Here is a 144,179-nt window from a genome sequence, read left to right on the forward strand (position 1 = left end):
ATGGTGCTCAAAATTTAATGCAAAACTTGTTAAATTTTGTTCTGCAAATAAGTTCATATACAAAATTTTTATTTCTAAGTAATATTTATTAATTGGGTTTAGAGAAAAAAGGTCTTCAAAGATAAGGAAAGTTAAATCGTTTTTCCACATGCAAATAAAACATAAAATGTTATAAACATTGAGCTCGTAAATATTAAAATAAATATTATTTTCATTTCCATAAATAATGGTTTGGAATGAGTAAAATGATCCGTAAAATTAATCAATCGGATTGCATGCTTCTGACGGCGATAAAGGCATTTTAGCTTACTTTTTTCGGTGCTTCCCCAAGCTATGTTGGCATAATTTATATCGCAGTTGTTAACAAGGCCAAAAGCAGCAAGGTCAAGGCCACATGTTACAAGGAAAAGGCTAAGACCATAATCCAGATCATATTTGTTTAAATATGATCTGGATTTATGTAAGACTCCGTTACTTTTAGATATTTTTGAGTAAATATAGTCAATATGTGGTTTCCATGTAATATAGTCAATATGTGGTTTCCATGTAATATAATCAATATGTGGTTTCCATGTAATGTTCTCGTCGAGAACCACTCATAAAATTTAGTAACAAAATCTCATTTTATTTCGACTTTATCAATAAATATTTTGGGCAAATTTTAGGATAAATTTTTTTTAGAAAACGAATGAAAAAGAATCCATTTGGTTTTATTGATGTTAATAGTTAACTTGTTACATTTAAACCAAGTAGATATGTTTTTAAGTTCATCATTCATTGAAGAATAGAGTTTGGATATGTCATTATTAGTCAAGAATAAATTGGTGTCGTCGACAAACATGATACTATTAAAATTGAGACTTTATTTAAGTCATTTATATAGATTAAGAACAAAAGTAGCCCAACATAGAACCTTTAGAAACATCTCAGGAAATATTTAGAAGATGGCTTTGGTTATAGTTATTAATAAAAACAAATTGTTTGCAGTTTTATAAGTAACTTCAAAGCCATTTTATAGTTATACAGTTAATTCTGCAGTATTTCAGTTTTTCGAGCAGAATTTCATGGTCATTTTCACTGGCAACCAATGGTTTTTTGATTGCCAGTAATTTCTTTTATTACTTGCCAAGTGCGTTTAGAGTTGTTTTTAAATTTTCTAGAGTAATAATTTTTTTTAAGCGTTTACGAATTTTTTAGAAATATTGGTCAGAAATGTCAGTTTTTAAAATTCCTTTTTGAATGTTATTGTTAAAGATATCAGTTGTTATGATATCATCAATTAGAGGCGTTGAGTTTTTTGTTATCCTTGTAGTTACCCTTTTGTTACCCTCGTAGAACGATTAATCAAAGGAACTGCTCCAGCTTCATAAATTGAGCCGTAGGAGTTTTTAACTTTATTGTCCTTATTATATGTAAAGCAATCCAAACTAAGATCTCCAAAATTAAAACATTTTTAGTTTTCTTCTAAGCCTTTTTTAAAGATATTTTGTTTTAACAAAATGCTAAAGCTCACGCCGTCGGGTGGTCAATAGCAGGCGCTTAATAATAAATTTTTAGATGTTTTGTTTATAATTTCAATAGTTAAAACTTTTTTATCGCCGTCAGAAACGCAAAAATCAGCATCATAAATCAGCGTTTATTAACTTGCCTTTAAAGCGAAATCAATTTAAAATGAGGAATATAAAAACGTGTAGTATTATTAAGTCATTTGAGTTTATCCATGTTTCAGTTTTGCAAATTATATTAAAATTTTTGTTTCATCTAATAAATTGAGTAATTTTTCAAAATTGCAACTGAGACTTCCGATATTTAAGTAAACAATTTTAACTTTATGCGCATTTCTGTCATTAAAATATTTAAAAAGAAATTCTTCTAATTCATTTGGAAAATGATAGGAGCAATCTGTCGATGTTTTCATTAGTCATAAAATTATTTATTTATGTAATATTAAAGCTAAAGGATTCGCTTCTGATTGGACTCAATTGAGTTTCATCTCCCATTCCTGACACCATTTAGCTATTTTATCTATATATTTTGTAATTCGTTTCTTTGTATTTTAATTTTGTCAAGCTCAGCAAGAGTTTTACAATCGTCGGCGTATATTTTTATTTCGTGGAAAAGTTGAAAAGGAAGGTCATTTATAAACATTGTGAATAAAAGCGGTCCAAGTACTGATCCTTGTATTACACCACTTCTGATTGGACTCCAGTCAGACTGGTTTTCACCAAGTACAACTCGTTGTTGTCTGTAACTTAAGAAAGATTTTATTCATGCAGCAAATTTATTATTAAAACCGTACGATTAAACTTTATAGATAATGTATTCGTGTGATACAGTGTGAAATGCTTTTGCGAAATCAGTAAATAGAACATTGGCTGGATGTTTGTTATGTAAAGCTGTACAAACAAAGTCTTGACATTCTAGCAAATTTGTGAAACAGCTCTTTTTTTGGCACAAAACCATGTTGTTGCGAAGTGATAAGATTACTTGCTATTAGATGTTGCATCATGGAGTCGCGAATTAAACTTTCCATTAATTTACTTGTGATTGGTGCGAGCTATCGTTCACATCAAACATATTGGCCTGTAACTACTTCCGATAACTCGACTTCTGCTTTTGTGTAGTGGCGTAGCATTTGCTTAACTCCATTGCCTAGGTAATTTTTTTTTGTGGAATGCAAAATGACGTTGCACAGTTTTTCAGAACGTATGGACTTACGCCATCAATCTCGATCGATTTGTAAATATTTAACTTTTCTAGTTTCTGTAACATTGTGGTTTCACAAAAAAGAAGATCTGCATTTCGTTTGTTTGAGTTAAGGATCGGTTCTCAAATTCAAGAAGCTCATTATTTATATTATTTGTGAAGACTGGTTGAAACTGTTTTTTAAATATATTAGCTATTTTCATTTTGTTAGTGATTGCAATGTTTATTTTTGCTATGTTTGTCTTGTATTGAATTGACACTCGAGTATAATTTTAGTTTCGATTTAACATAAAAAAATTTTTATTTATGACAATTCGAATTGCATTTTCTTATTCTCTATATAGTTAGATAATTTTTTTACATATTTTTTTTATATTCCTTTTTTTTTTCAATTACACTGTTTATTATTGTGTTTGACATCTTAGATACTATTTGAAATTTGTACCATGCACGATGTTTGTCCTGAACAAGGTTTTTTGTATATGAATCAAACCATTTTGGTCTGTTTATTTTTTGCTTGTTTAGTGTTTAATAGAAATATTTTATCGACATTTTTTTTTGCATAACGATAAGAATAACTTATTGTATATCGATAATGATATTTTGAAAATTTTCTTCCATCTGAAAATCTGTTTTTATAATTTGGCGAATTGACAATGAGATCAAAGCGTTGTATGGTGCAATATCCAAAATTTATGTGAATGAACATTGGTTACTTATTCAGCGACTCTAATAGCATCTAACAAACTTTTATAATGTGCTCAAAGTTTTTTACTCAGAATTAAAAAATTAGATTCAAATAAAGAGAGCACACAGTATGAGAAAAAAAAATAAACCTAGACAGTAAAATAGATGAACGGTTGTAGTAAAATATATAAACTTCGAAGACAAGGTAACTTGGCGACAATGTTACAGTTTTAAAAAAAATTCAAAAGACATATGTGAAGATTGCCGTTGAGTTGAGCAAGTTAACAGTGTAATGTTTTTTGCTCCGAAAAAATTACAAAAAGATTTATATTTTTTGAAGAATGTGTGAAGATTTAGTCTTTCCTCTCAATCGTTTTTTTTCCTCTCAAAGAATAACTCATTATTTCGAGTTTATTGATAAACAATTTAAAAAAATGCCAATACCATCAACTTCACAGTTTTTGTGGAGCCATCCCCGACAATCAAAGCACTGAAACCATTTCTCATGAAGCAATTCATCAATTTGTTTTCTTCATATAATACATGCAGCACTATCGCAATGACTGTTATTGATAATTCGTGTTCTGCATCTTTTTGTTACTTTATCTTTACTTTTAGTAATTTTCTTACTTAGAACTGATTTTTCTTTTATATTCTGCTGTTCAAGTAGTTTTTTTAAATGATAATTTTAAAATTAAACTTCTTCAATATTATCTATTTTTGTGAATATATTTTTCTAAATATTGTTCCAACAAACAAAAATATTCCAACAAACAAAAAAAATATCTAAATAACATAATATCTTTAAGGACTAAAGGAAACTAAGGAAAAAAGTAAAAATTTCGGTCATAAAAATTAAAAAATTTAATTATTTAAAAGCATTAATAAATGTTATCTTTATTATTTTAAATAATTTCTTATCTAATATCTTACTAGATAAATTAAAAGCTTATTTTTAAAATTTTTTTCGTTTTGGCGGAGAACAACTTTAACAAATTTGCACTTTCCGTAAAGATAAAATGTCCCTCACCTTAAGCTTTTCAAAACACCTTCACCCTTGACAATCAGAATTTAAATAGCATAACAACAGCTAATGTTTATAACAAAATTTTATAAATTCAAAAAACTCAGCAGTCTGCCCGTGAAAGAGGCAATACCGTCTTGGAACCTGCTAATGTTAGGCAATCATCCCCTAAGTTAGTATGCTAAAGCTGCGTGTAAGTACTTAAAGCTACATTTAAGTAACTTAAAGCTACATGTAAGTAACATAAAGCCGCGTGTAAGTAACATAAAGCTGCGTGTAAGTAACTTTTAGCTGCGTGTAAGTAACATAAAGCTGCGTGTAAGTAACATAAAGCTGCGTGTAAGTAACATAATGGTGCGTGTAAGTAACATAAAGCTGCGTGTAAGTAACTTTTAGCTGCGTGTAAGTAACATAAAGCTGCGTGTAAGTAACATAAAGCTGCGTGTAAGTAACATAATGCTGCGTGTAAGTAACATAAAGCTGCGTGTAAGTAACTTTAAGCTGCGTGTAAGTAACATAAAGCTAAGTGTAAGTAACTTTAAGCTGCGTGTAAGTTAAAGTAGTAATAATAAACCCATTTTAGGTAAACGAGTAAAGAAATCATTATGAAAATTTTTTTCTTGAATTTTAAAAAGTACAAAAATTGGATGACTTTGAATATTAAAAAGTAAAAAAACGGATGACCTTTTTTTAACTTTTACAATAAAAAATCATATGTCAATTTGATGTGACATATTGATATGGAATAATGTCATATTGACATATTATTTCAATCGAATTTTAACTTTTTCAACGATGTAAATACAAACCGTTCAAATCAAGATCTAAATAAATTAAATAATTCATTAAAAAAAAAAGAGGTAAATACAAATTTTTCAAATCAATATCTAAATAAATTAAATAATTCATTAAAAAAATTGAGTTTTTCAATGTTTAAACACAAATTTGTGATATTTTTCCCCATATTACATCGTATCTGCTTTTTTGATTCTGTAAATTGTTGGGAGGCTAAAATACATACCCTAAAACGTCAAGCTTTAGGAGGCTAAAATACATACCCTAAAACGTCATTTCATTATATTAGCTGGTTTATTATCAAGTAGTTAGAGTCCTTGCCTTGTTCTACAAGAAGATTTATTGTGAATTAAATGAAGCTTATAGTTTTTTATTAATATATTTGAAATTAATGGTAATCCATCCAATCGTAAAAGAAAGATAAAATATAAATTTAGAGAAAATCAACACACAGCTAAGAAAAGTTTGATTTCAGAAAAGGTTGTAAGTTTTCCTAATAAAAAAACAATAAGAGAAGTAAAAATTGCAACTCAAGTTTCACCTACTGATGAAAAAGATTATTCAATTTTGATTGACTTTCAATTGTTGAGAAGGTTCATAGAGCAGACAGCCATATGTTCTGAATGTGACTCTAGAGACGTGACACTTTGGAGCAAACTTAGTTCACGCATGGGACTAGCTTCCAAATTAATATTATTATGTAACAACTGTCCAGCTAATGTTAGTTTTTTCACTTCTAAAGAATATTCACCGAGTAAAGAAACTCAATGGAGAAACTCATTTAAAGCAAATGTAAGGGCTGTTATAGGATTTAGAGAAATAAGAAAAGAACACGAAGCAATTTCCAATTTTTACACCATGCATGAATATGTATGTATATTTATGGGTTATCTGAACCAACTTATAGTTATATCAATGAAGAGCTTCATGCAGCTTATTATGCAGCTACCATTAAGAGCATGGAAAAAACTGCACAGTTAGCATTTGATCAATGTGATGTAGATCAAAAGATTATGAATTATGGAACTTGTCGTGTTTTGATCGATGGCACATGGCAAAAACGTGGACACGTATCACTAAATGGTGTTGTAACAGCCTGCCATAATGGCAGGCTGTTACAACACCATTTAGATGTATTGATGTGCATATCATGTCAAAACACTGTCGTAAATGCAAAATAAAAAGTAAAAGTCTAAAAAACCATGAATATAATGAACGATTAATGAGCCATGATTGCAATATAAATCATAAAGGATCATCTAGTTCAATGGAAGGAGCTGGAGCAGTTGAAATATTGAGTAGATCAGTACAGACGCATAATTTGATTTATCATGAATACTTAGGGGATGGGGACACCTCTTCTTTTAAGGAAGTAATTGATTCAAATCCTTATTCACAATTTGATGTGACACCAGTAAAGTTAGAATGTGTCGGACACACTCAAAAAAGATAAGGGACCAGACTACGTGCCAAAATAAAAGAATATAAAGGCACTAAAACCCCGCTTTCAGGAAAGGGAAAGCTGACTGAATCTACCGTTAGCTCAATGCAAAATATTTTTTGGAAAGCTATAAGAGATAATATTAATCATTTGTATGGAATGAAGAAGTCGGTTCTTGCAGTTCTTTGGCATTGTACTCATTTAACCGATGAATCTTATCGACGTCAATTTTGTCCACCAAATATTAACATCTGGTGTATGTATAAAAAATACAAGTCAACAGGAAAAATTTTTGTTATACATACTAATATACCAAAATGGATTCATGATCCAATCTTTATTAGTCTATCGGAAGATGAGCTGTTATCTAAATGTCTTCACGGTCAAACGCAAAACTCAAATGAAAGCATAAATCAAATAATTTGGAGTAAATGCCCTAAAAAGTATTTTTGTTGAGCGCAAAATATTAGAAATTGGAGTTTATTCTGCAATTGTTTAGTTTAATGATGGCACTGGTGCTTTACACACAGTTTTAAATCACTTTTATATTAAAGGCAGTGTATGTTTTCAAAATGGTTCACTTAAAAGAGATAGAATAAGTATTCTAATGTCAAAAAAAAAAGCATCAGATGATGGTAAAAAGAGAAGAAAGACAATCAGGAAGATTAAAAAAGGACTTATAGACATTCAAAATGAAAAAGAAGTAACAGATCCTTATCTTCCTGGTGGATACTAAAGTTTAAATTATGTTCTTGATGAATACTTGTTTTTCTCTAAGATGTGTTTTTCTGACTTTTGCTTCAACTTCAAATAATATATTTCATAAAATAATTGTGCTATAGCTCTAAAATTTTCGCTAATTGTCTATTTAACATATACCTATGCCATTCACCAAAATCAAGGTTCTAACAATGTTTTTTTCAGAAGTTATGACATAAAAACTGTAACCAACCCCCTTATTTATGATTTTAAAACTATTTTTGTTACAATAAGAGCATTTATTCAATACTGGTAGAAGCTATTTTTATAATTTTGGTGAATGTTTTTAACCTATTAACAATGAATATTTAGGCGAAATTTGAAGTTTTTTTTGTTAAATTGTTCTTAAGTTATTTGGTTTATAAGATATACTAAAATTGCATCAAATTTAAGTAAATATTGTATTAAAAAAGGACATTCCTTTTTTTTTTCCCTTCAATAAAAGCTTCATTTTTAGCCCATTAAATATGAAGAACCAAAAAAATATATAATAACTTTATTGAACGTTAAATATATAAATCTTAATAAAGTACACAGTAACACAATAAAAATTTACAAATGTTGTTATACAAAAAATTTGATTGTAAAGTTTTATCATTATTTAAAGAACGCGGGAACATTCAGAGGATCAAAGTCTTGGCATCAAAAAACCGCTTAAAAATGGTTGAAGTTAGAGCATGCAATGGTGATTTCAGTACTACCGGTATTTTGTTTATGATTTTCGCTATCACCATTTTTTGTTTATTGAATACCGGTATATATACCGGAAATTTCAAATTACATCTTTTGTTATTTCTATTTTTTTACTAAATATTATTTCTCTACTAATCTTTGTGATAAATTAACCAAATATAGAATTTTTAATAATTTATTTAATTATTTAAATTTAATTAAGTATTGAGAGGATTATCAAACATACTTTTGATAAAAGTTTATTAGAATTCTACTTGCATCAATCATCAATCATACTCTATAATAGAAATAACAACCATTGTTATCAAGAAAAAATTATTTTTACAAATAAACTATCAACTAATTATAACATTGGTCGAAATACAAAGATAGTGAATTGAAAAATTGTTTTATAAAAAACATGGCTAATCAAAATTAAAGTCGTATGGTTGGAATCTTTTTCTTAAATTGTTTGCACACTTGGATTCTTCTTCGACAGAAAGTTTACATTGCTTCCAATCAATACGGTCCGGAAGATTTAATAATGAAGGACTAGTCAAAGCTTCCCTAAAAACATAAGGAATAAAAAATTTTTTAAACATTTTAAAACTAAAAAGTATTTTCGAAAAAATAAAAAAAAACTTTTTATTACCTGCCAAACTGAAGCGGCATTCTTCCTTTAACTTTATGCAACAAACGTTCACCTGTCGACAATTCGACTAAGAAATATGGCGTTGTGACTGCAACCATCTAAAAAAAAGTTCAAAAATAATTTCATATTAATAAGTCATAATTATTAATACAATTAACATTACATGTAAAACAAAAATTCAACCTCACTAAGATCTTTTTCTTTTGGAATCTCAATAAAATCCATGCCTGCTGATTGACCAAGATCTAAAAACGTGTCTTTTACTTCACTACAAAGATCTAACGGTATACCAATAACCTATAAACAATGACAAAGTTGTAATAAAAAAGTTATTGTAAGTAATATTACTTGTAAACAATAAAAGTTATTAAATATGTTAAATATTTAATAACAATTTGTATGACTATGCTAAAGCAACAATCAAACTTACTTGTATTTACTAAATATAAAAACTTTATTTTTGAAAAATAAACTTTAAATATAATAAATAAAATCATACAAAATTTAAATAGCATATGTATATACAGTGATTGTCTGTCTGTGTGTGTATATACATATAACGGGTTATATTAAAAACAGTAATTAAACTTAATTTCAAAAAAGAATAAAATAGTATTTTAGGTGGGCAATTTATTTGCATACTAATTTTTTTCAATCAAACCATTGCGTCTTACAAAGTCTAATCGGTACCGAAATGACTCAGAAAAGCGCAAGAAAGTGATCAACTGTAAACTTTTTCCCTTTAGAATGATTTTTCAAATAGAAGCTGTACAAAGGTTCTCGACGGCGTTCTTGTTTTTCTTTCATTTTTCTGTAACAATGAATTATTCTAATTTAAAATAAAACAAGTTTTGTAGAGAACTGAAAATACTACAAACTAGGTAAGATTGCAACCATAATTAATATAAAATATGTTACAAAACTTTGTCTTCAAAATAATTACCGTTTTTTAGTTATAACCCGTTATATATATATATATATATATATATATATATATATATATATATATATATATATATATATATATATATATATATATATATACATATATATATATATATGTATATATATATAATTTATATATATATATATATATAAATACGTATATATATATATATATATATATATATATATATATCTATATATATATATACATACATATATATATATATATATATATATATATATATATATATATATATATATATAAATATATATATATACATATATATATATATGTATATATATATATATAATTTATATATATATATATATAAATATGTATATAATATATATATATATATATATATATATATATATATATATATATACATACATATATATATATATAAATATATATATATATATATATATATATATATATATATATATATATATATATATATATATATATATATATATATATATAATATATATGTATATACACACATACACACGGCAAAATGGAAAAAATAAACTTGAAATATTCAATCAAAAATATACTGATTCCATAGCACGATGCAAGCCCTCAAGCAAGCATTAAAAGTTTATAATCTTTGTCTCCGAGACAAGTTTCATATATTATCATACTGAGAAGCAAATTTACTTAATAAAAGATATGAAATAATATCAAAGCGCCGGCATTCAAAGAATATATTACTTACCTTATTCGACACCGGGGACTAAAATCTTTGATATATATATATATATACATATATATATATATATACATATATATATATATATACATATATACATATATATATACATATATATATATATATATACATATATATATATATACATATATATATATACATACATATATATATATACATACATATATATATATATATATATATATATATATATATATATGTATATATATATATATATATATATATATATATATATATATATATATATATATATATATATATATATATATATATATATATATATATATATATATATATATATATATATATATAGTATTGGACAAAACATTTGCAACCAACATTGAACAATGCTAAAAAGTGTTCCTAATTTTACATGTCTTAAAAACAAAACGAACTATACTACCACAGCAAACAGTTCAGGAGTCTGGAGTCATAGCATGCCATGACATGAGCAATCAGCTGACAGGTGACAGCACACAGGCAGAATTTCGTTGACAAGTGCCATTTTGCAGCGGACAAAACAAGTGCAACTTTTTTGGTTTGTTTCATTTTCTTAAGTCTGGTCCGTGTCAACGTCACAGAAGTTTTTTAATAATTAAAGGAAGTATCCAGAAGTTTCCAGAAGAAGCATCTGGAAGCATCCAGTAGCATCCAGAAGTATCCAGAAACATTCAGAAGCATCCAGAAGCTTCCGGAAGCATTGAAAAGAAGCATCTAGAATCTTCCAGAACAGGTTCACACAGGTTCATTTTACTATATAAGAGACATCTAATTCGACATGTAATTCAGTAAGTATATGGAAGTCAATCAGTCAGTCTTATCAAGACAGTTTATCGAAGTTAGTTTTATCAAAGTGTTTTATCGAAGAACATCAATACAAGAAGTGAAATACAACAAGTGTTTCATTACATCAATACAGTCCACATCCAACCAAGACGTTGTGTTCCACAGAGCATTATTGTATCATCATAAGGTAAATGTAACACGGTAAGCCTTGAGAAGCGTGATTATTTATTTTTATTATTTTTACAACTTCAAGTGCAAAAATGGCTCCCGACAGTCTTGGATTGGAACTAAGAAAGAAAATTATTGACGATTACGTAAGTGGAATGTCACAAAAAAGTATTTGTGATAAATATCGCGTGAAAAAATGGACCGTATCAAGACTATGTTCCAAATATCGTTCTACGGGGAAGTTGGCAGCAGATAACAAAGGTGGAAGACTGTATTCCACCACTTCTAGAGAGGATTCTATGATCGTCAGATCCGTCAAGAAGGATCCCTGGATATCATCAGTCGAGATACAATAGCAATTAGAGCTGCCTGTATCAGACCGAACAATCAGACAACGTGCTGTTGAGGCCCGATTGTTTTCTCGACGCCCTGAAAAGAAACCGCCGATTTCACTAAAATACCAGAAGAAAAGACTCCTGTTTGCTACATCTCATATTGACTGGAATGTGCAGAAATGGCGAACTGTCCTGTTCAGTGATGAATCGAAGTTCAACATCATTGGGAGCAATGGCATTTGCCGTGTATGTCGACCGGCCGGAAAACGCCTCAATTTACGTTACTGCCATAAGACTGTGAAGCATGGTGGAGGCAATGAAATGGTCTGGGGGTGTTTTTCTGCTAACGGTCTAGGTCCAATACATCGAAAAGATGGAACAATGGACCTTTTCATGTATAAAAATATCCTGAAAGATGTTATGTTACCTCATGCTGAATGGAATATGCCAATAAAATGGGTTTTTCAGCAAGACAGTGATCCGAAACACACTGCAAAAGTAGTCAAGCAGTGGTTTCAAGACAACCACCTATCGGCGACAGATTGGCTGCCTCAATCTCCGGATCTCAACCCTATCGAGAACCTGTGGGAGATCGTCAACCGCAGAATTAATCGTGAAGGTGTTGGTAATAAGGATCAACTGTTTAAACAAATCCAAAAGGCCTGGTCAGCGATTCCACAAAGTTTCATTGATCACCTAATCGAATCTATGCCTCGAAGATGCAAGGCTGTGATCGACAACAAAGGATTCGCCATGAAATATTGATAGCGAAATACAGCTTGGTCAACATTTTGTCGAGTTGCACTTGTTTTGTCCAGAAGGAAATCAACTTTTTTTTAATACTTTTGATTAATTTATTAATTTTCGTGTACAAATAATGAACTTTGTGATGAATAAAACTTGAAGAACTTTGTCTCTAAACAGTTACATAGTTATTTCTCTAAATTGAAAAAATGCAGGACTTTTATATAAAGAAACTAAATTAGCATTATTTGGTTGCACTCGTTTTGTCCGATACTGTATATATATATATATATATATATATATATATATATATATATATATATATATATATATATATATATATATATATATGTATATATATATTTTTTGTATTTCACCTCCCCAAGGCCGAGAAGGCCACTACAGAAAAGGAGGCTATTTGTGGTTATAACCCTCCCTTAACTCTATAACTCCAAAACATGAACCTTGACGAACAAAGCCGTTGCGTGGAGAAACAAGTTGATCGCGGTACTACCAGGGACGTGGCAGGAATCGAACTCGGAACCTTTAATATATATATATATATATATATATATATATATATATATATATATATATATATATATATATATATATACATATATATATACATATATATATACATATATATATATATATATACATATATATATATATATATATTATATATATATATATATATATATATATATATATATATATATATATATATATATATATATATAATATATATATATATATATATAAAAAAAAAACACTGATTATTGTAATTGTAAACAAAAAATAGATTGCCCTTTAAATGGAAAATGCCTTTTGAAAAATGTAATTTACAAGTGCATTGTTTCCTCACAAAACAACCCTGATAAACAATATATTGGCTTAACCGAGGGGGAATGGAAAAAACATGCCAACCACAAACAATCATTTAAACACAAAAAATATTCAAAAGAGACTATGCTGTCAAAATATATTTGGGATTTAAAAGAAAAAAATAAAAATTTTAATTTACAATGGTCTATTCTAAAATCTGCCCCTGCCTATAATAACATTTCCAAAAAATGTATGCTATGTTTGCAAGAAAAATTTGAAATAGTTACTCATTTAAATCAAGAAAATTTATTAAATAAAAAATCTGAATTAATTTCTAAAATACGAAAATAAATACCTCTTAAAAAATTATAAAAACAAATGACCAAATTAAACTATCCCCATTCCAAAGAAAATTATTTCATAATTACTTTCTGTAACTTCCCGTTAACAAAAAAATATAGTAATTAAAAATATTTTATAATAATTTATAACTTCCTGTAAAATATTTTTTTCTATAAATTGAATTTTTTTTTAGATTTAGTAACTCTTCCTTATGATCCAGCAATGGTGAAACTTCAAGTCGAAGATAAAAGTTAGATAAGTGTTTTTTACTAATTTATTATTGCTCTGTTCTTTAAGAACATTGAGCACTCTATTTGTAAAATACACTAACATAATTTACATATATATATATATATATATATATATATATATATATATATATATATATATATATATATATATATATATATATACATATATATATACACATACAGTCCCTGATCAAATTATTAGCCCACGTTGCTATTTCTGTAATTTTTCTCATTCTAGTGGTAAAATTTGATTTTTTCTTCAAAGATACAAAAACAAATTTTTTATTTATACAAAATATAATTATTTTCTAACATAAAATACACAAAATTTTGATAAGAATATGTTTATTAAGAGAAATTCTCAAGATTTTGTTGATCCTCCCTTATTTTTAATCCTGCACGAAGGCGATTTGGCATACTAAAGAGAGACAATTTACAGCCATTTCTTTCAAATGTGCATTATGGTTGCAATGCCAAATAACTTTTTCAATCAATTGGGTCCTATTTGTTATTTTTTTGTAGGAAATTTCTCTATTTAATAACTCCCATACATTTTTTATTGGGTTTAAATCCGGGGAGTTCCCTGGCCAATCCAATAGTGGATTTTTTTGAGAAGCTAATAATTTTTTAATGAAATTTACTGTGTGGCATGGGATAACCGACCAAAACATGACTTTAGAATGATGTTTAATTGTTTGGATTATACAATCTTCATGGAATTTTTTGTTGACAGCCCATTTGAAATATTGAGCCTTTTGAGTCATAATTTCTACGGTAGACTCATTGCTGAAGCATACCTGAAGAAAATAGAATAAAAATTATCACAGAATATTAAGACTGAATATATAATATATGGAATTATAATGACATACCAATTTCCGGTCATCAAAAGTGAAACTATGATACTTCTTCGCCCAATCCAGGCGTTTTTCCTCTCTGTGCTTTGGTTAATTTTGACTTTTGTGCTGGCCTTCTACTTCTAATGCTCAATCAATACAAACTTCGTCGAACAGTGATTGTCGCTACATTTATTCCCACATTGAACTTGCTGGTTATTGCAGAACATGTTGCAAATCTATTTTCTTTTACTATTTTTACTAGCATTCTCTTATACCTGAGTGTTATTTTCTTTTTTCGACCGCATTTGCCTTGTCTCCGAACACATAATGGGAGGCCATTTTTCAATTTGTCTTGGATTCATTTTACAGTGCGTCTTGATATATCACATTTTCTTGATAATTCACTATGCGGTAGTGGTGTAGTAGTAAACCACTCGTTTCATAAGCAAGAGGTTCCGAGTTCGATCCTCACCACGTCCCTGGTAGTACTGCGCTCAACTTGTTTCTCCGCGCAGCGGCCTTGTTCGTCAAGGTTCGTGTTTCGGAGTTATAGAGTTGAGAGAGGGTTATAACCACTATTAAGTAGCCTCCTCATGTGTAGTGGCCTTATCGGCCTTGAGAAGGTTAATAACAAAAAAAAAAAAAAAAAAAAACTTATTGAGGAATGCTTGTTAGTCAAAAGATATTGAATAACTGCTTTTTTTTCAGAACTAATATCTTCTTTTTTTCCCATTTTGTAATTTCGAGCTTTAAAACAACTTATTTCTACTGAAACTATTTTAAGAAATAAAAATTGTTTTTTATAGAAAAATACATAATAAAATATTGAAATAATTGCTTATTGCTTAAAAATTGTTCCAAAGTACAAAATACAAATCTAAGTATGTTATAAACAAAAAAATATAAATTAACTAGTAACAATATTGCAATCAGATTTAAATGGCACCAAAAACATTAAAACGTCAAAAATTAACAAAATTGATAAGATGGGCTAATAATTTGATCAGGGACTGTTATATATATCGGTAGTTACATAGATTAGATTGTATGTAGCACTTTTTGCGTTTTTGAAGTTTGTTCCATAAAATGCTCAAAACAGTGTAATCTTTGATGTGGGAAAAGGATTTATCTCTAAATAGTCGGAATAAAAAATAAAGATGTAACTTATTGACATCAAGAAATATTGTTTTTATCAATATCACTAATTGCCTTAACTTTAAATACATCCAAATTATGTTTTAGTGATACAACCTATTGCCATATAACTACTGAAATATGAGTCTAAGGGAAAAACCAGTGATGTCACATATAACTACTGATATATGAAGAGTCTAAGGAGAAAACAAATGATGTTACATTTTAAAATTTTTTGAGTTATGAACAAGAAGATCTTGCTAAGAATAGTAAGTGAATAAAATTAAAATTGCGTTATTTATTCATAAAAAAGAATTTCATTTGCCGAAAGCAGAGATGTTTTATGCCAGAAAGGTAGAAGCACATTGTAATGCAAAAACTGGCCATGTAGCTGTGCATCTTCTTCTTAGTTGTCTCCTTACACCTTATTACATCTTTCTTACATCTTATCACATCTACTTAGCTTGCTAAAAATATGAGTTGTCCTAATATTTCTGTAAATAGTTGTAGTGGTAAAGCTTCATAAGCAGAAGTTTCAAGTTCCATCCCCACCATGTCCCTGGTAGTACCACGCTCAACTTGTTTCTCAATAAACAAGGTTTGTGTTTTGAAGTTTCAGAGTTGAGAGAGGGTTGTAACCACAATTAAGTAGCCTCCTTGCCTGTAGTGGCTTTCTCAGTCTGGTAAGGTAAATTAACATTATTAAAAAAATAAAAAATAAAAGAAAAAGACGTTTATTATTTTAGACTATGTACACATTTAGTATACAGTGCTTAGAATCAAATAACGCTCACTTACCTTTTTACAATGAAACTTATGGGGAGAAGAGAACAGATGATGTAGCATGCATGCCGGAGCACTATTTTGACTACATTTTACCGAAAGATATATCACACTTGCAGCTTTTTTTTGTGATATAATTTAATATAAAGAAACAAAAACAGTTTCAAGAAATCAAACTATCCTGATAAGGGGCTACCGCTGCATGAAATGTGACCATAATATAGCATTAACTACCCAGAAAAGTTGAGCAGAGCTACCAGTAAATTGGATGGAAGAGTTTCATTCCATTCATAAGAAACCTTTACCATTTAAAATTATCAAGATGAACCTGAACATGTTCCATAATTTTTCTGAACATATCAAACCAAACAAAAACATATCAAACAAAACATATCAAAAAAATATGTTACAATAAAGATTCAGTTTAAATGGATCTTTTGAAAGAGTTTTTATATTATAAGGTTTCGCAAAAAAGTAACAATTATTAAAAAAAAACCTCACATTCTTGTATAATAAAAGACTGTCAATCTGCTGCACCAAGTATGCTGTACCAAGTTCTAAAATATTTTTAGCATGCCTGAGGCCTAACAGTTGTTTTAATGACCTGTCCCAAAAAGGTCAGTTGAGCAATGATGAATTAGTGTAAAAGTTGAACTTGAGTGTATACTTATTACTTTAACAGATAATGATATTAAACAATATTAATTAAGAATTCAAAAAAAAATTTTTTGAATTCTTAATTAATATTGTTTTTACATATTTTTTACTGTATTATTTTAAAAAATACTTCTTTTTCTTTAATAGGACTAAAAAAGAGAAAATGATTTTTTCTTTAAATTTGACCCATTTAAGCTTAATTTTATAAAACTGTTTCTTGAAATTTTAAAATTTTTTACATTTTCTAACTTTATTGAAACAAATTTAAAAAAAAGTTTTACACAGTTTTTAAGTATTAAAAAAAGAATTGCTTGTAAAAGTAAACAACTCTTTTAATTAAATTTTTATATTAAAAAAAAAAATCAATTATTTTATCATTAAAAACTCTTTTAATTAAAATATCATTAAAACTCATTTAGTTTTTAAAATTTAATTATTGTTTCGTCGACTATTGTATTATTTAATTGCTATGTAACCATAGAATTGAAATGATAGCGAAACTTAAAATCTCAAGTTTGTTAGTTGACCTTTTTATGTAGTCAAAATATTTTCAAAATGATAAAAAATGAATAAAATTTTTTGTAGTTATCTAAACAGTTTTTTGATTAAATCTATTTTGATAAAAAAAAAATTATCCATTATTAATTATTAAAAAAAATTGTTATTTGAATACATAAAGATATAACTCTCCAAACAAAAGAAATTGCTGTTAGACAAATTAAAGTATAATTTAATGTAATTAAGTTATTAATCAATTATTAAAAAAAAGAAAAAAGTCTAATTAATACTTTTAAATGTTAAGTATAAATGCAAATAGAATTTTAAATGTTTTGTATGAACAAAATTACCAATTAAACCATTTTATATAACTTCTCTTGTTTTATTTAAAGTATTAGTGCGCTGTTTTTAAAAGTTCAACAACTTCTAGTTTTACAAGTTATCAGGCAAATTTTTTTTTTAATTAAATTTATGGTATTTATTATTTATAACTTCAATAAAGTATTTATAATTCCTGTATTATGTATTGTTCAGTTACTTAATATTATTAAAATATTTTTATAGCAATTACCATCGAGCCGTAAAAATTATCCATTAATTTTTCTATGTTCTCCTAAACATTCAATCTTCGTTTGAAATCTATCATTACATTTTTAAGCAACAATATTAATGCTGATAAAAACCAGACATGATTTATTCTATGTTAGAAGTTGTTATAAAACGTAGAATTTTTATATTTATGTTCCTTCAAATCAAGCATGATAAAATTCCACAGGTCTTTTTAGAAAAATCCAGCATAGGCTTTAAGGAGCCAGCACACCACTGTAGTAGAACAAGAATAGGGCACATAGATGTTCCAAATCTAAAATCCAAGAAATAATGAAACTGTTCAGCTAATGTCACTTAATTTTAGTGAAATATTGATTGTCCATTAATTTGTAAATTTGTACAGTTATTGGTCCCCATAAGATTTTTTGATGTTTTAGATATGACACTCTGAGGCAATTCATTGACATGTTTTAAATTTACTTAATAATCATTTAGCATTGAAAAATTATGATTATGTTAAATTTGCAACCCCCTCATCTTTAAAAAGATGAATATATTTACATGGTCATAACTTTCGAACACTAGAAGATTATTAGATGAAATTTAAAATCTGTTGATGAATTCATGTTAATATAAGATAGAAAAATTAAATACTATATTAGCTTATTATTCTCAAACTTAAGCAGGATCGGTGAACATTTTTTGGATATTTTTGTCTTCAGGTTCCAATAACTGTAAGTTTTGCTTAGCCTTCTTTCTTGACATAAGCATAAACATACTTAGTTTAGAGCATGCCCAATGGCCAAAAGTGTCATATGTGAAACATCAAAAATCCTGTGGGTGCCCACGGATAAATCCTATTGAAAAACTTATAATTCAAATATGTGTAACAATGGTCTGTGATTTTCAAAACGTTAATTACTTTATTTATAAGCAATGTTTTTAGACTTATTTAAGCATTCAATTATCAAATAATTTTCTATTTAAACAAATTATCAAATGTTTTTATGAAAGCTAGTAGGTAGATGAAATATATAAAGATTAGGAATTGAGCAGCCGTGGGGCAGTGGTAGTGCACTTGCATCAGAAACAAAGGATCCGTGAATCAAACCCCACCTCTGGGTAAACTTTGCAACCCCAGTTAGTTATTAAATACTCATTCGCGGTGCTCTGTGATGAGAATGTATAGACCTAATAATGTAAGCACCTAAAACCTAATAAAGTAAGCACTTAAATAAATAAATAATAAAAAAAAAGAATTTAACTAAAAAAATCTTGTTAAAGTTGTTACAAGTGTAATCTAAGTTAAACATGGAACAAGCCAATCAAAACATGGAACAAGCCAATCAAAACATGAAACAAGCCAATCAAAACATGGAACAAGCCAATCAAAACATGGAGGGTTTGAGCAGGGAGAATCTATGTGAGAAATAAATCTACTAGAAAAAATATTTTTTTTTATTTTTCTACTTTTCTAAAAAGAAAATGTCTGGAAACGCACAGAATATATATTTATTACTGTGAATTTAAATTTAATAACATGATACTAGTAATAGCGATAGAATTGTATTATACACCACATCAAATTCTATAAAAAACTATTTGTTTTTAAAAATCACTAGTATCTAACTCATTTAGTAGAAGCAATTATAAATTACTCCCAGTCCTTTAAGTGTAGTATATATTTATTAAGATACCAGATCCCAAATATTAAGAAAAATTTTTTTATAGATATTTATAAATATATATTTATGGGATATTAAATTTAAAGAACTACATTGTTTATGTTTCATATTTTAAATATTTAATGATTAATTAGGTGTTTACAAGGTAGATTTCACACTTTAGATTTATAATTGCTCCAACAAAAAGTAATTTAATGTTACCTGCAACTGTAGATGTTGTGTATAAAAGTTCCGCTCAAAGGATATCAGAGATTTTTGTTCAGCATTAAACATTTTACGTAATCCTTCTTTGTATCTTGTTTAAATTGTTAAAGTCTCCATTTTAAAATTTTGTGATTTGTAATTAGACTATGCATAAAAAACAAAAAATTGTAACAAAAAAAAAACACACACACAAAACACAGAAAGGATACTTTTCTAACTCCAATCGAACATCCTTAAAACACAAGTGAAACAAAAATCAAATGTAAAATCTCATAAAGAAAAGTTACAAACTTTAAGAAAGAAAAATAAATGTTGAAACATACGTCAGGAAGCACAACAGTTGAATTATGATGTGATATGGGTAATATTAGGAGATGGTCATCATTAATTGCGCCTTTGGCAACTGCCATGTAAGTCTTAAAAAATTTAAATATTTTATTTTAAGATATGAAAAAAAAAAAAAAAAAAAAAAAGTTTGAAAACTCACTGATTCTCCAACACTAACAACCAAATGCTTCTCAACATCTTTGCTGCCCAAACAAAACCAACAATCACTTGTTAATGTTGCTAAATAACATAAGAAATTTTTTATGGTACATATACATACATAAAATGATACATGTATATATATATATATATATATATATATATATATATATATATATATATATATATATATATATATATATATATATATATATATATATATATATATATATATATATATATATATACACGAATAATTTAAGTGTGTTCTACAAAATAGAGTGGTCAATGTTCTTAAAAGAACAGAGCAATAATATATTTTTTTTCATTCTACACTGTGTTTTATCAATTAAAACTCATCAGAAATCTGATTTCTCATACAACCTTGTTTTAAGTTTCTTTTTTTCTCTAAAATTATTACAAAAAAAAATTCATTTTTCATATTTCAAAAAAGTTTTCACACTTTCAAGCAGTCTATTGTAGCTTTTTTTAATTAAAAAAATGATACTTAAAAAAATATCATTTTTTAATAACTTCGATATTTGACCCCTTCACCACCATTCTTAAAGTATTTATTTCCTAAAATAATGCTAAATGACAAGTTTTTTTTTTTTTAACCAAAATTTTTGTAGAGTTTTATATGTAGTTACTTATAAAGTTTCCATCAGTTTTTCAATACTCGTATTGAGAACCAGTATTGAACTAAATTTTTCTGATATTGAAACTGAATCACAATAACACTTCTTTTTTTTTTTTTAACTTAATAAAGATAGAAATCTTTCTTCATTTTTCAAACTTAATAAATCTTTCTTCATTTAAAACAAAAAAGCCAGAGATTTTAATTATTTTAGTTTTCTGATTAATTTCAGTTTAAATAAATATTTCGTTTTAATCATAAAAAAAATGTAACTGTGTTCCTTTTTTTTTTGTGTTCAAACTTCATTATTAACATTAATAATTTCATCAATAGTATCATTCTTCATTTTGTGTTATATATGAGGTTTTGTCAAACTTCATATATACACTCTGACAGATTAGTTCTACTATACTAGCTTCGCTAATTTCAATTAGATCTTCCATTATCCCCTAAAAATATTGCATTTAGTTATATATTAGCTCTGCACATTAAATCTCAGTATAATATATAATTTTATATTATAAAGATCAACATGTTCTGCAAAAGAATGTCTTTACTTGAAATTCTAAAACCTTTTGTTCTCAGCTTAGTTTTTTTTCTTCTTCTAATCTTCTAAAATCTTCTAACTTTTTATTGTTGTACCATAAGCTGCCATTTTTGAGAAGTTTTACAAATCTTTTAAAAGTTTTCGGCTCAGAAATTAAATATTTTCAAAATCTGCAGAACTACAACAGATCTACTATTTTTCTGAGGAGACAATTTTTCTCTTTCTCACTGACATGTAAGATTATTGTTTCATTACAAATCAAAACATTTGACTCTTGTGCAAAGTTTGTATTTTAAATAGAACTGATAAGATATTAGTAAAACTCTTTAGGTAAGGTGGCAAACATAACATAGATGATTCAGATAGATACAATAGCCTTTTTTAAATGATGATAAAAAGAAAAGAAAGCAGCCTCTTTGACTCTAGTGGACCCTTTGGTCTTTGGTTTTGGTGAATAACAAAAAAAAAAAAAAAAAAAAAAAAAAAACAAGAAGTAAAACTATCCTTGGTAAAATGATGATGATTAGGATTATATGGAGTATGTAAATAATAATAACATATAAACAATAACATAGAAAATTTATACTGAGATAATTTGTAGTTATAAGAACCGATAGAAGAAAAACTAGAAGATAGAAAAAGGTGTGAAAAAATATTGCTATTGGTAGTTAATTTATGCATTTTATTATGCATATCTAGCAATTTTAGGCATACATTTTAGCAATTGTAAAAAAGACAGTAGGATGAGCTATAGGCATAGTAGGATGAGTCATAGTAGGATGAATTAGATAGATAGTAGGATGAATTATAGAGGTAGTAGGATAAATATTCTTATAATTATCATCATTAAAAAAAAATTTATACTTTTTTTTTTACAATAAAATCTTTGAAGTTTCTCAAAATACACTGGTCTTTCTTAAACTACAATGGTCTTTCTTAAATTTATAATTTATAAATCTGAAGAGTCTTTACAGACAATAAAAAAAACTGATGAGTTATTTTTAATAATTTATTTAAATTTAAAATTATATATATATATATATATATAAAATACAATTTTATATTGATTAATAATAACAACAACAATAACAATTTCAAATAGTAGTAAGAACTTACGTGGCCCCTTCGGTACTTTATGTTGTTCCTGACTCTTTTGATCTATTGTAATTTAAATTTGGTTGTAATTAAAATAATTGATATTATATAAAAAGAAAAAAAAAGACCATTAAAAAAAAAACTTTCTCACCTCCCTTTCTTTTGTTATCTTCTCTGAAAAAAAACTGTTCTTTTTTCTATAAAAATACCCAACCAAAATTGTTATATAAAAACACTATGATTTATGTTACTTTTCATTATTACTTGTAATATTAATATTTAAAAATTACTCAGTTTGGTTTCTTAAAAAATAAAAATTTTTCTTTTCTTACTTGATTTTCTATAGTGTTTAACTTGACATCATCATAAGGGAATTCTGTGGTATCAGAAGGTTGCTTTATTAGCTCATCACGCGATATGCAACTTAATGGCTCAATCGAAAAAGCGTATATTGACTAAATAGCATTAAACAATGTTTAAATAACTGTGAAAAATGACAATCATTTCAAATCAGATAAAGTATAGTATTAAAACCTTTTGATTGGTATCATTAAATGAAGGTGCAAGAGCTATAAATCTTGAAACATGTTGCAGACTACCTCTTAAAACTTTATGATTTCTAGATAATAAAAATGAACAAAAAACAGCAGGAAGAAAAAAAGAAGATTTTATTAAAAACAATTAAATGTTAGTTTTACCTGTATGGTTGCCTCTCAAAAAATTTTTCATTGTGAGAACTGAAGTGATACCTAGGCTTCAATGATGAAGCAAGAAATGAGATTGAAGGTGATTCATTTCCTGAAGATAACTGGATAAAAAAAAATACCAGAAAAAATAAGAACAAAAAATAGAAAACATGAATGTTTACAAATAAACTAAAAAACTCACACTTGATTTTGTATATTTATTTACACCTTGAGGCCATGATGATGTTAAGAGAATATCAACACCAATAAATTTGTCATCTCGAATAAGTTGATCATTCAAAGAAGAAACATCAGCTTGTAAGGAATTCTTCATTGTATAAAGAAAAATAAAATTTAAACATTTTATAATACATATTCACTGCTAATAAGTAACTATGGCAAATAACAAGTTTCTATGGCATCAATAAGCAACTAGCATGCAACTCTTTACTAAAAAATTTACTTTTGATTAAATAAATTTCGAATTCAAACTTAAGCTAAATTTATATCAAATGTTTAATTGTTAACTTCTAACATCCTAACTTGATATAAAAAAGAAATGAAAGAAAAAGAAAACAAATGAAAAAAACAAAAGAAAAAATGACCAAAAAAATAAAAGTATGCTATTAATTAAATAACAAACTAACCTTCTATTTATATAAATATTATTTTTTTTACAAACAACAAACGTACAACTTGCGTGTTAAGGTTTATATTTTTATAATTTTTTTTACAGTGCCAGTTTTCTTACCAACACTGTAAAACACTTTTTACAGAGTTGGCAAGAAAACTGGCCTGCAAGGCTAAAAATTTAAATGCAGATATTTCCCTCAATTTCAGGGAATGAGTGAAATACTTTCAACCCCCCCCCCCCCCTTCTTCCTTCCTAAAAAGTATATATGCTTTTGAAATTCCCCCTCCCCCTCTTATCTTTTATGAATTTAAAAAAGGTTATAACTTTAAATTAAAAAATTTGAAATGACTTTTTAAATCAGAGCATGCGTACTTTTATAATTGACCCCCCTCCCTTTATGAATTTTTCAAACACGTTTTACAGATCTTAACTCTCCCTAATCACCTTATGGACAATCCTAAAGGTCTTGGTTTTGGCACCAAATCCCAATTTTGACCCAATTTTCAGGGCCAGAGTTACAAGGGGTAGGATTTGTGTGCATAAGGGGACACTATATTCTCTCCCCTATGCATACACTTTTTTATGTTTGTAAACTAAGATATTTAGTCACAAAACAAACCTTTCTATTGCTCAGCTGGCAAATTATTGGCAATGGTGAGACGGTAACTGTAATAGTTTAGTTTTTTTTTAAAAGTTATTTATTCAAAATCATTTAGTTATTAACAAATACTTGTTAATTGTGATAAATTAGAAAAACAAACATTACCAAGGAATATTTTTGTTAATTAGAGTGTATGTAATTTTGCATTACTTTTTATATGTTATTTTCAGACTCCCGTACCCCTATGAGCATATGTACTTTATGAACAACCCCTAAAGAGAATTGAATACAAGAAGGTTTCTTTTAATTTTTGTATTATTAAATGTACTAAAAAAAAAGTAAAATAGTTTGACAATGTCTAAGTAGTGTTTAATGTGGGCTTTTATTTTATATATTTTATTAAGCTCTGTACATGGGGTTATTTCAATTAAAATGCTTTTGAATGCACTGGTTAAATAGAGGTATTTTAGAATGTTTTGGTAACTGGAGTTTTAGGACACCACTTATATTTCTCCTATTATAAGACAGGATAGTTAGTGACTGTGTTGTGCGATGAGCGCAAGTAGCAAAAGGAAAAAAGATAGATCTAAAGACCAAAAAGAAAGTCAAGAAAAGTCTTGACCTTTAGTTTTTTTCTCACTTTAGCTCGTAACTTTTTACCTCATCTGATGACTGCCATATGGATTGCTGTTTGAGATGGTGCAGAGAGATCAACAGCAGCCATCTGAAGTTGTTGACACAGCAGCTTTGCTTGACTAACCAATTTAACTAATGCTTTACTAATTTCTTCAATTGGTTCTCAGATGTCTTTAATTGCTTTAAATAAAGATACTTATCTTCAGAATGCAACCAAAGTCTTTTTTTTTATATCTAATAAAAACTATAAGTAACTGATTTTTTCATTTCTATTTTGTTCTCTTTTTAATCAATTTTTCTATTATCCATGGGACTGATCTTTCATCAATTGTTGGAAAATTCAAACAAGTTCATAGTTCTAAACATTTATCTGAAATTTTCTTTTTTTGTCCTCTCACATTTTTGCAGATACCAAGCTGGTGAATTGGTTTGTTATTTGCCAATTTATTGTCATTTTTTTGTTCCTAATGATTCTTGAGATTCATTCTTACATAATTTTTCAATTTTCTCAAAGTGAATTATATATTTCGATGCGTCTCTTGTTTTTTTGGTCGCAGTAGAAATTTTGTTTGACATTTTGAATGTTGTGTACTAACTGAACTTGTAATGCCTTATACAACTTATTATTTGGTATTTAGAACAAAAAACATTTTTTAGAAACATTTACAGTCAAAGTCATAGCAGCCACATTAATTAACATAAATATAAGTTTAAAACTACTTTATTGCTCATTTGAAAATCTTAAAATAATTTTTATTTTAAACCCCTAGTATATATTCCTATAGTAAAGGCTTTGAATTTAAAGTTTATGATAAAAAGTGGCTCTTCACAACTCTTTGTTTTTAAAAATGACAAAACCAAGTTTCACATAATGAGGAGTGCCGCTACAATATATATATATATATATATATATATATATATATATATATATATATATATATATATATATATATATATATATATATATATATAGATAGATATATATATATATATATATATATATATATATATATATATATATATATATATATATATATATATATATATATATATATATATATATATATATAGATATACACACATATACGTATACATTGTGAAGGAAAGTTTAGTTTTATTTTAAAAAATAGAAAATTTACATTGCTTTGTTCAATACCACATTGATAAGCTAACGTCAAGCCAGAAGCTGTTGTAAATACCCCTTTTTTACCTAGAAATAAAAATTAAAAAGAAACTCTAGTAAGCCAACACTAAAATTATAAAACTAAGCTTTAAATATTTACTTAAAATGTTAAGCCTAAAAATTAAAAACAAAAATATATAATTTTATTTTCAAGTTATTCACCTTCCGGAGATCGCTTATTAAAAACAATAAATTTATTAAGCTATAACAATAAATTTGGTAAACTACAGATGAGGAGGCTACTTGTGGTTATAACCCTCTCTCAACTCTATAACTCCGAAACACGAACCTTGATGAACAAGGCCGCTGTGCAGAGAAACAAGTTGAGCGCGGTACTACCAGGGGCGTGGTGGGAATCGAACTCGGAACCTCTCGCTTATGAAGCGAGCGCTCTTCCACTACACCACTACCACATTTTCTTATATTAGTTATAATAAAGACAATCCTAAAAATTAAATTAAAAATTATTTTTCTAATAAAACTTTATTAATAATAACTTTATTATTAAATTTTATTAATAAAATAATTTTTTAAATCATAAGGCACTTGTATGAGTTACAAAAATGCTGTTGTATGTGGTTCATTCTATAAGACATCATAATTTCACCAGACAAGAAAATTAGATGTGTGCCTCATGTGTCATTAAATGATAGGACTACTTGAATTATGGGATGGTATAGAAGTGGGCCAAGTGTGGCTGTAGTAATTATACCACTTAGGTAGTAGCCACATAGTAGTGGCTATAACACTTAAGTATTATAAATACTTAAGTATAATAAGTATTATAAGATCTCCATACATGGCATCTACACAATGCCATCATGTTAAAAAAAAATTCTTTATCATGTTAAAAAAAAATTAAAAAAAAAAATTAAAAAAAAAATGTACCAAGGTATAATATATTTTCAAAAAGCTCCTCTCCATCTTTTAACTTTTCTTTGGAATAAAAAACTTCATGTTGTTTTAAGGTTGGCCCAAGGATATATACAGGAATTTCAACTGCAAAAATAAATATACAAATTGATTTACTATATATATATATATATATATATATATATATATATATATATATATATATATATATATATATATATATATATATATATATATATATATATATAAAATATTGTTATAGTTCTTTACATGGTAAGCGAAAGAGATGATAATAATCAACTTTTAATGGTCACTTATATGTTAAAACACTTAAATAGTTGTGAAAGTACATTATTTGCTTTTTAAGAAAACGCAATATATATATATATATATATATATATATATATATATATATATATATATATATAAAATAGTTACTATTAATGCAAATGTATTATATTGAATTATGAAATAAATAGATTTAAGATCATATGCTAATTAATACAATTTGTTTTCCATTTTTTCTTGTATTTACATCAATAATATAACTACAAAAAAAAAAGGCAGGACATAATAGTAGTATTTATTGTTTTTATGATTTATTTAAATTAATTATATAAATAAATAATGATACTAAATTAGTTAAATATTCAAAATAATATTTAATTGCATGCCCTCTATTTAGAATCACAGCTTTGCACCAATTAGGAAGTTGATCAGGTTTTGAAAACGCTTTGAGGAAATGTTTTTCTATGCATCCTGAACAACGCTCCATAATTCGCGCTTATTTCTTGGTCTTTCTTTAGTAACTACCTCTTTAACATCAATTTAAAAGTTTTTGATGGGATTAAAATCTGGAGACCATAAAGGCCAATCCATAACTTCAGCCCCGTCTACTACAAATCAATTTTTCATCCTACCACTGGTTCCTACAATGTTTTGGATCATTATCCTGCACAAAGACCAATTTTATTTTATTATAAATTTTTATTTATTTTATTATTATTTAATATTCTTTTTCCAGATAAATATGTTGTCCTATATTTCCATAAATCTGACAGCAGTATCTGCCACTAACAGAGATAGTGATGATGCTACTGCACATACTGCATACTATACAAAGGAGTGGTTCAATGATAATAATATCAAGACAATACCGTGGCCTCCATACTCACCTAATTTGAACCCGATTGAAAACATTTGGGCTTGGATTGACCGTGAATTGGCAAAGGTTCAAATTTGGCCAGCTGAAGGACGTCCTTAAGGAGACACTTGGCCAGCTGAAGGACGTATTTAAGGAGACCTGGTATAGGTTCCCAGAAGCAATGTGCAAAAATCTTGTTGAGTCTATGCCTAGAAGAGTTCTTAGTTGTATTAAAGCAAAAGACGGATACACAAAATATTGAATGGTTCATAAATAACGCCTTCTAATGTATCGTGCGTCTAAATTTATGAATAATTTTTTTTGACTTATTTTTTTAATACCATGTAGTTGTACCTAATTATTACTTAGTATTTGGACTTTTTTTGTAAATTTTTTTTAAATTTTGTATTCTGTATGTATTTATCTAATAAATAGAAAAAAAACTAAATCAAAATCTTTTTTCATTATTGTTTTATCGTTAAAAAACTAAAAATTTCTATTCTCAAATATGAGTGCGTCTAAATTTATGAAAACTACTGTAATAAGAAAGTCATTTTGTTGCCAAACTTTTTTAAATGTTATCTATATACGATGTACAGTTTGAATACAATATGTAACTTTTTTTACTGAAACATTTCTTATACTTTTATTATTGAATAAAGAAAAATTGCCTTAACTCAAACTAATATCAGCAAAAGTTTGATTTGCTTTAGTCAAATCTCTTTTCCTTGGTCTTTTGGAGGTTCAAGTTATTGGGAATTAACTTTATATAATATACCTAACAGTTAAAATAAACCTAAAATGTTTTGAATTTAAAAAATTGTAATACTTATTATATTTGTGTTATCATTAACTAACTGATAATTTAGAAAAATATTTTTTTATTACCTTTTGTTTTGCTTAACAAGAACTGTTTCCAATTTTCTACACATTGCGGATTTGCTGAGAAGAAATTACCAACACATAAAACCATCTAAGATAATGTTAAAATGATTGCTGTTAATTAAACATAATTTTGTTTTCAGCAAACCTGCTGCATTAAGAAATCAAAACTATAATAAATCAAAACAAAGTTGAAGTCTAAACTGTTGTCAGAGAAAATACAGGGCAAAAATGATAAGATTAGGAATTTGCTGATTCTCCTTTAAAAGTTTGTAAGCTTTTCTGTAAAAATACTTAAAACATAAAAATTACATTAACTACTTCTTTCTACAACAAGTCAAAAAATCTGTTTCAAAATAGTGTGTAACAACTAGTGATCGACTGAAATTCTGTTTCGGTTTTGGACAAAATTTTAATTTGAACCAATACCAAAACTTTGGTTTCTGTACTTTCTATAAATTCAGTAAGAAATAAAATTTTGGTTCAAAAACATACCAAAAGGCAAAATTACAAATATATGATTTTTAATTTTTATTCAATTTAGAAAAATAGTTTTACTTTTAGCAATTTCTGCAAAATATTTCTAAATGAAACTTGAAGCCTATTGCTCACTAGTTATTTAATTACTATATTTTATAAGCTTTGTTAGTGACCCCAAGTGCAAAAATTGTAAGATTTACAACAGAAAAGTTTTGCAGATCTGATAATCCTAAGTATCAGAACATGGCATTTGCAAAACTAACCATCTTATTATAACCAAAACTTTTGCTTTTGCTGAAATTTTGGTATTACTTTCAGTAAAATGTTTGGCAAAATGTTAGATTTGGTTTCGACATTAAACAAGTATACTCAAAATTTCCATTTATTTTGGTTTTGGCATATTTCCTATTTTGGTCAACCACTAGTATTAACAACCTGTACAACAAGTCAGCATTTTAGTCAACCACTAGTCAAACAACCTGTACAACAGGTCATTATTTTTGCTATTTTGACTAAATAATTTTCAAAACATTCTTTGATCCTAGGCAATTTTAGTGCTACACATTTTAATTTCATTGAATGTAAATTCTTTGTTTAATTCAACTATTTTTTAAACTTTTGTCACTTACATATCTATTGTTTAAAAAGAAAAAATATATTTTTAAATTTTCAAATTTTCTAAAATTATAAAACTATTGATTACATAAGCTGGAAAAATATGTTTTGTCGTTGTTGCATTTTTGAATATTTTTAAGAGAAAAAAATTAGAAAAATTACTTATGAAAAACTGTTGAGAAAAAATAGGTGGATGTCAACAACATGCGCTGAACATTTATTATTTAAACAATGACATATAACAAATAATATTAAAACTTTGTAACTAAAACAATAATAATATATTTAATAATAACATATATTTATAATAATAATAGCATATATTTATATATAAATATATTATATTTAATTCACTGTCTTACAATAAAACTATAACATAATTTAGGAGTAAAGTACTCACATTGCAAATTCAAAGAATTAGGTTATTATTAAGTGAAAATATTTTGTAGAAAGTAAAAAAAACTTAAGTAAAAATGAATCGTAGTATTTAATTGCAAGTAAGAAACTCAAGTAAAAACAAATTGCAAATAAAGTTAAAGTAAAGAATAAAGAGGGCCTGATGGTAATCAAAAATCACGCTTTGAAATTTGTTAAATCTTTTCAACATTTTCAGTTAAAAGTAAAACATGGTTTCTACTAGAGAAAAAAAATTATATATATATATATATATATATATATATATATATAAATAAATTCTTTTTATATGATCAAAATAAAGATAATGAAAAAAAAAAGCGGTATAAATTGCAACTATTAAATTATATTGAACATATTAAATTAACTTATAATATATTATTTATATTATAATATATTAACTTATAATATAGAATATATTAAATGAAATTATATTGAAACTAATAAATTACATTAAACAATTATATTGTCAGTGATAAACCCAGAGTTTATTTAAGGATATCATTTTTTTTTCAGCAATGAAGAGGTGAGGGTTCTTTATAGCCCCTCCCTTCTTTCCCTAGTTAAAACTGGTGCCACGACAATCATTTTTAATTATTACTTTGTATTTACCTTGTTTAGTTTATCCAAAGATAAGGAGTTGATTTAAAACAGCATCTTGTAATAAATAGGATTTCTTTGAACACATCGTTTTTGAATTTTGTAACAGGTTTTTAAATTGAGTTTTGTAACAACTTTCAATTTTTTAAATCTAATGTTTGGTTTGTAACCGAATGAGTTTTAAACATTAAACTGGTTAAATGAGTTAAAGTAATTATTTAACTCATTTTATTGTCCTGAAGAAAAAATGAAGCAGCTAAAATAAATTAGTCATTACTAATGCATTTGAAACCAAATTTTTTCTTCTTTATTCTTAATAAAAAAAACAAAAAATTTTTCTGGGTGCCCATACCGCCTCCAGAGATACCAAAAGGTCTGGGTTTATCCCCGACTGTATTAATATATTTAAATATAAAAAAAAATATTTATTGTAAAATTACTATTAAAAAATTTAACCAACCTCAAACGGACCATTTTTTTTGTTTATGCTTGCTATGCGCTTGAAAAACTTAGAAAAGTGACCATCAACACTTCCACACACTAATCTGAAAAACTTAGAAAAGTGACCATCAACATTCTATACAGTAATCTGTTAGTCTGAGTTTTTTAAATTTTTTCTTCAAGAAAATCACAAAATGGACTTTTTTAATACACACTGAAAAAACAGAAAAGTAGCTTCTTCAGTTTATATTTAAAAGGGCAGAGGCAGAGCATGGGACAAAAACATAAAGAAAAATTAATTTAATTTAAAAACTAAATAAAATTGGAAAGAACTACTTACATTTTAATTGGAGCCATTTTGATTTTTATCAGAATTTTTTCAGTTTTTATTTTGACTTGTTGACCTTCAGTTAAAAATAATTAATCTTATCACTAAATTATAAAGTTATTTTATTAAAGTTTTCAAACAATCGATATATTAAAATCAAACAACACATATATAAAAATGATATAAATCAAAATATATGAAAATACAAAAATAATATAGGGTAAACTGTTTAGTGGTCGATGTTTTTTTTTATTTAGCCTTATATAAATAATAATTTATCACTTGTTATTTCATAAACTATCAATCTTAAGGTTTTATTGTATAAAGGGATAGTCTGTAGCCTTTATGATTGTGTTTTATAGAAGTGCATTATATTTAGCGACTGATACGCTTAGTGTATCAGTTACTATATATAATACACTTCAATAAATAAAATACATTTAGCGTATCAGTCAACAGCCTTTACAATGCAAAATATCAAAATGCTAAGCACTGGATAACATCTTAAAATCGATGTTTTTATTCTTCAGTTTTTGATACTTATAAATTTTTTTAAAATTAGGTACTTAACACAAGTACTTAAATGATACATTGCAAAACAAAAAAGAATGTTTTTTAAAATTTACAATGTAAACTTAAAAAAAAACATACTTTGAAGAGAACATTGAAGTCTGTTTTCTATATTTTTAAGCGTAAGATGAAAACTTACAATTTAAACTAAATTAGAATACATAATTTTTCTGCTTTATTTTTATGGGCATCACAGCTTCACTTTTTTTTAACACCAGTGGTAGGTGTGTTTTTCTTCTTTTCTGCAGTTGCCAATTGTATTTGCTTGCAAATTTCTTTGGCAGCAATTGTTTCTTTCTTTTTTTGTCCGATATCCCCTAACATGGAAACTACTTGAGGTGTTGTCAAGACAGATGTTGCATGGAGTTCCTAAACAACTGTCTTAAATTTAGAAACAGTCTTTTTTGGTGATGGAAACTATCTGCAAATGATGCAGTAAGGCTTTGCTTTTAGCTGGTTTTTTAGAAAGTGATGTTGATGGAGTTAAGGTAAGAGGAGGTAGGAAAGTTTCCTCAATCATGTCTAAAGAAAAAAGAAATTAAAAATGCACGAAAACAATTAAAATTGGAGTGCCAGGGCAAATATTTATAGAACACAACTTAATACAGGCTATGCTATTTCAATAGAACTTAAAGGAAATATAAATATTATTTTCTACCTAGCTGTTTTCATTAACCTGGCTTCCCTTTACACGACTCATTGATTGTCTGCATTTTTTCTTTACTCATTGATTAACTGCATTACTTATTTGTAAATAATTAAACCATTTTATCCTAGTGGAAAAATGCAATGATTCTAAATGAGAACATTCAATGTCCAAGTCATCGCATCCAAATGAACATCTGTAAAAGATATGTACAAATTTAAATGGATTGAATATTTGTATTGCAATTGATTTAAAAAAAAAAAAATTGAATAATATTTTGAAAATTTGACGAGTAAAATTAACTTAGAACTTTATAGCTGCACCTGCTCCCAGTGATTCTATAAGATTAGTGCAACATTTATCAGATAAGATTTGAGTCCTAGCATTGAGTTTCTACTAGCGTATACTTAAAACTGATTATAGAATTAATTTACTAATAGGATATTTAAAATCTCAAACTTACCTCCTAATGTCTTTAATTGCATTACCAATATCTTTTTCAATATATTGGAATTTTGATGCCGTTCTTGAGCAGCTGCTTGTTTTAGGCGACATCTTGACTTTATTTTACTTTTAATTTAATTTTTTTTAGATCTAGAAGAATATAAACACATTTTAGGAGACATCTTGACTTTATTTTACTTTTAATTTAATTTTTTTTAGATCTAGAAGAATATAAACACATTTAATAACAATATAAACAACTAGATATTCATTTGAGAACTCCAAGGTTCGGAATTAATCACCAAGAGAATTACAGTGTTGCAATCTTGAATGATTTTGCAAATAGAGCTTTACAAAACATTTTTAATTGTCAAAAGAGAAATAATTTTGTGTAGAAATCACAACAATCAAAAAAGTTTTTTTAAAGTAACTCTAAAAATCTTTGCAAATTGAAAAATTTTTTCAGTTGATAAATAGTATGTAATGTTGTCAAAGACTGGAATAAAATTCAATAACTTATAGAAGTGCTAGTTTCAAACATAAACCACTTGCACAAATCACATAAAATACTGGATTTTGGCTCAGAACCCTTTTATACAATAAAGTTAGGATGGTAAATTTAATAATTTTTTTTTTTGTCACACTCTGAAAAACATAAAAAAATTTTTTCAGTCTTTAACACCCCTTCTACCCCCACTTCCCCTCTAGTGTTTTTATTTTAAAGGTTCGTACATTCATCTCATCTACTTCCATGCCATCATGAAAAAATTTCAATTATATTACATTTGTTATGCGTTTCTTATGTTTATCTGAAAACAGTTATAAAAATTACAACTAACAGTTAAGGGTATTTATGGAACTTTTGGAGGGCAAACAACTGGAGGGGCTGTCAACCACTGGGTAGTTTACCCTAAATAGAAACATAAATCTTCATACAATAAACATAAAAAGTATAAATAATAAAAAATAGGAACAATAATTATGTAACTATTTTTTTCATATAAAAAAAAAAGGACAAACAAAGAAAATTAAATAAAAATAAAAACAATTTAAGACAGTTCTAATTGTAAATAAAATCAAAATTTGTATCTTTGTATATATTAAAGTATAAAGTATAAGTTATTCTATCATAAGTTGTACATTTGTGAAATATCAAAAATATATAAAAACATAAACTAAAAATTTGTATAATTTGATATCTGTGGAAACTTGATAATATAAGAAACTAATTAATTAATTTAAATTAAGGAAAAAACAACAAAAAACAAACAAATTCAATAAATTATGGAAACATGGGTTGATAATGACAAAAAGGTAGTTAATGTGAATAGATATCAAATAGAAAAAAAAAAAAATAATAAGAAAAAGAAAATTAAGATTTAAAAGAATTTCAACTTACCTGAGTTACAACCAATAACAACAAAATCCTCGATTTACCATTGTTTTAAGCGGATTTACCATTGTTTTAAGCAAATTTACCATTGTTTTAAACGAATTTACATATGACTTATTATTTAGTTCATTCCATCGCACATTTTTGATGTCAAATTTTTTAATTGATTTTTCATGAACCTACTTTTAACCATGATTTAACTTAATTGATTGTACTGTTATTGGAAATAAATTTGTTTTTGCAAAGATACCATTTTGTTCCAATCAAGGCAGCTGGTTCCCTAATTTAGAACACTTTGATTCCTTTATCAGAACAGGTTGTTTGAAAATTTAAACAGTTCATTCAAAACCTATAAAAGGATTAACATTACCTAGGCAAATTGAAATTCCACAAAAATTGTATAATTAACTGTTATGATGTTCTTTTAATTTATTGGTTAAAAATCACTAAACAAAATTTTTAAGGTTTATGGTTACTACTAAGTATTTTAAAATTGCGCCTGAACTATTTCTACAGCCCTTAGATTTTATTACTGATTAAGTAAGGAAAACTTTATCGTTCCATTCAAAGAAACTTTGGACTATTTTGTTATATCACTGCAATATCATGCTTGCAATATCATGCTTGCAGTAACTTATAAGATAAGTTTATATTTTTTTTTGGATTTTAAATCCCATCGCATTAAACACAAAAAAACATAATAAAGCGCTGTTGCAATTTAGGCAACTCTCCCCTATATCCCAATATACTACAGCATCTACAGATAACAAATATAATATGCTTAAAGTTAAATCAAACATTTCTTTAAAATAAAATTTTTGTGAACAAATATAAATATATACACACACACGCGCACACACTATATATATTTTTTATCTATATAAACTATAGCATATATAGATAAAAAATATAATATGCTTAAAGTTATATATATATATATATATATATATATATATATATATATATATATATATATATATATATATATATATACACATACATACATATATATATATATATATATATATATATATATATATATATATATATATATATATATATATATATATATATATATATATATATATAGTATAGCATAAATATATACTATAGATAACAAGTTGTTACTAGTTTTTTACACAATAATTTAATAAATCATTATTAAATTTCAAATATTAAAGTATAAATGGAATGAAATACTTATAAAATAAATTTTACAAGTATTTCATTCCATTTATACTAACTCGCTATATTTTTAACAAAATGTATCTTAAACAAATTAAGAGTAGGTGAATGGTTTCTAAGATATCACCATTATGAATAAATTAAAGACTTATTTATATAAACAAATTGAAGACTTATTTATATGACCAAATTGAAGAATTACTTATAAGAACAAATTAAAGACAAATTTTGACAACTTAATTGTAGACTAAAATCAGACTTCAAAAAAATAAATGTGCTTAACTCAAAACAGATTTTAATTCAATTAGTACAGTAAAACATATTTACATTTGTAAAGATTAAAAAACACAATATTTACAGTTTGAAATCTACATAAACAAAAATTAACTTTTAAAAAACCAGCTAACTTTCATGAAACATTATCAAACCTACACAGATACAAAAATTAACTTCATAGCTGCAATATTACCTTCCATGAAACTTTGAAAAAAATGATAAAAAGTAAACAAAAACATTATCACTTAGTAACTAAAATATTTTTTATTAAACTGTGACTTTAGAGAAATGTTAGTCTTGTCTGACCATTTGTTGCACCAGGAACTCTTTCGTATGATAGCTTGCGTTTCTTTGTTTTTAAATAAGAGATTTCTTCTAAAGAAAATGAATTAAAAATTTATTTCATTAAATTTTTAATAACTTACACTATGTTACAAAATTTAAATAACACTTTATGATAGAAATATTTAGTATTAACCATTTACTTGTATATTGTACAACTTGAATATTGTTAAAAACACCTTTTAAAACTTTGTGGCAAAATGACATGTTATCATATCAAGTTAAAAGTTTCAACCCATTTTCCATAAACCATAAGATGTAAATAAATAAAAAAAATAAAATATTTGCCCAAGTATTTTCTATAGGATTTAGGTCAGGAGAGTTTCCTGGGCAATCAAGTAATGGAATGTTTTGTTCTGATAGATATTTTTTAACTGATTTAGCCGTGTGACATGGTGCCCCACCCTGCATGAAGGCTTTTCTTCCACCTGGACTAAACCATTCTGCCAATTGTGGCAACAATTTTTGATCCAGGATTTTTTTATATTGTAACTGATTCATTATTCCCTTTAAAATATAGAGCCTTCCCATTCCCCTTCCACATATCACTGATCAGATCATCACAGAGGTGGGGTGTTTAACAGTTTGAATGATGCAGTCCAATAAGTATTTTTCTCTTTTTTTTCTTTTTACATTTGAGCCTTCTTTGTTAAAACTTGGAAAGTACTCTCGTTGCTAAAGCATACCTTAAAATATTATACAAGGGCTGCTAAGTGAATATTTAAAGTTTGGTGTAAGAAAGTGGATATTTTAAATACATCTAAATTAATTTTATCAATTTCCAATCATCTTCCGTTAAATTCCTATACTTTTTTGCCCACTCCAGCCTTTTTTGCATCATTTTTGGTGTCAGTTTAGGCTTCTTAGCTGGACGTCATGAAATGTAACCAAGATTGTAAGCGATGTTGAACCATTCTCTTTGACATTTTGACTCCCAATTGATCCAGCTTATTAGTTATTTCATTGTTGGTAACTTGTCTATTTTCTAGAACAATTTTGGTAAGTATTCTTTTCCTGTGTGATGTTAGGATTCTCTTCTTTCCACATTTACCTACCCTCTTTGGCATCAAGTTCTCCATATTAACCATTATTTTGTGTTCATTTTGTACAGAAACCCGCAAAATACCACATTTTCTGGCAATTTCTTGCTGAGAAAGATTAGTATTTATTAAAAATGCCCTGATTTCAGCAATTTTTTGTGGTAACAAGTCCTTTTTTTTCCCCATAACTAAAATAAGATATCACATCTCAGTATTACAGTTAAGAATTTGCTTTGGTACTCATAACTTTAAATCAAATCGAATACAACTATTTTTACTTTAGAATAAAAAGAAATATTTAAGAAACAATATTTTTACTGATTTAAATAATTATTTTGACGATAACCTAATAAACGAATTCAAAACTCTGGTAGTAAAACTTAACAAGTGTACAGCAAAAAGATTATAATTAAGATGACATCATACAAAATGGCTGTCAAAAGTGACAGTGTTGCCAGTAGCAAAAAAAAAGTACTGATTTTATGAGTTAAAACTTTATTTTAAACAAAAGATTAACTTTCAATAATGAATTTTTACTCTTCATATGAAAAAAATGAGATTAAACTTCAAAATCATCAATATTCATAGGTGGCCATAATAAATTGTCACACGACTTTTTAAAAAGAGTGTTGTTAGACTAACTCATGTGAATAAAACACTTATAAAAAAAATGGTTTTAAATGTTGCAAGTTATTTAGGTTTAGACAGTTAATAAAAAAATAAACTCAATGCAGAAAAAATAAATAAACCATAGGTAAGTTTTTCCAGTGGTTTATTTTTTTTTTATTATTTATTCCTACATTTTTTGTAGCATTTCTTTGCAATTCTACAAAAAAAAAATGGTGTTTTTAAAGCAGTTTATTTATGTTGATTTTTCAAACTTTTTTGAGCTAACTCTTATTTTCTTATAAACTATCTACTCCAGCTTGAAGCAACTTAATACCAAAAATTGCTGGTGTATAATATATATACACATATATATGTGTATATACATAAATGTATATATATATACATATATATATATATATATATATATATATATATATATATATATATATATATATATATATATATATATATATATATATATATATATATATATATATATGTATATATATATATATATATATATATATATATATATATATATATATATATATATATATATATATGATATATATATATATATATATATATATATATATATATATATATATATATATATATATATATATATATATATATATATTGTTTTGATTATGTGATAATAATCAACTCTTTTTCGATTTGAAAGTTATCAATATAAAGTGAAATAATCACAAAATAGATCAATAAATAAATAAATGGTTAGATAAAAAAAAAAACTTTTTTACGGTACTTAAAGTTTCATGCTGTTTGCGGCACTCGTCAGCCATATATTTAAATCAAGAAAAAACCATTCAAAAATATAATTAAAAAGCATTACAAAACTAAAAAAAAAAAAAAAAATGGAATGAGTTCTGACATCAAATAATAATAGTAGTAATAATAATAACAATAATAATAATAATAATAATATAAAAAAACATCTTTTTTAAAGTCATTCTTTATTAAAGTCTGGTTATAAATGTAGTCTAACATACAATCCTAAAGCAATATCAACTCCAAAACGAAACAGAGCCCGCAACATCATTTGGTTTAACCCTCCATTTAGCAAAAACGTTAGCACCAACATGAGAAAATGTTTTTTGATCGGCTATCAACCCCTCCTCTTATAATTTTGCCAACCCCGGCAAGCAACCACTATTAAGTTATGAGTTACTTTTAAATAGAAAATAAGTTTAAATAGTAGGAAACATATAAATGAAGACTTAAAAAGTTATGAAAATGGGTGAGAGTTATAAGGTTTTTTTAATATTCAAGGAAAAAAACTGGATTAATAAAAGTTTTTTAATGTGAAGGAAAGATACAGTAAAAGGATGCAACTTGTTGAATAAATAGCCAAGCAATAATGAGATTTGGTGTATCGTTATAGAGATGATAGCTCGTTTGAGGATTGACCATGATGTTATTTGTAGAAAAAAGAAAGAAATGCAACCTTACAACAATGGGAGAGTGGCTCAAGCTTGGCAGATAAAGCAAGGCTAACTACATTTAGAATGTGTTTTTAGACATTGTCTGAGTGTAAGAGGGTTGTTATTCATCAATATAGGAATGCCAATAAGATTGCAATATTTTTTTGCAGTAAATAAAACGAGTTTTGTTGTCTAACAAAAATTGTAGATTTTAAGTCCAGAATTAAAATCCATAAGCCACTGCAAGCCTTAGGCTGTTACAGAAAATAGATTTAAAATCGGCTACTTGTTCAAAGTAATTAAAAAGTGAAGATTTTTTGTCAGGGCAAGAGTATAAAGTTCAGCCAAGTAAAGCTGAAATATTTCTTTAGTCTGTTGTTGATTTATTATTCATTTTACTGTTAATTAATTTTCAAAACATTATTCTGAAATATGGATTTCAGAATTTTATTTAGATAAGAACTTCATATTCTGGATCCTAGATCTGAATTGATCTGGATATTAAAAGTTATTTTAAATATTTATAGAAGTATTAAATATTTATTTCAAATATTTATAGAAGTAATAAGAATTTTGTTTAAATAAGAATTTCATATTCTGGATCCTAGATCTGAATTGATCTGGATATTAAGTTATTTTAAATATTTATAGAAGTAATAAATATTTATAGAAGTAATACTTTTATTATTGCTTCTTGCAATAATAAAAGGACATTTTCAAATTCCTTTCCACATTCCAAACTTTTATTCCAGAAAGAATAAAAGCTCTCAGAATGCACTTTATGCATACATATTATGGATATAAACATATCTGTTTGCTATCTATTTAGATGTTGGCATACAATACCCTTTCATTGTTATATAAACTTTGATATTTATATGGTGTAGTATTTGCTGAATGAGAAGATGATCAGTAGGGTTAAGACTTTTTTTCAACCCCACGCTCCTGTACTGTAGTTTGATTAACTTTTACCTAAAAAAGGCGAAATGAACTATTATTTGCATATCTTTTGAAAAAAGTTCACCCCACCATTGAAAAATCGATTTTGACATAAAATCAAAAACTTAACTTTATTAAGTAAAGAAATATAAGTCTCTCCATTGTGGATAAAATATAAGTCTCTCCATCATGGATAAAAAATCCTTGATCCTAACAACTTTCTCATTGTATTTACATATTTTTAAAATTAAAAAACCTGTTTAAAAGATTTTAAAAATATTTCAGACCCTCCCATTTATTAAGACTCCCCATTAATTTATATTTTAATTTAAATATAATTAAACATTTAAAATAAAAAAGTTTGGGGTTGAAAAAAAGTCATAACCCTAACCGATACTTATGTCAAAATCAATTTTTCAATGGCGGGGTGAACATTTTTCAAAAGATATGCAAATAATAGTTCATTTTGTATTCTTTAGGTAAAAGTTCATCAAACTACAGTACATGAGCATGGGGTTGAAAAAAAGTCATAACCCTAATGATCAGATGGATGTGTGGTGTGACTCTAGCAAGACAAGAAAAAGAGGCATAATCTTAGACAGATTTGAAAAAAATATTGTAAGGAGTGTTTGATAGAAAAGATTAAAGTAATTTACAGTATTGAACAAAACATGGTGGACAAACTCAAATTTAAAACAAAAGTTGATCATAAATTGAAAAAAAGTAGTAAAACAATTGAACACAATAGTTTTTAAGTAGTTTATTATGTTGTTAACAAAATTTAAAACTTTTGAATCATACTAAAAATCACCAAAAAAGTTTTATAACACATTTTCCTTAACAAACTAAACTTTTCTTTGGACAAAACAAGGCGGACATTCAAAAAATTGACTAAAAATTCAAAAAATTTCAAAAATTAACTTATTATTTTTCAAAAAACTTAACTTAATATTTGGTAGGACCTCCTTTACTTTCGATTACTGCTTTCATTCTTCGAGGCATAGACTCAATTAACGAGTCAACAATTCTCATATCAATCTCTTGCCAGGCCTTCTTGATTTGTTCAAATAATTCCTTACTGGTCTTCGCATTTGCACACTCAATCTTATTGTCAATTATTTCCCAGAAATTTTCTATAAGATTCAAATCAGGGCTTTGTGCAGGTCACTCCATTATGGTAATATTCTTGTCCTTGAACCATTGTTTTACAATTTTTGATGTATGTTTAGGGTCATTGTCCTGTTGAAAAATCCATTTTAGGGGCATCTCCCATTTAGCATGTGGTAACATAACATTTTCCATTACATATTTGTACATAAAGCAGTCCATAATTCCATTAATTTTGTGAATAGGACCGGTTCCTAGTGCTGAGAAACATTCTCAAACCATAGCAGACATTCCATGCTTTACACTCTTCTTGGTATATTTAGTATTGTATCTGGTGTTCTTTAGACTCCAGACTCGCTTCTTGCCGTAGCTTCCAAAAAGATTATATTTTGATTCATCACTAAAAAGTATGTTTTTCCACTGGTCTACAGTCCAATTTTGGTGTGCTTTGGCAAACACAAGTCTTAGCTTTCTATTTTAAAAAGAAGTTAGTGATTTTTTGGCAGGCATTTGAGAAAACAATTTTGCTTTGTTAGCTCTTCGTTGCACAGTGCGATTGGAGATGTGTAGTTCAAGTTTTTCAGTTAATTTTGTGGATGACAAAAATGGATCTTTTTTAAGCTCTTTAACAATTCTTCGATCTAGTGTTAGTGATGTTTTTCTCGGACGCCTGCCCCGATGGTTTGTTTTATAGCAGTCACAAGATCCAAATGATTTGACAGTGTTGCTTACAGTCAATTTAGCTATATTATATTTTCTACAAATTTCAGCTTGATGTTTTCGGCTTTTATAATCTTTAATAAAATTTTCATGTAAAATGTGAAAATTTTATTAAAGATTTAATAAAATAATTGTCTTTAATAATTGTTCGAGTTCGATTCCCACCACATCCCTGGTAGTACCGCGCTCAACTTATTTCTCCACAAAGCGACCTTGTTCGTCAAGGTTCACGTTTCAGAGTTATAGAGTTGAGAGAGGGTTATAACCACAAGAAGCCTCCTCATCTGTAGTGGCCTTCTCAGCCTTGGGGAGGTGAATTGGAAAAAAATAAAAACAAAAAAAAACATTTGCTAATTTGTTGTAAGCCATTTTAAATCACAATTTTTTACGCAATATATCATGAGTTAAATCTATTTTTAGTTTAACTGAAAAAATCTATTTTATCATTTTAGAATACTGTTATAATAAAAGTGAAAACAAAAGAATACGGTAAATTAAATAAAGACAATGAAATCTTATAAAAAAGCATCATTTTGATTTCTCCACCTTGTTTTGTCCAAAGAAAAATGTAGTTTGTTGAGAAAAATGTGTTATAAATTTTTTTTTGTGATTGTTAGTATGATTCAAACGTTTTAAATTTTGTTAAGAACATAATAAACTATTTAAAAATTAATATGTACAATTGTTTTACTATTTTTTTTAAGTTTTTGATCAACTTTTGTTTTAAATTTGAGTTTGTCCACCATGTTTTGTCCGATACTGTAGGTATCAGCATGTAGACAAGTATTATTTTGAGGACAGGTTTTCTAATTATGTTCTTTCTTTTAAACAAAATTCAAAACACATTTTAAATGTTGTTGGAGCAGCTCTAGTAGCCTGGTTAGAAGCCTGTCAATCTTAAAGTCTTTTTCCAGTAACTTTGTTGTATTTTTTAAATTATTAAAAAAAAAATTTTTCTTTACATTTAAATTTTCTATGATATATATGCACATTTTAAACATTCACACTGATTGTCAACTACCACCTTTAGAATAATATTCTTTGCTAAATTTCAATAATTTATTTTATATTTGAGTAAATTAAATGTTATTTGGATAAATTATAATATATCAAATACTCAAGAGTCAACATTAAAGTATTACAAATTATTTGTTTTTGAAAAATTTAATAAAATTCAACAATATTCACTGTATCACTGCTTTATTTTTCCTTATTATTCACCTCAACCTTAAATATTAGATGATATTCAGAACGTTATAAATACAAAACCACTGATTTAACATTCCTGAAGATTTCAAAAATTTAAGCAAAGCGTTTTCAACTTTTTCAGAACAGTATTAAATTAAATCTTGTTATATATATATATATATATATATATATATATATATATATATATATATATATATATATATATATATATATATATATATATATACAAACTTTTATAAATTGTTTACATTGCAATAAAAAGCTGTGGAAAAGAAATTTTGTTTCTCAACAACTCGTATTTCTTTTGTTTTCAATTTTATTTTTTACCAAGTGTAACTTAAAGTAATTATTAACTAAAATTAAAAATGTAAACATCACAAACCATCAGAAGTATGAAAATTAGATGAATTCTCTTTGGGTATCTAAATAAAATTTAACACTTTATAAAAATGATGATGATAATGATGATGTAAAAAACTGTCACTAACACTGATAAAACTAACCATGCTAAAAGGTTGACTTGCATGGTGTTTTCTATTGATATAATCTTTTGAAGTTATTTTGGAAGATGTACAAAAATCAACTTCATTAAAGTTGCTCATTTGGCTTCCGTGTATTTGAATGGCTTTCACCGCCTGTCTAAACAATAACAATAGAAGCTAATCAAACACATCAGTTTTATTTTTGCATTATGTTGTTGTTTTTTTCTATGCACACAAAAAAAAAATTAAAAAAGCTATTTCAAATAATTTAAAAATTGAAGTAGTGAAATTTTCTGAATATGTTAGTACATGTATTATATGTATACATATTATATTTTATATGTATGTACATGGTCATTAGTTGTTCAAGTTTATTGGACAAGCAATAATATTGGACAAACATATAACAATACATGCATGGCTGTTATGCTTTTTAATTTCCAGTTAACAGATTTATTTTTAGAAAAGTATATTATAGAATATGAAACACAACATAATATTAATGTTATTGCCATGAGGGATAAAAAGAAGGAAGTAAAGATTTCTGTGCTATTGTGTCACAAATCACCAATGAAAAACTATATTTATAAAACTTTATACTATATTGCACACCAAATTAATCCCTTATGTATATTTAAATAAAGATTAAATATAAACTCAAAGAACACTTCCTCACTTGAAAATATTTTACTAAATTCTTGTAAAAAATGTTAACATATGTCAAATTTTCAAAAGAATAGATTTAATTATATTTTCATCACCCCTCTAACCCTTTTTTGTTTTGTTTTTGGATCACTTTAAATAAACAAACTAACTTGAGAAAATTGAAAGTTGTAATGAGAAACAAAGTCCCTGGGATCTGTTAAAGATCAGTTGTCAGACCATTAATTTTTGTTATCTATATAAATTACCTGATGCAATTAAAATCACATTAAAATTTATGCCTCCAGTTGTGTAACTACTATGCTACAAAGAAAATGTACTTTTATTACTAAGAATATGTAGATGCACTTTTATTATTTTCACTTTGATTATTAAATCTGAATAAGCAGGGGTACTTTTACATAAAAACTAAAATGCAGTCAGTAAGTATGACGTAATGCCTAATCCTCTGTGAAATTTTTTTTTCTTTAATTAACATAATCATATTTTATAATATTTTTTTTATTTTTAGTTTTTTTTTATGTTAGTTTTAAATTTTTGTAATGCATAACTTAATAAAAACACTAAAAAAAAAACCTTTTTTTTTTAAAACTATATTCAACTTCCCAAAGCAGCAGGGGCCACTTACCTTCATAAGTGGAGGTAATGAACTTTTTAAATAATTGTTGCTCTCTAAAACCTTAATTCCAAAACCCAAGCTTTGACACACTGGACTGAAAAGTGAATTGCTTCACTGAGAAACAAGCTAAGCGTTGTACTACCAGGGATGTGATAGTGATTAAACTCACAACTTGCAGCTTATGAAGCAAGTGCTGTGCCACTACACCATTACCACATAACTTGAACAAAAATGTTGATATATGAATTGAAGCATCCACATTTAATTATCAGTAGCCCCCTTAATTGTGCAATATTTTTGATTTTTTAATGTTTTTCTTTAATTTCTGATATTGCACTAACTAAATTAAAAAATTTTTTTTACTACTATAGCAAACCATTTTTAAGCAAACATCAGAGTTTTAATCTTAGTTAGCAAAATATCTGTTTTTAACCTGCAGAAAGCATTTGTTGAACATATAACCTGCACAATTAGAAAGTATTTGTTGAATATATAACCTGCACAATTAAAAAGCATTCATTGAATATATAAACTGCACAATTAGAAAGCATTTGTTTAATATATAACCTGCACAATTACCTAAAGCATTATGTTGAAAATAGACATTGTAAATAAATAGATTTTGCGAAAATAGAAAGAACCTAAAATTATTTTAAAATATAATTAATTACTTTATTAAAATAATCAAAAAATATGTTGAGTAAAACAAAAACTCAGCAACTATTTTGTAATGAATGAATGAATGAAACTATTTTGTAATGAATGAATGAATGAAACTATTTTGTAATGAATGAATGAATGAAACTATTTTGTAATCAATGAATGAATGAAACTATTTTGTAATCAATGACGAATGAAACTATTTTGTAATTAATGTTTTTCTCTATGCTTCACCTTTGATGGAAAAAAAAGATTAATGTTTTTATTATTTTTATTGAAGACTACTTTAATTAAAGTTAGCTGCAAAAATGATTATATCAAAACATGCATACAACTCTGAGCATAATGTGTAATACTGACAAACATCATACTGAGGTAGCCCAAAATCAGGTGCATACATCAATTAGGACAAAATTATTAAGGACATCAATTACAAAAAGAAAAAATATATTTTTATTCTTTTTTTTAAAAAAAAAGCAAACTAAAATGAATATTTCAAAAATTAAAGTGGGCAGAAGTTAGTTAATATGCCAACCTTAATCTAAAGTAACACAAATATTTTCATACAATATAGTATATATGTATTTGCACCAATATACGCATGCCAATAAACATTTACACACCCACAAATAAATAGCATGTATAACATAAAGTAATTAAATTATCTATGAATGCCTAATTAATACCTGGGAACATTACGGGAATTGTTAGACTGATTTAATGGCTGTCTCCATAATGGTTTACAAGAATTAAAATTTTTAATAGGTACACAACTTTCTTTTGAATTTTGCTTGAAACTCTCAGCAGCTGTTTGATTTTTTGAGCTATATAGTGATGAATTTAAAAACAAATTTTGTGAATGCATTTGCGAGTTAATTTTATAAAAATTGCTGTCTGACTGCGGAGAAGTTTTATGAAGTTTTAAGAAATTGCTGTCTGACTGTGGAGAAGTTAAATTAAAAGAGAAAAAATGAGAATTATAATTTTCTGCTTTGTTTAAAAATTTCTCATTTTGTTGTTTTAATTTTCTATCACTGTTAATTAAATCTTTTTGACTATGATTCAATTTACATATTTGTGATGCATCAGCTGCACTTTGATTGTCATCATCTTTTTTAAAACTATCATTGTCACTTGTATTCCAGTTCACACTTGAATTCCAGTTTGAATCAAGTCTTTTAAAATCATTAGTTTGAGTTTCATTAGCGTAGGGCGCTTCAAAAAAAGTAAATTTTTTTTCAGCAGCTTGAGACTTTTTTTCCTTTAAACATCGAAAATTTTTAAAAGTCACTGGATTTATTTCATATGGATGATAATTTATTTCTTGTGACATGTATTTTGCATCATGTTCAAGGTGTTTTGTTTTTTGTTGCAAGTGATTTATTTCTTGTGGCAAGTCAACTACTTGATATGGCAGGTAACTTATTCCATGTGTCAGGTAATTTGAATTATGTGGTAGTTCATTTCCTTTATGTTGCACGTGTTTTATTTCATCTTGTTTGTAATTTATTTTGTGTGGCTGTTTATTTATTTCATGTTGCAGGTACTTAATTTCAAGTGGCAACTGATAGTTAAACTGAGAATCTGGTCTAGAATTGAATTGCGATTTCTGATGATTGCTTGATTGCTCAAACGTTACACTGATATTTTTTCTTGTTTGAGATGTGTTTTCTTGTGGCATCACTGTTTGTGAGTTGTTTTCTTTGGAACAGTCATTTGTACTTATTTCATTACTAATTGGAGTGTCAAATAATAAAGATATTTTGTTATTGTCTAATAAGTTGGTTTTTCTATCATTTGAAGCAAAAATGTTGTTTGTGGTTAAATTTTTTTGAACACTAAATTCAGGTTGATGAAAAAATTCCTCAACATTATGACTTGCATTGTAAAACGCCTAAAAAAAAAATATTCTATAAAACAAACTAAATTATTCAAATAATAAAAATTTAAAAAAGAGATTTTTACAAATAATATAGCATAACATTATCCAAAATTGAGGGAAATCATTCAAGGGCCAAACATATTTGAAAAAATGCATTTTTTAAGACAATTTTGTATACTTTTAATATTTTCAACTTTAGTAAAAGCCAGTAAATGTGTCAGAGAGACAACAGTGTCAGGGTTAGGGGATTTCTTTTAATTAAATAATTTAAAAACTTTGCATATAAGAAAAGATTTTAAATATAATATGTAATAAATAAAAATAACTAAAACAAATCTATCATTAAAAACAAATATATCATTACATAATGGTTTGGAACAGGTACTATCTAAATATGATGGACTTTTTTAATTGTTTATTTTTTCTTTCTGAAAAGCCTGTTTAAATTAAAAATTTCATTTTAGATATGGAAAATATATTAGTCAGTACAAATCTACATCAACAAAAGTAAGAACACATTGCTTTGCATAAAATTTACTTTTACTATACTTTTAACTTGGCATCATTTTTATTTATTTTATTATGTTGTTTTATTTCAATATAATGATTTTATTGCTTGAAAAAATGCAGCTTTTATTATTGCAGGGTTGTTATAAAATATATACATGGAAGCTTATTATAAATTATATACATTAAAAATATAGCTCTTGCAATTCCAAAATTTAACATTTTGAGTTTTATATTAAAAAAACAACAACAAAAAACAGTTTCTTTTAAAACCAGGTTCAAGTAGTTAATATGTATACAAAAAGTACTCAACAATCTCCATAAAGGTCAATTTATATAAAAGAATTTTGCTCAGTTCTTAGTCATACTTTTGCTTAAAAAGAATAAAAAGAAGAATAAAAAAATTATTTTTGCTGTTGTTGTTAAAACTTTCAAGTAACCTCTCATATCTAAAATCGTTTGCTAAAATTTATTAAAAAAAAATATATATTGCGTAATAATAAAAGGAAAGAAAAAATTTTCACCTCTATTATATGTTGAGGAATACACTTAAGCAAAACTCGTAATTCATTTAAGGAATATTTCATCAAATCTGAGAGCGAATCAATAGCTTTTACTATTATCTGAGCACTAAAAATTATAACATATAAATATAAATACCAATGGCTAAGGAGCTTTACCTACCTTTCACCTAATATAATATTTCATCTATTTATCAAAATTATAATGAATATATTAATTAACTAGAAAGAAATCCTTTTTAGCAATTAAGTAATCTTGAACAAAACTAGTGATGACTTCATATATAAAAAGTATGTTACATATTTATTGAGCAATTATATATTAAAAATATAATTTATACAATTATAAAATATTCTATATAAATTATATAAAAACATTGTAAATTATTTTAAAAATCTTACCAAAATGAATTTATAAATGGATAGGAAAGTAAAAACTCTTCTTCCTAAAAAAAGATGTAAAGATCAAAAAAACTACTTAACAACAAAACAAAACAAAAAATACTTTTGAGATATAAACCTTAGAAATATCTTCTCTCAGCCATTGTCTTGATACCCATTGTTCTTTATCCCAAACTGTAGATGTTTGTTTTGCATTATCACATAATAAACGTACAAGTGAAGCAAACTGTTGAACTGAAAACACATAATGAAGTTTTACTGATACTTTAAACTGCTCCATAACTTTTGCAATCATCACAACAATTTGAGGGCAAATGTTAGTGGAATCCAACACACTGTTTTGCAAGATAAACAATTTTAAAAATATTTTCTGTTTTTATTTTTACACTATGTATGTATGTATATACAATATATATATATATATATATATATATATATATATATATATATATATATATATATATATATATATATATATATATATATATATATATATATATACATTTACATATATATATATATATATATATATATATATATATATACATATATATATACATATATACATGCATATATATACATACATATATATATATATACATTTACATATATATATATATACATTTACATACATATATATATATATATATATATATATATATATATATATATATATATATATATATATATATATATATATATATATATATATGAAGCACTTACTCATTTAAATAGCTAGTTAAAATAACATGGAACACAGAACACTTTAATGCCATTGATATAATTTTTAAATCAATTTGCATAACACAAGTGAGATCATTTGCATTTAAAATAAGAATCCCAGTTCGCTCATCTATTAATATGTCAGGATGAAAACAAAAGTCTGTGACACTTTTAAGTTTTGAGTAATCTTTGGTAACAACAACTAGATTTTCTTTACTCTCAAGTGCGATGAGAAGTTCATTATTTTTTACAACATTTTTACAACAAAGTACATAATGTTGAGTATATATTGAGATGGGATCAGCAAGATTAGATAGTTTGTCTAAAAATATTAAAAAACACATTTTTATATAAGTAAAATAAAATTTAGAAAAGGAAAAAAAGATGTATATCAAATTAAAAAAATTTTTTTTTTCTATTTATGATATTCTAATATGTGTGTGTGTGTGTGTGTGTGTGTGTGTGTGTGTGTGTGTGTGTGTGTGTGTGTGTGTGTGTGTGTGTGTGTGTGCACGCCAAAATGCCTAATAGTTATTATTATTTTTTTATTTGTTTAAAATGATACTGGTTAATATATTAAATAAGAAAAGTTATTTTATTTCTTATAAAAATTACCTTTCTTTTTGAAACCATGATTATATCTATTCATTTGAACTACACCATTGCATAGACTATTTTCTTGAGATAAATTAATTAAAACATTTAAGGAAACAAACTGTTGAAGATCTGGATTACTTTCAAAGATCAAGTCATGCCATTGTGATTCTAATCGATGTTCAAACTGAATGACAAACTGAAAATATTGCCAAGGACAAGTAAGCATATCTTCACTTTCAGCAGCTAAAATAACATTTGCATTCAAAAAAGTGCTAATATAATTCTCTTCACATATATTTCGTTGTGGATATAAGTTAACATTAAGAGCCTTGTCAGTATCAAGAAAAGCTTTTAGACAATGAGATAGACTTTCATAGTAGCGATGAAAAAGAATGATAACTTTACAATTCAAATCATTTTTTAACCAATTAACAATAAGCTTATGAATTGAAATAAACTTAGGGTGAAAATTATTTGCCTCTTCATTCTGGAAGTGAAATTTTGCTAACTTTACTTGTAAATGGTCTAAATTGTTCATTAAGATGGTTTTTTTTTCTTGTCCAAAAACTTTTAGAAAACCTAAAAACAAGGTAATTGAAAATAATGAAAGATTATTTTTAATTAACTATAAAAAATGATAACTAATAATTAAAAAAAAATTAGAATAATCTGCCTTCACATGAGAATGGTTATTCAACTTTTTAAAACAACTTTTATTCAAACATTAAATTTTATGGTTTTTTAAAATCACAGTTAATCAAACATACAAACAATCAAACAGTTGACCAAATTCAGACAAGTTTAAAAAAAATAAGTTTCTCACAACAATTAATTTTTATCTTTTTAAATTACTTTTGATAAAATTGATTAAAAATGTACCACAAGCAACTTTAACACTGCAATTAGCAACCAAATTTGCGGCTTGAACTAATCCATACAAAGTACAAACATTGCTGAAAATATGTAAGTCTAAACATTGAAAAATGTAAATTAAAAAAATAGGATTCACAAGCACTTTTGAAAAAACAAAGTTTAAAACTATTAAACCTTTGTATTTAGTATATACACTATTATATTACTTTTGTTTTTAGTATATACACAATTATAAAACTTTTATATTATTATATACACTATTGTATTACTTTATATATTTAGTATATAGAGCAATCAATTAAATGTCTGTCATATTTTTAACCAAAAAAGTTTTCATAACATTTTAATTGTTCTAAATTTTTACAGATGACACAACAGAGTAACTTGAATATCATTATTTTAGTGATCAAAGTATAACCGACATTACTGATGAAACACACAAAACACCAGAGACCAGGTCTAGATGGCTACAAGCATAAATGCTGTACGATTTCTCTTTTCAAAACTTCAAAATCAAATTTTTATTATTAAATTTTTTTCAAAAATAAACTTTTCAGGAAGCTAAATAAGGACGAATTTTATAAGTGAGAAGCGTTGCAAAAACTGACATAAGTCCAAACTGGAATAAGTGCGAATCAGCCTAAGTGTAAACTGGCATAAGTGCGCCAAATAAATTACAAGTACAAACTGGCATAAATGCGAATTGGCATAAGTCTTGATCATATCTTGAATTTGCAAATAAAAACTTAATCAAATTTGTCAAATTTTTTGTTTGGCTTTTATAGCATTTAAAAATAAGACTGATAATAAGGGAGATAATAAGAAATAATAAGAGATAATAAAAGATGATAGATTTATATAAGATTCTCTAGTCTATATAAGATATAGCCAATAAGAGAGATAATTGCGCTAATTTAATGACTGACTTATGACTATGATAGGTAGGTAATAAAATTTTTGTTAAATATACTTAAAAAACTAAGATTAAACAATATGTTAGCTTCAAACCTAAAATTGCAACTTTGTTACTGATGATTGATTACCTATATGTACTTATATGTAAAAAAAAAAATTTTAATTTTTCCTTATTATCAGGCTTCTTTTCACTAAACATGTTTTAAAATTTTGAAATTAGAAATTACTGCTACTGCTTTTAAAATTTTAAAAAAAGAAATTTCTTAACTTTTAATTTATTGCATTAGACAAAATAAATTTAAAAATGTATATATAAATAGGCAGCAGAACCAACCATTTGCAGTCCAATACCACTCCTGTTCTATGCAAATTCATGGAAAAAAAGTTTGACAAGCCATAATTGATCATTAGATAAATAACAAATTGCTTGCCAAAATTCAACACGGTTTTATTTCAAAAAAAGAATTGTGCAACAAATCTTTTAGAAACATTGGACTTTTGAACTCATAGCAAATCAGGGAAACCAGTCAACCTAATTTTTCTTGACTTTGCAAAGGCATTTGAAAAATGCTAAACTGCTAAAAAAGCTTGAAATGTATGGTATAAATGACCATACATTTCAAGCTTTTCAATTAATCTTATATAGGATATTATTCTACAAACAAAATACAAAACAATATAATAATAAAAACATAAGAACAACAACATTAATAACAATAATACTTTCTTAACAAATATTTAATATAATTTCAGTACAAAAATATACTATAAAATGTTTAATATCATGTAAACACTCACCTTTTTCAACCTTCTGCTCTTCTTGTTTCAAAAGAAAGCGTGAAAAATCTGGTGTTATATTTAAAAAGTTCATACCCTTGCCGATGAGATGCAGATTTTTTAAATCTAGTAAAATTGACCATGAATCACGCTCCAAGGTATTAAGTATTGATATATACTCTGATGATAAAAAAACATCTAAAATCAACATGGCATTTGTGTTTAGTGAAGCAACAGCAGATGATTGATGAGAAAGTGAACTTTTTGGACAAGAAACATCTAAATTACAATTGTCTTTCAATTGATGTGATTTAGAATTATGCCTAGCTTCACAATTTGAAACATTATGCTGTGCTATATGTTCAGAATTGTTTATGTTTCTTTGGTTAATTGAACCATTACACTCAATAGACATAGGTTGAACTTTAACTGCACTTACTGTACATACAGCTAAAATTTAAGAAAAATAAATGATTTAACATTTAAAAGTTAAACAAATTAACAATAAAAAAAATAAAATTAATATTTAAATTTTTTTGTGTAAAACTTTAGAAAAATTAAAAAAAAAATAATTGAAAATTTAAATTTTTTTTTTTAATTCAGAATTTTATATTTGACAATTAAATAACAATTTCTAATTTTTAAGAAATTGTTATTTAATAAAATGAATCTAAAATTTGTGCCTATTTCTGTTTTGAACTTTAAGTAATAAAATTTAAGTAAAAAAATTCTTAACTAACTTTCTTCTAAAAAGAAATAACTTAAAATCATGATAGGATACTCATTAGTATAAATACTTCTTTTTATTGAAATCATTTAATACAATTAATATAATTAATTTAAACTAATATAATTAACTTTGTAGAAAACTTAATTAAAGAACTCAAACTAGCTCAGATTATTTCTATTATTAGACCATGGTTCATTTTCGTAGATTTTACAAGTATAAAACTATAAATAATCTCATTGAGAATTCCTTTTTAAAGTGTATATCAAGAAATAAAAATAAAAAATCTTTTAAAAAAATATTCAATATGTTATATCTGTAAATTAATAAATTGTTAAATTAATAAATAAATAAAGTTAAACAGGTTAACTCATTATTAGACATAAGTCACTCTGGCTCCAAACCACTCTAGCTTCCATTGCTAAAGTCATATCTCAATTAAACTCTCCTATGGCTTCTGGTCCAGATAACATTTCAATTTGTTTTTTTTATGTTTTTTTAATTCTGATTCACTCTCAATAAGGCTGCAAGCAACCACTATAAAGTTGGAAGTTACTTGAAAAAAAGAATAGAGCTATAGAGCAAGGGACTGGTTGACCAAAGACCTTAAAAGTTGAAGATTGTATGAGTCAAGAAAACATGGAGAGAGTTCCAAAGGGTTGAAGTATGAAGAAAAAAACTAGTCAAATAAAAGTTTTTGGAGCATGCAGGGACAGATACATTAAACAAATAAAATAAATGAATAAAAATAGGGACTTTTTATTTTTATTCATTTATTTTCTACAAGACTTCACTTACAAGATAAATAACAATTTTCTTTCTGATAATTGATTAGAATACTCTTTAAGGAAAGACACATGGAAAAGCAAATGTTTCAAACTTTTTTTTCTGAAATAAATTATGTAAAAAATCTTTCTAGTACAGAGTTTAGATTTTCTTGCTATTATACTCAGTTACACATTTCAGGAGATGCTTGGCATAATCAGGGTGGGAAGAATCTCGTTTGTACCTATCCCAATGAACCTTAAAGTTCGAGTGCAATGCTTCTGTTGCCTGCTCAGTGAAGAGGCCCAATCCCATTTTTTTCGTCTTGATGAACTGAGCCTCATGGAAAAACACTGCATGCGCTTTAGGGGTAACTGAAATCAGAAGTTTAATGTAGCTCTGTTCAAATTGAGCAATCTTGGATTTATAGTCAGGGTCCAAATTCTAGCCAAAGCAAAAAGTCACAACATCCTTGAATAGTGTAAGTGTTTGAATAAAGCCATGAACTGGAGCAAAATTTCCTTTTCTGAAAGCAGTTGGAGTTTGCTCACACCTCTCAAGAGCTTCATGCAGTCATTCCTATTAAAATAACCACCATGAAAAAGCTGGTTGGGAATGTGAAGTGATGAGGGCCATTCCTTGGTTTTGGGCTAAAGATCACAAAGAGTTTTGATCAAGTGATTTACCACACCAAGTAGCAAATGAAGCTCCATAGGTGGAATAGCCTCAAGGACGAGCTTATCATCTGGAAAATCGAGTATTGGCAAGTGAATAACATTTTTGAAGTCCTTTGATTTTCTCAAATATCCTCCTGCTCTGATGAATTCGGAATGTTGTCTTCTGATCTCACCAAATGTTCTCAGCTGGCCACAGTTTTTGAGATTTGGTGATCAGGCATCACACCAACAACATGGATGCTTGCTACTGTGAGACTGTATTCCACATAAAATATTTGCCAGCTTGAGATTGCAAGAAATGATGAGAGAATCTTTCTGATATTCTTCTTGAACTTGAATGAGATTCAAAATGACCTTCACATTATGGTAGCTCTCTGAAGTGTTTTGTGCAAGTGCTATCAGGATTTGCTGCTTTACACTTGTTGCTTTGGTTGAGGGTTGAGACATCAGTTTGATATTTTTCTGAACTGGGCTGTTTGGTGGCGTTTCATCCTCCTCCAAAACAATGTGAGTGAAGCTTACTTTCAGAAAGGAGCCTCCTCCAATAATTCCCAAATTCAAAATGGCAGATTCTGTTAATTTTCAAGCTGATTTAAAGGCTTCACTGAGACTTTGGCAATGAACCACCTGGCATGATTCCTTATTTTCTGCCAGAGTTATCCTGCTGACAATAAACTGATCATGAAGCTTTTTGGCCAGCTTGAGCAAAATTAAGAGGGAAACTTGGCTCCACCAATCTTACAGGACTAATTTGATTCAGGGCTGAGCCAAGTTTTCGCATTCCATTGTTGGACAGTCCAGTATTTTGCTGTATTTGAACCATATTTTCCGTTGTAAGAGGTTCTTTAAAGAGTTGCTGAGCTGATGATGGACCTAAACAAAAAAAATAGAAAGTTCAAAATCAATCAAGTGATTAAACTAGATAAAGATTTGAGAATTTAATTTACAACAAAATATAAAAAGAATATTTTTTAATTAAATAAAATTTGAATCAATTAAGAATATTGAAGGAGCATTTTTAATTTACTTTAATTTTGCCTCTCCTTATTTAGCCCTATTAAAATATTTGATTGACAAGTTCAAATATTTTTTTAAATTAAATTAACAATATCAAACCAGCACAGCATATCTCTTCTCATAGACAACATCTTTCCACTTAGTTGACTAGCCTGGTGGTTCCATTTGGAGAGGCACTTTTAGAAGCCAAAACTCCTGATGCAACTTGCTCTGCTCCTACGGGATCTGCAGCTGCAATTTTCCTCAGATTTTCATGGCGAGTTCCTAAAGTGCAGTTGTGAGGAAGCCCACATCCAATAATTGATAAGCATTTTGTGCAACATTTTTCAGCACTTTGAGAAACCTGCTGTGGGAGTTTGGGCTCTGAGTCTTGGAATTTGCTGAATGGATGCTTTTCTTTTCCCTTGAGCTTGGCAATTTGACAGAGTAAACACTCACAAACATTAGAAAAACGAGTTGCAGGTTTGATTAAAATTGTCTCAAAGTGGTAGAGTTTTGGTACAACAGTTGTTTTCCCATCATTAAGCTTTCCAATCTGAGATCGGCATGAGATATAAGTTGCCAAAGGCACTCTTTCATCATTGAAGTTAAGATCTTTCTGAATTTGTTGAAGGATTTTTGATTTGTAGTTTTTGGTCAGCTCTTGGTCACCTTTTTTCATGCAAATGACATAAACAGATTTTCTGCATTCTTCATGGGTCTTTGCAAACGTTGTCATCTTCAAACTTAACAAATATATTCACAAAAACCTTGTTTACAATTTTCTTTGTTTTGAACAACTGCCTCTTCCGGAAAAAACTCTGGATATGGACACAAGGTTTGAGCTTTCAAAAATGCTCTTGAATCAACATAATAAATCAAATTTTGAAAAAAGTTATAAAAATAAGAAAACTTAAATATTTGATTGGCAGCATTTCTTATTTTATTAATTTTTTTCACAGAGCATGTTTACTGTATGAAATTAGCACTGACAAAGTCCGAATTTAAATCATTTAGTTTATAAATACTTAGAGATACAAATTTCCATTTGGATGTTAATGAGGGATTTCAAAACACCTCAATATGGACTCCCATAGACATGTACTATTACCAACTAAAAGGATTTTCATAGGGTATTTCATTGATATTAGGACCCCAAATTTACAAACTGTGACCTCTAAATCTTGATCATGCAAATAAGTTTATTTATGCTTTTCTTAGCATAAACTTATGTCCACCGCTGTCACTGCATTCAGAGAAACGCCTTTTACAATGAGACGCTATTTTAAATCAACTCCTTATCTTTAACAAGATGAACACAAACAAAGACTAGTGCTGCAACAATGATACTTATAAATCATTGTAACTGGTAAAGATAAGTGGGGAAGCAATTACAAGAACCCCTCATCCCCCCCTCCCCCCACATTACAGAGAAAAAAATGGTTTTCTCAAATAAACTCTGGGTTTGCCATTGCTAGATATTTTTTTTTAAATCTATCTATTTAACCATAAAATTAAAAAAAATTACAAATTTATTTATATTTTACAAAATTAGGCTTAGTGTCACTCGTATAGTTAAAAACTAGTCATTGGAGTGACACCTTAATAAAATAAACAAATAAAGCAAAAAACAAACAAACAACAAAAAAGTAATAATATAAATAGTGACAAAAAAAATCTATAAAAAGAAAATCAATAACTATTCAAAAAGCAAGACTAATAACACAAAAAAAGGAAAAAGTGAATGAATATTCTATTCTGAACAATTTTTCTTTCCCTCCTTTATCTATTTTTCAGCTTTTTGCTGTAAAAAAAATACTACCTCTATTTGCGATGTCATTGTAAAGTAAAGATTCTACATTATTAATCCTTCTGATAATCTTACATCTAAGATGACTCTACTTGCTGACAACTCAATTTTATACTCCTGTCTTGAAAAAATGCCTTCTCTTTTTGATTGCTTAGAGCATGCCGATCTGGAATCTGATTTTTTTCTTTAAAAGCTTGGAGTTTGCAGTGACTTATGAATTTTAACTTCAACAAAACTCAGTTATTTAATGCAAACAACTCAATATTGTCAACATTCCTATATTGATGAATGGCAACCCTCTCACTGAGTCTTCTTAGATTATCATTCACTACTGGCCCCTCAAAGATCATGCTAAAGTTGCTTCTTGTTATCTTACTCCTAATCCCTCCTGTATGAAATACTGTTGTCATATTTCAACTGGTTCTTCTAACAATGCTCTTTCTCTTCTAGACAAGGTCCAAAAATGCATTGTAAATATAGTTGGACCTGCTTTATCTGCCAAGCTTGAGCCAGTTTCCTTGCTCTTTAACACTATTCTTTGTTTTCTAGTAACCCTCAACTTAACAGTGGTTGCTTGCAGTCTTGTTGGGAGTGAATTATTTTTTTAAAAAATACATATTCCATAACTTTATTTCAATATTCAAACAAATATCTGCAAACTTATAACTTTAATAGTGCTAGGGTTTAATAGTGCAAGTGCATACAAAAAATCATTAATTATGCAAAGCAAATAAAGCATACTGTTACAAAAAAAAAAATTTCATTATTTCATCATTATCTCATTTTAAAACAATTTCAAAATATTTTGCTAAACAACAAAATTCTTTATCTAAGTTTAATTTACTTTTGTATTAAGGTTAATGAAAACAATTTAAATGCTTCCATCAGATCCACATGATCAAATTATATCTTTAATAGTTTATTAAATCATTTAACTTGTCATGCAACAACTGCATCTTGTTTGTTTTTTCCCATCACTTTACAACTACACCAAAAACCAAATTAAGTTAAAAAATATTTGAAATGTTTTGCATACCACCTTATGATATGTGAACTCATTGTTAGTTCATTGTAACTGCAATTTTTCATAGCATAAACTTTTCAAAAAATAAATTATTCAAACCCACCTACCCTGCATGCTCAATATTAACAACATTAATTGAAAAAATCAATAATACAAATTTAAAATATTGTTTTAAATCTCATCAAATAATTTTCCCATTGATTTAATAGCAAATAAAATAAAACATACCTGGTTTTACAAATGCCTTTACCTTCTTTGTTGATGGTAAAGGATCAAATCGCCCAGTTCGTAACATCATAAAAGAATCTAATGGTGATTGATACACTTTAGGTGAAGTACACATCATTTTAACTTCTCTTTTTGTTGTTTCTGGTTTTTTAATTTTTAGATAATTTGTAAAAGAGAGTTTATTTTCTTCCTTCTTATTAAAGTCTATCATACTACTTTCATTGGTATTAAAGTCAATTATATTAGCTTTTTTAGTAACAAGGTCCATCGTATTGTTTTTTACATCATTAGTATATTTGATATTTTCACTCTTAAATGTTAAATGCTGCAAAGTTGAAAATTTTCTTCCAGCAAATATCCAGTCAATCACATTGTCCTCATCTAAAAAATTTTAAAATGTGTTTCTTTAAAATATTATCAAAATGCTTTTAAAATACCCACAATAAAATTAAGGGTTTTATAACAGAAATTTTCTGCTCCTAGGAAAGTTGCCACCTGCTTCAGACACACACATTTAGGTGTTTTTAACTATTTTCAGATTTTTAAACAGGTTTATAAATAATTTTGTCTACTAAAAGAAAAGAAAATTTTATTTTCAAAAAATTTAAAAAAACTTTTTTTTTCTAGTGGAGTAAGAATCCTGAGTAGGAAAGAACCCTAAAGTAATTCCAAAATTTCTTGGTTTTACTACTCAAATTGAATAAAACTTTATTTAAAAATCACCACTACCACACCACCTCCCACCCACCCTGCTAAGCCACAGTACTTTATATGAAGTGTTTTTTTCTCTAAATACTAAATCTTAACAGCTATAGTTTTTAATTAAAACAAAAAAAACTAGCAATTAGTAATTGAAAAAACATTTTTATATTCAGCTTAAAAAACACTGTTTAAAAAATAATCTTTTAAAAAAAGAATAATTGCTAAAAAATTTTTCATAAACTAAAAAATATATACACATTTATTTTATTTAAAATAGAATAAAATAAAGAAACTAACCATCATTTGGAATAATCTCTTTACTAAATGTGAAAGTGAAGATATTTGATAGTGTTTCATTGTTTAGAGTTGTAACAAGAGATTCTTCAGCTAACTTCATTTCTCTACCAAAATTAAACAATGGATCCCACTCAAGACTATCATCGTTTAATTTGCTTTCTTTGAAATACTTTACAGTAGGTAAAGAAAATGTTTCACTATGAAACACAGGTTCCTCCAGCACTAAAAAATAAACCAGCTTTTGAAATAACTTATTAACTTGTCATAAAAAAATGAACAATATTTAATAACAATATAAATTTATTGCAAAGAGCAAAAAACTTTGAAACAATCAAAAAATGTTTCAAAATCTTGCATACCTGGCAGTAGCAGCAATAACTTTTCATCATATCTTTTATCTGCATCTCTCAAACTTTTTTCTGCTTTCAATTTTGACTTTGGTGTCAAAATATTTCTAAAATATTTAAATATATTGATATAACATAAATATATTTATGCTTTATTTATGACTAAATTTTTTCTCTGTATTTTACTCATGCACTTTTAATTTTGCAGCATATTGTGTGTAAATTAAATTAGCAACACAAACTAATCTTAAAGTTACAATTCTGCGAGCATATTGCAACTCTTCTTTATCAAATGTTTGCGACTAAAAAAGTCCACACATCAAATATGCTATATATAAAAGTATAAGTTGAAGAATAAAAACTTTCGAAACAATTTTTCTAAATTTATGGCGGATATACATTTTTTTTACATGATTAAAAAACTGATTTACAATATGATTTATAAAAAACGGTAAAAATTACAAATATCAAAAAAAAATGATAATAATTTACATTAAATGTCAAAAAAAGATTTGCAACAAATGTCAACCAACATTTACAAAAGCTAATTAAAGGTTAATTAAAACTTAAAGCTAATTAAAACTAATTAAAGCTTAACTAAAATGAAAAGCTTAATTAAAATTATCTTATTAACTAATTAAAAGCTTAATTAAAATTAAACGTCTAATTAAAAGCTAATTAATGCTAATTAAAGCTTAAACTTATAAGCTAATTAATTAAAACTTGAAGTTAATTAAAACTTAAAAGCTAATTAAAATTTTATTAAATTAAAGTTAATTAAAACTTTAAGGTAATTAAAAATTAAAGCTAATTAAAGGTTATTAAAACTCACAAAACATCAATCGTTAAATTTTCTGCATGTAGATTCATATCAGGAAGCTCCATAAAACTTCCATAGACACTTTCAACATCTGATAATGGGGATTCTAAATTTTTATTAACTGAAGTTTCTATTTTCATTGGCTGCATATTATCTAGACATAATTTCAACACAAAAATGAATTTCACTTCAAAAATAATTTTTTTAAAATAATAAAAACAAGTAAAAAATATGTTTAAAAATGTGTTAAAAAGTTAAAAAATATATGTTAAACCTGTGGTAAGATTAATTTCTCCATCGAACAACTCTATATTATATGCAAATAAATCTGAGCAAAACCATTTTAAAGTATCTTCTAAAAAAAAAAAATTTGAAAAAATCTTTTAAAATGCAGTATTTAACATTTGCAAAATTAGGAATTTCAAAAAGAGGTTTTTTTTATTTTGGTGGATTTAATATTTATGATTGCATGATAAAACATTTATGCCTAAAATAGAATTATTCAAAATTCTAACATTTAAAAATAGAATTATTCAAAATTCTAACATCTAAAAATAGAATTATTCAAAATTCTAACATCTTACTTCTATAATTGTTTACATTGGTATTCTTTAAATTATATAGATTTGTGTTTCTTAAATTATTATCTTAGCAGCCTTAAATAACAAATGATAAATTGATAAGTCAGTTATCTTATTAAGTAAGGCCTTTTAAGTAAGGTCTTATTAAGTAAATATGACAAAACTGTAGCCAATAAAATTTTGACAAAATATCAAAGAATTTTGATATATATAAACTATTAAAAAAACTTTTTTGTTTCCAGGATTCCACCAATGGGATTCAAACTAAGTAATTGTAACAACCTACCATTATTTTATTCTGACTATTAACTTTTACCAGCTTATAAAGAATACCTTTTCAACAATTTCTTTCTACTTGTGCAAACATTTTGAATGTTTTAAAAATCTCTGCATTTGAGGGTAAATAAAATCTTGTTTAAGGTACCGCTCAAATTCTATGAGTTGATTGTTTAAACTGCACTAGACTTTCAGCTGACTGATTAAGTCAATTTCTGTTAATTAACTTTAAGTTAATAAGCAAAAATTGACTTTTTTTTTAGTAAAAAAAAAAATTTAATTTTTTTTTAGTAAAATGAGTAATGATGCTTATCAAATAAGAGATGCACAAGCCATAAAAATAGTATATTTGTAACTTGGCCTGTATTAGTTGTGATACAACCATTATCCTTCTATAACGATATCATTACATTAAAGATTTTTAAAATATATTAATACCTCTCTAAAATGTTGAACTTGTTAAAATTAAGGTGTCATTTTTTAACTGTTTATCATAGTTTACTAATTCAGATTTTTACACATTTTTTTTCCCCCAAAGATTCTGCAACTACAGATGTACACCACAGTTCACTTTTTTTAGCCATTGACTTTTTTTTGTATTTATCAACAAAGTCATAACTTTTATTACTCCAAAAACTAAATGTAATTTTTTATTGCTCTAAAAACTTTTGAAAAAACTCTTTCAACCATGTATTTATACTTGTATTGAAAAAAGAGAAACGTGACAGCTTCAGATAAGTCTTGCAGATGTGTTACTGAGTTATAAGATTGCAGATGGGATCAATTCTATTATGATTATCAATTATAATTATATCAACTGTACTTTTAAATGTTTAAAATTAGAAATTTTTGGAATTTTAAACTACTTAATATAAACATGTAAAATAGTATTGCTGTACTCACCATTAGTAATGATTCCTTCATAAGTTGTGTTATAAATTCACATCTCCATAGGCAAACATTGCTGAGCAAAGTTTGTCGATGGAGATGTGAATTTATATTATTTATTACATACTAAAAGAACAATCTATTTCTTTAGTGTGCACTAAAGAAATAGATTGCATTTGCATTCTCCATAACTTGAGGAATGATAAAAACATGTAGCATATGAAACTACTAGAGAAAATAAAATAAACAAACAAGCTTTTTCTTATATTATAACTAAAGTTCACAAAAAATATATACTCGACACTTCTTTCTATATATTGTATTGTCTAAATGGTATAAAGATGTCACCTTTCCCATCACAAATCTAATTGACATCACCCAATATTTTAGAGTTTTTAATAAACAATACAGCTATAGTTGAGAGTGGTTTTATTTTTGACTTTAATTATTTGTTTCCTTTCATAGCATTTTTTGTCTCTTAAAATACACTTTTATGTAAAGTACACAATTATATAATCAAATTATTTTAATTTAAAACTTTTCAAACCTGAAACAGTAACTGAAACATCAAGTATACTATTCAAGAAGTTTTTTAGATCAAGCAAAGGATCTTCAAACCTATTTTCCATAATATAATTTTCACAAAGAAACATGTCACCATTCTAAAAAAACAAAACTTTGTCACCATTCTAAAAAAAACAACAAAACATGTCACTATTCTGAAAAAACAAAACTTTAAATAAAACTAAAATATTTGTTTAAATTTAAAAAAAAGTTGTTTTTAATTTAGATTTAATTTAGTCTATCGATAATATAAAAAAGTGAAAAGAAATTATATTTTCCAAAATATATCATATTTATATATCAGCAATAATTACTATTATTAATTCATCTACCATAATTTTTATTTTTTTATTTTTTTAAATTTGAATTTAAATTAAAAATTTTAAGTTAGTAAAACTACCATGGATCCCAATGGCCAGCCCAAACTTTAAAATCAAAACAAAAAGGCCATATCATATCGGTAAGCTCTCTTATCAAACCTCTATTCCGTCGGTCTCCTTTAAGTCTGCAAACATGAAAAAGATTAACCTTTCAGTTCAAGACAACCTGCCCAAACCCGAACCCTCAGTCGATGTATGCACACTCACTGCGCCTATGGCTATATAAATTAGTTGGTGTATGTACATTGCAATGCGCCTATCCTTATATATCCCTATTTGCCTATCCCCTAAAAATCCCAGTTTTCCGACATCAAGGATGCTTAACGTCGAAACAGAGGTTTGAAAAAAGAGACAACCTATCATATCAGCTAAAAATAACACTTTACAAGTTATGTATCTGTATCCAAACAAAATTTCAGGCTATTTAAATAATGTGAAAACAATATCAAGATGCAAATACTAAAAAAACAATTTAAAAATGAAAAATTGACTGATTTTGTAAATTTAGACCCAATATTCCAAAAATTGCAATATTACTTTTCCTGGTTAAATACTGTCAACTTATTTGTTTTCCAAAATTATTCTAACAATTATTTTTGTTTATTAAAAAAACTCTTATTTGCAAAACATTTTCAAACCCTTTAAAATTTTCTCAATGATAAAAAATCAGGAAATGTTATCTACTTTCATATACTGAACAATTTCAAAGTTGCTTTTGATTGTTTCACCACATCCATAAACATGTGGTGGAATGATCAAATGTGAATGTTGACAACTAAATGTTGAGTTAGAAAAAAGATGTCTGTAGTAAAATTGAAGAATTTATTTGTTACTTTTTGATTTTTGATTTGATTCAGATTTGATTTGATTTTTGATTTTATTCAGTGGTGGTCATAGTTTTGTCATTTTTTCTATAAATAGTGATCTTATTTGATCACTAAAGAGAGATTTCATCTTTAGCTGTAGTAAGTTAATAAAAAATTTAATTTACTACTTCAAATATCAAGAATAAAATAGAAATATTGGTGAGTGACATTTTCAATTTTAAACATAAAAAGGTTAAAGTATATAACATACAATTACCCAGAAACCGGAGTTATATAATCCGGAATTAAACTGGAAAGATCAAAACCATCATTACAAATAAAACAAATTAAAGAAGAGGAAAATGAAAAATAGATTATTCAAAATCAAGTTTGGAGGTACTGTTCTAAATGCTTAAACAAAGCAACAACAAAGACACAATTTCTATAATAATAATTGGAAGTTTTATGGAACAATTAACTATTTGGAACAGGAACTAATTAACAGTTTCTTTTTTTAAAAAGCTGGGATCAGTTAAAAGTTTCTTTTAAAAAAAGCTAAACTAATTAATAACTAATTAATAGCTTCTTTTTAAAAAAAAAGCTGTAACTAATTAATAGTTTCTTTTAAAAAAAAAAGCTGCCACTAATAGTTTCTTTTTAAAAAAAGCTGGAACTAATTAACAGTTTCTTAAAAAAAAAGCTAGAACTAGTTAACAGTTCCTTTTGAAAAAAGCTGGGACTAATTGAGAGTTTCTTTTAAAAAAAGAATTTGATAGTTGAATAAGTAACAATCAATCAAATTAGCTGTAATAATGTAAGAAAAATTTTTTAGTTACTCACAACATGATATCATTTTACAAGAAAAACCATTCCTTAAAATCAATGCAACAAAAAAACACACACACAAAGAAAGAAAAAAAGCAGAAATTTGATAGCCCCATTCTATTTAGAAATTACATTACTTTAAATTATACTGTATGCATCAATCAATTTAGTTTTGCTATAACTAATGTTGTGTTTAAAGATATTTAATTCAAGGCAGTTGAGTAATGGTAAATTCAAATTCAAAAAAAGACTTGGGCTATCAAATTATAAAAATGAGAAAGAATTTAATCAAAAAACATAATATAGTGCAAGATGGTTGTATTAAAATAGTACCTCTGACAACAAATCTTTCTCAAACTTCAAAACTTCTTCTGAAACTCTATCAAAGCTTTCTGATGGAACAAACTCTAATACTAATTTAGATAATCTATGAAAACGAATTTCAAAGTAGTTGTTTATAATTTAAAGTAATTTATTACAAACCATCTGAGTATTTTCAAAACTCAAACAATTTATTTAAATTTCTTTTTATTGTGAATATAAACATTTCTAACAAAACTATTTTTTTGGTATTCACTTCACTATTAAAACTTAATATACAATGTAAACTGCACATCTAAAATATGAAAATAGAAGGAGATGGAACTTCTTTCAAAAATCATAATCAATATAAAAATAACTCATATTAAAATCATATTAAAAATAACTATGATAATAAACTTTGAATGTGGTAGTAATAAATATAAGTTGACTTTGGTTAAAAACACAGCAAAACATAAAAGCAAATAAATTGTGCAGAGCATGAATTGAACCATCTATTAAAGAAGCATGTTCAATTACAAGCCCCTGGACTTTAGAAAAAAACTTGTAAATAAATGAACAAGATTGAAACTATGTTTTAAACTCTACTAGATAATGTTATATCATTATATGTATAACACAATAACAACAACAACATCAACAATCGTCAATAATCATCATCATCATCATCATCATGATTATTGTATTCGTGCTGTTGTTTCAACACTTGTACTGGTCTAACAGTTCTTATAATGCTATTTCTCTATTCTTAAACATATTTTTTTGCTGAAGCAACCATCTCTCTACATCCTGATAACTGATTTTCCAGTTAATGAAAGAAGAAGCTCAAGATTGCATTTTTATGCTTTATATGGCCAAACAACCTTATACTTCCCGAACACATCCTATTAGGCGTTGCACTATTCTTAATCTCTGAATAAGATGATTGTTTCTTTTCTCATCTTGTTGAGCCAACCAACACATCCACTTCCACACATCCATCTAATCATCAACTTTTCTAATCCTTAAAAAAGCATCAACCTTGATTGCCCATATTTCACAGCCATACATCATAACAATCTAGATGTATGTGATATAACTTTTTTTAAAACTTTAGTGATGCAGCTCTTGCTATTAGAAGTGGAGATTATACTCTAAACAAGGCTCAGGCACATCTTATTCTTTCTCCTCATACCTCTTCTAATCCACAAGCTAATCCAAGATACAAATCTTAAGCCTTTCTGTTTCCATTCAATAAAAAATATAACAAAACACAGCAAAAATGTAAAAAATTAGCACAATATCAACATAATGATAAAATAACAACAAGAACATAATGATAAAATAACAAGAAAATAATAAAACAACATTAACATAGCAATAAAATAACATAATAAAATAAAAGTATTGATGAAAAGTATTTACTACCCATTAAATAATTGTCAACTTAACTCTTTCACTACCTCAAGCTGCTAACAGCGACTTTTAATTTTTTTAAATTTTGACAGCAAGCCACTGGTAGTGGCTTTCAAGTATGCTTTACAACTTATCTTGCTTTCTACATAAATTTTTATTCTAGACACATATAACTTGTTTTTTCTTAAAGTTTAATTAATTCTCTGCATAATCAAAAACAAATAAGAGCCATATTGTATAATTATAATTAGTTATCACTTGACAAAGTTAAAATCTTGAGTAATTCTTGATAAAAAAAAACTACTTTAAATTTAGTTTAAAAATAAAGCAGCGTTAACACTGTAAAATTTAACTTCTATAAGTGTATAAGTATTTAACTTGTAGAAATGTATAAGTATTTAGCAAAAGAGTTAATAAACAACTCTCAACTAATTTTACTTCCCTTATATAAGAAATACATAAGTTTAATGCCAATTGCTTCACGCTTGTGTGGTTTGAATGGGTTTCCATAATTTCATTTTCTTGTTTAAATATAGCATTATAAAAGTTAGAGTATTTTTTTACAACTAGACACCCTTCCAGACATTACTCTGCTTTACTGATCAAGGCTGAGTTCTTTTTATTGTGGCACTACCACTAAAAAAATTCAAAGTTTATCTCTCCTACACATTGCCACAAATGAATTGGGGTTTTTTATATCAGAGTTTTCTTTCTCCTAAGTAAGTTACCATAATGAAAGTTAAAAAGGCTAACCTGCTCCTAGGATAAACAATGAACTTATCTATGGGAAAAAAGAAAAAAATGCAACATCCAACTAATTTTACTTTAAATACATTAGAATTTTAAATAGAAAACTTAAAACTTTTAAATTTACAATTTTATATTTATAAATTTAATTATTTTTATCTATTAATAAAAAAACTACCATGATATTTTTATAATACAAAATAAAAACGCTACCAATAAAAATTTAAGAGCTTAAAAGATCTAAAACCTCTTTTTACTTTTCTCACAGTAAGAAAAACACTAAAATAGTTTTATACATTTTTTTCAAGATGAGGTCATAGTGAGTTATTCATACTAAAACGCTTCACCTACTCTGTTTGTGTTATTGATTATCTATTTATAAATAACTTTAGAACATTACTGTAAAGTTTTTGGAAATTTTACTTAAAAACAATTTTCAATCTACATACCCAGTGAAATAAGGCAATGTAAACGGGTCTAAAACTTTAACAGGTCTTAAACATGAAATAAGAGATAACAAAGATGCTGATGAATGATTTTCAAGTCCATCTTCAATTTCTTCAAGTAAGAGTTCTAAATTTATAATTTTAAATGATTACATTTACAAATCTATTTTATAATTTTTTATTATTTTTTGCTAATAAAAAGTTAATAAAGTTTAATACTTGCAAATATTATGTATGCAAGACAGCAACATATTTAGAGACGTGTATAAATTAATTGCAGTAATAGAAAATTAAATTTATATAATTTTAACTTAATTAAGCATAATTTGTTCAAAACAAAATTTTTATAAAAAAACTGAATAGTCTGATACTTAAAATTTCACACAAGGAGGAGTTTCTCAAGACAGTTTACTAAAACTGTTCAAATTTTGAGGTATTTTCGATGCAAAAAAGCCAATTATTAAAATGCATATTAGTGATATATAGCAGTACAGCCAAGTGAAAGTACAACCAGCACAAAAGTGTGGTAGTGTTAAATGTGTGGCACTTCCTACCCTATCCCAGGCCTTGTTACAAGATTTCGCTGCGTAACGAAAACAAGTAACGTATTTCTAAGTAACTCAACTTAGCAATTATATTTTGCATTGTTAGAAGTTATATTGCATCACTAGCATCTTTTCAAGTACCGCATTGTAATTAAAGTTATTTTATTAACCCGTTAAAAATCATACAAACAGTTACTTTTTTCTCACTATAACAAAAGTTACAAATAAAATCTAAGTTCCTATTTGAAAAATCATTTTCATTATTTTTTTCAAATATGAACTAAATTTTATTTTGAAAAAAATATTTTTTTTAGAAAACATAATATAATATTTGTTTATTTTCTTATAATTTTACAGTTGGTTTTTGGTTATTTTATTAACTGTTAATAAATCTTTTCTTATTTATTTAGTGAACTCTTTTTAATAATGTTTTTAAACAATAAACAGTTGTTTTTTTTATTTATCAGTTACCCATAACATATGATCATAATTTTTTTTCATAAATTAAACGAACGTCATTAAAACTTTATTTTATTGAATTAACAATAAACAAAATATCTTTTTAATAAAATATTTACATCAAAATAAATTGTGCATTTTTCAAATCTATTATGACAAAAAATAATTTTTATATTTAAAAGGAATTTATAAATTTAATTCCTTAAGATAAAATATAAAACATTTTATTTTTTTTAACTAATTTTTAAAAACAACAAAAAAATTACTAAACAAACTGTTTCTTTAACAAAAAATCTATTAGTTTACAATTGTGGTTAAATGTCACGTTACGATATCAAAAGATTATTTAAATATTCTAAAAGATAAAAGTTTTTGCGTAGCGCAAAACTGCTGAACGCTTAGGCAAATCGCCTTTTCGCAGGCAAAATGTGAACTGCGTAACGCTTCTTAAAAAGGCCTGCTATCCCATTACAAATATTTGATTAGGACAATCATCAAATTATGATTAATTGTCAAACCTTTTTTTAATTAGTCAGCAGTAAAGGAGGTTGTTTTTTTATAGTCAGCAAGTATAACTTTTATATTTATATATTAATAATATAATATTTTTACATATATATATTTATAATACATTTATATATTTATAATTTTAAAATATTCTTTTTGCGCAGTCCCTGTATACTTAGTCTCTTATAACACAAATGTATAATGAAATCTCACTTTTGTAACAAATTGAGGCTTGCAGTGGCTTGTGAATTTTAACTCCAACAAAACTCTGTTAATTACTACAAATAACCATCACAATACTGTTGACATTCCTATATAATAAATGGCAACCTTCTTGCTGAGTCCTCTACTACTGACCTCTCATGGAAACCGTATATACATATGATTGCTAAACTAACATCTGCTAAGGTTGCTTTTCTTACTCCTGATATTGTTTATATCTACAAATCTCTTATATGTCTCTGTATGGAATACTGTTGTCATATTTGGGCTGGTACTTCTAATGATGCTCTTTCACTTTTAGACAAGCTCCAAAAATGCATTGTAAACGTTATTGGACCTATTTTATCTGCCTAGCTTGAGTCTCTCTCTCATTGTCAAAAAGTTGCATCTCTTTCTCTTTTCTATAAATACTATCATGGTCTCTGCTCAATGGAGCTATCATTTCTAGTTCTACCAACCAAAACTCATTCTCGCTTGACTCCTCATTCAGCTCAAGTCACATACTTTAACTGTAACTGTCCCTGCATGCTCTAAAAACTGTTATTGATCTCATTTTTTTCCCTGCACTTTAAACCTTTGAAACTCTCTCCCGTCTTTATCTTTTCCTGACTCATACAACCTATAACTCTTCAAGTCTTTTGTCAACTGTTTTTTGCTCCTTAACTATATTCTTTGGTTTTTAGTAACTCCCAACTTAATGTTATTTTGCAGTCTTGCTGGAAGAGAATTAGAACTCAAATATATTTTTAGTCATAAACAAAAATTTACTTGTAAATTAATTATTTCAAGTATGGATATAATTTCTTCAAAAAACTTTTTATGTCATAAAAGATCTAGTCTTCTGATCCCAATGGAGTTTTAAAAAATGTCTTACTTTGCGCGTGAAGAGATTTTGCAATTTCCTTGCAATGGTTGCTATGGTTTTTAGTTGTCTTATTAGTTTACAACAAAATACAAAAAGGAAATGATACAGTAATACTTGACATCTTCGATCTTTAAAAAAGTTATTCAACAAGTTTCAAATCGTTTATCTGAGAGTAGACTTTCAGAAGCTTCATGTATTTCAATATCAGTTGATGGCAAATCATCTCGATTGTTGGTTTCTTTAAAATCTTTTGGAAAAATAAAAAAAGTAAAACAAACATTCATCAAACTAATTTACTGTTATTCAGTTCACCCACAATTCACCCTCCTTACTAACATTGATTTAGCGTTGAGTTGTGTTCTCATGGTGTGACATAAAAATCGAGGGTTTCTAATAAGTTTTGAACAATGTAAATTAAAAAATAATAATTACAGTGTGATACTTCAGTATTGCATTAAGCAAAATGCACTAATTCTAAACTAAATCAATATATACATTTTTTCCTCACTATTAAAAGTAGCAAAAAAAAGGTCTAGATTACCCCACCTCACCTTATTCTCTAATTCATACAAATATATGTAAGTTTTTAAAGATTTTAACAAATGCTGTTTTAATAGTTTAATTAAAGCAGAGGGTATTACTAGATAATAAAGTAGGGGGTATGACATATTAGTAGATAGTAAATCACTAAATTGAATAAAGCTTACGAACACATTTACTGTTCTTTTTAAGTAATGCTGTGTCTAGCGTAACCTTACCGTTGCTTTAATATTTATCTTAAAGTCACGGTAGTAAAGTTTGATTGGTTTATTTTAAGTCACGGCTGCAAATATTATAGGTTGATTTTAAAAGTTTTATTTGTAGAAGTTTAAAAAGAATTGCAGCTTTAGATTGTACATTTACCATTGTGATATCTCATTGGTTCATCATCTACGGGTGATCCAAGATCGAGTCCTTCACTGAGAATTTTATTTCAATGCATTCTTTAAATAGAGTTAAAAAAATCAGCCAATCAGAAACCACTACAGTGACTTTAAGAAAAAACTTAAAGCGACGATACTGTTGCGCTAGACACAGTGTTTAAGTTAATAACTTCTTTATTGAGCAAATTCTTTCTTATATCTTTGTATTGTTGTTTTAAATTAAAATTTTTGAAGTGGCTTAAAAAAATTAAAATAAACTTCAAAGTTCAAAAAAAAGATGAATTTGAAATTATTTAAGATAATACATTATTTTGTATCTGGCTATGCAATTAAAATATATATTTTTTAAACATTTTTAGTTTTATATGCTTAAAACATATACTTAAAACATATAAATTTATCAGGCATTGCAATTCTGAATTTAAAAAAAAACAACCATACAGTTTTTTTATACAAATATTTGTCTAAAATTTGTAACCTTTGTCTTGATGAAAAGTTTTATATCTCAACACATGCAAGGAAAAGTCTATTAAAAAATAAATTACTTTTTTCATTTTATGATACAAGTGATTAGCTAATTTTTACTAACTTTTTTTGGGGATGTTTTATGTTTTGTCTCCAAAGAAACATCAGATGTTGCTTTTTTTTTAATGTTAAATCACCTCCCCAAGGCCAAGAAGAGCACTACAGTCAAGGAGGCTAATTTAGTTGCAGTTACAACAAAATCTCAACTATATAACTCCAAAATATGAACCTTGACAAACACAGTCGCTGCACAGAGAAACAAGTTGATGGTGGTACTACCAGGGACGTGGTGGGAATTGAACTCGAAACAGGGAAGCTTTACTAACTTTTGAAATTTTAATAAGGATTTTTTTTTTAATTTATTTTGTGCATGGCTGATGGCTGTTGTGTAGACATAAAACTTATAGCTTCATAGAAAAAGTTGTTTTTTCTCTAGGCAAATATATGTCTTATTTTATTTGTCAATATTTTATTAATATATTTGAAAAGCTTCAAACTTTCTTAATAGTTATGTACTTTTAAACGATCTAGTTTTTGCATCATTATCATCGCAATACAATAATAAACATGAATCAATCAACAAAAACACATCGAGCCAACTACAAAAGAACAGTTTTACTTCAAAAATTGATTTAAAAACTGTTACCATTGTAGAAAACTAGGAATTAAAATAGTTTACGTAATTGAAAATAAATGTTTTCTTCATTTAATTTCAGTTCTAATAAATGGAGATTCTTCAAATCAAAACATTTTCAACAATTATTTTTTTATTTTCTGCACATTTGACACAATCATGTTTGTTTATAACTGAATGAATAAAAAAATTTGTTTTTTCTTGAATTTCTTGAAAACTAATAACAGTTTTACAAATAACAATTTTTAATTTTTAAAAAGTCAGCAAGTAATAAATTTAAAATTTAAAATATTGCAAGAAAAAAAACAAAAAATATTTAATTTTGTTAATATTTTATTTTATTTTTATTTATATTTATTTAATTAAGTTAATATTTTACAAGCAATTTAATTTAAAATTATTATTATTTTTTTCTTTACAAAATGATTAATATAAGTTTGTCTTATTAAAATGTGTTAATAACACTTGTGTTATTTAAACAACTTTAATGTAATTTGCACATATTTTGAATGTTTACAATTCAAAATATGTGCAATATTTATGCCTCTACATATAAGACTAACATGGTCTAATAAATATCCGTATGCTTGCTGGATTATTTTGATGAAATTAATTAATTTTCTATATTTTTTTTTACATTTCGTTTATTTTTTTCATATTAAAACAATAGATAAGTTTTGCTTCTGTAACTGAACATTTTGATTATTTTAATAAAAAAGATAGTTTTATAAAATTTCACACTTTTTTTTTATTTTATTTGAATTTATTAAATCTGTAAATAATGAGCATATTTTATGTATTTGTGATTTTTGTACTAATTTTTTTTTTACATTTTAGTCACAACAGTGTGCAGTTTTTAAAATGTTAACTACTTCATTAAAATACCATCAAAATAAAATATTACTTCATTAAAATAACTTATCTATAAATATCTATGGTATTTCCAAATGGTCTAAGTAATAACTAACTAATTTAGTAATAATTTTCAAATAAATAACAAGAAATTTATTTTCAAATAAATAACAAGAAATTTGAAAAATACCTATAGATATCAAAATATCTATAGTTATTAAATATTACCAAACAAAAAAGTTTTTAGCAAACTGCAAATAGCGTAATGCAACGTATGTCACACTTTGCGTACATGAAATGCACTATGCTTAACACACCACAAGGCCTGATATATATATACATATATATATATATATATAATATATTATATATATATATATATATATATATATATATATATATATATATATATATATATATATATATTCTATAACATATTTAGATGAGCATTTGCTCACTAGTTTTGTGTATCATTGTAGCATACAGCGTTTTCAGAAAAAGAAGAAAAAAACGAAGAACAATGATTGCTGTCCCATCCCAAACACTCAGTCGATGTAGCAGCACTTCACTGCAAGTCAGGCTATTTGTCAGTCGATTTTATTAAAATAGCCTGAGTCATTAAGATCCATTTAAAAAAATCTAATTATAAATTGATGTAAGAAATAAACTATACTTGATAAATCTAACTCTTTTGAACAAAGAGTTGGTACAAGAATGCTTTTTAAAACTTCACTTTTAACACTAGCACTGACTCCATCAAAAGAACTGCTATAACTACTATTGATTTCACAATCAAGATCTGAATCAATCTGCACAATGTTTCGATGTTCAGGACAATCTTCATAATTCTCAACATGGTATATAAAATTGCAAGATGAAATGTGTATATTATTGTCTTCTGTAAAAAGCTCTAGGAGAGTTAAAAAAAAAAGCAATAAAAAATAGACTTATAAACATAACACGTTCGCTGCCAAGATATTTTAAACTATGCTTTATTTCTTTGCCGAGCCATAAAGTCTGCAACGATTAATTTTTGCTTAGACTAGATATCAAAATTTCAATAAATAAAATGTTTTAATCGAAAATAATTCTAGTTTTATTCTGAACTGACAAAAAATAAGCACTACAAGTATACTCGTTGTTGGCAGCGAACGTGTTAAAAGTCAAAAAAAAATTTTCTTTGTTAGAAACTTTTTTTTATAAACTACAAACAAGGACAACTATATGACAGGACACACAAAATTGATTTTCTGACTTTGTTACCGAATGCAATTTTATTCTATTAAAGTTGAAGTGTTGCAGTAATATTTTTTTGAAAATCTCTCGCTTTTATTTTACTGAACAAATGTGAATTGTAATTGGGAATTATAATAAACCTAATAAGTGCCGTGTTTTTAATTTACCTAAAGATGAAAATGAGAAACCTAAATTTTTAATATGTAAAAAACAATGGCTTGAAAATACAGAAATTATTCCAGGTGGCTCAACCACTATGTGCACCAAGTATTTTTAATGCTCCTTTTTCTTGTTTACCAACATTAAAGTCAGTGCTTTGTCATCCTAAGCCTGAGGATTAGCAACTTAATTATTTTATTAAAAATACGGAAAAAATGAATCCTGACGATTTATTGTTACACAAAAAATATAAAAACAGTCATATTTTGGCAAAAGAATAAATTCATATGTATTTCAATGTCAAAGGATTTTAAAAAGAGTTACATGACAATAATTCTTCATGTGTACATTGCGTTCATCATTAACTTTTTCTGCTTTTAAACATGGCATTAGCTTTTCCATTAAATAATATAAAGAATACCAATAATGGCTTAGTATTCTACTCATAGTTTTTTGAAATTTAGTTTATAATTATAATCTGCATATTAATGATATTATTGAAAAGGTGACAATTATTCTTTCAGATTATGAATTTGAATTATAGGATGCTATCAAGCAAAAGAAACTGAATTTTATTAGAAGAAAATTCAAACTATTGTAAAAAAATTGTGTAACAAATGTTTTTAGCTGATTACTGCTTTGCTATTGAGTCTTTTTATAATTGAAAAATTTTAATTAAAAATGCTTTTATGATAATCGGTGAAATAAAAATCAAGCCAACAGTTGCTAATTCAGGTGATATTTTAGGTGGGATGGCAAATTTTTTATTAAGCAGGTTTTAGATTACTGGAATATTATTAATATGCAAAAGGACATAATACAAAAATCTGTGCAAGATAAAATTTCAAATCATTTGAAAGTATTTTCAGAACAATTTAAATCTATGTAATCAGGGCATGGACCTAAACGAATTCAATGTGTTACCCATGATACCAAAAAAATCTTTGTCACTAAAGGGTAGATGTGAAGGTCTAACCAGTTTTGAAGATGCAACTTTATTTAAAAACAATATCTTATAGGATTTATCAATTTTAATGCAGCCCCAGTCAGGTTTATGACTGGGGCTGCATTAATATTAATAGATCCTATAAAAGTATTGTTTTTAATTATAACTTATATCATAAATTTTAATTAAAAATAACATTTTTATAGGATCTATCAATATTTATGCAGCCTTGGTCATAAACCTGGCCCCGGTCGCGGCTATGTGTTATCAAACCTAGCCCCGGACATAGCCCCGGTCGCTTACTAAACACATTATGATTTTGGTTTACTATCAAAAAATCTTTTGAGGCATTTGGCAAATGTTCTTTTACATGGAATTTAGACTTTGAAAAAAGATCAAGCAAAAAAGGCATGTCTTTATCAGACATCAATTAAGAAGGCACAAGTAATATCCACACTTTACCAAGTAATATTTATTTATATATAGACTTTATTAGTATGTTGTTGATTTGCTTATGGAGTTTATTATACTGACTTTTTATATTTTAAAGAAATAAGTTTTAACATTATAAAATCTTCTAAAGAATATTTTTTAAAGATAAACTTTATCAAATATTTTATTATACTGACTTGTTATTCTTTTTTTAAAAGGTTTTCATTTTATATTTTATTTTTTATTTTGCTATTAAGTTTTTAATATTACTAAACTATTTTCACCTAAAAAAATTTTTAACAACGTTTGTTTTTTATTTTGGTTTAATTTAACTTTAAAAGCCATTACAGGGCTTGTGATGAAGAAAATCGTCAAGCGTGTTATATCGCGCTCGTAAAATTAGAATATGTTTTCATCTTTTTGTGTGCTGATTTTGTGCGCTCGAGATAACGTCAGCGAGCGCGATTATGAAAATTGCTAAAGGCGATACTAATAAAAAGCTTTTTCTTTTTTATATCTTTTTTTATTTGTTACATAATTTTTTCGTCAAAAAATGTTTGAATTAGTATCACACTTATGAAACTACTTCAACGAAGTAGATTTTTATACTTCCAAACTTCTTGTATATTGTCAGATCGCGATTTTATTTTTAACTATTTATGTTATAAAAAAATAATATCAAACAAAAACGCAACTTCTTATTGATTTAGTATTGAAGTATAATTTGGTGACTTAGTTTTGCTTCGTTGTTTTGATATATGTATTTTAAAATGTTACCCTGTAAACTTAATTAACGGTTAATGGTTTTTATATTTCTTGATATTTTTTATTCAAATTAATTATTTAATTTTTTTCTAAAATTTATTTTTTAAATTACGTTGTTTTTATCTTAAAAATATAACACAAGAATAATTTGAAATAATAATTAATAAGAATTATAACTTTTCATTTAATAAATATTGACATCATTACTTAATTTTCTTTTCGGATGTCCTTAATTGCAAACATTCTAAACAACGGAATCGTTTCAAATTTGAGTTAAAATAAAAAATAGTTAATAAAAAACCTATATATGAACAAAACTAATTTTAAAAATTACTCTTTTATTAATATTTATTTTTATTATAAACAATGTGGAATATTACAAACAATAAATCAAATAAATTTTACTTGACATTTTCACAAGATTAAAAATACTCCGCAGTTTTAAATTTCTTATAATGGTTTTCTAATATTCTTTTCTTATTTTATTTGCGCATTTTTGTATTCACATTGTGTTTCCACGTGCACATTCCATTATTGAAATTAGTGACGATTAACGACTTTAAACTGCTCATTCATTACGTTAGTGCAAAAGAGAACGACGTTGCGCTTTTTATATTTTATATCAGTTGTTTGATAACAGAATATCTTTAATAAAAAATCTTTTTTAAATATTTTATAAAAATAAAAACATAATCTTGAACTATTGGACGAGCGTTATTTTATACGCTTGTTATAATCTGAACGAGCATTGTTTATCGCGCCTAGAACGTTTGAAAATACCGTTTACGGGTGCATTTTACGAGCGGAGCGCGATCGCGCTCGCTTCATCACAAGCCCTGCATTAGTAGGAAGTATTAAATGGCCTTCGCTAGCAAAGTCAGAAAATCAACTTTGCGTGATTTGTCATATAGTAGTCCTTGACTACAAACTATAAACAACTAATAAATTTATTGAAGTAAAAATTACATTTGTCTACCTTTAGACAAAGTTGTAGCTTCAGTAACAACATAAAATGCATTGTCATCAATAAAGCTCAATGGATATTCAAATTCATTTGTAGTATTCAATAACATATATCTCAAAAAATCAGCACTGTGTTGAACATACTAAAATAAAAATTAAAAAAATTAAATAAATAAAAAAAATGTAATTATTAAAAGCATATATAAATATTTGTAATAAAAAAAGTTTCAGTGCCTAGAGCCTCAGTTTTCCTTTTAGCAGAGGATTGTTTTTACCTAGTAGGTATAATCAATCCTCCGCTAATAAATTTTTCAAAATAACTGCAAAATCCCACCTCGACAGATTCAGCAAAGATGAATATATTATTATTAAACTTTTTAACCACATAATCATAAATAACTGTAGCTTAACTTCAAAGCTCTCTGAATCTAAACTGCATTTTTCATCTGGTAAAATTTCTTGCAATTTTTGATCATGTATAATATAAGTAGAGATATATTAAATCTTTTCTTATACCTTCCTCCTTAATGTGGCTTTAAAACCTTGGTTTTTTTTTACTTAATATAAACTTTTGTGAATTTAAAGTTTGTTTTTAACTACCTTAAAAATGTCATCAAAAGCAACTGCATTATGAAAATTGTTGGTGTATTTTTGCTAACTGTTGCTTATTTTCCAATAAATATATTTAATAACTTTAAAAAACTTGATGCATCACTATCTGAAAAATAACTTGGAATAGCTGCAAAAGTAGTAGGATCAATTATTCCAATATTGAGTAAATGGTACGCTTTGTATCTCCTGTATCAAGTGATTTCCAAGATAATTTGAAACTTTTTTTTTTCAATATTAAATCATATACATTGTGAAGTAACTTCCATGATTTATCACCAGCATGTGTATTAGGTTGTTGTTATCTGCAATGCAAAAATTTCAAGTTTATTTTTTCATTTTCTCCAACCAAATGGATGATGCTTGTTGCAAAGACTCCATAGCCAAAACATTTTGTAGATAGCATAATATTTAGGAATTGCACTAAATGCCATCTACAAAACCTATTTGAAATTTTGCTTAGATACAATTTTTTTGATATTTTTGTAAAAACTTAAAAAAAACTTTATGTGCGCAATTCTGAGGCATCATACTTGTTAAATTAAATACTCAGTATTTATGGTTGTATTAAATAATTAGCAGACATTTTGTCAATTGCTTGTTGTTTTTAGAAACTTTAATAAAAACCAGATTCTTTCAATTTTTTGTGAAAAGTTAACTTCTATTGATGACTAAAGGTACAGTTATGATTTTTTAAGCTTATTATACAAATAGTATAACAATAAACAATATGAATACATTAGATAGTGTTTATAACTAATTTAGATTTTTATGACCTGTTGTAATTTGTATGGATTTTTAAAAATAAAAATTGTTATTGGGTGTGGTTAATTTTAATGCATGTTTTGTTTCATATTATTTAGTCTTCGAATCTAAGTATATCTTTTGATGTTATGCTGATCTCAAACTATGTGGACTGTGAAGTTTTAAATAATTTAATAACTTTTATAGATTGAAGCTGTTGTGGAAATAAAAATCACTTGAGTCTCACATTCAATTTTGCTGATTGGTAGTACAGCTGAAAAATTCAAAGCTTCAAAGCTTCGTTTCTATGTTGAAGTCTTGAGAGTATTATTTTTTTACCATGACAGTGAAAAAATGAGTTTGAAGGACAGCATAAATAAAACTTCCTTGCCTCTGCTGCAAATATGAGAGCTTGCAAGAATTCCAACTAAAGCTCCGAATCACGTTGTTGAACATAAACAAAAATTCCACATGGAATGGAAACTGAAAAAGCAACTGAAAAAGCTGATAAACCTAAAAAAGCTGATAAGTCTGCAACTCATTTAGCAAACCAACATTTCAGAAAAGTTTGAATGACTTGTTTGAAATCACCCCTCAAGATGTGATTTCACTAAACAAAATTAAAGAAGTCAAACTGTTTCTTCAAGCGCAGTATAGGAAGGGCCATAGAGGTACAATCAGATTTCTTTGCCTCAAAGCAGAACCTGCAATAAACCAAAGGCGGCTGTATCATATTATGCAGCTAAAGTCTACAAAACAATCAATGAAAATGTTGATTTTTTTGTTCAAGAAGTCGAAGATGATGGAAGTTCTACTGAAAGTATTCTTTAGTTGGTATGTCATCTAAATCAGAAACTGAACAATCAACATGAAAATCTCAAATAAGAGATTTAAAAATTGCAAATAAGAGGAACTGCGGTTACTCCAGAAGTTGCTGCTGCACTTGATCGAACATCAGCCACAGAAAAGCTGCACACATATTCTTTGCAATGGCTTCAAGTGGACAACTTAAACCAGATGAACTGAAAACTAAACATTGAGAAGTTTTTAGTTCAGTAAAAGCATCTTTCAATCCAGCAATACCACTTATATTGCATAGGGATGGCAAAATAATGGATGATTTCACTGGTCCAGGAGGACCAGTGAAATCATCTTTCACTATCCTGGAGCAATACAACTGGATCATGTGTCTCATGGCCCTTCATACCTTGACAAAATATGAAATCATCTATGAGAGGTTTGCCTTGTTGTTACTGCTATATATATTCAAAATTGATTTCAAACACCATCATCTACAACAGCTCCAAGAAATGACCTTGCTTTACTCTGCACTCTGGCATCATACCCAAACAAGGATGTAGCAAAGGCTGCTACAATCAGCTTTTTTTTGAAGAGTCTGAGAATCCGCCAAAATGTATCCTGTTATTCGATGAACCAACAACAACAAAATTACATAATTTTGGGACAACATCAACATTGAGATTTTTCAAAATATTCAGCTTGTCAGAGGAATTCTTGCATTATGATCCTGACAACTGGAGACTCCAAGATGCATACAGAATAAATTTGAAACTTGCTCTGTCCGTAAAAGCGGTCAATGATTTAGCCCAGCAAAGGGTTGCCTTAATCCAATGATTTAATGCTAACACGCAATAAAGAACAAAAGCATTTTTTATTGCAAATTGTTGAAAACCATAGTAATGTTGTTGTAACCATAGTAATCCCAACCAAAGCTAGTATTATTGAATAATCTAAGGATTGGATAATTTGACTGTTTAACTAGAATAGCTCATATAACTGTTGATAAGTCAACAATTGTTTAGTTCATATAGTTTGTTAATTTTGTATTCTGTATCATTATATAGAATATATAGCCTATTATTATCTAAGTTAGTGTTGCAAATACTGCATTTTAATAATTTTTGGCCAATATGTCAAATAAGTGTTGTTTTTCAATAAAATGTCAAAACTTTAATTAGATTGTGCAAGTTCTAAATATTATTAAATCTAATCAATACTTTATATGTGGCCATTAGACAGCTAGAATAATAATGAGATTACTTTTCTAACACTTTCATTTTTTAGACCACCCTAATGTACATCAATAACATCATAAAAATGTTCAAAATGAAAATATAAAATTATTTAAAACAATGATTTTAAGATAGACAGTCAAAAATGTATTTTTTTGTATAAACAAATATACAGTCAAAAAATGCCTTTTTTTGTGTATACAGACAGTCAAGAAATGTATTTTCTTTTTGTACAGACAGATAGACAGTAAAAATTTTCTTTTTTGCATGATGATTATTACTATTAACGTGGTTGTTTTTTTGTTTTTTTGTACTTAATTAAATTTCTTTTAATCAATCAAATTTGAAAAAACAGAAACATTAGTTGAATGATTATCAAAAATTACACCTTGTACATGAAAATGGGAACATGACACAACCAGTTTTACAGTAAAATAAATCGCAAATATTAACCATATTGTGAATATTTATATAAACTGTTTTAGGAAACTTTTGAAAAACTCTTAAATCAAAAAGTTACCCTTTAAATTTTTTGCTCTGAATAGCAAAATATCTGAGTGTATAATTATATTAGACAATTACTAAAAAAATTCTCTGTATAAATATAAAAAAAAATAAGCTTAAAGCTTGCTTCTCAATAAAACACTTGTTATTAAACAAACTCATAATTTTTTTTCTGAGCTCTGATATAAAACAGAGCCTAAATTTAAAATAAAACCATAATATTCTAGGCAAAGTGTTTATTAAATATTATTCAGGGTTAGGGTTGGCAATCTTAATGTCACCCCTAACCTTTATCAAAAGGTATATACACTCACTGTCCTTATTTAAGTCAGTTGATGTATGTACACTTCATGCATGTTCTCCTTATATAGGTCAGTCAATATAAGTGCTTATTCATAAAATCAGTTAAAAATCATTCACAATGAAGAAAAAAAACAAAACAAAAAAAAACAATGTAAAATAACAAAGTTCAAGGTGTGAAATATCATTCCACAGTAAGAAATATCAAAATTTACAACGTAAAATATCAAGATAGATTTTATCAGGCTATAAAATAAGAATAAAGGGGAAGGCAAAATGACAATTCATTTTTTTCATAAACTGCAACTCTCTTTACAAGGAAGCTTTTGTTATTTTTTAAATTCAGTAAGTAGCTTGATTGAAACAACAAATTGTTTCATTTTTTTATTTTTGCTTTTTATTTTTTGTTCACATATCTACTGATTTAAATGGGTAAGCATAGAAAGGAGTGTACATACATTGACTTACTAAAATAGGGAGAACACACAAGGAGTGTATATATTAGGGGTATCCTGGATAAGCTATCCGGCTGGCTATTTGGCCAAATAAGAGTATTATTCATTATCTGATACTTGGCTGGATAATAAATTTATCCTTTTTTATATACCGGATATTTCATGTTAATGTCATTTGAAAATTAAAAGAAATCTAGAAATGTTATATTTTCAAATAATCTAATGTTAATGGTTTCTATTCAACATTGTTATTATGATTATTAGAATACTACTACTAATAATAATAATACTAAAAAATATTAAAATTATGTATGTGCAATAAATACATCATTTTATTGCTCATTTCTATTTCTTTTACCTCAATGTGGAGTAATTAACATTTCTAGCCTTGATCACATAAATAATGAAAACAACCATCTGAAAAACCAGACGATGCAGGTTTTTTTGTATAATAGAGTGATTAAAGAAATCAACTCCTTGAAAGAAACTCCTTGAAGAAAAACTCCTTGAGCAGCTTTTAAAAAGGGGACTTGATCAGAATTCAATACATTTTGAACTTCCTTGTGCAGCTGAAGAATTCAATATTGATTTTTTTTTTCCTCTTCATACAATTTACAATGAAATTTTTTTTGCGTGATTATGCTGTGGAGTTGTGCAAAATGACTTCTGACCAGATTTATTACATCCCCTACTTATCTGCTTTCCACATGGAATACATATTGCTGTGAAACAACAGCTAACATTAATTTTGAAAAGCATCCAAACAAAATTTGCCGTTTTTTTTGTTTAAAAATTATCTGGCCGGATAATTTTTAAGTATCCGGGTATTCGATATTCAATCAGATAATAAAAAAATGTTATCTGGGACACCCCTAGTATATACATCAACTGAGGTTACATCAACTTATATCATCATTTTTTGCAATTCTAGTTGACAATCCTAACCCTATATATATTCCCTACATGCTCTCCCTATTTAAGTCAGTCAATGTATGTACACTCCACTGCACCAATTTAACAGTACAAATGAATCAATTAATGCAGTGGAGTGAATTTTCATATTTTGCATTAATAAAAAAAATCAAAATATTAAAATTCATGCAGCAAAATATCAAGGCTATAATTATTATTGCTATTATATTCAGGCTCACAGGAAAGCTTGTATAATTTAGCAATAATAATTATAATCCTAAAATTTATAAACAAAACATGGATGCACATTTTTGTTTATAAGTATTTATAAACAAAACATGGATGTGCATTTTTGTTTATAAATATTTATAAACATAACATGGATGTATATTTTTGTTTATAATTATTAGGATTGTAATTGGTAATACTAATATATACAGGCTTTCCTGTGAAAGCCTGAATATTAAGCAGTATTATAAAAGAAGTAATTAATGTTAACATATTATAATGCATTTACACAAATGTTGAGAAAGAAATTAGTTAATAAAAATTTTTAAAAATTTAGTTATTTTTTATTTAATATTTAATATATTTAATATTAAAATAAAATATATTTAGCAAATAGAGAAGTAAGATTTAATAAAGATTAATGTAGATAAAAAACAATATGGATCGGCATTAAATAACTTTTGTTTATATTAAATATTATAATGTGATAAAATATTTATAAGAAGATAAATAATTGAAAAAAAAATTAACAATACCTGATTTAGGTAATCCTTTGCAAGGTATTTTGGCATATTTTAAAACATCTTTTGCATCCACATTTTAAAAATACAGCTAAATGTGTTAAATACATATTTAAACTTTTAGTGTTTTAATAACATTAATTATTTATAAATTTTTACTTTTATAAATTTTATTTATTGCTTTTAAATATCAAAAAACTATTTATTATTACATAATAATAAGAGAGAAATAAATAAACAAATAATAAATATTAACAGCAAGAGAGTTAATTTATCTGAATAAACTGCCAAAATGTACAAACTAGCATTACCCAGATCTACAATCCACTAATCAGCACATCTAAACCATGTTCACTTTTTATATTAAATGCATAATTAAATATAAGATTTTTATTTTATTTTACAAAACTATGATTTCTCTTATACTGACTTTAACTAAGCAATTAGGTTTGCACAGGTAACAAAGTTTTTTTTAGAAAAAAAATAACTTTGTTTAAACAAAAGCCTATGATTTCTCTTATACTGACTTTAACTAAGCAATTAGGTTTGCACAGGTAACAAAGTTTTTTTTAGAAAAAAAATAACCTTGTTTAAACAAAAGCCTCTACAGATGGCAATTTCAGTATGATGTCATCAGTGAAGTTTTTGTGTAAGCCTATATATACAATATTATATATATGTATGTATGTATGTATATATATGTGTGTGTGTGTGTGTGTGTGTGTGTGTGTGTGTGTGTGTGTGTGTGTGTGTGTGTGTGTGTGTGTGTGTGTGCACAAATATACATATAAAATGGTAAAGGTATAAGTAAGAAAACTTGGAGAGAGTGAGCGATGTACAAGTGAGCTACATATGGTATGAACAAGCTTTAGTTAAAGAAAAAAAGATTTATTTATATTAGAGAAACAGTAGAAAAAGGGAAGTTTAATATTGATGATGACAATGATGATAATGATGATGATGATGATGATGATGATGATGATGATGATGATGATGATGATGATGATGATGATGATGATGATGATGATGATGATGATGATGATGATGATGATTACAATAATAATGTTAATCATGATGATGATCACATATAAATATACATGTATATATATATATAAAATATAACATGAATTGTGAATTAAAAAAACCAAGGCTGCATAATTATTGCATCAATATTTATGTAGCCCAGGTCACAAACCACACCCCAGCCCTGGCTATTTTTTATCAAACCCAGCCCTAGCCTTGATCCCTAACATATTTTAACCTGGGTCACTTACTATATACGCATACATAAATACAACTAACAGCAAAAGCAAGCACATTAAAGTTTTAGGATTATCAACTCAACTTTGCCTTTGACGAGGACCTAAGTTTTATATTAATTCAAAGTGTGTTTTATGTTGATTCAAAATGTGTTATGGTAATTTTAAGTATGATTTATGGTACTTTTTAAAGGAAATTATTGATTTTATTTATAGATTTATTATTTAAAAACATAAGCCTGCCATGAAAAGCATAATTAAAACATGCCTTTAAAACAATTATAAATAAACATTTAAAGATAACATAAATATACAATTAAAACTATATTTTCCTTGTAAAAAAATATGTACATAAAACGCACAATTTTTATATAAAAATATTTCCTTACACTATTTTATTATTTCAAAAATAATAACTGGTAATGTTTAAAAAAATAACTCATAATATAATTAATAACAAAAACAGAAAATGATATAAACGGCAATCTGGAAAAATAATATGTTAACAAAAAGAAAAAAAGATATCGATCTTGCACAAATTATAAAATCGAAATCTATGAAGAAAAAATTTTTAAGTTTTCTCTTACATAATTATTTAAAGAAAAATTTTATAATTTTTTAATTTATTTAAATAATAAACCAGCCAAAATAAGTGAAATAAGAAAGAATGTGAAATAGAAAGAGTGTAAAACAATTAACAATGTGAAATAAGAAAGAATGTTTGAAAAGTAATAAAAATTGCTTTTGATTCTCCATATCTATATACAATACAATATTAATATTAAAATTTTTTGCATAATAAAATATAATTATAATAAGTTTAAAAAAATGTGAAAAAATGATTTAAATGATTCCAAGATTGAAATCAAAATCAGGTTTAAAAAATATAAATTTTCTTTCATAGCATGAGTATAAAAAATAATTTTTGTCTTCTACTTTTATAGAATTGTTAATATTTTGTTTAAAAAAAAACTGAAACTATACATACTACATAATTTAAAAAAACATCAACTTTAGAATATCAGACAATATACTAAAATAAAGTTAACCATTAAATAAAAGCTGAATTGGATTTGCAAAACAATTTTTTATTGTGATTTAACAACTGAAAGGAGTCTTTCTCCCCAGATATTGTATGGCGTCGCGGAATTATTTCAAACTCAGGTAAGATAAATGATTTTCTTAATAATTTGGAAATATTATGATATTCATTAATCGTACTGTCTACAAATTCTTCTTGGGGATGAGAAAATGGGATGCTATGAGAAGTTATAACATCGTATGATTTATCAAAACAGTTTTCAATTAAAGTTTTGTTAACATTGATTAAACGCTCTGTTTGAGAAAGTCGGTTTTTCGATTTTTGTTCTGCTGATGTTTCCAATAAAGACTGGACTTGTTTCCTAATTTTTACTAATTCAGTCGGACCACTAACCTGAGAAATGCTTTCACCTAAATTTTCATTGCATCCAATATTTTCATCATTTTGATTTAAAAACAAATCATTAGCTTGAGAAAGGCTCTCACCTAAATTTACTAACTCAGTCTGACTGCCAATCCGAGAAAAGCATTCACCTATATTTTCTTTGTCTCCAATATTATTATCATGTTGATTTAAAAATAAATTAGAATTGTTTTTTTCCTCTTGTTTTTCAACTTCTTTATAAACTGAAACATTGTTGTTAGATTGTGATTCAGATCCTACGCCTTCTCCTCGCATTTCCGAACAAACTTTTCGTTTCATTTCACGTGACTGATGAATATCGTCACTTATCAGTTCAAGATTATGGAGAATTTTTGCATATTCATTTTTAGAGACCTGAAGACCTTCTTGTACCTTTTCAAGGCGCGTCTTCTGTAGCTAGACAAGAATAAATTAAAATGAAACAAAATAAAAAACAAAAATATTAAAAAAATAATTTAAAAATATACAGATAAAGAAGTAAATAAAGAATTTATTTTCAATAACAAATTAAATTAGTTATTGAATTTAAATAATAAAAAAAAAATCAAAGTTTTTTTGATTTTCGAAAGAATAAAAAAACCAAATAAAAGTTTTTAAAACAAATAGCAAAAATTCAAATGCATACATCTAACTGCTGGTTGGAACTTGATTTCAAGTCAAAATAAGGTCTAAACAGTTTATAAAAAGTGATTATGCAATGTATGACTTATAATTATTAAATTTACAGTGGAGTGCTGGCCCCAAAAAGCCCATGCAAGATCTTTCTAAAAAGGTCAATTTATGGTTCATTTTATCAAATAAGTTTGATTTGAAGCCCTGTAAGTATATAAATGTAACTTAGAGTAAACTAATTTGCATAACTTTGCGTTATATAAAGAGCTTTTTATAGTATTGACATTATTGCTTAAAAATGTAAAAATGATAGATTTAAAATGAAGATGTAATGTTTAGAAGAATGTAGAAGAATTAGTTAATAATTTTAAGAATGTAGAAAAAACAATAGATAACTTTTATCGCTTGAGGGTAATTAGTAAAACAATTTTTTTTTATTCAAAAATATTTTAATAATGTTAAGTAACTGAACAATAGATAATCCAGGTATTATAAATACTTTATTGATATCAAAACTAATATATACCAAAATTTATTTGAGAAAAAAAATTTACCTTACTTGTAAAACCAGAGATTAAGTATTTAACTATAGTTCCGAAAATATGTGCGTTAAAATTTTGAATAAAACAAGAAAGGTCAATTTCTTTTGTTAACGGGACTATAACTTTATTATATTTTTTTTCTTTTTTATAATTGATATTAGATAAATTATTTTTCTTTTTCCAAAGTTTTAATAATAAACTTTTTAAAAAAAACATTTTTTTTATCATTTTAAAAATATTTTGATGCATAGAAATGTCAGATAATAAACTTGAGATTTCAAATGAAGGCATTGTATTAATTGCATGGATACATAATTAAATAATCTATACATGCAATAATTAAATAATCTGGTGGTCTGTGCATGCAATAATTAAATTGCAATAATATTTTTTTTCTTTTCTTTCTAAATGTTTTAATTAAAACAATTTAATTGAAAAAACTATTTAATTTTTCAACCAATATTTTTTTACTATTTAAAACTAAGCTATTGCGATTTCTTTTAATTAAATAATTTCATAATCACAAATTCTCATCTCACAACCGCATTCGCTTAATTCAACTTTTGAGGTGGTTTCTTTAATCTATTACATTTGTTAAAAGCAATTTATGTGACGTAATAATAAACATTTGTAATTAATTTTGAGGCTGATGTTATATAGTGTTTGCAAGTTATTCTGTATTCTAATTTTCTGTAGTTTTTTCATTCAGGATTTCTTTTTTGTTTAACAAAGCATTATTGTGACCTTTTATTATTCTTTCCATATTTTTTTTGCAACTGTAGCTAACTTTAATTGTATTTCGATTAAAAATTTTATGTAATTTATTAGAGGGCGGGAAATGTTTATCAACCAATTTTAAAAATACTTTTCCTATGTTAGTTGAAACATTTTTGCTATATGGGGGGTTGAACCAAATTACATTTCTAGTGCTATTTTTTAAGGGCATCTTCAAATATTCTTTTTAAGGGCATCTTCAAATATTCGTTTAGAGGAATTGAATACATTTTCATTAGAGGAGTTTTGGTTTAGCCTGGTTATAATATTATTGAAATTGGAATTTGTTTTAGAATTTGGGGTGGATGATTTGAGTTAATATTAATATACAATAATTCATCGCTTGGTTTTTTGAAAGACTTATAAGAATTTTCAGAGAGATTAAATGTGACATCAAGAAAGTTCACAACTTTTAAATTTTTGTTTATTTCAATTTGAAAGCCAATATTTTAAAAATTTTTATAATATATTTTCTAATTTTATCGAGCTGTGGACCAGATTTTTTACGCATTACTATTAAACTATCGTCGCGATAAAGGCCTAAATCTTTTATATTGATAATTTTACTTAATAAATCTAAAATATATAGTCCAACAAATTCACAAAACTCTGCTCCGTCAACTTGGAAATGACCCAAAAAATCCCTTGGAGAGATAATTCCATAGATAATAGGGATCACTTTAAAGAAAAAATTAAAATCTTTCAATTACGTCTTCAGGAGAAAATTGCATTTAAAGTTTCGCCTAAATACACCAAAACCTTTATTTTCAAAATATGTTTGCACAGCTAAAAGTTCAAAAAAACACTTTTTTTGTCTTAAATTTTACAAATATCACAAACTAATATCCTTTAGATTCAAAATTATGTTTTAATAAAGACATTTGCATATACATTCCAATACTAGTATATCAATATACAATATAGTATATTAAATTTCTTTTAATTTTTTAGTAGGATAAAAAATCAAAAGAAATTGATATTAAAATTTTATTTATAAGCATAGCATTATTTAAGACAACTTCTTTCAAAAAGATGTGCATATATTTCTAAATACATATACACTTAATTACAAAGTAGCTTAAACCAATACAAACTTGAGAAATTTGTAGATATTCTTTTGATATCGAGACTGTAGATCTTCTGACAAAAATAAGTAATTACACACACAAATATATACTCTGACTAAGATTTTTCTCTAGAGAGTTTTCAATCCACAACAATTTAATTTCAAACGTGTTTGCTGTTAAGATAAATAACACAACCCAGAAGATTGTCCCCATATTGTTGCATTCATTTCTATTGAACTGTCCCTGTGATATGCTTGCATTTGAAGGTGCAAGAGATTTGTCCATTCTTGTGCTTGATTCCATATTTCAAGGAGTTGCTTGAAAATATGGTTGAAGATTTCAAGAAAAAGATGGAGTTCCATTGGAGGAACTACATCAAGAATAAGTTCAGATTGTCTGCAGGGGTTAATTAATGGAGGATGGACAACATTTAAATAATTCTTAGCCGACTGAAGTTTTGCACCTGAAGAGAGGAATCCAGCATAGCTGTTGCATAAAGAACTAAATGTTCTTGATTGGCCAGAGTTTTTAAGGTTCAGTTAGACTCGACATCACACCAGCAACATGGATGTTTGCTAGAGTGAGAATGGATACCACATAAAATGTTGGCTACTTTCATGTCACATGAAATTATGTAAGACACATCTTCATTTGTATGAGGTTTAATATTGTCCTAAGATTTTCATGTTTCAGGAATACCTTCTGCTGCAAAAACAATCAGCTGTTTTTTTACACCACCATTCTGGGCAGAAGAACTTGAGTATAACTTCGCTTGGAATATGTGTCAACTACGCTGAGGATAATTTTCAAGAATGAACCACCTCCATCAAGTCCTTATACTGAGAGAATATGTTTGATTAAGGCATTCAAGTTCTTGCAGTGAACAACTTTTTGAATTTGGTTTTTTATTTCTTTGACCAGAATGACAACATTTAACATCATGAAAAAATCTGCTGATTTTTTGTCAAGTTTTTGCTTCATGTTTGCCATTGAGTTGTTTAGAGCTGTGCAAGCCTTTTCACACCAACATTGGAAAGATTCGTACTGTTTTCAACTTGGACAAATGTTTCAGCAGTAAATAGCTGTTGCTTGTACTTTGCTGAAAGTCCTGGCAGAATTTTTAAAGATTTACCTCCACTTGCTGAACTAATTTTGACAGTACCTCCTGGAGAGGCATCTTTTTTAGAGATAAAATAAGCTGCTATTTGTTCAGCACACTTACGGTCCTCTATGGCAAGTTTCTGTACATTTTCCGCTTTTTATCTATAGTACAAAAGTGAGGATGTTCTTTTGCAAGTACTGACAAACTAATAATGCATCTTTTTTCAGCTGGCTGTGTAGGTTATAATAGGTTAATACAATGTTGCTTAGAGATATTTGCAACATTTAAGACAAAACAAAAGGTTTTTTTTAATGACTTCAAGCAGTGGAAACACATTTTGAAAATTAAGTTCCTTAGTGTATGTTAGGAAAAAACTTTAAATGAAATTTTCACCGGCGGACATAATTAAAAGATTTTAATTTTTGTTTTAAAGTGATAAATTTAGCCTATAGAATCACATCTCCAAGGGATTTTTATTCACAGTTATCCAAAAAGTACCCCTTTTTGGACAACTGTGTATTAATACTATATATTTATATATATTATATATATATAAATATATATATTTATATATTTTAGTTAATACTACATATATATTTTTACCAATAGAGTGCATGTTACTCCACACATTGGGATTTTACAAGGTTCAATTTGTTAAATTACCTTTCTCTGAATTAGTTAAATGAAAAAAATAATTTGAAATAACTTTGCAAAAAAATCAAAATTTACAAGATTTTCTTTCTTATAATTTTATTTATCATGCATTTAATCAACAAAAAAATTTCTCTTGCAAGATTTAATAAACACAAGCAGTAAGCGCACCGTTAAATTGGTTATTAGTAACTAAATTATCAATTACAATGTAACTTGATACAATATCTGAAAATATAACTAAATATATATTTATCTATGCTTTTAATTTCTGCATAGCCACTGTGGGGCCAGCAAGCCACTGTAAATTGATTTTACAGAATCATAAAATATTAATAAAGAAAATAACCTTGATTTAACAATGTGCTTTTTTAAAGAATCATAAAGATCCAGAGCAACTTTGTTTTTTTTCTCAAACTCAACACTCGCATTCCGATGAACTTCCCAAGCTTTTTGCGATTGGGCAGCAGCTTCCATTACCTTATTACACAAATTAAAATTAAAAAAGGTAAAATAAATAATTAAAAATATAATTATTTAACCTATGCAAAATATAATTTTAAATTTGATTAAATAAATATAAGATTAAACTTGAATAAATCCAACTGCAATTAAAATAACATCTTTTAATAAATTTAATTTAAAAAAATGGTTTTATTCATGTTTACCTCTACTGTAGCTTGATTGAGCATTTCTTGAAGTGCGGGATCTAATTTACGATCTGCGGAAGAAAAGACAATTCTTTCTGTATCAGTAACTAACTTTTTTGCATTAAAATGGCGTGTTTGTGCTTGCTCGAATTTTAAAGCAGCTTCATGAAGTTCACTGTGACTCTTGGTTAAGAATAATTAAAGATAAAATTTTACATATATATACACATATATGTGTATATATATATATATATATATATATATATATATATATATATATATATATATATATATCAGGGGCTATTCTAGAAAAATAATTCGGGCAGCAGTACCCTCCCCCCATGCTGGTGCCTTTCCGTAAGGAAATTAGCCATAGATAAGCATTTTTTTGAAAAAGAAAACGATATTTGCCGTATAAAAAAACTTACTTATAACTAAGGCTCTGGTCTTTTTAAAATTGTCAGCTCCAGGTTTAAATTAATTTCTACCAATCTCACCAAAAAATGTTTTTAAAGGTTTATAAATATCAGACAAGTTATAGACTAAACAAATATTCAAATTATATCAACTAAAACAGAAAACTTCTTTTACGAATAAAAAACTTTTCTAGAATTTTTATCTTAAAACTTAAACTTAAAATCTATCAAAGCTTATTTATTTTAAAATTTAAAGATTTAAATTTAAAGAAAAATTACTGCTAAGTCATTTTTATGTTTGATTGGTCATTTTAAGTTTTTATGTTTTAATACTTTCCTAATCATTCAAAGCAAAAATACCTCAATAAATTGTTATCAATTTAGTAAAATTTTGAGGTTTTACTTTTTAATGAAAAGTTCTTTCCATAAAAAAGTAAAAACATCTAAACAAAGCAAATTAAAATAATAAAACAGTTTCAAACAGATTTATATAACATATATATTCAAACAGATTTATATTACAGTCATTAACATAATGACTTATTATATACAATTATACATAAGGTTTTATAACTATAAAATTTAAATTACATACAATTTTTGCGCATTTTAATGCTTCATAATAAGGTCTAGATTTGTCAACTGCCTTTCCTAACTTTTGATGCATCACTTTTAAATGAAACGCAGCATCTTGCATTAATTGTTGAAAAAGTGCCTGCGCTTCCTAAAAAAATTTTTTGATACAAAAATACATAGATATAAAATTTTAAAATTACCATATATGGTCAGCGAAAATGAAGAAGCAATAGTAAAAATGAGCAAGAAGTAAAACTGTGAAATTAAAATTGATCTTTTTGATGAGTGCCTGAGTCATTTTATAAAGATCTGCTAATAAAAGGACTTGTATGTTATAAAATAAACTTAAAAAACATAAAAAATTTAAAAATATATACTTTATATATATAGATATATAAAAAATATATATACTTTAACCACTTAGGAGTAAATAGATTGTTTATTTTTTAAATACTCGTAAAAAGTTTCCAAAGTGTCACGATAAGTTGCAAGCCTCCTGAGGAGAGGCATGCGGTCATACGTGTCTCCTCAGGTTGCCTTACTGGCCACGCATACAATACTTTGTTTTGACAAGTTGGCATGATTTGATAAATAGCTAAACTTTATAATCAGTTTAATCTGGTTTGAAAAAAAAAAACTAAACTGAACTAAAAAAAAACCAAACTAAACTGAAGAGAAAATTTCAAGTAAACAAACTATAAACAGAAAAAAGAAACAAAAACTTTACAAATGATAAAATAAAACGATAAACCAGAATAAAAAACATAAAAATAAGATATTTTTTAAATTTAAAAACATCTTAATTAACAGTTCAAAGCTAATAATTTTTTACATAATTTGTCAGCATAGCACTTTAGATGATATAACATTCAATATTTGAGGCACGCATGTTAGTTAAGTATTGGGTGCAAATCTATTTAACAGACTATTTTTTATATTTTATTCACTTAGTAGACATGAAAAAATAACAAAGTTTAAAAGTTTTTATATAATTAAGTTTCGAAGTAACTAAATTTGGATTAAATAACTTTAAAGCTTCAATCTTTTATAAAGTCTATTAAATTAAAACACTTTTAAGTTAAAAACAAGATTTATACTTTATTTATTTTATCAACCATTAAGTAATACATTCTTTTTTTGTCAGCTTAGAAACTATTTTTTTTTTAAATCTTTTTTTTAGTTTAATTTAGCTTTTTCAATGCATTTTTAAAACATGCATTTTATCAAAATACACAAAGAGCTGCAACCAAGTTATTAAAACAAAATATTTTATCTGTGATAAAATATCTAAGAGATGCACAACCACATGTCTTTTCTCAGAAAGCTTGAGTTGTTTTCTTATCTTAAATAAACCTTATAAATTAAGATTAGAGTAAAATTTAGCATAACAAATTAATTATTAAGATATTATTTTTTTATTATTAAATAATAGCAATATGAGGGAGATGGGAATAATAAAAGAAAATAAGATTATGAGTATTGAAGAAGCAGCATAATTGAAAACCACCCAACTAAAATATCTTGAAATTTATTTTGAAATTTCAGTAATATTTCAGTTACTTAATATAAAGACATTAAATATTTCAGTTACTTAATATAAAACTTACTCCAAATTCTGTTTCTAAATGATTTATTCCGTCTGTAGCAGCATTTAATCTTTCAAGTTCACACTAAAAATGACACTATACAATAAAATTTTTTAGCTATATAATACTCTATAGCAAATATTGAACAAGATTTATAACAAAAATAGAGCAAAGCTCTCTCTCTCTCTCTCTCTCTCTCTCTCTCTCTCTCTCTCTATATATATATATATATATATATATATATATATATATATATATATATATATATATATATATATATATATATATATATATATATATATATATATATATATATATATATATATATACATATATATATATATATATATATATATATATATATATATATATATATATATATATATATATATATATATATATACATATATCGATATATATATATATATATATATATATATATATATAAATATATCTATATATATATATATATATATATATATATATCTATATATATATATATATATATCTATATATACATATATCTATATATATACATATATACATATATCTATATATATCTATATCTATATATATATATATATATATATATATATATATATATATATATATATATATATATATATATATATTATATATATATATATATATATATATATGAAAAAATATATATTGAAAAAGTCCAAAACCGTGCCACCAAAGCAATTCCATCTCTCAAAGCGTTATCCAGTGAAGCCAGATTAGCACAAATCTTACCTCACTAAATGAAAGACGCAATCGAGGTGATTTAATCTACAACTTCAAATTTATAAATAATTTAGAAAATATTTATTGGATTAACCCACAAATCGGCTATCCATCTGTGCGAATAACTAGAGGAACTCTCATCGCCAATACAAAGAGTTTTTTAACGCTTCTGACCTTAATAACAACATGCATGCTATTTCAACTAGACTCAATTTCTTCCCTAACAGAGTAGTAAACCGATGGAACTCACTCCCACAAACTGTGATTGACTCTCATCATCTCAATGAATTTAAAAATCGTTTAGACAAACACTGTAGCCAACATATATATATATATATATATATATATATATATATATATATATATATATATATATATATATATATATATATATATATATATATATATATATATATATATATATATATATATATATATATACATATATATATATATATATTATAGTGTCATTTTCATTACTTTTGCCTTTCATCCAACTTATCTGTGTTGTCTTAAACCCAAAACTAAAAAAACTTCTTCAACTCTTCCTGATGATCCAGCAATGGTGAAACTTCAAGTTGAAGAAAAAAGTTAGATACTATTTACTAATTTATATATATATATATATATATATATATATATATATATATATATATATATATATATATATATATATATATATATATATATATATATATATATATATATATATATATATATATATATATATATATATATATATATATTATAGTGTCATTTTATTTACTTTTGCCTTTCATCCAACTTATCTGTGTTGTCTTAAACCCAAAACTAAAAAAATAATTGCAAAAGCTAATAAAACTAAATGTTTTTTAAATAACTGCAAAAACACAAACTTGATTTTTTTTTTGTTTTAATGCAAAATTATTTTGTTTTTATTTTTCTATTATTTTATACAGTTTTCATTATTCAACTTTATTTGTTTTATTTTTTTGGTATTATGTTTTTATTTTATTGACTGATTTATTAAGAGATTGGTGCAGCAGAGAGTACATATATCGAATGACTTAAATAGGTAGCCTATGCGATGAGTGTATATTTACTGACTTGAATAGGTAAAAAATGTGAGGATTTTTTTTTATGTTAATAGATTATGGTAAACCTTTTGAACAACTTTGTTCAAGAAAGCAAGAAATTTAATATAAAATTTTTCACTTGCATTTTCTAATTGAAAATATATGTAAATAATAGTTAAAAATAAATAAATTTTTATTTGCTTTTAAAAATTGAATATGAAAAATAAAAATATTAACTTTAAAAAATTTAGTTATAGAACTTTAATGTATTAGCATGCTTTGTCTATGTCAATTTTGAAAAATCAATAAAAGGGTAAATGCATGCATATTTATTTATTTTTAAGTCTATTGATAATTAATGTATTTCGTAATTTTATAATTAATTTGAAATTCTTTGTTATTAGTGTTTCTTCATATTTTATGCTTTTTTAAACTATTTTTAAATATAAATTAGTTATAATACAAAAAGTAAATGCATTTACTGATAATTAGAGGTTTATATAAAAAACTTTTTTCTCTGTGCAGCGGTCTTGTTCGTAAGGGTTCATGTTTCAAAGTTGAAGAGTTGAGAGAGGGTTAAAACCACAAAAAATGTTGCCTCCTTGACTGTAGAGGTCCTCTTGACCTTAAGGAGGTGAATAGCTTGAAAAAAAAGTTTACAACAAAACAAATTAGAATGGTCAGTTTTTCATTTATAAATATAAGTTGTGGTGGTCAAGCTAATATTAGGCACCCAATAAGAACATACAAAACAACTTTTTTCATAAAATCTAGCTCCATTAAAGTGTTTAAGATATATAGATTGGAATTGACAAACACATATCACACAATCAAACATCATTATAAAGTTGATAAAAGTTATATACTATATTTCAACTAAATTTTTGTCAGTGCAAACCAAAACTACTCCCTTAATTAAATCAAATATTGCCCCACATTCTTTTAATTAAATCAATTATTAAATCAAATTACCATATTCTCTTAATTAAATTAATTATTGCACCACATTTTTTTAATATATCAAAATAGCAGTTAAAAAAATAACTCTTATGAAATTGCAACAGGTACAACAATCACTGTTTATCTAAATTATTTTTCTTTCTTTTTTTTTTTGAATTCTACATATTTATATGTATAAAAGAATAGAATTTAAATTGCTAATGAAACAATCACAACAGTAACTTACTTTGCATTGACACATTAAAAGAACTGAAATTAGACTTGAGTAAATGTGTAGCTTTCTGCGCAGATAATACAAATACTTTGGAGTATTTAAAGAAACGCTAAATGTAAGATTTACTATAACTTAAGGTAATCAAACAAAAATATGCTAGGTATCGGTTGGTATAAAATGTCTTAAAAAAAATTGGAAAATCAAAATATTTTATCTTATTACATGTATGCATTAGGTAAAGCCAATTTAAACAAAAAAAGTTAAGTGTTGAGGGAAAAATAAACATCAATGCTAAAAATGCCTTAAGACAGGAAAAAGAAAAATACTACAAATAATTTGTTAAATTTTAATTATGCAGTTAGTGATTTTTACACAACTACATACAATTATCTTTTTTACTGCTTGTAAATATTTCAATAAATAAAGGAGTTAAACAATTTACTTCTATTTAATTAAAAGAGTAAAAAGATAATGATTGAAAAGTCAACAAAATAGAAAAAAATTTTGCTTTTATATGAGAAATAAGTTGTTATTTTTGAAATATCATTGTTAAAACTTTGAAGAATGCTTTTAAAACTTTTAAAAGTATGTCAGTACATGTTTTTTAATAAAATTTACCGCATGTGTAAAACAGATCAAGCTACAAAAAGAGGTATAAAAGTCAAGGTTTTGTCATGAAATTAAGAGTTATGGAACTATTTATATTAGCATTCAACTATTAAATGTTAATATAAATATATTATATATATATACATATATATATATATATATATATATATATATATATATATATATATATATATATATATATATATATATATATATATATATATATATATATATCATATATATATATATATATATATATATATATATGTATGTATATATATATATATATATATATATATATATATAGATCTATAGTTTGTTGGCTTTGGGAAGAGCGGAAGGAAAAAAGTGATTCTTACGCCAACATATACGTCACTTTTAATTACTTTTAACTTTCGTCCAACATTTCCGTGTTGGACGAAAGTAAAAACCATTAATTTAATTACAAATTAATCGTTTTTTAAAAAAACCACAAAAACGCAAATTTAATTGACCGGAATGTTTTTAAAACGTTTTGAATGTTTTTAACAATATAAACAATGTTTTTATTTTTATTTTTTTTAATAAAATGTTTTTATTTTTATTTTTTTTAATAAAATGTTTTTATTTTTATTTTTTTTACTGTAAATCATGCGCGGAGTGATGCTACATCGACTATCTTATAGCCTGACTCGCAAGGGAGTGCTGCTACATCGACTGACAAATAGCCTGACTCGCAAGGGAGTGCTGCTACATCGACTGACAAATAGCCTGACTCGCAAGGGAGTGCTGCTACATCGACTGACAAATAGCCTGACCCGCAAGGGAGTGCTGCTACATCGACTGAGGGTTTGGTTGGGGCAGGCAGTCTATCATTATTAAAAAAAAAAATTCCGGTCTTGCATTTTAATTTTTACTTTTTGTCAACAAAATATGGAAAAAACTTTCGGACAACATCTACGGGTTGTATATATATATATATATATATATATATATATATATATATATATATATATATATATATATATATATATATATATATATATATATATATATATATATATATATATATATATATATATATATATATATATATATATATATATATATATATATATATATATATATATATATATATATATATATATATATATATATATATATATATATATATATATATATATATATATATATATATATATATATATATATATATATATATATATATATATATATATATATATATATATATATATATATATATATATATATATATATATATATATATATATATATATATATATATATATATATATATATATATATATATATATATATATATATATATATATATATATATATATATATATATATATATATATATATATATATATATATATATATATATATATATATATATATATATATATATATATATATATATATATATATATATATATATATATATATATATATATATATATATATATATATATATATATATATATATATATATATATATATATATATATATATATATATATATATATATATATATATATATATATATATATATATATATATATATATATATATATATTAGGGGTGTTCAAAGAACAACTTTTTTTGAAATGGTCTGCTGTCACCCCCTAAATGTGTTCTATGTAATAAATTAATACTAAATTTAAAAGATTTTTGATTAAAAAAAAATTTTAGGGGTCGCTCAAGACCCTTAAACATCAGGCAGGTCCCTAATATTTTGAAAAAATAAGTTCTTCAAAAGCAAATCATGTTGGGTCTTAAAGGAAGTAAAATTTTATAAAAATTCTAAAAATAATAATCATTTTATATAAAGATTACTATTTTAAATTTTATGGCTTAAAAACTACCATTTTTTAACTAAAAATAAAAAAGTACATATTTTCATAGTTTTTTTAAACAAACTTTTTTAATTTGTGTTTCCATAAATTTCACTTCTTTTGAGACCCAACATGATATGCTTTTGAAGAACTTTTTTTTTTCAAAATATTAGGGACCCGTCTGATGTTTAAGGGTCTTGAGCGACCCCTAAAATTTTTTTTTATTCAAAAAATTTTTTAATTTAGTATTAATTTATTACATAGAACACATTTAGGGAGTGGCAGCAGACAATTTCAAAAAAAGTTGTTTTTTGAACACCCCTAATATATATATATATATATATATATATATATATATATATATATATATATATATATATATATATATATATATATATATATATATATATATATATATATATATATATATATATATATATATATAAATATATATATAAATATAAATATATATATATACATATACATATACATATATATATGTACGTATGTATGTATGTATGTATGTATGTATGTATGTATGTATGTATGTATGTATGTATACAGTGCCGTGCTGTAACTTTTGGGGGCCCTGTGCAGAACCTGAAAAAAAAATTTTTTCTTTTAATTCGTAGTAATTTATGGTATTGGAGAAGTTTTTCTAATTTATTTAATAGGGGGCCCAGTGCAATTGCACTTGTTGCACTTGCGATAGTACGGCGCTGTATGTATATATGTATGTATGTAATGTATATATAATGCAATTCTATTATATTATGCTATATAATTTACTATTATGTAATATAATGAGTGTAAATAAAAAGAATTTTAAAGTATTATTTTATTGAAACTGTTAAAAATTTTTAAACCTTAATTCTTGGATCTAGTTCTTCTTCTTCTTCTTTTTCTTCTTCTTCTTTTTCTTCAAAATTGCTATACTTAGATTTTTGCCGTGCTTCATTCTCTTTTGATATCATCTCTAAAACTGACATAAAAGTAAAATCAATTATTTAGGTGTTGAACCTTGTTTTTAAAAAGAAAATTAAAAAAATAATAATTTGTATTTCTAAGTATTTTGTATTTCTGAGTATATCTGAGAAGTTAAAATGGCAAAATAACAAAAATAAAAACACATATAAGCTGCTACATTTTCTTAAAAACTATTTGGGAATTAAATCTAATAGCAGTTGTATACTGGTATAGTGTGTGCACATAATACCAGTGGCTGTCACGGTATTTTATAATTACTTATACATAAGCATTGTAAACAAATATACTGAGTATAAAAAATATAAACAGTTCTTAAAAAAAAAAGATAAATATTATTTTTCGTTGCAAAAAAATAGAAATAAATTTATTCGGTACATATTTGAAAGTTTTGTTCTTACACAATCCATTTCAAACTGATAACTTTGTTGACATTTCATGGATTTGTTTACAATAGGATATATGAATCATTAACAAACGACCAAGGGTGCTTAGTCGCAGTTGACCCGTACCGATAGCGGTGTAGTGGAATAGCGTCGCAAATTTTTCGAATGTCGCAATGAGTGGTTGTCGTATTTTTGGATTGTCAAAAAAACAAAAAAAAACAAAAAACAGATTAGGGAATAATACCGCAAACGAGTTTAATGAACAGCGTCTTAAACAAAAAGTGTCGCAAATGAATTTAAATCGACTGAAGGTTTTGGTATAAACAGGCAATCTATCAACTTAAATATATATATTTGTTACTATTTGTGACACTATTCTTTTTATTATTTGTGGCATTATTTTATTTCTACTATTTGAGATACTATTCCTTTTTTTTTTAATTTGTTGTTGCGAAATTTGGCCTTGGTGTTTAAGTACTGTCCCCAGTACCAAGATGGCTTGATTGTACTGCGCCATAACATCTATACCGACTTTTTTCTCAAACAATCCTTAAAGCTTATGCTACAGAATTAAGAACAGGATTCAAAGTGAGATATATAATAATATAGCGGTGATTAAAAAATATTATTTAACGAGGTGAAGGAGCAAAAAACTTTGATCTCTTTTCCAAATGTAAAGTGAAATAGATCATACCCAATGAGATTCATACCAAGAAAAAATTACCACTTTAGACTAAATCAAATTTTATCAACAAGTTTCATTAAGACAAGTTATTTTGGTTAAAAACCATACCCATTATTACCATAGTTATTATCATCAACTGCAAGCAATTATCATGCACATTATGAACTTCCTTGTAAAATGCTACTCTACGGTGCTCTGTAATAAGACCGTAAATACTTCTCGGAGGACCTAAATAACTTAAAAATAATAATAAAAGCAAGTTTAAACAAATCTTAGAATAGATAGTGTAACTAGTTAAAAGAACTCCCCCTTCTCTGCTCTCATCTAATTATTTAAATTTTTGCTATGCTAATTAACAAGAATTTATCATCGAACACTTAAATGCTTTCAATACAAAAGCATTCAAAAACACATTTGAAACACATTTTTTTATCATAGCATGGGCAAGCACCTGTTCCCTTTTTCTTATTCGCTTTTTTCACTTTACCCCACACCTGCCCCACTTTACCCCAATGGTAGATCCTCTATAATTAAAAAAGTATAGATCTTATATAATATAAAAAATATATACTTTGTTATAACCTGATATTAATTTTGTTATAACAAATGATGTTTGTTAGGCCATTGGTTAAATTTGCTGTTCCAGTTTGGTCGCCAATTTTGCAAGGTTTTCCTATTTAAAAGATAATTATTTTCAAAGGTGAGTGCAAAGGTGATCAACAAAATTATTTTCTTTTATAAAAATATTGATTCCTTATGATTTCCGAAGACGTATTTTAAACATTCAAAAGACGTCTTTTTTAGGTCCCATTTTTTTCCCCATGTTTTTAGGTCCCATGTCTACTGGGAAAGTAAAAAGAGTTTTTATGTAATTACTATTTTTCGTTATTTTTAGTAAATCTAAATTTTTTTTTTCATAACATTTTAAGTTTTTTTATAACAATAACTACTATTGCTATTATTATCATTTTTTTCATGTTTTTTATTCATTGTTACTATCTATTAGTTTTAAACTGTTTGTAACTGTGCCAACCTATAAATGTACAAATATTGTATTTATAAAAACATGCGACTTATTGTTATTATATTGTAAATTATAATTTTTTTTTTTTTTTTTTTTTAATTTTTTTGTTCTTTAATCCTTACAAATTCGTAAAATATAATAGAATCTTTACAGAGTAAGTAAAATTAAAAAAAAATAATATTAATAATAATTACAAAGTTACGTTATACAAAAAAATATATAATGTAAAACCGTAAAGTATTAGAAATTACTTCAAAGAGCGCGGAAAACTTACAGAAGACCGACGGTCTTGTCATTAAGAAACCGCTACGCGTTACTAATATTTATGGATGCTTTTATTTAAAATAAGTTTATATATATATTTTTTAAAAAAACAAAAAAATGTTATCGGTTTTCGGCAGAATGAGAATAAAATCCAAAATGCAAAAAAACAAAGAAAGCAAACAAAAAGTAGTTTTTAATTTTTTAATTTTATTTCAATAGACATTAATATAAGTAGGTACACGATTTGCTAAATAGGTAATATATAGTCGTTTGAGTGTTGATAAATAAGCCTATTATTTGCTTTTGTGTTTTTGTTATTGCTGTTGTTTTTGAGTTATTTAGAGTTTTTTGAATTATTTAAAGTTTTTTGAGTTATTAGAGTTTACATTAGTTTCGGAAAAAAGTTAGTTTTATACATAGTTTTAAATGTTTTTGGGTTAATAAAAATTCATAAAGTTGTTAGTGTTTAAAATGAGATCTTTTAATAACGTTTTCAGAGTATTTAAGTTATTCGATTTTTCCAGTTGAGTATTTTTTGATATTAATTTGTTATATAGATAAGGACCACGGTACGAAATGGAAAAGTGCGAGAGATTTGTTTTTTTAAAAGGTACGTTGAATTTTCCGGTTCCTCTGGTATGGTATCTATTTTTGCTATTTTGGAAAAAATTCTTTGAAAAGTAAGAAGGAACAAGTCCAAGTTTATATTTGAGCATAAATTACAAATTTTGGAATATATTGATTTGATATACATTTAATGCTTTCAAATTTTTTAAAAGTGGCTCAGCATGCGAGAGTCTATCCTTATTAACAACTATTCTTGCAGTATGTTTTTGTTTTCGATATAGTGTGGTTAGTTTGGATCTATGAGTGCTCGCCCACGCAACATTAGCGTATATGTAGTAGCTTTGTATAAACGAGAAGTATAGAAACTTTAAATTATCAGGAGACAGTATAGAACTAGCTTTATAGAGGATACCAATGATTTTTTATATTTTGGTATTTAATGTATCTATATGTGATTTTCATGAGATGTTCTCATCAATATGTATCCCAAGAAATTTAGTTGCTTGGGTTCTCTCTATTTTTTTATTTTTCTCTCTCTATTTTCAAATTATAAATATTGTTACTATTTCTTGCCATTATTAATTAATAGCAATAAAAAGAACATTAATGTAATTATAATTGCTATTGTTTGAGAACTTTTTTTGATAATACTGGGACCCACGTCACGTTCATAGATCTTAAGCAATCAATAAATTTTTTTACCTAATATTTAAAATCAAGTACCATTATATAAAATAAAACACATTAGGGGAGGGGGCGGTGGGTTAAGTTCAGTGCCGTGGCTAATTAGTCGGAGCCCCCCTCCTTTCATTAAAAAAACAACCTGTCAGTAACCCCCAATTTCTTCATAATTCAAAAAAAAAAAAAAATGCTTCTTAAATTTCCTAAAGGGCCACTAAATTTGTAAATGGACCTCTTAAATTTGCAGAGCCTGCCCGCGGGGTATTTTTCGAAAACAAAGTATTTTTAATATATATATATATATATATATATATATATATATATATATATATATATATATATATATATATATGTATATATACACACACACACACACACACACACACACACACACACACACACACATTATTGTAGTATTATCCCAATGTTTAATTCTGGTTTATGTTGTTTTTTCCTGTAATTACGCGACGCGTTGAGCTTTTTTTCACATTTACGTCATTTTATTTGAGTTTTTATTACTGATGGCAAAAATGTTTTGTTAGTTAAATGTTAATTCAATTTTTATTCACAGTTACGTCATTTTACTCAAGTTAAATGTTCAATAAAAATAGAATTAACATTTAACTAACAAAACATTTTTTGTCTTACGTAATAAAAATTAACTTGAGTAAAATGACGTAAGTTCTATCATTTAATTTAGTTTTTATTACATATTTACGTCCAAATGGAACACACGTTGACTACGGATCTTTTTGATATTTGATATGACTTTGATTGATTTACCTAACTCAAAATCATTATTTAAATTATTGCTTATTATTATTATTATTATCGGAAACTGTAAACAAAAAGTACAAATAAAAAATGTGCTTTCTTAAAGAAAATAATTTTTTTTTGAAAAAAATTTTCTTTGAGGAAATAATAATATTTTTTTTTATAAAAACAACATGGATAAATATTACGTCTTTTATTTTTTTTTTTAATTAAAAACTCTATTCAATAAATGTAAAGTAAATTAGAAAAAAAACTGCAACAAAACAACAACAATAATATAATAGTAATAATAATAATAATAAAATAGTGCTAATACTTAGCGGACACAACATTTATGCGTCGTCTTAACGTCTTAACTTAACGTCTAAGACGTCTTAACATCTATGCGACGTATTATGGATGTCACATCTCCTGGACAACATCCAGCGAACGTTCTGTGTCCGCTGGTTAAAATTTAAAAAAGCAGAAATTGAAAAATAATTGATATTACTGATAAGGAATTATAATAAAATTTTTTAAAAAGTTGTTTAAATTATTTTTGTTTCAAATAAGGAAATGAAGATAAACTTTTTTAATGTTGTAGTTGTTTAAACTTATTCATAATACAATCGAGACTCCTTCCATTCACAGATGCAGTAGTGAACAACGGAATGTTTCCCATTTCTTAAGGTTTTATGGGGAGGTAGATTTAATTTTTCATTGTTTTTATATATTAATGAAGTTTACTTGTGATTTAAAATGTATTTTAACTTTTATTAGTGTTGTCAGAAAATATTATTAATAATATTTTCTCAAATGTAACAATGTAAAGATCAATCAAATATAAATTTTGGAAATTTATTCTTGTTTACATTTTATATTTATATAATATTTTGATTATATTATTTAATTCATTGGAATAAATTTAACTTCATTGTTTTGTTAAAAAACGAACACTTATCTGTAATAAATATTGTTTTTAAATATTAAAAATATCCAGTGAAAATTCTTAAATGAATTGATTAAAATATAAAATACATTTTAATAAAACTCGAAAAATCTGTGGAACAAGTTTGGTTAATAGTTTTAAAAAATGTTAACGTAATATATTTCGGTATTTTTCAAAAAGAGTATTAATTGATATCATCTGAATATAGTGTTTGGATTCTATATAAAGATTAAAATATAAATTCTTAAAAAAACTTAGAGCAACAAAGCATATGAATTTAAAAAAACAAAAACGTTTAGGGTTACCTAAAGAATCGTACATTTAAGTAGTTTTAATGATTCTCAGAATGCCACAAATTTTCACTTTATCAATACGAAAAAACTCCAAGCAACGACTAATAAATGATTTTTTTGAATGTACTTGTTGTCATATTAAAGCATTTGTCGTCATATAACTGACAATGACGTGATGACTCTAATTTTGAATTAAAAAAAAATTTGCCGTAAAAAAATCTCTTACGTAAAAATGACGTTAAAAAAAGTTCCGAAGTTAAATTGACATTCTCTGTTACGTAGACCATACAAGTCAAAATCTACACATTATTGTATTATGCGTAGATGTATATCCCACTAAACAATGTCAATTCAGAGTTAAATACCTGGAAAGTTAACGCTTATTTGTGTGAAAGTTAAAGCAACTTGTGAGAAAAAAAGAAAAAAAAAAGAAGATATTTAACCAAGATATTACAACTTTTAAAAATAATTTAACATACTTTTAAATAATTAATACTTTCTGCTACTGTAAGGCAAATATTTATTTACTGCATATTCTACTAAAATTGCAATTTTCATACAATTTTTGTCGGCTAATCCGGCTTATTTTAAAACTATCCAGATTAGCGGATAAATTGGGCATTCCATGTGACTCTGACCTGAGGTAGAGAACAGAAAAACCCATTTGTAGTAACATGTAAAGGAATTTCGTCAGACCTGGCTAAGGTAACTAATGGGACATCTATAATATTGCAGAAGAACAAATTATAATTTTAAAGAAGTACAAAGTATAAATCTACACTGTAAAATTCAATGGTAAAAAAATTTTTTTTTTACCTGCTTTAATTTACTATTATTCTTGTTTATTGTTGCCATTATAAACCAAATAAATATTATATAAACTTAAAAAAAAATTATTCTTTATACAACTTTGTGTACCTTGTTAATTGTTGTAGAATACTGCGGAGCCGAATGCGCATATAATTATAGTTTGTCAAGTTCGAATATTGAAGGTTTGAGAAAATAATAAACAATAAAACATAACCATTATAAAACCATTATCTCAAAATTATCAAACTCAAAAAGCTTTGCATCAGGTTGAAACAGGTAAATGAATTGAAGTTTTAAGAAAACTGAATGAAAAACTTGTTTTAAAAGTATAATATTTGCGTAAATATTATATTATTATTCTTCTCACTAGTGCTATTGTACTAAACAGTCGATCTGATTGTACATTGAACTAGACAGTCAATCTATGATAAAATATATTGTAAAACGCCACCAATCCAATTTATTCTAAAATTTGGTAACTTTTTGTCTATTTTTTGAAGAAATTTAGTAATTTATTTTCAAATAAATATTGTATCACTTGTTCAATTTGCACAAACGAGTTTTTACAATACAAATTTTTTGAATCCTGTTTTTTACATAATACAATGTAAAAACTCAATTCAAAAAAGTTTAGCAGAATTTGTAGGAACAAATTGCTCAAGGTTGTTAACTTGTTTGTCAGTAAATCGAAAATTTTTACGCTATATAAAATTCTTGATCCAAAGAACTCATGTTTGCGATATTGATTTTTTACGCCGTAAATGAACTTTTTGACCTAATAATAATTTTAAATAAACTTTTTAAACATCAAACATTAAAAAGTCCAAATTTGTATTATGTTACTCTTCCAATGTGTAAAATCACGTCAAATAGAATCAAACAATCAGCTGTTCGGGCGTTGATTTCATATTTGACAAGTCCGAGGTTCCGTTTCTGCTCTACCTCGGTAAAGAAGGCGGCGTGAACTGCTTCGTTAAATGCTAACAGAATTAACATTTTAACGAGGAAGGTTACACTTTAACAAGGAGCTTAGTTGGTGGGCTAAATTTTTTTGGGGGGAGAGTTTTTTTTTTAAACGTTTTATTTTAAAGTTCAAATTTAAATAATTTATTAAAATTTTAAAAATGGAAATAATAATAATTTATAACAACTTATTATTTTCAAAAATAATTTTATTTAAACATATTAAAATATTAAATTTTTTTTTGCAATAACTAATCGGAAAGTTAATTTTCAAGTCATTTTTTGAACTCTTTTCTCGTTGTTTTTAATATTACAGTTAGCTTTTTCTACAGAGGCAGCAAGTGCATCAATTTGCTTTATTTGAGCATCCTGCTCCAATGAGATTTCCAGCGCCATTGACTTAACGCTAGTTAGAATTGAAGATATCTGCAAAGCAGCATGTTCGTGATTTTTAGGCTCTTCTAAACTTTTACTGTTTTTTGGAATTTCACAACTTTTATTTTCTAAAGGAAAAATAAATTTTGACACTATTTATGTTATAATTTTATATAATATTTTATAATCTATATATATATTACAAATACAATTATATAAGAAAAAGAAATAGAAATGACAGTGGTACAGCAAGCTAAAATAGCGCTCAAAACTGATCATAAACTTGCCCCTCTCCTCCCCAACAACAACACTAATTTGTTTACTGTATTGTGTGTGTTTGTGTGCCTATATACACTGCCGCTCATGGAAGATAAGACAAAAAATATTTTTTCAAAAGAACAATATTAAAATGTAATTACGTTATAAAATTATTAATTTATATTAGTAAAATTTATATTTATATAAAAAAAAATCGAGTTAAATAAAATTTGTATAAAAATTCTGAATTAAGTTATTTTAATGTAAATACATTAAAATAACATAAATTGTACACGCAAGTAAAAGTCTTATCATTTTAAATTAATAAAAGAGAACCCAGAAACACATTTAAGGTCACGTATGAACGTATGAAAAAAAAAACAGAGAACTTAGAAACATATTAAATTCACCTATGAACCTGTATTTTACATTATCGACTTAAATCTTAAAAAATCCGACCACATCTCCTAAATAAAAAAACTTACCAACATGATCCATTTTAATCTCTTTTTTGACCTCTCTCCATTTACCTAGAGTACATTTGTGACTTGAAGCTAATGTCATTTAAAAAAGGGGGGAGGGGGACTTCCAGGAGTTTTTTGAATCTTTAATCCTGCTAAGGGGTTCCCACCTCTTTTGTAAAGAGATGTAGAATATAATATGATAGTAATTCAAATCCACTTTTAGTGAAAAAAAAACTTTATGATATCATAACCTATTTCCATTATTTTGTTTTAAAAAAACTCCATCACTTTAGTTTTTCATCTCTTGGAAAACAATACACTTTAAATATTAAATGATAGTTGACATGCATGAAAAAACCACAATAAACTTATTGTCACTTTTATTTAATAAAACCAAAATATCAATAACGTAAAATTATTAATAAATTGCACAATGAAATTAATAACAAATTTGTGATTATTGCATAACTTAAAAAGTAATGTTAAAACAGACTTCATCAAATAAAACATATTCTTTTTTTAATTTAATTTAATTTTTTAATTCAGATAATTCAAAAATATTTCTTATAAGATTAAAAAAAAAATTGAAAAATGAAACTAACATTTTAAATTACTTAAAACTTTTTACCCATGCACAGTGGGCCAGGTATATGGGAAGTGGTGGACAAAACCTAATTATTACCCAATTGGTCCACAAACCTATTTAGATATATAAATAATCATTATATATGAAATAATATTTATTTTTAACAAGAATATTTTAATTTTTAATAAAATAAAAGACATTTAATTGGCTTAGGTAGTAAAAAAATAGTTTTTTTCAATATCAACCTTTTTTAAAAATCAAACAACAAATTGTGTTTAGCTACAAAGAAAAAGAAGAAGGTGGAGCTGATTCCCTCAGCAAAGCCAAAACTTCACTGGGGTATTTTTTTAAACTCTTACCATTTTTTTTATGACACTTTCTTAATGATGTTATGACAGGATCACTAGATACAAGTAGCCTGTTAACTAGGTCACGATTTGTGTCAATTCTGGAAGTCTTTCTACTGAAATCTTCCCTAAACTTTTTAAAATCCTTGTTACAGGCCTCTTGGGCCTCCTCTGACATCAGTCCAATTGGCAAGTACTGTCTAGCAATGATGGAATGGCCATGAACTAAAATTTTGTGTACTGATTGTGCCATGTAATACCAGGAATACTTAGATATGTAAAGTTTAAGAGCAGTAATACAGAACTCTTTAAATTTGACAGTGTCAATTTCAAATCCAGATGATAAAGTGACTAGTATGATGTAAAAATAAAATAAAAGAGTTTCATCTACTTTCAAAATTTTGGCAGTTGATTGATAGTTTGCAAAGGCTCGTCGGGCAGTGTTACCATCATCACTGGTACCTACAAATTGTATATATGTGATAGTTAACCTGATGATTTATATAAAAGTATTTATGTAATTTCACTTACCAGATCCTCCACTTTTTGGGAAATCCACAACTAGTCCCATTTGGTTCATAAATTCTGTCTGTATACGTTTCTTCACTTGCATAACATTTTCTTTATCTTCTATAGCTCTAGACTGCCACTTTTGAGTTTCTAGTTTATATCCAATATGCAATACCATCTCAAAAAAACCTAATCCAGGCATGCAGGCTAGAAAGACCATATTTCAATTCTAAATTATTAGAATTGTCCAATTTCAGCACCATTTCTAAATTATTCATGTTTTTTGGAGACACACCACACACAGAGCAACATTGAGTTGAGTTAGTCACATGAGACAGAATAGTTTGAATTTTGCCATCAATCATGGTCAGTTCAATAATACTTTTGACAACCAGTTCCTTTCCATTAAAAGTAAAATTAAAAACACCACATTTTTTGATTTCAGATTCTAAATATTTTGCTTCTTCTATAACAACTGCTTTGCTTTCATTTTGAAAAGAAAATCTTATTGGACGACAATATGCAGTAGATGATGGCTTTTCATTTCGCCATAATAGTACTTTTTTGTTATTACAGAACCCACTGAGTTCTAGTGGTGCTAAGCAGGTAATGAACAGAGATTCTTCTTTTTTTAAGTTACGATCTCCAGCTTCCTCACTACTAATTTGCTTGTACATGCTTTGCCCAGTAGCCCCATCAAACCCAGCCTTGCAACGCAAAGTCAACCGGGTCAAACCATCTAGCATTGTGCTGATCACAGGAGCTTGCACCTCACAAAGTCTTTTTACTGTATGTTTTAATAATTCTTGTAGTGGTACATGTGCTGAATAATCATCAACAAAGATGTTCTCTGGATAGCACTTAGCTTTGGACAATCTTATGTTGTTGTATGAAGGATATATATGGCAGTCACGTTCTTCAGCTCCATTTCTCATAAGTTGGTAGGTTGATTTTGACATGCCACCATCTATAATTAATGCCAGACCTTCATCAGGTGTATACTTTTTAAATTGACTAGAAGGTTCTGATATCTCAGCAACTTGCTTGGCAGCCTCATAATTATACTCATTTCTTAATTTAAGCCTTGCTGAGTGGAGCAACTCATCACTAGAAAAATTATTTATAATATCATTAAGTCTTCTCCTTTTGGTTTTGTCAGAAGCAACTTTAAAGGAACAACTTGGTCTTCCACCAATCTTATGTAATTGACTAGAATGATCAGGCTTAGATATATTATTACTGTATGTAGATTTAAAGTCCTGAGTCAACCAATTTTTATTTTTACTCTCAAACTTTATGTTTCCTCGTTTTGCATCCTTCCATTTCTTTTGATAAACTTTTAAAAATGCAGCACACCCAGTAGAACCCAAATTCATAGAGACTAAAATAGCTTCTACAGACAAAGAAAATGATTTATCACTCGGATTTAGTTGGTCATGCCGTATACGGTTATGGACATCACTTATCTTCATATCAACTACAAAAAAATTAATTTAAAATTATTAGTGTAACCACTATAAACTAATATAACATGAATATGGCCATTATTTTTATTTCAGATATATTTAATTAGGCCAGTACAATAAGCACAACACCTAATAATGACAACAAACCAAAAAATAGGTTTGTCGCGAATAGCATTTTACAACAGTATATATTTTTTAAATGTTTACCAAACCTAAAGGGGCAGCTATGAGCAGAATAAAACAGCACCAACAGGCTGTACATATATTGTATTAACTTATTCTAACATTAATATGCTGTTCCAGCAGGTTCTAAACTATATGAGCCACTTTTAACATAATATTTTTATACTATAAACAAGAATCTTACCTTTATATTTCAAAATAAAACTGTGACTTTAATACAAGACCTTGGAATTTGTTATGGTATTTTTTGAAAAGCTATCAAATTAAATTTTAATAATATGTCAATTAATTTCGCATATGTTAAATAATTTAAAAGTTATTTGTTGTTATAGTTATGTTGTTATGGTATATTAAAAAAAAATAAAAAATTAATTTATCATTATATTCAATTGTAAATAATAATTGTACATTTATGATGTACAATTAAACTACAAATAATGTTTTAAACCATACATTATGCTCTTATAAATATAATGTACTAAGTAGTTGGAAGTATTTCGAAATTTTTTTTTTGAGGTTTTGTCTACCACCTGGCCCACTGTGCCATGCTATAAAACTGTAAAAACATAAGATCTGACAAAATTAATAATTTAAAAATTATAAACTAAAAAAAAAATAAAAAATTTAAGAACTTACTTTTTAAACTGTTAAATTTTAAGAATAGTTCTTCAACATCTTCGTGTTTAGGACCAAAAGAATCAGTAGGTTTAGGGTCATCATAATTTACATGATACGAATGTGTTTTTTCAAGCAAATATATAACTTTTGGTAACGATGATGATATCAGATGAACTTTTTGATCAGGTTTACCAAAAATATGCTTTTTGAATGTCGCATTGTAAGGTGAATGAAAATTTATTTGAGAAATACTATCAACTGAACTAAAAAATAAAACATCTGAATTTTTATTTGTAACTTTAAGATAAGCGTCAACAAACATCACACACCCAGGAAAATGACTTTCTTCAGCATCATTTCCAACAAGAACATCATATACAAGTTTCTCAGCATAACATAGTATGTAATCATCTCTTAAAGAAACAAAATTTTCACTGACAAAAGTTCCTTTATATCTAAATGCACCAAACCAAGACTCGAGATCTCTTTGAATTCGCTTTGAGACTGTTAGATCATTGTGCAAATTATTAAACTTTTCAACTGTGTGATCAAGCTGTTTTCCTTGGTTGTGGAGAGACACAGCAGCATCGTTAAGTGTAGACTGAATATTAAGTGCAATTTGCACTATATCTTTATCAGGTTTTTGTCTAAAATGCAAGTAGTCACATTTATTTACTAAAAATATATGTAACAGTAAAATTATTAAAATGTCAGTTCGCTTATTTAAAAAAATTAAACATATGTTGATAAATACTAGGTATTTTCTAAATATTGAATCTTTACAATTTAAAGTAATTACTGTAACCCATATATTGCAAACAAATTTTTAAATGATTATTGAAATTTCTAATTTATTACAGTTTTATTTGAAACCTCTATCTAATTTACTAGATCGAGTTAAAAATAATTTGAAAATTTTGTTAAAATAATTAAAAACCTGTTATGCCTAGGGTTATGCACATTTCACTGTGCATAAAATTAAGGAAATAAAAAAATAAAAAGCAAACTATATTTATCAAACAATATAAATTAGTCATACTTAAAGTTATTTTTGTACATACTAGAATTTGTTGAAACACTCTAGCATCACAACAAATTCTTGTTGAGACTGACAAATTCTTGTTAAAAAAAAATTCTTATTGAGTGTCTCAATAAGAATTTTTTTTTAAATAAAGAAAATGCTCTGACAAATATTTTACTGTTGCAGTTGTGTCTCAGTAAACACCAGTGATCAGTCAACAATATAATACTATAACCAAGGATTACATACAAGGATTGGGGATTATATAGAGACACTAAAAGTGAAATTTTTATTGACTTTCACAAAAGTCTTTAAAAAAGTAAATCTGATAAGTATATGGTAATAATATTTTTGTAAAATGTATACAAAAGATCTTCCACTATAAATGCTGTCTTAAACCCAACACTTATCTAGGTATCAGTGATAGCTAAAAATACACTCCTATTGACTAATCCCTCACATGCTCTATCCTAACAAACTAGAGTTCTATTTCCATCTTTTCTTAGGCACTCAGTAATTTCTTTAGGTGGATTGAAACAGGGTGCTTCAATACAAAATAAAAAATCCACTTAAATATGATCTATAGAGGGGTAAGTAGATAAATTAGATAAAAATTGATGTTAAAATTACAATGAAGATATTAAAAATTATTTCTGAAAACAAAGTCATTTAAAGTAAGTGTAAGTATATATATATATATATATATATATATATATATATATATATATATATATATATATATATATATATATATATATATATATATATATATATATATATATATACAAGCCTTAGCAGAAATGGCAGATGATCTCTATGAAACAGCAAAATTTATTAGTGGTTTTAAGGTTGACTCATATTTTACTTACATAAACAAAGGAACTTTTTTAATACACAATATTTTTATAGTTGCTCTTCAAATTAGAAAAAATTCACAAAGAAAAGTAAGGAATGAACTTTATATATATGAAAATAAGTATAAATGCAAAAAAATATAAAATTATCAATCATTTTAATTAAAAAGCAATCTAAATATATACTAGAATAGAGTTTAAAAATATTTGATCAAATACATTTTTTTCTTAACTATTTTTCTAGAAAATGCTTGGATAAATAAATATTAGAAAATCATAAAAACTAGATTGTAACTAGCATAACTATTACTAAAACATAATAACTATCATAACAATTACATTTTCTCCTCAAGCTTTTTTATTAAAATATTAAAAAAAAGTCAGCAAAAATCCTGATCGCCTGTGCAAGCACTGTTTGCAAAGGCATATTGTTTACAGGCATTTTACCATTTGTGCAATCATTTACACCTGCCAAGGCCTCTCTCTCTCTCTATATATATATATATATATATATATATATATATATATATATATATATATATATATATATATATATATATATATATATATATATATATTTGTGTGTGTGTGGTTGAAATAGGTGCCGGATATAGCTGCAATAAATAAATTTATATATAAATAATATATACTATCTATTTAATGTGATTTTATAATTTAAATAATAGACGATGCGATTTTATAAAATTGTTCAAGGAGGGAGGAAAACATGGCACACATGTGTATCATTCTTATTACAAACCAATTTTTCTAATTTTTAGTTTCTTTTTAATGAAATTTTTCATTGAGAATTCACTATAACTAATTTGATAACCACACTCAAACCATAAAATTTGTTAACAGGTAAATTTTCTTTTCAAAGGAAGTAGCTACAAACATTTAAATACGTTTTGGTATATTAAAGAACCATTTTTAATACATTTTTTGATTTTACGTAAATTTTAAAAATGTCGATACACATATGCACCAACCACAGCAAAAGAGTTAACATGTATAAAACTTGGGGGAAAAAAATGTAAATAAGTGACAAAAAAAAATGTAAATAAGTGACAAAATATTCATAAAAATATTGCTGAGAACAAAAATTACAGATCAATTCTTTTTTATTAAAATATTTTAATATTTAAACGAAGCAATAACAAAAAAATTTTTTTAATTTTTCATAATTTTTAATTTAGAATTTTAAATGTATTTGAAAGTTTATTATATAACATTTGAATTTTGAAAAATACAAAATGCTCTGATCAGGTTAAACACAATAAATTAAATGATTTAGTTTGATTAATAAACTTCATTTACGGATCCAAAAAGCTTGAAACGCTCTAACAACACAAAGTTTTTATTTGCCTTTTTCCTACATTTCAATGTTGTTGGTTCTGGTGGAAAAGCTAAAATAATGACTAAAACCAATATTACCAAGTTGAAAAGCAAGATTGATGGTCATTCCACCCGACAAATTGCTCGAAAGCTCAAGTGCACCAATCAAAGGGGGAAGGGGGCAACCAACTTACAAAGATACAAGCATTCATTTTCTAATATGAAACATACATGATTCATTTTCTCTAATGAATATACAGTTAAGGCCATTAGATCTTTATTGTATTTTTTCATGCTTTTACCATAAGATTCGAATTTTGATAGTGACTATTAAAAATGTGTGCCAGATTTTCCACCAAATATATGTTATGGATTTAAAAGGGAATTAACAAAAGTTAATTAAATTACTAAAAGTTAGTTGGATTTGATTGGTGCCACCCCAAAACCCTTCCTCCCTCCCCCTTACCTTAATGAGTGGAGGGGGGGGGGGTCCAGACCACATAAACACCACCGATTACCTATATAAAATAGAATTTAAAGAAATAATGGTTTCATTTTGAAATTAATTTAGAGATATTAAGTATCTAAATATATAAATTAATTTAGAGACCTTCATTTAAACTATAATGAAGGTCTCTAAAAAGTTACTGCCCCTTTTATTTGTGCCCCTATCTATTATAAAGACCAGCTCAAGGAGAGGACATATATTTTGCCCATTTATTGCAAACAGTAGTAGCTAATCAGAAAACTTATCTTTTGGCATATTTTAGCAATTTTAGGATTTTTCCAAAGTTGAGGAGGTCATCATTTTTTTCTAATTTAACACAAGTTAAAAAAAACCACTTTTTTAAAGAGAGAACTACCCAGAAAAAATGAGACACTTGTTGAAAGGGAGAAAAAAGTTATACAGCTTTAAAGTAGTCTGTTTTGACCATTTGTAAATTGAGGGGGCCCACTGTGTCATGTTTCTAAAGCTATAATTTCTGTTTCAAATATTATTTTTTTTTAAGAAATAATACCGCTGAAACTTTTATTTTCTGAGGAATTAAAGTTTATTTCTCTAGTAACTAAAAATTGAGTTTTTCTGTTCCATGCGTGATTCGGATTCCAACTTAATTTATTCTTTGTTAACATTGCTAATGTTTACCATTTTTTGTTTACAAAATATTTATATAGGCTAGAATCAAATGAGAGTAAATTAGAGACTGCCAGTTTTATTATTATGAAAATAATAGACAAAATATATACGTATGATTTTTTGGAAATGCCCATAAATGTATATATATATATATATATATATATATATATATATATATATATATATATATATATATATATATATATACTACATAATATTAAATGTAATACTATCATACTTTAAATTTATATTCTTACAAGGTATGTTGTGTATCTGGATTATTCTTTTCAAGGCTTAAACCATTCCAAAAATGATGAACAATGTTGAAAACATTATTTCTGTTTATAAAGGAAGAAAAATATAAGCAACCCACCTTAAATTTAATTAGTATACAAGGGTATATATAACTTGACTTTCCTTTTTCGATAGCAAGAACTGTGTTAAATGGTATATGAACAACTTGATTTGACTTTAGTTCAACAAATATTAAACCTGGCAGATATAAATAAAGTTTTCCATTTTTCCAACATTTATCAGAGTCTTGATAGCATGAACAACTCCAGTTAAATAAAGAAAGCATTTCCTCTTGTAAAAAAAATATAAAACATATAACCATAAATTGTAAATGTTATGTAAGCAATTTGTTGGAACACACAACAATAGATTAGTCTTGCAGTATATATACAAATATGTGTGTATATATGCATGCATATACCTATGTATGTATATAAATATTTCCTTAAGGATCGTCCATAAAGTACATACGCTCGGAGGGGAAGAGGGGGTCTGCAAATGGCATATATGAGATGGGAGGGCAGTAATTATAAAAGAGAGGAGACACTAAATTTAAAAAAATATCATAAAATGTTAGATAAATGATTAAAAGCATAGGTACTTTTAGGGAGGTGGAGGGTACTCAAAAAAGCGTATTGCAAATAGGGGGAGGGGGGGACAAAAATAAGCGTATGTACTTTATGGACGACCCCTTACTAAAACACAAAACAATATGTTAGTACATAATTTTATTAAAATTATGTACTAACATATTGTATTTATAATTATGTACATATTATAATTTTTTAATTATGCACATTTAATTTTAACATATTATAACTTATAATTATGTACTAATATATAATATGTATTTTTTGTAGAGATGCTACGAATATTCCGGTACACTTAATTATATTGAGGGCTCCAACCTGCTTTGTTGTAGTGCATAAGTCAACTACTCTATGGGCATTTCTAAATAGGTTGTGTCACAGCATACATTATTTGTTGACCGATACACCAAATATTTTAACTATAGTTATGCCTAAAAGTTTCATACTGTTCAAACCATTCAGAAAAGTTCAAAAATAACCAGCTCAGGTATATCTTGCACTTCTGAAGTAATTTCAGAAAATGCTATAGATTGAATTAGTATAGAAAACGCTAAACTTATTAAAAATGTTATTTTCACAACAACCTGAACTTAAAGCATGGTTTAACTTTAATGGGAAAGACGATTAAACGATTGCCTTTTTTATTAAGTCGCCGAATATTCGTGACATCACTAATTTTTTGTATCAAAATTTTTACGATCTGTAATATTGTATAAAACTTTGATACAAAAAAAGATTTTAAATATCTGCTTTGATATACTTTTATATTGAAATTTTTATATTAATATTATTTTATATAATTTTTATTAATAACATTAAGTTATATAACATTTGACTATATAGTCAAAGTAAAAGAGTTTACTAACATAGAGTGGTATAAAAACAAGAAAAAAAAGCAATCACATTTATTTGATAGGTTTAAAATGATCAAATAAATTTTATATACCATACCATACATGATTCAATAGATAATATATACAATTTAGTGTAAATATATTATGTTTGTATAATAATATTATATATATTATATATATATATATATATATATATATATATATATATATATATATATATATATATATATATATATATATATGTATATATATATGTATATATATATATGTATATATATATATATATATATATATATACATATATATATATATATATATATATATATTATATATTGCTTTTTTACATATAATTAAAATATATTATTACAAAACACATTCAATAAGATATTGTAATAATTATAATATAATAATATTATAATGTTATTATACCAGCGCTCAAAATAATGGGCAATCAATATATATTATATATATATATGATTAAATATATAATATATTATATATATATTTATATATATATATATATATATATATATATATATACATATATATATATATAATCAATATATATTATATATGTATACATATGTATTTTATATATATATAATGGACAATCAATCAACATATATATATGAATATATATATATATATATATATATATTATATATATATATATATATATTATATATATATATATATATATATATATATATATATATATATATATATATATATATATATATATATTGATTGATTGTCCATTATATATATAAAATACATATATATATACATATATAATATATATGGATTATATATATATATATATATATATATATATATATATATATATATAATATATATATATATATATATATATATATATATATGTATATATATATATATATATATATATTGATTGCCCATTATAAAAATATATATAATATATATATATATATACATATATAATAATTTAATTATTATATATGTATATATATATATGTATATATGTATATATATTATATATTATTAATATATAATATATATTGATTATATATATATATATATATATATATATATATAATATATATATATATATATATTATATATATATATATATATATATATATAATATATTATATATTTAATCATATATATATAATATATATTGAATGCCCATTATTTTGAGCACTGGTATAATAACATTATAATATTATTATATTATAATTATTACAATATTATATTATAATCATTACAATATCATATATAATAGTATATATTATATATATATATATATATATATATGTTTTGTAATAGTATATATATATATATATATATATATATATATATATATATATATATATATATATATATATATATATATATATATAAATATATATATATATATGTATATATATGTATATATATATATATATATATATATATATATATATATATATATATATATATATATATATATATATATATATATATATATATATATATATATATATATATATATAAATATATATATATATATATATATATATATACATATATATATACAGGGCCGTACCGAGCCAATTTTGCGCTTCGGGCAAGAAAAGAAAATTGCGCCCCCTCATCCCCTTCCTTCCTCCTCCCCCTCCTTAAAAAAAAAAAAAGAAGAAAATTAAACGAAAAAAATGATTTATTGATCACAAAATTTATCACATCAAGTTATAAGTAAAATTTGTCATTAAGGTTGCACAATTTTTAGTTCAATGCCACTTTTCTGGCTTTTCTTGAGGCAAATTCACTAATGACATCATCAAAATCAATGTTGTTTGCCACTTCTTTTTCAATTGAAATTATAGTCAAACTAGACAAACGTTTTTGGCCCATTGTTGACCTCATATAGTGTTTTATGAGCTTAAGTATACTAAAACTTCTCTCACACATAGCAACTGTGACTGGTATGGTGAGGAAGATGCGAATAGCAATTGTTGTGTTGGGATAAGCATTGGTCAAAAGAATATTTATGAGTGAGCTGCAAAATGTCGATCGGGCTAGATTTTTTAAAGTTGTCTATCATTGCGGCAGCTTGATATTTAAAGCTTGCCATTTCTGACTGGAAATCGGAAAAATCTCCGCCTTGTAAATTTAAGATAAATTTGCAACTTTTTTCTTGAGTTCATCCACTGAACATTTAGAGAGTGAATGCCCACTGAGGAAGTCAAAATCAGAGGATACAGCAGGATACAGCTTCAAACCGCCACTCAACTTGTGTAATAATGCTGTCAAACACAAGGTTGCACTGAGATCCGAATTCTGTTTCTGCTGTGAGAAGGTGAGAGTCATCTTCAGCTTCATAAAGTGCCATCCGCTTCACTTTGCGCTTCCTCTTGATTGGAAAGCCACCATCAATTCCGCTCTGGTTAGCTTTTTCTGTGGCATCTTTGATAATGTTGTCCACCCCAACATCTTAAAAAATTCTAAATGGAAGCCTTCAATCATTTCATTTTTTTTTGAGGCAATGTCAATTGAAATGGTTTTTGACTGAAGCAGTTTGTTTTCCCGGTCAATTAGAGAAAGAATTTGACACCAGAAATCCAACAAACACAAAAAACTGAAATCAATTTGAATGAGAAGTTCTTTTGCACTGCTAACTGTGACAGCATTTGTCATGGGATTGTCGATAATGGATTCCAAAACTTGAAGAACATCTTTGATTTGTCTGTGCAATGGTGTAATTGCTTCTTTTTTGGTAGACCATCTTGTGTCACTATTTCCCTTTAATGAGATGGTCAACGTTTTCATCAGTTTTTCCCATCTTGACGTGAAGCTTGAAAAAAAGTTAAAGATGGCTTGAACCTTTCCAAAAAACGTAATCATGAGTGGGGAAACCTAAGCAGCATGAACACTAACAAGATTTAAAGTGTGAGCTGCGCATGGAACAAATCTTGCTGACTCGTTAAGAGAATGGACATATTGGCTCCATTGTCATAGCCTTGGCCCCGACAATCGGAAATGCTTAGACCATCCTTCTCCAATTTTTCAGTTATCTCTGTTGCAAGACCTTTTCCGGTTTTTTGGTGAGATTCAATGAAGTCCACAAAGCTTTCCTTAATTGTGCAGGTTTCATCACTGATGCGGACATACCTGATGATCTGAGTCATCTGCTCTTTGTGGGAGGTATCTGGAGTGCAGTCAAACAGAATAGAGTAGTATCTAGCTTCTTTGATGTTTGACAAAATTTCTTTCCTGACTTTCTGTCCAAGTAACTCAATCAGCTCATTTTGAATTCAAGGAGAAAAGTAGGATGTGGTTTTTTTTGCTTTAACGGACGCAATGTGCTCAGCCACTAGAGGATAATAATGGCTAATCAACTCAATTAAGCTCAGAAAAATGCCACTGTTTTGTTGACCGATGTCTTCTGTTGTTCCCCGAAGGGTAAGATTATTCTTGGCACAGAACAAAATTGCATCAATAATCACTTTTAAGATATCTCTCCGCTTTTTCATCTCTCCACTAATAACTCTCAACAGATCAGAATTCAGGGTCTTTCCTTCCTAGAGGTTTTTTTCAAGAGTTTTCCGATCAGAATAGCATCTTTGGTGTTCATTGTTGTTTTCATGCTCAGGAATTCTTGGGTTTAGTTTTTTCCAGTCACAAAACCCTTTAGAAATTTCTGAGAAATTGTTGGTTTTTGGTGTTAAAAATAACAAACAGCAAAAACAAAATAAAGAATCTTTTTTATTGCTGTACTGCAGCCAAGTGCGAACCAAATTTTTTACCATTGGGATGAATTTTTTCATACCATTTTGAGCTGAAGTGTCGCATTCTGTTGTCAAAATCACTCAGCGTGTTTGGGAAAAATTCTCTTCTGTCTTGCTCTGGCCATTGCTCAATCAAAAAGCATCTTGTTTTGTCCGTTATTTTAGGCCATGCTGCTGGATCCCTATGTTGAAAATTTTCTTCCGAGGGCACTGGAATTTCTGAGATTTTTGAATGAAGTTCGTCCTTGTCCATTTCAGCTGGGCCTGAAAGCTAGGCATTTTCATCTTCCCTGGTTGGATCTAAATCAGTTGTGCAAAATTCTTCTTGACTTTGGCTGATGAAAATCTCCTCTTCAATTAATTCCAAATGATGATCTGAACTCAATTAAAGTCAATTATAGGATCTGTTGAATTGTCATTAATTTCAATACAAATATCCTCTGAAATAATTTGTTTCTCCACTGAGTTTGTTACCAACCACTTTTTAAAACAGTTTTGTAGTTTCTCGTCACTTTCTTGGCGCTGTTTTCTTTTCTTCTTAAATTCAGCACCAGATAACTTTTGGGTTCGACTCATAATAGAATTATAATGCTCAAAAGTTATCAAAGGTATATTAATGTTATAGGGCGCTTTTTTATTCAGTATATGAGCTTTAATATTTAAGAGTTTGTGTCAAGAGGCGGAATTTTAATTAATTTTCTTATCAACAGCAGCGACGCCGTAAAAATTAGTTTCATAAACTTATTATTGTATTTTAATTTATTAAAGTTTGCACCCTCCCAATTTTGGCGCCGCAGGCCGTGGCCCGGCCGGCCCCGCCCGGGCCACGGCCTGAGGCCACGGCCTATATATATATATATATATATATATATATATATATATATATATATATATATATATATATATATATATATATATATATATATATATATATATATATATATATATATATATATATATATATATATATATATATATATATATATACAATAGTGAGGCACATACAAACAGTTAAAAGCTGATGATGCGTCAAGACCTACGATGGTATAAAACAATTATTGTAAAATAATAATATTAAGAATATATTTATATTAATACTAATAGTTAATATATATAAGTTAATAAACAAAGTAGTAAATTAAATTAGTAATTAGTAAATAGTAATAATAATGGGTAATCCTGCAGTTAAGCGGCGTAAAATAATTTTATCTTTTCGCTTGTTGTGGTCTCGTGATGAGACTTGCTCAAAGTGATGACTTTTTGACAAAGTGATAAATATAAATAATATTTATTGAATTCAGTAGATACATCGACTATCTTTATAGCAAGGCCGTAGACAACTTTTTTTTATGTTTGAGCTAAGCAACTTTGAAACATGAAGGAAATTCCATATTTAAGTATGTTCATATATATGAGGAATAAGGACGCTATGCAAAAAATTGCGGTGATTGGAGACTGGGAACAACAAAAACCCTAAAACGTCAGCACCCCCAGCCCCAAACAGGAGGGCAATGAGTCAAATTTGTTATTATTTTTTTAATTGTAAACTCTATTTATATTCATTGACAAATTTCAAGTTTGATTCAATAATCTTTTGTTGTTCGGCTTTTATGATCTTATAAAGTTTACATCCCCCTCAAATTGAGGGGGGGGGGGGTGTAAACTTTATAAGGTCATATATGAACATACTTAAATATATGAACCTCATATATGAACATACTTAAATATGGAGTTTTCTTCATGTTTCAAAGTTGCTTAGCTCAAACATAAAAAAAAGTTGTCTACGGCCTTGTATAGCCTGCTGCAACAAGGGAGTGTTGCTACATCGACTGAGGGTTTGGCATAAAGCAGTAATCTTTTTTCTTTTATTGTTTCAATTAATATTTCTAATGTTTAAAAAACTTCCACTGACATGAGCGCAAAAGCGAAAAAATAAAATTGTTTTGATTAGCAACAATAATAATATCAAAGGTATGGTAAAATAATATTGTATTATTAGTAAGAAGAAGACAAAGTTAGTAGAAAGTTAAGTATATAAAAGATTTTTTTTTTCAATCTTTTATTTTCAGAAGTGACGGCGATTTTTTTTTCAAAATTTAAATTTACTATATACTTTATCGAGAAAAATTTAAAATTACCTTATAAAATTTGCAGTGGCTACGGGTTCGTCTAGACGTATCTTTAACAAAAAAAGTTAAGATACGTCCAATCTTTCGGACGTGGTAAAGAAGTTAGGAGTATATTTTTATATAAATATTATTTTATGTAAAGACTTGTGAGCTTTCGTAGAGAGCCTATATACTCCAATGATCTATTATATATACTATATCATTGATATATTATATATAATATATCATTGATATACTCAGAGAGCGGACATACGGAAAACGGCGGCCATGTTTTTGCCAAATAAGCGCGTGACATATATGAATTTAAGTAAAAATTATTGTCAACACAATATTTTAAACAAAAATTTGTTTTGAAAATTTAAATATTTATGTTTTTTTTCTTTGCAGTTTTCTAATAAAATAATTTATTAACAAAAACCTATTTGGCAAATAAATAAATTCTTGAATAAAAATCGTCAAATTACTTGTAATTTAAAAGTATAAAATTTTAATTTGTTCATCAATTTTTATTTGTTCATCATTGACTTTCTTTTAAAGTATAGAATTACAATTCTTTTAGGAAAAAAGTTATGGCTAAAATGATCTAAATACTAACTTCATTAAAAAAGAAATGCCAAGTTTGTTTCATTAGCAAAAAATAAACTTTCCACATTGTTCTCTTTGTATGTAAAACACATTGTATAATCAGCAATTACTCAATTTTTAAAAAATTAAGATTCAAAACAAATTAGGAAAATTCTTTAAATTTCTCTAAATCTTTAAAAATTCTAGAAGTTGTATATATCCCGCATTATAAAAAAAACAGTTTTGCTCAGCATTACTCAAGATTAAACTTGAAGTTTTACCCAAATCTTTGAGTAATACAATGTTTTTTTTTTGTTGTGGATTGTGCCTTACTATTAAATAAAGAAAACACAATAAGAATCGATGGTCATCATACTATGGTATCGTAACTGCACTTTGATAATTTTTTTAAGAGTTGAGCAACACAAATAAGTTTTAAGTCATTTTTTTATTGAAAAGCTGTAGTAATAACTTGTTTTGTGAATGTACCAGTTACAAATATTTCTTTAAGTAATTCTGGATAAATCACAACTTCGTATTAAAAGTTTTTTTTCAAGAAGAAACTTAATTTGCAATATTTGTTGTCGACAAAAAAACATAAAAATCAAATATCCGATCAAAAACGATCACATATATGTCCGCTCTCTGAGTATATAGGCTCTCTGAGCTTACGTAGGTTAGAGTCAAAGGCGCGAAGGCAATCCAAGGAACTTAGACTAAGTTTGAATCTTGCGACTGCTCAATGATTTTTTTTTAATTGGTTATGTTTGTTAAAAATTTTATTAAATAGGTGCACATACCGAATGAGATGGCTGAATGCAGAGTGGAGTGTACATATATCGACTGACTTTAATAGGGATATCTTTTTTAAAATTGGTTGTTATGATTGCCTAAATTTTATTAAATAGGTGCATATATCTAATGAGATGGCTGAATGCGCAGTTAAGTGTACATACATTGACTGACTTGAATAGGAAAGATCAGCAGAGTGTATATACATTAGGCAGATCCATTTTTAGAGGTCGGAAAAGCTATAACTTTACCACTTTATTTTCCTATTCGTTGTTATACAAGACAATTCCAAAAAAAGTTTTGAAAATATTACAATATTCCTGACCTCCCTGAGGGTTTGAATATTTTTAAAAAAGCCATTTTTGACTAATTGTTCGTAAAATTGCTATATTGGAGCAAGGACCAACAAAACTGATAAAATTTTTTTTGTGTGAGTTGGCGATACTATTAGGAAGGTTGGTTTAAAATTTGAGTTCAAAATATTTAAAATTTCTTGAGATAACACATTTTGAAACATGACCTGGTTTCTTATAAAGACCTGGTTTTTACTATGTTTTTATTGTATATTTATCTAAATGTTCTTAAATATTCATTAAAAAACTTAATAAAATTTGTATTTAAGAAGTTTGTTAAATAAGGAATCTAAATAATGCACTTAATAAAGATAAAAAATAAAAGTAAACTGTTAAAAATGTGAAAGACTTTTACTGAAGGTTTCACAAACACGTTTTGTAAATAATATGCATAAAAAGTTCAGTTAAATTTTTCTTATAAAAAGTTAAACTTTCCTTACAATTTATTAAGTATTTCTTTGGATCAGTTACATTTATAAAATGGAAAATTAACTCTGTCTTCCTTCAAAACCAGTAAAATATATTGCAACTTTTTCTCTTTAATTGATGAATCGATAAAATTTTATAACCCTTTCTCGACAGTCATCGACACAGACTAATCTTTGATAAAAAAGGAACTATTTTAAATAATAGCCATGAATTTTGACCAACGTAATCATTAAGTTCTGAATTTACATTCATTTCTACATGACTTAAATTTTTTAGATTTAAAGATTTCAGGTAAATTTGTTTTAAACAACTGCTGAGCAACTTTTTCTTTAACTTTATTGTCAAGACTTTTATCAAATAAACAAAAGACAACTGTTTGTTTAGAAACATAATAACTGTGTCTAAGATAGCTCGAAATAAAAGCTTGAGGAACATCAGTATCAAAATCTTTCATTTTTATTATCTCTTTAACCGTACACAAATCATTATGAGCAGCAGAAACAATTTGACTTAATTGAAGAAAGTTTTTTGCACAAACTGAAGCTACATATATCGCAGCTTTTAAAAATACTGTACCTTCCTCTATGGTTAAAAGTTTTATGATTGGTTGAGTAAGCTTCATTGCCAAAATGTATAAAGCGTCTACCATAAATCTAGCTTCATGTTCAGCAGCTGGTTTTTGTATAATAAATCCAGGAACTGCCTCCCTTCAAAAATAATAAAAAAATATGTCCATTTTTAAAAACTGTATTACACTCTGTATTGGAGTCAATGCCAATTGGTGACAATTCAAAATTAGCAGATAAATACTTTTTGCATTCACCATAAAACACAAACTTTGTTTTTGGCCCCATGATGGCTAGAAAAAAAAAGTTTAATTTATATAAATAAAAAACAATATATTTAAATAATGGTAAATATAATGACAATACAATTGCTAACTACATTAAAACTATTTAGTACAATTAAATAATCAATATCCAACATCGTTATTGTTAGTACTAGTACATTCTACCCCTCCTCACTGCGAGTGTATCACATTATTGAAGCTTAAAATAGTTAACTAATTGGAGTATAGTATTAAGGTGTCTAAGTATGCTTTCTTTTTCAATAAAATTTGGCAGGTAGTAAGAAAAAAGGCTTTTAAGTGTGAGAGAATATATTAGAAAAATGAACCAGCAATCCTTTGATATATATTTCATTTGAAATATATATCAAAAATTTTTTCAAATTTCATTGAAAAAAAAAAGCATACTCAGGCACCTTAATACTATGCTCCAATTAGGTAAAAGTTTGTTGTTGCTTGGACATCAATTATATATCAAACTTTGATATATTTTCAATGACATGTAGTAAGAAAAAAGGTTTTTAAAATTGAGAAAATAATTAGAAAAATGAACCAGCATTCCTTCGATATATACTTGATGTCCAAAAATTAAGTAAACTTTTAACAACAATAAATTCAATAACAATAACAACAATAAATAAAACATAACTCAAAGAAATCCATGCAAAATTAAAGTTCCATAATACTAGTATTCAAAAAATATCTATGTCGATACATATTTCTAAAAACTAGTAGAGCAAAACAGATTCATACCATGCAACTTTTCAACTAACTTGAAAAAGCGTGTCACAGAATTTGGTCGAAAAAACGGCTCCGTAAAATCCGGATTTACGCGTACCTTATAGTATTTCCATTAGACGCTATATAATCGGTATCGTATAAGTCGATACCGAGAAGAATGGTCTCGTATCGCGTGGTATCGCTTATATACTAATGTCGATACAATCAGTATCGGTTCGATACCACTCGATACCGAGAAGGAAGGTCTCGTATCGTGTGGTATCGCTTATGTTCCAATGTCGATACTATCAGTATCGCTTCGATACCAAACGATACCGATAATAAAAAGAATCGTAAAGTATCGCATGGTCTCGAATCGAGACTCTCAATAAAACAAAAAATTAAAATCTAACTTATTGAATTTTTTATTAACAAAATACAAGTACAATTGCTTTTTAGAGATTTAGTTATTGTTTTTTAATAATCTACAATACTTTGGCTATTGTCCATTTGTTGTTTTTTTCTTTACCGTACTTTCGTTGGTATTTTAGGATTTCCTTCTATTAATATTGGCAAAGATAAGTCTGATTCATGTCCTATATCACTTTTATTTTCTTGTTCGATTGGCTATTTTTTAATGTAATTTTCAAGAGCGGAATAGTTCTGCATTATAAATACAAGCTTATCTGCCTTGTCACAATTGAGATTGTATCTACAATCAGTGATGACAAGGCCAGAAGCAGAAAATGCTCTTTCAGATGATGCAGAGGTTGGTGGAGTTGCCAACCAAGATCTTGCAACGCCCGAAAGGGTAGGAAGTTCCGCTGCATGCTGCTTCCACCATGCTAAGGTGTCAGTTTTTCCTCCATTTTTGGATCTTATTGTTTTTTGATATTTTTCTATTTCAAGTTTAATAGGAGGGTTTTCGTGTATATGATGTGAATTAGTATCTTCCTTATACTTAGCTAAAATAATATTGTACTTGTTTTCCTCCCAACCTTGTGCATTATCAGGAACGAAATCGTTGCTACCGTTGTTATTACTGGAGCTTGAGACAGACAATAAAGAATTCTCAAAGTATTCTTTGGTTGTGGGATGGTTTTCAACCAGTTTTTGAATATTTTTATCGTCAACAAGAAGATGTCCACGAAAAAATGGATGAAGGTAATGTCCTAGTGCAAATGCGGGTAATTTACGGCCTTTGTCTGGGAATCTCTTATTTAGTTCTGATAATAAATCCTCCAAAAATATTTCTACTAATTTGTTGTTTCCATGAGTAACATAATTATTTTTTTCTTTCTGGATAAAGTTGATGAGTGCTGTTACTTTCCACAGTGACATGTCAATTCGGATCTCTGTGTCAGAAGATAAAAAAACTGATAATTCAATTCCCTTTGAACAATCATTTCTAATAAGCGTTTAAAATAATTATTAACGATTGCATCACAAGCAATTCCCTTTGGAGAATTATATGAAAAACTCTAATTAATGATAGTTACAAAACTAATTCCCTTTGAACAACCATTTCTAATACTCGTTTAGAATAATCATTAACCATTGAATCACAAGCAATTTTCTTTGGAGAATTGCAGCGGTGGTTAAAAATTAAAGACCACTCATTTTTTAGTTGGTTTCTTAATCTTTAAGTTAAAATTAAGAAGATTTTAATTGACATATTAAATTTTTTTTTTAATATCTTGTTAATTAAAACATACGGATTAAAGTGGTATAATTTTTTAAATCTAATTCTAATTAAATAGCGTTTAACTTATTAAAAACTGATGAGTACTTATAAATCTTTAATTTGCACTTATTAAAAATAATAATCCATTATTTTTTTTAACTGTCATAATTGCTTATTACGTTGGCTATAAAATAAAATGTCGAAACCTGAGTTTCGATATCAAATAAACATTTATTTTTTGAATTGCAATAAGGATATAAAAAATATTGCAAAAATGCGTGCAAAGATCGAAGAAAAAGACAGATACGCGGCTCTTGTATTAAAAGAAGAAGGCTATAGCATCAGAAAAATAGCAGAAAAGCTCGGAAGGTCTCACTCTTGCATTATTAACATAATTCAACGATACAAAGAGACAATTAATGATCGTCATAGGACTGGACGCAATAAAATTTCAAATGACCGTGATGTTCGCTCGTTAGTGAGATTAATGAAAGAAAAGAGACAAGCATCATCTACAGACTTGTCTACGAAATGGACACTGTCAAATGGTCTGAAAGCAAGCCCTAGAACTGTGCAAAGGGTCCTCCACAATTTAAATTATTTATGGCGTGCTGCTGCAAAAAAACCACGCTTAAATAAAAAACAAAAATTTGCCAGGAAAGAGTGGTGCAAACTACATAAAAATTGGTCAACAGATCAGTGGAGCCGTGTGGTCTTTAGTGATGAAATGAACGTTGAGGTAGACAACAGAAACGGTCGCGTAATGTTGCGTAGACTTCCAAGCGAACGGTTCGATGAATCATGCATTTTGAAATGAACAAAGCAAGGCAGTGGTTCAATATGTATTTGGGCCTGTATGAGTGCCTGTGGAGTTGGCGTTTTTCATTTATTCGATGGTAGACTCAACAAAGAAAGGTACATCGAAATTTAAGAAAACTCGCTTATTCCTAGCATTGATTTATGGCAGTTGCAAGATGGATTTATTTTCCTGCAAGATAATGCGCCGTGTCATAAAGCGCATGTTGTTAGCGATTGGTTCAATTCTAATAAAATTCAAGTGCTTTCATGGCCTGCCAATAGTCCAGACTTGAATCCAATAGAGAATTTATGGTTGTGGCTTGATCACAAGCTTGGTAAAGAACAACTTTACAATTTGGAAGATTTGAAATCTTCTATCTCTCATCATTTGAAAAATGCGCCTGATGAAGTAATCGAAACTTTAATGAATTCAATGCCAGAACGAGTACAAGAGTGCTTGAAAACAAATGGAGGAACAACACGTTTCTAAATTATTTTTTTATTGCTTTTTGAAATATTTTTGAAACTGGTCTTAAAATTTTGTCCAATTTTTTTTCCCATTTATATTTTTTACTAGTCAGTTTTTTAATTTTTTAACATTATTTTGTAAAAAAATTATAAATTCTTTTATAATAAATATAAAATACAATAAAAATTCTTTCTAAAACTTTTTTTTTTTTTTTTGATACCTTTTTCCAAAATACAATTATGCTAAGGTTAAAAATAAATTTTGAAAAAAAAATGAGTGGTCTTTAATTTTTGGCCACCGCTGTATATGAAAAACATTCTTTAATGATTGCAAAACTTCTTGGAGATTATCCGCACAGAAAATTTTCGCTTGAATGGAATATATTCCCTTGGAGATTATATCCGCACAGAAAATTTTCGCTTGAATGGAATAAAAATTCGATAGAGTTGGAATAACGACATGGAAAATTACACATTGCAGGGGCTGATCCAGGTCATTGTTCTAAGGGGGTAGTCGGACCAAAAAAATATAAAAAATAAGGTTTGCGTTTTTTCAAAATAAAACAGCTGTTTCATTTGATATTTAGAATGATTTTAGAAAGGTTATAAGATAGTTAGTAATAGTAAATATATTGAATGGTTATGTAAATTCTTATTTTTTTTTATTTTATCAATAATATTTTGAAGTTTGACATTTCTTAGGTAGGGGAAGGGGGTAGTTACCCCGAATACCATCCCCCTCCCTTACCTTTTTGTCCGCCCTTACACACTGTTTAACATAATTTAATAACTTGTAAAAATTTCATATAGCAATAAATGTTGAAAAAATCTTTTCTTTCCTTTTAATCACGGTAGAAAAAGTTGTAATAAGGATAACAGATAAGAAATTAAAATACAGAAGTGGTACCACACAATTAGTTAAATTAAAACAAAGATACCAGATGAGAAATTAAATGATAAACATGATGTCATACAACCAGCTTAGAGAACTTTTTTTTATAATAAATGGGCCATATATATATTTCACTAATTATACGAATTTACTATTTCAAATTACAAATCGTTTATAAAAACAACATGGAAGTTCTCATGATGACCCGAGTTGCAATACCAAATGATACTATCGGTACCAAACAATACCAACATAACCGATAACTATTGATATTAGTATCGATATCGATACCGTAAGGTATCGCACCGAGACCAAACGATACCAACATAACCAATACTTTTGATACCAGTATCACGGGATCTCGATATCGATACTGTATGGTATCGCAGCGATACCAAACGATACCAACATAACCGATACTTTCGATACCGGTATGCGCGATCTCGAAGTCGATACTGTAAAGTATCGCATCGAGACCAAACGATACCAAACAGTACCAACATTAACGATACTTTAGATACTAGTATCGCGTGATTTCGATACCAATACTGTATGGTATCGCACCGATACCAGACCAGAAATAGAGGCTCGAGACCGATTATCTAGTGTCTAATTTCCATACTAATGACGAATCTGTGGTTGTTTTTTTAAATGAGCTACTCAGTTTAATGTTCAAGTATTTTAAAGAACTGATTTGTGAAATACGAGATTTTTCTCGATCCATTATTAAGTAACTTTACGATCCATTACTAAGTAACGTTACTAAGAAAAAGCGCATTTGCTCTTGTGGCGAACAGACGTGTTTTTTTTTTTAGAAGAGATTTATTTCAGAAAAAATACAAAAAACAAGCTTTTATTTTCAATGTATTTAAACTTTATGTTATATGGCACCAAGAGAAATTGGTGAGTTGTTTTTAATAATACAGTCGAATAACAATATTGTAGAGAACTATATAATAAATGTAGAGGAAATTTGTTCCCATCCAAAGAAAGTCATTTTCAATGGGCTTTCGCAATTTAAAGAGGCTAAAGTTTTTAAATTAAGAGTCGAATTGATTACAGAAATATTGGAGCGTTTTGACATAGAGAAGTTCTCGTTGCTATACATTATTCTAGACGCAAAAGACCCAGAGAAAAAAAATCTTAGAAAGTGGTATTAGATAATAGCGTGTCTTGATGATATTTATCTGATGTCGATTACTTTTGCGGAAAATCAACTTCATAAGAACTTTAACAAATTGCTTTCTTTCTCCAAACAATTGATCTTAAAAGAAATTATCGATCGCTTAAAGGCATTACAATCGGAAAATAAAAAAATCACTACGCACTACAAAAAACAAGTAGCGAAATTGTGAAAAATCAATGTGCGTCACAATATATTAACGCAAGTAACTGTAAACCACAAGAAGTTTTAAAATCTATTGTTTCAAATTCAATAAATTATCATTCCTCAAACCAAATAAATACACTGCAAGATGTTCCTGTATCCTGCATTGCAAAGGATTCTAGTTTGAAAGTTGATCGTAGAAATAAAAGTAGAGATTCCTACGCTACCGTGGTTAAATTGCTAAAGCCTAAACCGCAAAAAGAAAACGAATTTATAGCAGACTATCAAGAGTTCAAAGTGATAGGAAAAATAACAGAATTATAAATAGCCAAATAGATAAGCAGAGGATAAAACCCCTCTTTGGAAATAAAGTCGTTAATAACAGAAGCTCGGTTGCAGGGCAACGTATTATTTAATGGTCTCATATATTTGTAGGCGGCGTTTATAGTTCCTTATCTGAAGAAGATCTTTCAAACTACATGAATAAAGAAATTGGTAATACGCCTTTAGACATCAAGCTTAACAGAGAAAACATGTACAACCGATCCTTCAAAGTGAAAATCAAAAGTAGCGAAAAAGGAATGGTACTTAAACCCAATGTTTGGGATAATAACATTATTGTCAAACCGTTTAGAATGCACCGTGAAACACCGACAATCAAAAAAACACACCAAAATATTGAAAAACAATATCCACAATTCTTAAATTACTCCACATCATTCATGCGACAGTCAAATCATAAACCATAATGGGAGAAAAAGAATTAAATTTAACTAATACAACAATAACACTTTGTGAGTTTAACTGTCAAAGTTTTGAATCGAACTCGTATTATATCTCTAAATTATTAAAGTCTTTTGATATTATTTTTATGTCAGAGCACTGGCTGCTAAACATCGAGAGTTTTCTGTTAGATAATTTTGCATTACTAACACATTATGTTATCTTTAATGCGGCAGAAAAAAATACACGCGGTAGACCGTATGGAGGAAAGGCATTCTTTATTAAAAAAGATATGTCGTCTTTTCATATAATACATGAGAATGAAAACATTCTTGCAATAAAAGACACAATAAACAAGCGTCATTTAATTTTTTTGGGGTTTACCTTTCATGCTGTCGTAACAATAATGAATCGTACAACAAATATTCTTCTCAATTACAAACAATTACTTCGGTCATGAACAGCTATCTGGATGAAGCAGAATGTATTATATATGGAGACTTTCAGTCATTTCTTTATAAAATATATGATTTAGAATTTCGTAACAACAAAACACGAAACAATCTTTCAAAACATCTCTCAAATTTTATTAAATCAAACGAGTTGGTTTTTGTCGATATAATCAACGGTGCTGGTCCTACCTACACCTATCAACATAAAACTCTTTCGAATTCTTCATACATTGACCATATAGCATTTTTAAAAGATACAGAACTATGTTTTAAAGATTGTCAAGTTACTCCCCCTTCACCGCTTAACACTAGTGATCACCTTATCCACGAGTATCAACTTTAGAGGTAGCAGCTTATCTAACGAAATAAACAATGTAATGGAAAAGTATGATTCAGTTCCAAAACATGCATGGAAGAATGAATAGTTCATTGATTTTTGTAATCATAATCATATTTATAGCATTTAGCAATTACGCATTTATAGATAAAAAAATAGAAGGAGAAATTAAAATCACATGTTCTAAAATCAAAAAGGCTGCTCTCTTGGCAGTCAAACAGTATTTTGGACAATAAGAGACATGTAAGTATTCAAAACCTTGGTGGACACCAGAGCTTAAAAGATGTAAATATAACCTATCCTTTCACTATAAGCAATGGCAAAAATCCGATTATAACAAGTCAGTAGAATGCATAGTCTACAAATGATATATTTATTCCCGAAAAAACTTCCGTAAAGCTGTTAAAGCAGCACATAACAAAAAAATCTACGAAAAATATCGAATACCTACGCAATACTAATCCTCAAAAATTTAGGGACAATATTCGCAAAATAAATAATAAAAAAATACTCGACTCTTTACAATTAATAAATTGCAAAACAAAAACGAAATCGTTGAAGAACTTAGCCATCATTTTCAAAAAATACTTAATACGCCACAATATACAAATAACGAATTTAATCTTCAACAAATTCCACATATAAGTAAAGAGCCTAATTCAAAATTTATCTCAACAGCTGATATTGAAAAATGTATTTTAAATCTTAAAAATAATAAATCCTACGATTGTTTTGAAATAAGTGCTGAACATCTTAAAAACTCTAGCAGTAACAATCTTCTAATGTTACTCACTTCTTTTTATAACAGCATGTTAGCAAATATAAAGGTTCCCCAATGTTTATCAACCTCCACAATTATTCCATTAGTTAAGTCTTATAAAACATCACTGGAAAATCCAAATAACTACAGAGGAATCAGCATTCTACCTATTTTTACAAAACTTCTCGAATATCTTATCGTACACAAATGTGCAGATATCACAAAGAGTCATTCACATCAATTTGGGTTTAAAAAAATACCCTTCACGCAGAATTTCTTCTGAGTGAAACAATAAAAACTATAAACATAACAATTCACCTGTATATATTATAAATATATATATTTATATAAATATATTATTAGCAGTTTAGATGCTAACAAAGCTTTTGATAGTTGTAACTGGGAATTACTATTTGAGAAACTATATTATCAGAAAAAAATCCCACTATCGGTAGTTCATACTATCTCATCATTATATCGGGCTGGTACTGCTAATGATTCATATCTTAGATGCACTTCAGAAGAGTTTAGGTTGTCTCAGGGAGTTCGACAAGGGTCCATACTTTTGCCTTATCTTTACAATATTTATACTGAAAATCTTTCAGAGAAAATTGTCTTAGAATCCAAAGTAGGAACTTCAATAAATGGAATATACACTGGTGTTATTGCGTATGCGGATGATATAATTTTGCAAAGTTCAACTATATCTGGTTTTAAAAATCTTATTAACATCGTTCAAAAGTATGGAATATCAATCTTTATCAAACTAATAATACAAAAAAAAAAAATGAATTTTTAATATCTGGAGTAAGCTCAATTATCAATAACGTGATTTATTTTTACGACGCTCCTATTAAGTTTCGAAGCAATTTAAAACATCTTGGTTTTCTTTGGGATAATAAGAACAAAAATATGACGGCAACACTCCAAAAAACAAATATAAATGAAAGGATAACGCAATTTTTATCTGTTGCAAAAGCTCTTATAAGAAACGGAATTCGCTTTTGCCAGCCTGCTACGATTATTTATTTACTTAATTCCCTAGCTATTCCAACGCTATTATACGAATTAGAAATGGGCGGTTGCAACAATAGGTTTTTACAGAATATTGATAAAGTTGGACGATCTGTCTTAAAATCATTTTTTAATATTTCTAAGCATAGTAAAAATCACCTCCATTCTTTTTTCTAAGTAGACTCAGTATCGAACATTCTTATTCATAACAAATTAAACTTATTTATCAGGCTACTTAACGACCCCATATGTTACTCCATTATAATAACTCAGTTGCCGTGTATAAATAATCAAAGTTTATTTGTAGGTGAAATATTGCTAATATGCAAGCAATTTGGTATAAATATGCTCCAATCTATGATTGAGGGCAATAAAATTAAAACTGTACGCCCTAAGGAAGTGTTGGATGCCAATATTGCCGCAATTTTAAAACAATCTTTCCAGTTATGGAGTTTAAAGGAACAAAGACTTATATTTAGAACTTCAATGGAAGAGAACATTCCAAGAACAATACAATAACACACATAGCATTTTCTTTTTTTTTACCTACAATTTATGCAATTATTGGATGTTTAAAAGAATATATATTAATATATTATTATAAGTAATACAAACTCTGTTTGTGTTTAATTTAGTTAATTTTATTTGAAAAATTAACTAAATTAAACATAATGAAAAAAAGCCATGAATAAAAAAGGCAGTACTTAGAATATGAAAGTAGTGGCGGACGTTGATGTAATTATATAAAGGAGGGGTGCTTTGTTATTATTTCATCTCAGAGAAAATTTACATAGCAAATCAAAAAGCCACTCACACAAAAAAAAGAGTTCCAAATAACTTGTTGTTTTTAAATTATACAAGAGGACTTTAGGTTATTAAACTCTTCTCTTTTTTTTCCTACCAACCATAGTCGCTGTAAAAAAAAGCCGCCGTGGTAGCGCACTTGCCTCAGGAACACAGGATCCGCGTTTCAAAACCCCACCTCTCGGCAAGTTATGCGACATCGGTTAGGAAGGAGGCATGAACTTCCAATTAAATGCTCGTCCGCGGTGCTCTGTGATAAGGCCGTAAGGTCTTCTAGGGGCACCTAAATAGAAAAAAAACAAACAAAAAAAGTGACTTTGAAATCGGCTGCGGTTGAACATATTGTTCGATTGGCGGCTTATTAGTTGCTAATAACGCAAAATGGCGGCTGTAAAAAGTAGGTGCAAGTAGTAGCGGCTTCTCACTAATGGCGGCGGCTTTGACCTCTAGTTAGTCCTAATAAAAATATTTCAGTATTTTTACGTGTTGATGTTGCGATTTTATATTTAAAAAGTTATAAACGCAGCGCAGTTTCATAGAATTTATTATTGCGCGCTGTGGTTATAACTCCGCATAGGTCTGGCGATGCAAATTTGAAAAAAAAATTTCTCTAAAAATGTACGAAATATGAAATATTCAAACCCTAGGGAGGTCAGGAAATTTAAAATTTTTTAAAATTTTTTTTAAGAAAAGTCTTGTATAACAACATAGAATGGGAAAATAAGGTGGCAAAGTTGTAGTTTTTCCAACCCCTAGAAACGGACCTGCCTAATATACATCGACTAACTTATATAAGGATAGACGCAGCGGAGTGAACACAATTCGAAAGTTTGGACGTATCTTTAACTTTTTTTATTAAAGATACGTAGCCACTGCTTATAAAATTTCTATATTACAGTATCTTCAAAAATATAATGAAAAATTAAAAATTGCAAGTTTTTTTGATTGGTAGTTTAAGACCATAGCAACAACAACATTGCGAAACGCGGCGCGCCGCGAGCGTATTTGTTTCGGTCTTGTTATTTGTCAGTTATAACATCAAACTTTATGTTACTCATAGTATTCTAGTGTTTCTGTTACTTATATATATATTCATATATCCTTTTTATATATTTATATTATTATATATTATATTATATCATATTTATATATTTATATATCATTTTATAATATTACCATTCAATACAAGACTTTAAGGACACGCAAGGCCATCCTATGGAAAGGTGGGTCTTTGGTGTATAATAGAGAACTGCACGGGGCACAGTGAGCCCAGAGTATAAATTTCTTAATTTTAAATAGTAAATTTATGTTGTGTAGAACATATATAGTCCAGTGCAAACATTTTTTTTTGAAATTCATCAAACTATTTTGTTTTTATAGCTGTTTGAAGTTGAGCAGCCAAAAAATTTTACTTCCCCCAAAAAATGGGGGAAGGAGTAAAACTTCCGACAATATCAGTACAGTAAACAACTACGACTTAATCTATGACTTGAATCTATCTATATATAAATATCATGTAAAATATGTAAGAAAGTACTGTTGCAATTAGATGCTTTTAAAGAAATATATATTTATATATATTTTTTATATAAAGTATATTTTTATATATATTTTTAATTGTTTTTTAAAATGTACTTTCAAATTTTATATATTTACCCAGGGCTGAGACTTGAGCTTCTTTCGAAACTAAAGTTGTCAAGAAGAAATGATGTTGATACCTTTAAACGTACTTTGCTACCTGAGGAATTGAGCAGTAATGAGAAGAAAACTTCATCCCCTGTGAAAAGTGTTGTAAAAGGTACTGTTGAGTCTCTGCTTGATATATCCGGGCAAAATGGTAGATTTATTGTTAGGTGATTCTGCAGCTTATTTACGCTACTGCAATTATTCCTGAAGTGATACCAATGACCTAGTATGTAAACTATATGGGTTCACAATAGATAAAACTTACAAATCAGAAACAAGTTGTAAAGCAAGAGAGATATCGTTGCAAATAAATACACATGACATTTACTTATAAAAAGAATACATTCAATAAAAATAAAAAAGCCAGTAAAAAAAAACATGTGCAATGTAGAAAATGTGGAAAACTTAGACATACCACAAGGAGATGTAAAGTAGATGTCAACAATGTTCTTATTGAGGAAAAAATTGGTTATTTAATAATGTTTTCTGTGATCATATAAAATCTATAAAACTTTTCTGTGACTAAATCTGACTATATTTGTGTATAATGTTAAACTATTTTGAACTCAAATGTATTTGATTTGGAATATGATATGGTATCCTTTTCAAAAAATATGTTGTTTAACAATTACCCATATATTAGTCATACCACATGCCAGAATCATGTAAGTTTACCTTAAAGCAATATAACAAGGTAGTAGCTTGTTGGTCCCAGGGATTGTAGCGCTATTTGTTATACAGGGCGGGAGTGACGGCAGACAAATTTTTTAAAAATGTACATTTTTTAAATTTATATTTTAAAGTTTATTTGAAAAATTTATAAAAAGTGAGAGCATGACTCTCGGCACCCCTTCCCTCCTCCATCGTTGCCCCATTCGCTGGGTCAGAGTGCACACATAAAATTTAACCTCATAATCAGATTCTTTGACCCAAAAAAGTGATATGCTATAATTTTCACAAGATTTCATAAACAATTAACGAAGTTAAGAGTTATTAAAAAAAAAAAAACACATTCTGGGCAAACTGTGCGGGGATGAGTTCAGATACGTTAGTTAAAATGAAGATCTAAATTTAATTTGCTTGTCTCATCTCATTCATAACATAACAGTAAACATAATTCAAATTACTAAACACTTTTATTTTTTATCAAGTCTTTGTGATTCAGTCTTAAGACATGTTGAGAATTTCAGCCATATTATATTAATATTTTTACAAAATAAAAACTAATTAAATTGATTTAAAATTGTTAATTATTAGCCAACTCTGAATTAACACATTCTCTGCCTTGTTGGTCTTGGTTGAGTAAAGGTTAGAGATGGTGTCTCGATAAAAGTACTTATCTTGGGCAGACGTTAAATACAACTGGCTACAGTTTTGTAGAAGGCCTTCTAGACAAAGACTAAAGGGCTATAAAGATTCTATGTGTTGAACAGCTTTGCACCCCTGCTTTATCTATTAGGCTAGTGTAGATAGTACATATATAATACATTGTTTCCAGTTTAGGATGTTAAATACTGGATCAATTTAACTCAATGCATGGATCTTGCTTTTACTTCTTGTGTCTCTTGGGAATTCTGTTACCTCCTAATATAGGTACCGCTCTAAAACTCAATTTTATGGTTCTGAGGCCGGTTGGTAGTCCAGTTTCCAGAACTCTATGGTAGCTCTAAGAGTATCAGAGTACTAGCAGTGCCTTGTTGAGCATGGATGGTGTCCTTGTTCGTAATTTTGATGTGTATTGTCGAGGTAACATTTGAAGCCCTTTGTTATGCCTTAGGATTTATTAATAGTAATAAGGCAGTTGCTTGGACTATTAAATAGTGTACCGAGTACTACCTGTGCTTTTAGTCAAATTCTTTAACAAATCTAAAAATTGCTAAAGTACTAAAAGCTATAAAACACAAAAAAACCATCATCATCAGCAAGTTCTCTAATTCTATCATTCACTTATATTCGTGGTCTTCAAAGTAACTTTTTTTCAGTCGAGTTTTATCTCTTGCAGAGTTCACCAAACTTACTTGCTTTTTGTGAGATAAATTTGAGTTTAGCTGTCTCATTTTATGATTTTAGTGTTAATGGTTATCTTCCTTTAATTCGTTGAATACTTCAATAGTCACTTGCTTGGCCTGTGCATTTAAATTCGTAAAAGTTCGAATTTTCGATTAATGGTTGACATTTGTCAGAAAACTAGGTTTGAATCCACAGACTATTCTTTTCTGTACTTTCGTTAAGCGCCACTTCAATCTATCACCTTTCTCTTTGTTCT

The 144,179-nt window shown here is 26.8% G+C and overlaps 5 protein-coding genes across 12 annotated transcripts; all 5 read right to left on the minus strand.

Moving 5' to 3' along the window:
• Positions 1 to 8,406: 8,406 nt before the first annotated feature.
• On the minus strand, positions 8,407 to 34,313 carry LOC100213254 (CWF19-like protein 1). Of its 2 annotated transcripts, XM_065810884.1 has the most exons (21): positions 34,180 to 34,313; positions 33,729 to 33,912; positions 33,210 to 33,592; positions 32,513 to 32,576; positions 32,192 to 32,276; positions 29,629 to 29,713; positions 27,612 to 27,722; positions 26,680 to 26,750; positions 23,872 to 23,997; positions 23,682 to 23,791; positions 23,518 to 23,602; positions 23,316 to 23,438; positions 23,135 to 23,180; positions 23,005 to 23,046; positions 20,706 to 20,785; positions 20,542 to 20,634; positions 20,428 to 20,450; positions 20,216 to 20,309; positions 8,920 to 9,033; positions 8,737 to 8,834; positions 8,407 to 8,651 (listed from the first exon to the last, which is right to left on the minus strand). In XM_065810884.1, exons 4-21 carry the CDS (start codon positions 32,527 to 32,529, stop codon positions 8,510 to 8,512), a joined length of 1,545 nt encoding a protein of 514 aa, XP_065666956.1. In that variant the 5' UTR covers positions 32,530 to 32,576; positions 33,210 to 33,592; positions 33,729 to 33,912; positions 34,180 to 34,313; the 3' UTR covers positions 8,407 to 8,509. The 2 variants fall into 2 exon arrangements, with proteins under 2 accessions (XP_065666956.1, XP_065666955.1); XM_065810883.1 differs by lacking the exons at positions 33,210 to 33,592; positions 33,729 to 33,912; positions 34,180 to 34,313 and having other exon boundaries at positions 32,513 to 32,636.
• A 2,703-nt stretch (positions 34,314 to 37,016) lies between these two features.
• Positions 37,017 to 86,368, minus strand: LOC101236458 (protein shortage in chiasmata 1 ortholog). 4 transcript variants are annotated; one of them, XM_065810886.1, is made up of 23 exons: positions 86,319 to 86,368; positions 86,023 to 86,098; positions 79,715 to 79,844; positions 75,874 to 76,110; positions 69,672 to 69,795; positions 67,093 to 67,186; positions 64,732 to 64,846; positions 62,714 to 62,794; positions 62,452 to 62,593; positions 61,632 to 61,726; positions 61,273 to 61,494; positions 60,274 to 60,654; positions 54,068 to 54,496; positions 52,361 to 52,450; positions 51,500 to 52,060; positions 50,885 to 51,206; positions 50,280 to 50,496; positions 50,162 to 50,205; positions 49,763 to 49,868; positions 47,536 to 48,743; positions 44,929 to 45,064; positions 44,808 to 44,847; positions 37,017 to 37,389 (listed from the first exon to the last, which is right to left on the minus strand). In XM_065810886.1, exons 2-23 carry the CDS (start codon positions 86,056 to 86,058, stop codon positions 37,295 to 37,297), a joined length of 4,905 nt encoding a protein of 1,634 aa, XP_065666958.1. In that variant the 5' UTR covers positions 86,059 to 86,098; positions 86,319 to 86,368; the 3' UTR covers positions 37,017 to 37,294. The 4 variants fall into 4 exon arrangements, with proteins under 4 accessions (XP_065666958.1, XP_065666959.1, XP_065666960.1 ...); XM_065810887.1 differs by lacking the exons at positions 67,093 to 67,186; positions 86,319 to 86,368; XM_065810888.1 differs by lacking the exons at positions 67,093 to 67,186; positions 75,874 to 76,110; positions 79,715 to 79,844.
• Positions 86,369 to 87,513: 1,145 nt separating this feature from the next.
• LOC105845946 (SH3 domain-binding protein 5-like) lies at positions 87,514 to 109,795 on the minus strand. Of its 3 annotated transcripts, none has more exons than XM_065810892.1 (8): positions 109,635 to 109,795; positions 102,997 to 103,112; positions 96,729 to 96,791; positions 95,141 to 95,269; positions 94,148 to 94,312; positions 93,829 to 93,959; positions 89,357 to 89,399; positions 87,514 to 89,127 (listed from the first exon to the last, which is right to left on the minus strand). In XM_065810892.1, exons 2-8 carry the CDS (start codon positions 103,102 to 103,104, stop codon positions 88,318 to 88,320), a joined length of 1,449 nt encoding a protein of 482 aa, XP_065666964.1. In that variant the 5' UTR covers positions 103,105 to 103,112; positions 109,635 to 109,795; the 3' UTR covers positions 87,514 to 88,317. The 3 variants fall into 3 exon arrangements, with proteins under 3 accessions (XP_065666964.1, XP_065666962.1, XP_065666963.1); XM_065810890.1 differs by lacking the exon at positions 109,635 to 109,795 and adding an exon at positions 108,729 to 108,861; XM_065810891.1 differs by lacking the exon at positions 109,635 to 109,795 and adding an exon at positions 103,516 to 103,672.
• Positions 109,796 to 110,683: 888 nt separating this feature from the next.
• LOC100201994 (synaptosomal-associated protein 47) lies at positions 110,684 to 120,383 on the minus strand. 2 transcript variants are annotated; one of them, XM_065810895.1, is made up of 4 exons: positions 119,902 to 120,383; positions 115,315 to 115,943; positions 111,608 to 111,652; positions 110,684 to 110,992 (listed from the first exon to the last, which is right to left on the minus strand). In XM_065810895.1, exons 1-4 carry the CDS (start codon positions 120,258 to 120,260, stop codon positions 110,760 to 110,762), a joined length of 1,266 nt encoding a protein of 421 aa, XP_065666967.1. In that variant the 5' UTR covers positions 120,261 to 120,383; the 3' UTR covers positions 110,684 to 110,759. The 2 variants fall into 2 exon arrangements, with proteins under 2 accessions (XP_065666967.1, XP_065666968.1); XM_065810896.1 differs by lacking the exon at positions 111,608 to 111,652 and having other exon boundaries at positions 119,902 to 120,381.
• Positions 112,779 to 115,293, minus strand: LOC136087603 (uncharacterized). Its single transcript, XM_065810893.1, has 2 exons — positions 114,863 to 115,293; positions 112,779 to 114,506 (listed from the first exon to the last, which is right to left on the minus strand). Exon 2 carries the CDS (start codon positions 114,499 to 114,501, stop codon positions 113,209 to 113,211), a length of 1,293 nt encoding a protein of 430 aa, XP_065666965.1. The 5' UTR covers positions 114,502 to 114,506; positions 114,863 to 115,293; the 3' UTR covers positions 112,779 to 113,208.
• Positions 120,384 to 144,179: the final 23,796 nt, after the last annotated feature.

The sequence above is a fragment of the Hydra vulgaris genome, chromosome 11 (assembly GCF_038396675.1).
Source record: "Hydra vulgaris chromosome 11, alternate assembly HydraT2T_AEP".
Classification (NCBI taxonomy): Eukaryota; Metazoa; Cnidaria; class Hydrozoa; order Anthoathecata; family Hydridae; genus Hydra; species Hydra vulgaris.

Excerpts from the sequence above, each read along its gene's own strand:
- LOC136087603 (XM_065810893.1), bottom strand. The coding sequence starts at position 114,501 with ATGAAGATAAGTGATGTCCATAACCGTATACGGCATGACCAACTAAAT.
- LOC101236458 (XM_065810886.1), bottom strand. The coding sequence starts at position 86,058 with ATGCCAAAATACCTTGCAAAGGATTACCTAAATCAG. Across the intron at positions 64,847-67,092 it reads AGAAAGATTTGTTGTCAGAG|AATGGTGACATGTTTCTTTG; the intron begins GTACTATTTTAA and ends TTGTTTTTTTAG. Across the intron at positions 48,744-49,762 it reads TTCCTCAACATATAATAGAG|GCGTTTTACAATGCAAGTCA; the intron begins GTGAAAATTTTT and ends TTTTTTTTTTAG.
- LOC100201994 (XM_065810895.1), bottom strand. The coding sequence starts at position 120,260 with ATGGTTATATGTTTTATATTTTTTTTACAAGAGGAAATGCTTTCTTTA. Across the intron at positions 111,653-115,314 it reads AAAATTTAACAGTTTAAAAA|GTAAATGGAGAGAGGTCAAA; the intron begins GTAAGTTCTTAA and ends AATGTACTCTAG. Across the intron at positions 110,993-111,607 it reads GATTAAAATGGATCATGTTG|AAAATAAAAGTTGTGAAATT; the intron begins GTAAGTTTTTTT and ends TTTTTCCTTTAG.
- LOC100213254 (XM_065810884.1), bottom strand. Across the intron at positions 23,439-23,517 it reads TTAATGATACCAATCAAAAG|TCAATATACGCTTTTTCGAT; the intron begins GTTTTAATACTA and ends AATGCTATTTAG. Across the intron at positions 20,310-20,427 it reads GTTCGATTGGAGTTAGAAAA|ATACAAAGAAGGATTACGTA; the intron begins GTATCCTTTCTG and ends AATTTAAACAAG.
- LOC105845946 (XM_065810890.1), bottom strand. Across the intron at positions 96,792-102,996 it reads AACTAGATCCAAGAATTAAG|TGTGAACTTGAAAGATTAAA; the intron begins GTTTAAAAATTT and ends TGTCATTTTTAG. Across the intron at positions 93,960-94,147 it reads TCAATCAAGCTACAGTAGAG|GTAATGGAAGCTGCTGCCCA; the intron begins GTAAACATGAAT and ends TTGTGTAATAAG.